The 144,179-nt window shown below is 40.2% G+C and overlaps 2 protein-coding genes across 2 annotated transcripts; both read right to left on the bottom strand.

The window, feature by feature from the left end:
• Positions 1-25,083: 25,083 nt before the first annotated feature.
• On the bottom strand, positions 25,084-96,521 carry Aqr (aquarius intron-binding spliceosomal factor). Its single transcript, XM_051144349.1, has 35 exons — positions 96,367-96,521; positions 92,721-92,777; positions 91,107-91,147; positions 87,640-87,675; positions 85,061-85,181; positions 81,743-81,883; positions 79,517-79,585; positions 78,060-78,160; positions 76,834-76,910; positions 73,437-73,501; positions 72,313-72,429; positions 70,545-70,658; positions 69,627-69,730; positions 67,904-68,006; positions 65,210-65,330; positions 63,216-63,357; positions 59,374-59,552; positions 56,009-56,176; positions 54,311-54,480; positions 51,368-51,609; positions 49,089-49,235; positions 48,506-48,575; positions 47,735-47,845; positions 44,750-44,859; positions 42,638-42,773; positions 41,521-41,730; positions 39,521-39,658; positions 38,169-38,240; positions 36,834-37,021; positions 36,079-36,250; positions 33,384-33,554; positions 31,621-31,706; positions 29,326-29,500; positions 27,656-27,769; positions 25,084-25,459 (listed from the first exon to the last, which is right to left on the bottom strand). The coding sequence occupies exons 1-35, from the start codon at positions 96,439-96,441 to the stop codon at positions 25,169-25,171; spliced, it is 4,434 nt and encodes a 1,477-aa protein (XP_051000306.1). The 5' UTR covers positions 96,442-96,521; the 3' UTR covers positions 25,084-25,168.
• Positions 96,522-104,950: 8,429 nt separating this feature from the next.
• On the bottom strand, positions 104,951-108,025 carry Znf770 (zinc finger protein 770). Its single transcript, XM_051144346.1, has one exon. It carries the CDS (start codon positions 107,107-107,109, stop codon positions 104,992-104,994), a length of 2,118 nt encoding a protein of 705 aa, XP_051000303.1. The 5' UTR covers positions 107,110-108,025; the 3' UTR covers positions 104,951-104,991.
• Positions 108,026-144,179: the final 36,154 nt, after the last annotated feature.

The following is a 144,179-nucleotide window of genomic DNA, read 5'->3' on the forward strand; positions in this document are numbered from 1 at the left end:
GTTTGACCAACTAGAGACCAACTATCCAAACACATGAGATTTATGGGAGTTATTCTCACTCAATCCATCACACACATCTTTAGGAACAAGAAATGATGGGTGGGTGCTATTTCTGTTGCTTCTGATAGTCATTTGGCTCTTTGTAGGAAACTTCACAGCCCATTTTCTTTTATTTACTATTATGATAAAGAGCTCCCAAATTTAGGTATAAAATAGTGAGGTTTGAAGCTAAGTTGCTTTACCATATGGTCTTATTTTTCATATGCTAATTTTGGTAGCTATTTTGGGCATTTAGTGCTAAAAACTGAAATAATAAAAGCCACCACCTACACTCTACTACAGTTAAAGTTTTACTTAATGTTGGTGCTTTAAATTGGCTAAACATTATTTTAACAAAATTTGATTTTCTCTCATAATATTGTTTCTTCTTTGAATTAATTTCTGAAATTGGTATTTAAAATCAATTCATGAATAGTGATCCCAGCAGCTGAATAATCAGCCTGTTTGAACTAGAGGGGAAGAAATGAATATTGAGATAGGAGGTCAAGTCTCATGTTTTGTCAGTGCATCACTCAGCATGCACGCATTCCAGACTGTTCAGCTCTGTCTACCTATTAGTGTCATGGTCACTGGTGTGAAGAGAAGATTTTAAAAACATGTTACAGTTCATATGCATACTAGGCATATTTTCATCCTCACAGACTGAGTTTTTTGCATTGAAATTATCTTCTTTTGACAGGGAACTGGAGTTCACTAAAAATTATAGTCATTGTGGGGTGGAAAAATAGCTCAGAGTTAATAGCATTTAATACTTTTTCAGAAGACACAAGTTCAATTCCAAACACCCACGATTGGTAGTTTGCCACTACCTGTAACTCTAGATCCAAGGAATTCCATTGCTCTTGGGCTCTGCAGGTGCCTGCACTCTCATGCAACTCCTCAGACACAGACACTCACCATACACATAATCAAATACAATAAAAATAGATATTTAAAATTATCATCATCATACAAGTATCGGCTATATGTAAGACACTGTGCTTGCTCATACCAAACAAGCTGAGCAAAAGTTAGGTTTGCTTTTCAAGTTTCCTGAGCTTTAAACATGTGTTCTTCATTTCTACTTTTTTTCTACTTTTGTAAGAAAATTGTCTGGTATTTCTAGTCATACATACTCACAAATACGAGGCCTGCCACTCTCCTTTGTCTTTCTCTGGTTCTCTGAGGCAACCAATCTTTTTTTCTTTCTAGAATACTACAAAGTGGTTAAATTTTGTGTTCACTTAGCACAGCTCTTTGACTCTTTTGTACAATGCCATCCAATTACAAGTAATGTATTTTAAAAATTAAAACAGATATTGTTGAAAGTTGTGTCTTCTTTTGGATGCTATAGGTCATCCAAAAAGCATATTTGAAATAAACACAGAAAATAGTAAATAGTTGGTTTTGTGACTAATTTACACTTATTTCACAGATGCAATCATCTGGGTATATAGTAAAATGCCCACTAGTGTGTAACTTTTCTTCTCAATCATCCTCCTAATATTCATGAACATGGAACTTCTTGTATCAGGAGGTTTTCAACTGTAGAACACACTACTGATCCCATAAAAGATATTGGAGGAAGGCACCCTATAGAACGTAGGCTGTGAGGTTGGAGAGATGAGTCAATGGTTGAGAGAAATGTCTACTCTTCTACTCACATTTGCTTCTCAGCAGTTTCTGGCTTCCTTGGGCACCTGCACTCACATACATATATCCAGCCATGACACTTAATCAAGGCTAAATAAAAAACTTCTGGGCTAGAGATATGAGTCCATGGTTCAGAGTACTTGTTGTTTTTCTTTTTTTTATAAATTCATTCATATTACATCTCAATTGTTATCCCATTCCTCGTATCCTCCCATTCCTCCCTCCCTCCTGCTTTTACCCTATTTCCCTCCCCTATGACTATGACTGAGGGGGGACTTCCTCCCTCTGTATATGATCATAGGGTATAAAGTCTCTTCTTGGTACCCTGCTATCCTTCCTCTGAGTGCCACCAGGTCTCCCCATCCAGGGGACGTGGTCAAATATGGGGCACCAGAGTTCATGTGAAAATCAGTCCCCACTCTTTACTGAACTGCGGAGAATGTCCTGTCCATTGGCTAGATCTGGGTAGGGGTTCGATGTTTACTGCACGTATTGTCCTTGGCTGGTGCCATAGTCAGAGTACCTATTCTTGTGGAGGATCCCGATTCAGTTTTTAGCACCCATATGGCAGCTAACTGGAGTTGTCTGGAACTTCTTCTGGTTTTTGCCAATACTGCATGTATGTGACACCAAGATATACATTCAGGCAATACACTCATACATATAAAAACAAGCAAGGAAACAAACAAACATTTGAAAGTGTATGATTAGTTATGTATTGGAGAAAAGTTTCATGTGAGAATTTAGGAAATACACTTTTTTTTTCCTCTCATAAAATACAAAAACATTGTGCTGGATAGTGTCATGCCAACTTGACACAAGCTAAAGTCATTAAAGCACAGGGAATCTTAATTAGAAAATGCATCCAGAGACCACCCCTAAGATGACCCCCAGTCCAGAGCCACGTGGCCTGGGCAGCCAGAGCAAGCCTAAGATGACCCCATTCTGTACTACATGGCACAGGTGGGCATAGCACTCCTGAGAGCACTCCTGACATGACCCCAGACACCCAGAGGACTGAGGTGCTGCTAAGATGAGCAAGTAAGCGGTGGAAAAATGGAAGCAGGAGGATGTGTACACTATGAAGACATGCAGAACTGAAAACTTGAGGGAAGTAAGGAACAACCTGATGTGAGCAGCCAGCAATGCCACTTAAGGCCATGGTAAGGTCCTGGCCCATGCTGCCACAGAGGGCCATGTCTGGGTCTGTGGGTCCAGTAGAAGGGTCTCTTTACCACCAAAGGCCAAGCGGATGTCCTTGGTCTGGGCTGCCACCTGGGGCCTGTGCAGAGTTATCCTCATCCCTTACCTGGATATTGTGGGAGAGCTGTCCCTGAAGGTGTGAGAGCAGCAGAGCTGTCCCTGGTCCTTGCCAGCTGCAGCACTTGGGAGAGCAGGCCCTGGACCTCGCCTGGGCAGCACTGTAGAGAAGATCCTGGTTGTGAGGGTGCTAGTGAAGACATGAGTTGTGAGAGAGCTGGCCTTGTCACTCATGTGCTGGCCAGTGGCATGGACAAGGGAGAGATGCCCTCCACCTTTACCCCTTGCCACCTGTGGCAGGTGGGAGAGCTGGTCTGGGGGTCATGAGGGCAGGAGAGCTGGCCCTGTCTCTCACCTGCTGTAGCACATGGGTGATCAGGGCCTAAACCTGGCCTTGACAGCACAGTAGAGCTGGACCTGGTTGCCAGGGTTGTGGGTGAGCTAACCCCAAAGAGATGGGAGTGAAAGAGCTGGCCCATCCACTCTTCTGTTTCAGCATTAAGGAGAGTGGGTTCTGCTTGCCCAAGGCAAATACCCTTGCCTGGACAGTAAAATAGGCCTCATCCTGGTGTCATGGGCACAGGTGAGACAGCCTGTGGGCATTTGAGCAGGAGAGCTGACCCTGCCGCTTGCTGGCTACAGCATTGGGTGAGCTAGCTGGAGCAGTGCTAGAGAGTTTGCCCTGGTGCTGTGGATACAGGAGAGATGGTGGGTTGACCAGCTCAGATACCACCTAGGCCCAGGGTTTGAATTTATCCACCCCAAGATCTACTCCATCTATGAACTGCTGGACCATGTGAAGGGGCCAGTCCCACAGATCCAAAGCTGCAGGGTCTCCATGACACAGCGCAACAACAGGATAGCCAAGAGGAGTCCCAGTGAGGTTCCAGTTCTGACAGTGTAGCAGAAGCCAGAGGTTCTGAACCAGACCAATGACTCACTGCAATGAACATTTACAAATAAATAAGTGTGGCCAGCAGGGTATACTGTGGGGCACACTGTAACACACTCCAGCTTCCACAACAAGACTCATTTTTCCTTTCTGGAGGAAGTTGCAAGGGTGGAGGGCAGGGAGATGAGTGAGATTGGGGGGCATGATGTGAAATTTACAAAGAACCAATACAAAGTTAAACAATAAAAAAAGAAATGCCTCCATAACATTGGGCAGTAGGCAAGCCTGTAGGACATTTTCTTAATTAGTGATTCGTTGGCTGAGGGCCTAGCCCATTGTGGGTGGAGTCTCTCCTGGCCTAGTGGTCCTGGGTTCTATAAGAAAGCAGGCTGAAAAGACCAGGAGGGGCAAGCCATAAGGAGCACCCTTCCAAGGCCTCTCAGCTTCTGCCTTCAGGTCCTGCCCTCTTGGAGCTCCTGTCCTGGCTTCTTGCAATGATAAACTACAATGTGGAAGTGCAAGGCAAATAAGCCATGTCCTCCCCAACTTTGCTTTTGGTCATGGTGTTTCATCACAGCAATAATAACCCTACGACAAATATTTATAGCATGGTTTTTACACACATCCCTATATATATTTCAGTGTGCTTCCTCCTCTGTCATTCGTGTGGGGAATCACTGCTACAGTAAGGATATTGCGGTCTCACATCCCGATTAACACATGCCATCCACAGAAACACACCTCTCACACAAGTGATGTGACTTTCACAGCTTGGGTGCCATTTTCCCTTCTTTAAATATGTATGTGCAAATGAGAATTTTAGTGCGATGATATCATGGGAAGTTTAAATTTACAACAGTCAGAACAGTCAGGAAATTCCCAAAGTAGATAAAGAGCTTCTAAAGATCACATGCGCACAAGATCACTAAGTATTATAAATAGTAGTTAGTTCTAACTCTGATTTTCCTTGTCTTCGAAGGCATTTAAGTCATCTCACAAATTAAATTGAATCCTTTTTGTGTTGGTTCTTCTCATTTTAACTACTTAGGACCAAAGCATTATAAAATGCAATAAACAAGGTAAATATAACATTTTGAGAAGAATTCAACATGGATCTTAACAAGAGAAAAAAAATATAAGGCAGAATATAAAGGAAAAACAGGAATAGAAAATGGCATAGCCATCTGTCAGCCTCCCAAAGGACATGTTGGTTTTCATGTCAGGTTTGCTTTCCTTTTCAATGGTTTACTGGGCAGCATGTTGCTCAGACAACATTATTCAGGTACAGGATTAGGATATCAACTGATAATCGTTATGTGCCTTTAGACATCTCTTTTATATAACTTGGCCTATCCACTAACTGATTTTGGACAACGGTTTTTCAAGCACAGGTGTTACAATGGTAATCTCAACGTAATGAAAACAGTGTAAATGTTTTCGTTTTATAACGTTTACTGTTTAGAAGCAAGGTAAATGCTTCTGTAGACCAGGGGCCTCGAAAAAGGAAAGACATGGTTCTAGCAGACAATATAAAGATGGCTTTCAAATTGTCCACAGCAAAATACCAGATGCTCCACATGAAATAGAGTAAGACGCGCTCATTAGCACAGTTCCTGGCAGTCTCTTTAAGAGACAACAATCCACAGGAAGTAAAGGGGGGAAGCTGGGGACCTGTAATGTGTGGCTGCAGAGAAGCTGTGCTTGAAAAAGTTATCTATAGCAGTAACATAATCACCTGACTGACCTTCCTTTTGTACTGGTTTGACATTCTGCAAATTTTCATCCAGGATACCAAACATGATATGTGCAGAATTCATACATTTAACTTGATAAGCTCCCAAGAAAATGCAGACACCCACAAAACTTATACCCCGAGGGCATCAGATCTTTCAATGATGGTGTTAGGGTTGTCATTAAAATTATAGTCATTGGGGGAAGACGGGATGTCAACTGAGAAAACGACTCCATTAGCTTGGGCTGTAGGCAAGCAAGCCTGTGGGGTATTGTTTTTTTTAAAGTAATGAGTGGTATGTGAGAGCCCAGTCCGCTGTGGCAGGGCCACCCTGTGCAGATTATCCTGGGCTGTATAAAGAGCAGGCTGAGGAACTCATGGGGAACATGGCAATAAGCAGTGCTTCTTTATCATCTTTATTCTAGTTGCTTCCTCTGATGACGTAAGTAAATTAACCCATTCCTCCACATGTTGCTTTCGGTCATGGTTTTTATCACAGCAACAGAACAGATGGTCTACATATAGTTAGGCAATATAACAAGATAGACGAGGTAGTTTGTAAGTACTAGAAACCTACTTCTCACAGTCCTGGAGAGGATGCAAGAGCAAGCTTAATCCCCATAGACTCAGTGTCTAGAGAAGCATCAGTCTCTGCTCCAGAAATTGTGTCTTTTTCTGCACCCTCCAGGCTAGGATGCTCATTCTGAGTCTTTTAAAATAACATTAAACACCAGGATGAGGGTAGAACCCTCATGACCTCATCCCCTCCCACAGGCCTTCTCTAACGACTTCACTGGGCATTAAGTTTCAACACCATAGCTTTGGAGGCACCCCATCATGCAGGCTTTAGCAGAGAAGGGAGGTCTGCATCCAGCTCAAAGCATTTGTTAATTCTGAGGAAGCTTAAAGGTATCGGAGAAGCAGTAAGAAGCAGAACCCACGCTTCCCCTTCGAAGGGAATCAAGACAGATTTCGTTGCAGCCTCACTTTCTGCTTCATTGACAAAACTATCAGTCACCCGTCATTTGCTGGATTAGTGTCAATAGTTATAGTGGCTTCATCGTTGTGGTGCAAATCCCCACTGCCTATGGTGCACAGGTCTCATTGCCTTTTTTCTCCCAGGCATCATATTTTCAAGATTTTGTCCCTCGGTATGTATTTATTTAAATGCTGTCTTTAAACAACACATTTACTTGTTAGCAGCTTTCTTTCTTTGTGGCTGGGGATGTTATATACTTCCTTCCATTCTCCTGAGACAAAGAGATGAAAGGGCTTTAGCATCCATTGTCGTTGTAAACATCTCTCTGTCTTTAGAAACTTGTACGTAATACACTGCTTTTCCCTTATAGGACTTCTATTTTATCAATTTACTTCTAGAGCTGTGTGGGTTACCCCAGGTGATGGGAAAGAGAGGCCTGCTATAAAAGGAAACAAACAGCTGGTTTTCTCTTCCTCCTTTTCAAGGTGATTATATTCTAGAAAATGCAGTTCTCTTACTCTGTTTGATGGTCACCCTCTTTATCCTCTTATGGTGAGACACTGTGGGGGTCACCCAACTGCCCCTGCTGCCAGTCTCAGTGCTGGCAAGTGCTAAGCTTTCCCATTAAACACAACGCTTTTCTAAAAACAAAAGCAACCCACCCAAACAAAACAAGACAACAAGAAATGCAGATGAAAACACCTTGGGAAGAAGGTTACTACACCAAGGAGGTAGCCTTAGGTGTTCTCTCCACTTTTGAGTGCCTTTTCCACATGGGTACAACATGTTCTTCTCTCAATGGTCAAGTGTTGGTTGTATATGTGAGCCTCCAAGGACTCCAGGGAGGATTAATCATAGCAGCTTAGGGCTGAAGGAACCCTTAAAAGGTCTGTGTTGAAACATGGCATAGTAGTGCATGTCTTTAAAGCCAGCACGTGTTCCAGGACAGCCAGGGCTACACAGGGAGACCTTGTCTCATTAACAACCAACATAAAAAAGGTCTGGTTCAAGTCATGGCTGCTGGAATTAAAACCGTCCTTTTTACTCTTAAATGCCATTGGACACCCTTTCTGCAATACCTATAAAAGAAGAAGATATTTCATTGTGCGGGGGGGGGGGGGCAGAGATGAAGACTAGCACATTGTCTCATTCAGGAACAGATAAGCACACCTTTCTGAGGGAGGAAAGGGCCACTGAAGACAAAGAGGAACTTGGGGTGGCTCTGGTGAGCTGTGAGAAGCTGAAAACCCTAAGCCTGGGGAGTACACTGAGTGCTGGTGACATCTAGTAAAATGGAAGCCCCAAAAGAGTCAGGGGCACAAACCAGAAGCAGAAGAGGCCTCTGAGCAGTCAGAACTCTGCAACTGGCATCTTACTAGGAGAAGGCAGCCACTGTGCAGATGCGCGCAGTGCCTCCCTCTTGGCTGGTGGCAGTCACAGCTGAGTAGTGAGTCAGCACTGGGCAGTCATTCATCCTTTCTGATGCCAAGTCTCTAGTCATTTCTCAAACAATCAAAAAGGAGAAACTGGGTTTTCTCCCCCTTCAGAGCCCATGTGGGTGAACCCATTGTTTGTTTTATTAATGCAGCAGGCACATCTTCAGTGCACTGTGGGCTGGGTGTGCTAATTTACTGAACAAATGTTGCCCATCAGTGATGCTGTCACCAGTGATGGCAGAGGGCAGCCATGGCTCACCTGGTGGTGATGTATAAGGTTTTGTCAACACTCTCTGCCCACGGGAAACCCATTCTCAGAAGCCAAATAAACACATTCAAGAGGCCAGAGCGAGCCAGCTCACCCACCAAACATGGTGTCTATGTCATGTGTTGTCACAGTAGGCCCCTTTCCACATGCCTAAAGCTGATATGCAGTTCTTGCACAAAATTATACACACTAGTCACCATGTCTAGCTTACATCTTTCTGGGAATGATCACAATGTGTGAACCACTCTCAGGGTGGGCTCTGTGCTCAACAATCCTGTTCCAAATCTTGTTCTACTCTACTGGTTGTGGAAACCCTGACATGTTTCTTTACACTTAAATTTGTCATTTGTATAACAGGTGCTATCACAGGGTTATGAGATTCTTAAGAGAATCAAATGAGGGATTATCGGTGTGAGACACAGGCCACAGTATGCCACACTGTAGACGAGATTAGCAATATCATCCCTGTCACCACCATGACTGCCACTGCCATTGTCACTTCATGTACAACTCCCAGCATCCAGGGTTAGGGTTAGGGTTAGGGTTAGGGTTAGGGTTAGCCTTAGGCTTAGGGTTAGGGTTAGGGTTAGGCTTAGGGTTAGGAATAGGACATACATGGTCATCATGATCATGACCAACACTGTCATCGTCATTGTTGTCGTTGTCGTCATCGTCATCATCATCATTTCTGGTCTTCCTTCACTCAAAATACACCTGTCCCATGTCTTCCTTCTTTGAGGCAGTGTTCTCTAGTACTGGTGTGTAAAGAGTTCCTCTCACAAGCAGATTTGAATATTGCCAGGGCTATAAAGAAATATTTTGGTCAATATTAGCCCTTTGAGGAAATACCAAGCCTCAGGGAGGAGATATAAGGACAGTACATATTTATTTGGTTCCAGTGAAAGGTGTGCTATATGGCAAGGGCATGCTAAATTTTGTTTTGTTATGTTATTCTGAAAAAGTAAAGGGTTGATAGAACTTTTCTGACTGGAAAAGCAAGCTTTGTATTTCTTCATATGAGGTGGTTTCTAATGTTGGAACATGAAACAGGACAGCTTCTTGAGTGTGGAAAGACTCCGATCTAGTGCAGAGAGGAGAACACGCAGAAACAACCCCTCGCAGGACTCTTTCGGTGTGGGGATGCCATCATCTGGGGAGGAATACTCCATCTGGAAGCCTGGCACACATCACACAGCCTCCAGGCAACTCAACAGGTTTCAGAATGTTGGTACTGGCATTTCAGTATCTCTGAGACTGTCTCACAGTCATCCTTGTTGCTTATAAGGCCTACTTAATCTAGTCAGTCTCAGGTACTTCCTGGAGCAATTGAGTTGTTTTGTTGCTGAACTTAGCTATCTTCCTTACTCTTAGAACAGTGGTTCTCAACCTGTGGCTTGCAACCCCTTTTATAGTTATGAAGTAGCAATGAAAATAACTTAATGGATGGGGGTTACCACAACATGAAGAACTGAGTTAAAGGGTCACAGCATTAGGACAGTTGAGAACCACTGCCTGAGAAAAGCTTTGTGTCTTAACAAGCTTCACTCTAAGATGGGAAACTTTTAATCTAGGGGAAACAGCAACACAACACATGCCCATAAGAAGCAGAGTGAAGCCGTGCTAGACTTTACAAGGCAAGAGGTGATGAAAGTGTCACAGAACTGAAACTGACCTTGTAGGTTGAGAAATTTGCCGGGCCAGTAGGAACCATGTTTTAGCAAGAAAATTCACACCACATACCATCACTTATGCTGGGGGAACATGGATGAACTGGCTCATGATGGAAACTATGAGCAATTAAGGGGGGCTAGTTCTACTCCTAGGTCACATGTCCCTGCACCAGTGCCATCATCACCTCATTTAGAACCCTTGGTGTGTAGGGCACTGCTTTCCCCTCCCTGACACCATGTTCTATCTGGTTTTGCTCTGACATGATGCCTCTTGACATTTTGCGTTGCCTCCTGGGATCAACTCTTGGCACTTTTCCTGGTCCTCAATGATGCCTGCACAGTCTGTCCCTGTACCTAGAAACAATCAGCTCATTCAGCCTTGCTTGAGACCTAGGGCATGGTCCATGTGTTAAGCAACACAGCCCCAGAAGGGCAATGGACTTTTGTCTCTAGGTTGTGGGTGCTTGGTTGAGAAAAGAAGAATGGTGAGATCCCATTGAACCATCAAACCCCAGTGTTCTCATGGAAATATCACAGCTGATTTAAAAAAAATAAAATAAAATGGAGCTTTCATGATATAGTCCCTACAAGAGAATTAGGGCTTCCCTGAGAGGTTAAAAACTAGAAATAATGTGTCCTTTAACTGTGCATGTATCACTTGTGACATGCAGCTATTTACATTTTCTATAGTTAAATTCAAATGTGCTCTTGTGGTCTCACCAGCCGCATTTCAGTTGCACATGTGGACATGGGGTGGTGCACAAAGGACATTTCTATCCTTGCCAGGTTTTCCTGAGAGCGAGTGCTAGACAACAGAAGTCACTGAGCATGCAATAGAGAATATACATTCAGATATGGGACTTAAAAGGCGGACTCCTGCAGGAAGATAGAGGGTAGCCCTGGGGATGGAACCATGATGAGTCAGTTGATCTTTGAGCAATGCCAAAGAGGTCACAAGTTTGATAAACTGCTCAGAACATCCACAGGAAGACTAGACTATAGGATACTGTCAGGAAAAAAACAAAAAACAAAAAACAAAAAACAAAAAACAAAACAAGCACACCTCTAAGTTTATGTATTTGTCTAGTTCTCTGGCCTCCTCTCTGGCCGCTCTTTCCACTCTGTGCCAGATCTTGAATCAGGACCTCTATATTGCTGCCCCTCCTAGCATATTCTTCTCTTACCACCTTCAGGTGCTTGCTCACTTGGGCCTTTCATCATCAGCACAGATGACTGATCAGGAGATGGGGAACATTGACTTCATGGAAGCCAGGGTCGAGGGCATGCGGGTGCTGATTAGCTTTAGTCAACTCTACATAAACCAGACCTGGGAAGAAGGAATCTCAGCTGAGAAGTTGTTGCCGGTCAGACTGAGCTGTGGACATGTCTTATTAGAATGGTTTCTTGATTGCTAATTGATGGAGGAGGGCCCAAGATACAGTAGGCAAAGCCACTTCCAGGCAGGTGGGCCTGAGCTCTGTAAGACAGATGGCTGAATATGAGCCTGGAAGCAGCAGTGTGTATAGTTTCTCTGTGGTCTCTGTGTCAGTTCCTGCCTCCCGGTTCCTGCCTTGGCTTCCCTTCATGATGGACCTATATGCCAAGCAAATGCTGTCCTCTCCAAAATGCTTTTGGTCAGTTTTTTTTTTTTTTTAATCACAGCAAGAACAAACCAAACTAAGACAATGCCATAGGCAGACTCTCTAGTGGTAAGTTTTTACATTATCTGCTATGAATTGAAAGTGCTGTCATATTACTCCAGCCCCCAATAACCAATAATCTTAGGAGGCGACCACAGTGATTTTTGAAATACGTTCAGTAAGGGATGATCAGAGAAAAAAATTCATGATTAGGTCTAAGTTACTGAGATAATTAAGTAGATCAAACATCTCGTCCCTTCACCCTCTGGTCTGTTGATAATCATAACGCTACTGTATAACGTGAAAATTCTCAAATAGAACTAAACCAAGGTCTATAAATATACACAATTAGGGCTTCAAATATAGCACTGCTTTCTTTTCATGGGGGCTATTTCTGTGTGGTGATTGCCTGGCTGATATGCAATTTCAGAATACAAATGGCTTTTCTCCATAACTAATGGGGAAGTTGGCAGGGTGCTGCACACCCAGGCCCTCTCTGAGAAGAAGTCTGTTAAACCATGCTGAGCGCTCTTCTGAATTACATAAACAGAGTGGACAAGAGACACTGGTGCGACCGCACATCCCATTAGGATGAAATAGTGTCTGTTTGGTTTGTTTCTGGTTCTAGAAGGATACTGGCCCTTCTGGTCACAAATCACACAATGGTCAGCCACACACATGAGTCCAGGGCCTATTGTAGTCTAAACTAAATAGACTGCGGTGTAAATTAGGAATAAATGCCAACAGAGATTTCTCTGATCGTAGATTCACAAGCACTTTAAAATAAAGTTTAAATAAGGATGTTGTAAATTCATTTATAACTACAGTGATTAAACACAGAAGGAGTGGCTGCAATGGAACCCTTGATTCTTATGAGCAAAGATGGTCCAAAGAGGTAGTTGACTATTCCATCCCATCCCGCACAAAGAGAGGACTGAGGACCATGTGGCCTCCCAGTATTGTGATGCCACCTTTCTAAGGTCACCACAGCCAACAGAATCCTGTTTTAGGCCACAGGCTTCAACTCAAAGGTGCAGTTTGTCATGTTTTATCAGTACAGTGAAACGGTGATGCAGGGAATGCTCTAGAGGGTGATGGAGCTTGGTGTCTGAGTGTAAATACTAGTTCTCTATCTTATTTTGTGATTTTGACAAATAATGTTTAGAGAAGTTGAGCTTTGAAAAAAAATAACAACATCATAGGGTAATTGATAATATTAAATGAAGTAAAGCATTTGACATACCAGCATCTATTATATAGTACATATTAAATAACACATGGGCAGGAGACATTTTACATTTATCTAGAAATTCAGTCTTCAGTCTCTCAGTGACTCCTGAATCTTCTGTTCCTGGTTTGGTCACTCTGAGATAATTTAAATGGCCTTTCCTGCCAGCCATATTTCAGGCTAGAGTTAGGCCAGATGTAGGGAGTGCAGTCAGAATACAACTAAGCGATGAGACTCCAAATCTTGTGAGGAAGAAATAGATCAAGAATGCACTTGCTCATTAAAATAAAGGAATAGAGATGAGGAAAGAAGCAGGAAACAAAACCATGACATAAACCCAAGACAGAGGAAGAGCTAGATAAGCCAAAGTTTGAAGACTCCTCTTATACAAACCCTTCCAAGAGCTGCACCTAATTATCTACCAATAATTTTATATTCCTTCTCTTAAACGTGGTCACTAAAGTCATGAGCTTTGGACCCTGTCTGTACTGAGTTGCCAGGCAGAAAGAGTGACATGAAGTTGGCTCACAGGGCCACTCTGGGGTCTCATTTTCACCATCTCCCTGGGCTTGTCAGGCTCGGCCAGATCTCAGGGACAAAGTTTTGCAGATGTTTCTAGACTTCAGTGGTAGAGGAGCCAAGTGTTTACAATGAATGAAGTAGGAAGCTGGGCGTAGTTTCTTTCTCTGAAATCCCAGCACTCAGGGTGCCAAGGCAGGGTAGTCCTGACTTCAAGGCCAGTTTCGTGTACAGTATAAATTATATCTGGGCTTTATGACCCTGGGTTTATGACCCTGTCATAAACATCAACACAAGTCCCATCTCTGGACATTCTGATGCCTGCAATGGCTGTTAACAAACCCTGGTATAGGACAGCTAACACTGCAAGCTTGAAGTAACAACAGAGGTTACAAACAGAAAAGCTTAGGGTTGCTTTTTTAGTGATTCATTTTATATGTCAGATTACCTGGAGCTGGAGTTACAGGTGACTGTGAGCTCACTGACTTGGGTGCTAGGAACCAAACCTGGGTTCTCTGGAAGAACAAGGCCTCTTAACTGCTGAGCCATCTCTCAAGGCCCCGGCTTTTATTTTTTTAAACCATTAATTTATTCCACTTTATCTATCGGAGTGTGGAAAGTTAAAGGACGTTTGGGAGTTGGCTCTCTCCTTCTACCACGCAGGTCTTGGAGATTAAGCGCAGGTGGTCAGGCTTGGCAGCAAGCGACTTATTCCTCTGAGCCATCTCATGGCTCTCACAGTTGATGTCTGAAGCTGCCACAGCTATTAGAAGTAATGGGATTGAGACGCTAGAGTGTATAAAGGTGTGAATCTATGAGCTCAACATCAGCATGTTTTCTTCTAGTTGTTATTGATTAAATTATATGAGACAAAGACTTAGAAGTTCAGCAGAGAATGAATGAAAAGGGAAACCAGGCTCCGGACAGTTTCAAAATGTGACAGAGACAACTGAGTTCAAGTTTCTGACCATACAGAGCCAGCAGTTATTCCAAGCCTTAATCTATGACCTTAAAGGGGCTGGTGGCACCAGGGTTAAAGTGACCTTCTCTAAGACTGAACCAGCCTAGGGTGCTCAGCCTTCGGCAGCAGACAAGAAAAAAGGGTCACTCCTGTGCAACACTCTGAATGTGATGCCAGGCACTTACGCTTCTACATACTGAAAAGATAGAATGGATAGAACAGAAACACCGACAGGCCATCCAGATGCTAGAAATGCCAAAATAATTAAAGAAAATAGATAACAAGGTAAGAGTTTCATCCAAGAATTAAATGTTGAAAAAAGAAAAGGAAACAACATTAACAACAAAATACAGAATGGTAATTCTGGAGAATGAAGTGTAACGCCGCATGGAACATAGCTGAAGGAAGGCATCAGTGTGTGTAAGATAAGATAGGTGAGTGATGGTTGAGCAGCCAATAAAAACAGATTGCATCCATAAGGAGCAATGGAAGACTGAAAACCAACTGTTCCAAAGAGTGACAGAGATAAGGAATAAGAAATTGAAATGACATTTTTCATTACCCAAAGATAATAACTGACCACACAGAATTCTAGACACAGTAAAAATGCCTTTCAAAGTCAAAGGTGAAATAAAGACATCTCCAGAAAAAAAAAAAAAACTAGACAGTGTCAGGAGTATACATGTACAGTGGGAAATAATGAAGGGATTTAATTCCTCCTAGAGAAAGAAAGTTATCTTAATCAGGAGCACAGAAAGTGTAGGAGGAAAAGAAGAGCAAGAAGCATGGCAAATGCATGGCAAGGCAACGCATAGTAACTCAGAAGAGAACAATAAAAGTTGCATTTTAACAAGAAGATGGAAAGCGTCTATGACAGTTTTTGTAGCGATAACCTTTATATGAATAGTGAGAGAGACAGGGACCAATGCAATTGGTGTTGCAAGGACTTAGCACTATCTGGGAAGTGGAATGGGGTTAGTTTCTCAGAACCCCTCTAGTAGTTTTTGGGATAGGTAGAGGAATATGTTCAAAGTGAGGTAAGGAAATGGGAAAAATGAAAAAGTACTTTACATAACCCAAGAGAACAAGGAAAGAGAGCAACCAGGAAGCACTAACATATCCAAAACATCCAAATAGTAAATGATTTAAAGTTAAATGACCCTGTTTGAAATATAAACACTGTTTGATTACACAGACTGGTTGCAGGAGGAAAGTCTTAAATAGAAGAGCACAGACTGAGCCAGATGTGGTGGCACACACCGGTAATCCCAGCACTCGAGGAGGCAGAGGCAGGTGGATCTCTGTGAGTTCGAGGCCAGCCTGTGGTCTACAGAGCGAGTCCAGGATAGCCAAGGCTACACAGAGAAACACTGTCTCAAAAACAAAACAAAACAAAAAACAAGACAAAACAAACAGAACAAAGCAAAACAACAGAATGATCCAAGAGGATGACAGCAGCGATGCCAGGGAGACTCTAAGTGAAAGAAAACTGGTGTAGTTATATCAGCATTCAGCAAAGTACAGTTGGAGGCAAGAAACATTGTGAGAGTTAAGTCCACTTCCTGATTATAAAAGCCTTTCTAATTGGGAAGGAAGTATAATTCAAAATCTGTACATATGCATAATAATGTATCTTCAGCATAGGGATAGCAAAAAACAAATGAAAAAATTATGAAGAGAAATAGGTGCACTCATGACCTCAGAGGATTTTTGCACACACCTCCCCACCATATGTGTGTGTGTGTGTGTGTGTGCGTGCGTGCACGCGTGCGTGCGTGCAACAGAAGGCTGCTCTCCACCCAGGCATTTCTCAAGAGGCTTGCATTTGCAGCAGGAAACCTAGAGGGATGAGGAGATGCCTCCCTCTGGGACAGAGAGCAGACAGACTGCTGTGCTCTAAGAGCTGAGGGATTCCCTGTTTCTCAGGATCCACTATGCTCACGACTGTGGGGTTTGGGGAGTGAGAACTGACTCAAACACTGAAGCTCACACTGCTGTGCTGTGAATGACACTACTCACTTACTGGTCACTTGGGAGTCTCCTGCATTCTGCCAGAAACACACTGTTTATTAGCTTAAGAAAGGTAAAATCACACGCGAAACTCAACAATAGGCTGCACATGACAGGAGAGGCCCCAACAAAAGGGGGTGGGAAAGGTATCAAGAGCGTAGGGGACAGGGAGGCAGAGGCGGGCAGATTGCTGTGAATTCGAGGCTAGCCTGGTCTACAAAGCAAGTCCAGGACAGGCAAGGCTACACAGAGAAACCCTTGAAAAAAAATGAGAGAGAGAGACAGAGAAACAGACAGAGAGAGAGACAGACAGACAGAGACAGAGAGAGATGGCAGTGGGGAAATGGGGACAAATATGGTGTGTAGGTTTACAAATATAGGACTTTAAGGAAAGAAAGATTATTTAAAATAAGGGGAGAGTACAAAAGGAGCCTGCCCATTAGGAAGATATGATAATTTAATAGTTCTATACTTTCAATGACAGTTTAAAAATGCTCAACACAAAATCTGTTGGACTGAAATAATTGATGAACAAATCTGTAGTCACATGTTGTTTTAAGAATATAGACATTTGGGGGACAGGGAGACAGCTCAGCTGGTAAAGTCCTTACCTGCAGCATAGGAACTGAGTTCAGATTCCCCCAATCTTATGACCTTTTAAAAGCTGAGCTTGGCAGCACCTCCCTTTAATCCCAGCATTAGAGACTGAGACAGGAGAGGAGTAGCGGCTTGCTCACAAACCAGTTCAGCCTAATTGGGGAGCTCCAGATCCAGTAAGAAACCAACCCTGTCTCCAAAATGAAGATAGAGGAAGGCTGGAGAGATGGTTCAGTGGATAAGAGCACTTGTTATTTTTCCAGATCTGAGTTCAGTTCCCATCACTCCATGTCAGGAGGCTCACAACTGCCTACAACTCCAGCTCTTGGGGGTCTGACACCCTCTTTTGCCCTCTGTGTGCAACTGCATACATGTGGCACACACACAGACACACAAAACATCCTATAAATATGAGGTATAGTGATGACAGTGATGGAAGATACCTTGGTATTGACTTCTGGTCACTTGCATGAACACCCTAGCATACATGTGCACACACACATGCACACACATGCACACACACACTCACACACACACACACACACACACACACACACACACAAAGACACTATCTTTCTCCTACTTACAGAGCAAGTAGATAACAAAAGGCATAAGAGGTTTGAACACAGCTATACAAAAATATTTTAGAACACAGTCTCCACGTGCACAGGAAACATAAAAATCATTATCCACTTCAAAGGATTATGATTCTTCAGAACATACCCTATCTTATGGAATGGAGGCAGAAATGAGTAACAAAATGCCAAGACACTTATAAGTAGAATAACACACTCCTTAAACAGTAAGATGTTTAAAGAGAAAGCCACACAACACAAACCCTAATTTGAAGGTGGCTTGTGCACAGCTGACTTTGGGGCCAAAGGGAGTTCACCTGTTTAAAAAAAATACTACCTGGGGGCTGGGGAGACAGCTTAGTTAAAGGTAAAATGCTTGCTGTAAAGGCACGAGGAACTGAGTTTGACTCATAGCATCCACATTAAAGCCAGGAGTGGTGGCATGTGTCTGCAATCTTAGCACTGGGTGGTGGACACGGGACTCCTGAGAGCTGCTGGTCACTTGAACACTGGGGACATGTTCAGTAAAAAGACGCCGTTTCCAAAATACATAAATAAAAGTGGAGAGTGGTAGAGGAGGGTATCAAAAAGCACCGTCTAGCGTCTTAGTTACTTCTCTGTTGCTGTGAAGAGGCACCACAACAAAGGCAACTTATAGAAGAGTTTATGGGGGCGGGGCGATTACAGTTTTAGAAGGTTGGTCCATGATCATCCCTGGGGAACCATGGCAGCAGGCAGGCAGATATGGTACTGGAGCAGTAGTTGAAAGCCTACAGGTTGCGACAACCATGAGGCAGAAAGAGCTTGCTGGGAATGGTGTGGGCTTTTGAAACCTCAAAGCTCATGGCCACTGACACACCTCCTCCAACAGGGTCACAAGCTGTAAAGGTTTCCCAAACTGCTCCACAAACAGCAGGGCCTAACATGCAAATCTATGGGCCCATGAGAGCCATTCTTGATCAAGCCACCACACCTCTGCAGGCATGAATATACATGAACATCCCCACCCCTAATAAACATGTAGACACACACACACACACACACACACACACACACACACACACACACACACACACACACGGTTACTCACAAACCATTTGCCTCAATGGCTGGGAGTGATACATAAATTTATATGTTACATTTTTCTTGTATGCACAGTGACATGAAAATCATTATATTAAAAAATAAAGGATAATGTCTAGAATTTCTTTTGAGTTCTTAAAAGTGTGTACTTATTTTTTTTATGTACGTGTGTGTGGCTGTATGAGTTCATGTGCCTCACAGGAGGCCAGAAGAGGGCATCAGATGCCCTGGAGCTGAAGTTCTAGGAAGCTGTGAGCTGCCCCGTGATCTGCAAGAGCAGGAAGCACTCTTAACTGCTGAGCCTTCGCTGCAGCCTCTGAGTTCTTTTTAAACAAGTTCATTTTTTGGCCATCTATTTTCATCACTCAAAGCCACTATTTGATCCTTTTCCTTTGGGAAATGATCCAAAAAACTACAGAGAAACCAGAAGATGAAAACACAGATGCCATTTTCAGCAACACCAGGAAAGAGCGAACATCTGTAGACACCAAAATAGGCAAGAAGAGCTGTCAGAAGCTGGGATCTGGCACAGGGCAACAGGCGCACCATTGAGAGTCAGGAGACAGGGTTGAGATATGGAGACAAGGCAGGCAAGAAGGGTAGGGTCATGGCATCAGATACCAGAGGAGCCAGAAACACACACTTGCAGCAGATGTGGGCTGTCCACCAGGTGTAAAGCCACATCCCTCTTCAGTTGGCTGGAGAAGTCTCCTGATTCTAAGCAGCAGGGAGGCGGAAAACTTTATCTTGTGTCTTCTATAGTTACCCTCCAGGAACTATCTGGCAATAGCCAATCTCCTCCAAAGTTGGGGTTTAAAAAGAAAGAAGTTGGGTGGGAGGTAGGTTGGCAACAGCAGCCTCAGAAAATAGACAAAGGCTCTTGGAAGCTTTTAGGCACACCGACACACTTTCCAGCTAGCACACACAGGAGATCGCCTCGAGACTAAATGCTGTCAACTGAACCAGTAATGTATGGGGGTAGTTTTAAACCACAGATCTTGGTAAATGTTATTTGCCTCCTTACCAGAACTCAGATTCTGTTTGTTTTTAACCTGCTCTGCCACTGCTTAAATAGAGCATGACTTCTGCATGATTAATTAGCACGTTGGAAGCACAGAGGACAGCTTAGTAGGGTTTCTGCCCATTATGTGCTGCTTCAAACCAAAACAAACACTAATTTGGCTTTCACCTATTAGTATAAACACTATTAATATCAGACCATCTTTTCTACAGATGGCATATTTCCTCTGGTCTTTGTAACCCAGGCTCCTCTGGTATGCTAACCATGACAGCAAATCCCTAGTGCTTCTTTACTTAGGTGCAAAGCTTGTGTGCTGCCTTTTCTATTTTGAGTTATCTCAAGAGTGTGTGCATAGTAGGGTATTTGCCCAGGTCTGCGTTCATTTAATCGTGGTGTCCTAAACAAATCACTCAAGGCCTTGGAGTTCTTATTTACGAACCACTGGGCCTGTTTCTGACACTGTTGCCTGACACACACAGGCAGCTCCCAAAGAGAAACAGACCCCTACCATGTTACCTTGGACTATAAGACAAAGGAAGGGCAGAACAAGCGTGGCATTAAGAGGAGAAAGAGGATCACGGGAGCAGTTATCAGCCACAAGACTTCAACACGTCATGCTATGTGTTAAAAACCCTTATGGAAGGAAATTGTATTCATCCCCCTCGACTTTCTTCAGGCTAACCTCTAGTAGTTGAATAATTATTTTCTTTTTGGAAATGTTTACATTTTAAGGACAAAGCAATGAAGTTGGCAATGTGAGTGAGTTCTTACTGTATGGTGGGAATTAGGAAAAATGGATTGGTGTGAAAAATTGGAGCTCTAAATTTAAATGTAAACAGACTGCTCAGTGACCTTCTCTTGCAGACTCGCATGAAGGAATGTCATGGTACATTGGCCAAGTTTTCATTAAATTTGCATATTCAGGATGTTGCTAGTAATGCCACACGGCACTCAATGACACTGGATTAGAGCATTTTATACAAACCATCTCACCTCAAGCTTCCTCATTGAAAATTATATTTAGGCTTTATTATCTAATGGGAGAGTACAAGTTCGTACTGATGTAGAGATAACGGCCCCCAAGCCATAGATGGAGGAAATGACTACATAAGGCAGCTTATTAAGCAAACAAAAGCAAAAGTCCTTTGCTCTCATCTCAAGCTTGAGAAATGCTAGGTTAGAAGAAGTTAAATATGATTCTTTGTAACAGGTCTTTTCTGAACCTGTAATTAGCTACTAATGCATTGTGATTCTGTAAAAGGAAATAATTAATTTTGATGCCCAAGTGAGTTTGACCATGGAACATGCTGTTCATAGTATTCTGTAGTGGTAGCATTTTCTGTAATATATGCTGAGAAATAGTGAGATCAGATACCATTGCATATATGGGCACAAATATAACCTGCCACGAAATAAGCATAGCCAAACAATTGAGAGCTAAGTGAGTAAAGCTGACCCACCAGCAGCTGTCACCATGGTGTGATCTGAGGCACATTTTTGGGGACTGAACTAGGGTGTGTTCTGAGGAGGAAAAACTAGAACATCCAAAGCTCCTAGATCCCATTTAATTAAAACCCTTCTGGGATGCTAACGAGCACCAGAGGATGAAGAAGAAAGTCTCATGTCTTCATTTCCATCCTTGGCTCAGTGCAGCTCCAGTTCCATTATCCTTAAACATCTATTAACATGATTGCTTCATAATTACCAAGGCTAACCGCCAAGCACTTTGCCAGGAAGCAAGACACTGCTTATCTTTAAATGCTCTTCTGGCTTGTGCAAGCCGGTCAGTATTTTCTTTTTAAACCTCTTGTATGCTCTTAATTGAAGAAACATCTCTAAAAATACTATCCAGATGACTATAAGAAGAAAATAGCACGTGAAGGGCCCAACTCAAAGCAAATGAACAATAAATCTGCTCTAACCAGATTTAGAATGTACAGCAATTACTAAGACCAGAAGTTTCATAAATCAGAAGCACAGTGGGACCTATTGACTTTCCTCCAGTCACACTGTGCTACTAGAATTTGAATTTCAGCACAGTCCATCCTGCATGTGGACAGACACACATAGTGGTATCTAGGCAGTAGACTTATTTCGGATGAGTCTCCAAGGTCAACTCTCACCATCCATCCTTGTGCTCCAAGGACAGGGATTCAGCTAAGTGCTGCAGTCAGTGCACAATGATGAAACCCCATACTGTCAGGATGCTTTGGGAGAGCGAATGTCGCTTACCAAGCGTGTAGGGTACCAGATATTTTCATATTTAGTACATTAAAAAACCAGAAACTCCTGAAAAACTTTTAATGGTTTATGTATAAAGAAAATCAGGGCTTAGAGAAATTATATCTCCCTAAGCTCAAGCCGATGTCTAATAAACAATTACATAAAATCTGAGTCTGTTCCCAGTGAGTCCAGTCTGTCTTACACTTAACTGTGCTTGCTCCAATCACAAACTATTTGCTTTTTACAGATCACAAGTGAGCTATTTATAGTGTTTCAGTATCCAGTAAAACATCTCAACTTTTATCATCACAGTGACTTAAAAGTCCTGGTAATATTTATTTTATTCTCTGCTGTTGTAAAGAATTTTTATAACTCAGCATTTGGCGAGGAAAAAACAAACAAACAACAACAACAACAGCAACAACCACAACCCATTACGTTAACTGCTTCCTATTTCTGGTCTCTTTTTAGAAAACAGATTTCCAAGCTCCGACATATTCAGACATGAAAACGTTTGTTGGAGAGCTGAGGGAACACTGGCTACATGGCTTCGGTACCTGTCTGCTCCAACTCCAAACCGAACAGGAAACCAGAGTTTGTGCAGCAGCCACTTGGGCGTTCTCATCTGAGAACATAAACAAAACACATGCTTAGGACTTTGAATTTGAACTGTACTCACTCCAAGTTGGCCACCCAAGGTTCTCTATTCTGTTTCCTCATTAAGAGAGGAATGGAGGGAGGGAGACATACAGACAGACAGACACACACAGAGACAGAAGGAGGAAGGCATGAGGGCAAATCTCTTTCAACTGTTAAAATTCCTGAGTTCTTTATCAACTGCAAGTCTTTGGCCTCCACAGGGAATGAACAATTTAAAATTGAAACACCAGTGTCATCATCATCGTCTTTTATTTCCTTTGACTAAAAACTTAGCCAAGTGTCCACACTGATTTGGTTTTTAGTTTGATAGAAAGAGCCAGCAAAACCCCCTCCCCCAAAACCAAACCAAACAAAACACAACAACCCCCCCCCCCAAAAAACAAGCAAACAAATGGCAGTCACCTAGGCAGACAGAGACACACAGTCCGGACTTGGGCTTGCTTTCGTGGCTGGCATCTTAATTCCTATCTACTAACAGGTGGAGGGAAAAATCTTTTCCAGGAAATACTGTAATACAGCAAAGCTGCTTTCCCTCCTGCATAGCCTGCTATTGTATATTCAAAATGAAAATAATTCCACGAGTGCTGCTCCCCACACACATGCCCACAACACCTGTTTTCCAACTCTTGTATCAGAGAAATTACGTAACTGACTGTCTGGCTTGATCCTTACTCTGATAACAAAATAGGTCAGGGTGTTTGGCTAGGTCTTTCCATCCTTTCATCCTTGCACCACTCAACATTTACACAAGTGTTCTGGTGCAACAGCACACTGGAAGCGGAGAGTGTGGCTCCTGTGGCCTGGTAGCTGAACAAACACTTGTCACTCCTCAGACATAAATAATTGACATGACATTTTGGTTTTTTTTTTCTTTATGAATCAATCACTTCTTTGCACTGCCAGGACTAGAGGGACTGCAGTGTATTCTTTCTCTAAAGGTTCCTTGGATACGGTCAAATCTATAGGGAGAGGCACTAGAGGGGAGACAGTATGTAAATGTTCCCCTTGGCAACTCCAGCAGGTCAAGATGGAGAAAAGGGAACTAGCGGCGACTCCTGCTTCTGATGTACACACATGCAGCCCTGTCGTCCACTCCCGCCACCATGCCCAGGGTCCTTATCAGAAGAGGTCACTTGTCGGAATACATTAGTTCCATTCGCTGTTAATTCCAGCACCGCAGCCTCATTCACAAGGACAGACAGTAATCTGTAAAGAGCGCCTCCCAAGCCACAAAGTGCACAGTCACTGGGGGACGTGGTTGAAATGCAGACTTAGATAAACAGAGCCCGAAGTTCTACACCTTAAACCAGCTTCAGCACACCACCAGTGCTGCTGGCTGGATGACCACATTTCTGTCACAAAGTCCTCGGACATGTGTCCTGCCTCCCATTTGGAGTACATCTGACCCACAAAGCTCAACGGGGCAGACCTAGGAACTGCTGCATTAGGAGAACTCACTCTGCACATGGGAGCTAAGCTCACTCACTCTTATTGCCCAGACTTGGGTCCTGTAAGTCTTCCTGTTCTGCTGGATGATGAACGCTGGCTCTGTTGTACCAGTTCTGTCTGATGCCACTGTGGTGTGGAGAACCTGTCCTGTGTCTAGGGTTCTAATTCCTTAGGTCTAACATGGGCCCTGCCAACAAACAGACTCCAGTGGACAATCAGGCATGTTCGACTGTTTGACACTGTGCTGAAGTTCATGCTTAAGAACATTACAATTGGGCTGGTGAGATGGCTTAGGGATTAAGAGTGCTGGTGACCAGGGTTCAATTCCCAGCACCTACATGGAGGCTGCTAACAACCCCAAGGAATCTGACACCCACTTCTGACTTCCATCCATGTGGTACACAGGCATATGTGCAACCAAAACACACATATACATACAAAATGAAAATAAATAAATTAAAAAGAACCACATAGTTTTTTAAAAATTACAAAACATTTGGAAGTTTTAAGTAAGTTTATGGTTTTGCACTGAGCCGTCTAACAGCGGTCTTTGGCTGCATGCTGCCCATGGGCTACACCTACTCGGGTGACTGGAAATTGTTTTCAGACCCAAAGAAGAAAATATATGCATGTTCTTCGATAGGTTGCAAAGACCTTCACCCTCTGGCTGTGAATGTCCTTACAGAAAGAACAGTGGGAGAAAAGGCCACCAAGCTTGAGTGTCTGACCCCACCTGGGTCTCTGGTCACAAAGCTGACGATAGTTTCTAGTGCCTTAACTACAGGTGTGAGGTGCGGGCTAGAGGAGGTCAGCTGGTCAGTGCTGGCCTCGCATCTCCAAGGCCCTCGGTACCTACAGTCTGCAGCAGGGCATACAATAAAGCTCAGCAGAGTGCAGGCAGCAATCCCAGCACTAGTGGGGTGGGAGAAGGATAAGGAGTTTAAAGTCATCTTGAGCTACACATGGAGTTCAAGGCCAATCTGAGCTACATGAGACCCTGAAAAGAAAAAGGGCAAGTATGTCTTACATATTTTATAGAAAATTATTTTAATGTATTATCATAGATAACACTCAGCAATCAAAATTATTTTCTCTTCTGAATGAGCAAATTAAACTAGAGTTGTTTATATATTTACAAATAAAAAATATACAAAATAAGGAAACTAGCTAGTACAAATAAGGACTTGGTGTCATTAAAGTCCTATAGCAAATATGAAATTCCAAAGGTAATTTTACTTAGATTACGGAATGTCCAGGCTGAGCTGCAGATAGGCTATTTGGTCTCTGCGGGGACAGAAGCAGCTTCTACTGCAGCGATAGGCTTGGCTGCAGAAGCACCATCACATGGGGCAGAGATGTCTTCCATCAGACTGGGGCCAGCCTCAGTTTGACTGGAACTTCCAGGTTGAGGTACTGGGGTCTCTTGACTCAAGTTGGCATCTGTTGGACTAGGTATGAGGTTAGCTTGAGCAGATATGGCCTCTTCTTCTGCTTCCATTTCGGTTTCTTGACTCTGAACTTCCTCACCTTCTTCCACCATGGCAGGTGGCAGTTGTAAGAAAGTCTTAAAAAAAAAAAAAGTATGAATTTGATTGTCAAGAACACTGGGTTATAAAGCTGAGCAAGGTCTCATATTGCATCACTTTCTTAATGCACTGCTTCTGCTATAGTTCTTTAAACCCTGCTAGCCATTTGGTATGAACAATTCGACACCGTTGAAACAACGGTCTTGGTTCTGCTAATGCCAAAGAAAAGGACATATGTCACAAACTACTAAAAACCAACATGAAAAGTTATGAGAGTTTTAATCAAAGGAAGATTTGATTCTAAGAAAGCACAGTGGTTGGTTAGGATAACTGTCACATCAACTTGAGGCTGTCCTTCACTGAAGGAGCCTGTGAGGACAGCCCAGGCTTAAGGCCAGGACATGGTGGAGAGGAAGGGGCAGAGCTCAAGCCTCCAGTGTCACTCATCTGGAGGAGCATGACAATCACCCACACCTAGCTCTTTCTCAATGCCTTGGCAGCCTGGAGCAAAGGAAGCCATAACTTCTTTCCTTCTGGATTGTGTTAGCTAGTAGGGAACATGAGAACATTTTAAAAGTACCGCTCAGAACAGCAATGGGCACCTAGTGCAGGCCTACGAGACGGAGACACATAATGATCACAGAGAGACAGACTTGAAATTGGTAAGGTGCTAATTTCCTCAATTTGATGCAAACAAGTTCACTCCTGGAGACATTCTATTTCAGTTACAGTCAGCTTCTCTAGAGCTAGAAACTGGCCGGCCGAATCTAGGTAGAACAGATCATTAAAAAAAAAGAATGGAACTGAAGCATTTATTCTAATGTTAAGATCGGTTTATTCTCAGCTACTGTAACCCAGGTAGCACGGCGAGGAAGGATGGACAGGCACACTGAGTAGTGGAATAAAACGGAGTTCAGAGAGAACGCTTATGTAAACAGCCGATGGTTTTTGTTTTTGCTTTGACTAGTCACAACCAGCAGTTCAAAAGAGAACAAAATAGTCTACTGAGGAAATGGCAGCAAAGCTGCGGAACACCCACCTATGGATGAATAAATACAATACCACACGGAACCTTGCCGGAACTCAAAATCTACCCAATTTCTAAACACCACACCCCAAATTGTAACTAGTAGAAGGTAGTCTTTGTCACTTGGGGCTAAAGTAAGTATTTTTAGGACATAAAAGAATGAACTATAGGAAAGTAAGTTTAAATACCAGATATCAAAATTCTAAACTCTACTAAAAGCTTCTTTAAAAATTAAAAAACCCCACAATTTTCAATCTAGGAAGGAAAATTTATAAAACATGTATTGATAAGGGACTTATAGCTAGAATACAGAAGACATCTCAGAGCCTATTACAATAAAAGACATGAACAGACGTTTCTCCAAAGAGGATACACAGGGGGCAAATAACAATACAAAATAATTCTCAAGTGAGGAAAAATGAATTAAAAAACAAAAAACAAAACAAAAAAAAACCTCATAAAACTAAATCACACTGAGCTCACTGTATTCCTAGTCCCTGCTAAAACAAAAAAGTTTACTGAGTCAAGTGCGGTTTAGGATGCAGAGTGACCACACTCGCAGACTCCTGAAGAGAATAAGTTTTCTTTGAAAAAACTTTGAAAACCAGGCTGCCACTTTAAAAAGTTTAGTGCACATGTAGCAGATCAGCCAGCTGCTCTCCTCCTCGGAGGTAGAAGTACAAAGAATTTCCCAACAGTTACTTTGTACTAGCCCTCAACGGAAACAATCAAAATATCTATCAACAGGTGAATGGGTGAAAAGAAGGGACCACTGTTAGCAAGCAATGACATAAATGGCTTAAAAAGAAAAAAGAAAGGCAGGTGGGTTGAGAAATAGCTGACTGAAAAAATCAGAGTGCATGCTGGAAGCTTATGACGGCAGAGTCACACCACGGAGGGCTTGGAGAAGGGCGAGAAGCACAAAATGACAGAAGGAAACTGGGACCACGACTACAGTCCTTATCTAGATGACGGAGATAGTTTGAGGAGTTCACGCACACATGATAAATGCAGAACGCATCAAATTGTACATTTTGCGCACGTGTACTTGATGTTAATTTATATCTATAAGAAAGCATTAAATGAATAATAATAATAATAATAATATCCGGCTGCATATTCTCCGTAGCAAATTGGCATTGAGATTCACTCTACAAAGGAGTTTCTTTCCACGAGAGCAGGGAGAGCCCATGTTGCGTAGACCCACCTGATGATAATGGTGGGTCGTCTGGATCAAGTGCACGTACATATTATACACAAAGTTCGCCATCTGGGGCATATTCTTTATCACTTGTACTTCATGAGGTGGCCTTTCTCCATTCTAGAAGAAATAAAAAAGAGAGTGAGTATCTAGTAAGAAAAACCTAGAACCTACCATTCATATAAGTCCATTTCTGAATCTATAAAACCTCATGACTAGACGGAATAAATCGATGTGTTCTAAAACAATTTGCATCACTGTCTGGAATCCAGAGAGTCTACAATTGCTTCAGAATGAAATGCAAGAATTATTTTTCCTATTTGTATTTTTCTGAAGTAAGATATCATTTCTTATTGTTCACATGTAGCTATCAGCCATGGAACTAATATTCAAATCCCCATGTTATGCTCTGCAGCGTGTGTTGGGCTCTGCAGAGTCACTGTGGCAGTGCAGACCCCTAACCTGCAGTGCCTGAGAGCTAGGTGCTGCATGTATGCAGTAGGATGAAGTGACTTCCTCAGCAGTTTCTGAGACGGTCACTCTAGCAATTAAACAGCGAAGCAACTGAAGTCATTCCAGACCGGTCCTCCTCCCTCAGCCACCTCAGAAGATTGGTAACTTTCTTATTTGTGACCACTTGCCCTTTCTTACTGTAGGGATCAATGTGGAAATCTATCGAAGGATCTTCCCTTCTAGTGGGGAGGAGGACACAGTGAGTCCATAAAAGCCAGTGTGGAGCTGCAGGGTGGTTATCTAAGCAGCATCAGGGCGTTCTGTGATACTGCCCCACAACTCTCCCACCCTTCCCTCCTATTTTCTCATAGCAGCATTTCTTAAAAACAAAACGAGTAAACAGAAATGTCCTTAAATAGCAAAATTCACCATAAAACAAACACATGAAACTTGTTTGTTTTAGAGGAGAGGAGTAAAACAAAAATAAGTTTACTGAATATATTTAAAACAGTTTTACTTAAAATTTAGTAGACCTCTGGGACATTTCATTAAGTGAAAAAAGCAAAACCCCAAAGTCTGTAGCATGCTGTAAGAAAATACAGTAACATTAAGAAAATCATCCTGGGTCTGTGCCTTCGTGTGAAGGATATAAGAATAGACTGCGTTAGTTTACCCTACAGAGAGGGGTGAGAGGAAAGGTGGACAAGGAAGGAGGAGCCTAAAGAGGTAGAAGGTTCCGGTGAAGGTGAGAAAGAGGAGAAAAGAGTGAGCGCGAGCGCCACACTGAGTTCGTATACTGTATGTGTTTTCCCTGCCCCAGCTCCTCAGAATGCAAGCTTGGCAAGAACTAAATTAGATTGCTCTGTTAACTTACCAGCCAATGGCCAAGAGGAGATGCTGTGTGGTATGGGCTGCCTGCTTTCAAATTTTAGCTCCTCTACCCACCTGATGTATGGCGAATTATTTAACTTCTCTTACACTCAGAAAGCCTCCTGAGCAGATGTGCTTCTGAGATGAAGCGAGCCACTGAACATGTAGGGTTGATTCCTAGTATATCATACGTTTTAGGAAGCGTTAGCAGATACTATTCCCATATAATTCAGTTCCTGGGTGTAAGGAGCATTTCATATCTGAGATTGGGTATTCTCGCTAGCGCAGTCAACTGTAAGAGAACCCACCGCCCACTTGGGGCATACTGTTCTACACAGTGATGAAAGGCCTACCTTTCTGGACGTTGGGAAAGGTTCTGTTGGAATAATATGCAAATGCAGCGGGCGAGCAGTGAGCTGGCTGAAGGCAGGAGTCAGTTCAAAACAATTTTGGAAGAGGGATACTCTAGCGAAGATATAAAGGCCAAGTCTGGCTCTTGACATGGCTACCACCAAGCGACGGACATCCCTTTAGGAAAACAAAATAGTTAGCATAAAATTAGTAATGTATGTATGCAGCCCCCCTTTCCTTGTATTACATAATCTACTAACCAGTCTCATTCAGCTACTGCAATAAAATCCTTAAGGACTTAATAAACATAAAGCAGATCAATGCATGTGATCAGTAAACCAAGTGAGCACTGCATTGCTAACATCTTGTTAGTAATTATGTGTGCATGCACAAGCATGAGGCAAAATAACCAATGCCCTGGTTCAAAAGACCTACATAGCCCTGCTGGAATCACAGCCCTGCAGGGGACAGTCACCAACCGTTGCATTATCATCACTACGCCTATTACCTTCTTTCACTTTTCTGTTTGGCAAATTCCTAGGCTCTATCCAGATAAAGTTTTCCTTCCCAGAACATTTCCCAGTTTTACGTTAGAGTCCTACTTTCCTTTGCTTCTCCTCACATTCCTAACATAGATTTACACAGATTCCCCCGCTGGCAGTGTGCTAGCTTCTGGATATACACACACACACCTAAGTGCCAGAACTCCTTAGCATGAATTCTTTCACAGAAATAGAAAAGAAAATGTAAACAATGCTATCTAGGGGAAAATGGAATGTTGGAGGAAGTGGCTTAAGCGGTTTTGAGGAACCACTACACTACTGGGTTTGGTTTCCTTGTCACACCCAGGAGGCTCCAACTCTGGATACACGTCAATGCACAGCACTGTTCAGGTCCCTCTGAGAGAACATTTGCCACAATCTTAGGTACTAGGCAGCTAAGAGGCCTTTTACATGTGCTGTCATCCACATGCACATGAGAAAAATGGAACTGAAATTTTGGGCACATTCAAGTAAAGGCATCTTCCCAAATTATTTGAATGGGTCCCACACTCCAAACTCTTCCAGGGTGGAGATCGCAGAAGCTAAATTTATTCCTGTATACCCAGAAGCTAGTGCTCTGCCAAATAACAGAAGGATAGAGGTGTTTTTAATTCGAAAGTTTGGAGATGCATAGCCATACTGAAATCACCTTCTAGTCATAAGCATTTTTAGTTTTCATAAACTTAGGCAGCAATCATTATAGAATTCAAGATATTAAATTTAAAAGGGCTTATTGTTAGAGTATGTGTATGGGTGTTTTATCTGAAAGTATGTAGGTATAGGCCTGGTCCCTGCAGAAGAGGACACAGCATCCACACACTCACACTTGACAGAGAGGTTTTAGGTCAGCAATGATAGCCATTCAGACAGTAGTTATGTCAGTCAGGAAAAAAAAATGTTTTTAGAAGAGGCCTAACACTATGCCTGACACTACAAAAAGCAAAGCAAAAGCAAAGAAACAAACAAACAAACAAAAAAACCCCTAAGTTTAATGCTGTCATCTGTAACAATTTCTTAAAACCCTGCTGCCTTTGCTCACTCTTACATAAAGACTAGGCTAGTAGAACCCATCCTCAGCTCCACGGAGATCTGGACTTGAGGACAATTTATGAGAGCTTGGAGAACCTTCTCTTTATACTCATTGAATAAATGAAGATGATGCAACTCTAGCTCTCCTGAATTTTGCTAGTAAGTCACATGAGGTGAAAATTTATATAAAACCAAGCGGCTGTTCTGTAATAAGAAGATATTGCTTCCATAAATCTCTAGTACATAAATACATCACAGAATGATAAAAATAGGTTATTGTTTGTTTGGACCACACTTAATCCTGGGAGAACAAATGGCTCCTTTATCCTCTCATGAATCTGAAAGATGGTGGGGAGAGAAAAAACCAAAAGCCTTATGCCCTGAAAAAAATGTCCCGGAAGTGGCTCCCTTCCACCTCAGCTCCTCTGATTCCTGACACTGTTTCTAACAGACCCAAGACTATTAAGATCCTATGGTAAACAGCTCTCTCTGCATGTCACTGAATGGTGAAGAAACTACAGCTTTTTGAGTTAAAATTTCAGTAGTAACAGCACTGACAAACTACGTAAGAGATCTGATGATAACTCTGACAAAAAGCACTACAGGCTGCCACAATGATTAATTACAGCAATTAACTGAAGAAATCTAGAACTACTTTGTCATTGAAGCTCAAACTGAAATAGACAGTAACCTTTAGGAAGAGTATAGAGTTTGTACCGCACACACCTCAGATGGCCCACAGCCCTGGTCCGCACCAGAGAGAGGAGGATGTAATCGTTCTGTTGACCTTGGAATCTATCAACAGTTGTCACCTAGGAAGAAGAAGGTGGGCAATGTGGCACAGTAAGGTATTATCTAAACCAAGTGTTAGAAACAAGCATCTTACCTTTACAGTGATCTCAGAACCATAATCTTACCAACTCTAACAAGTCAGTGAGCACCACTAAAGCACAGTAAACGTTCTGGACCACATCCTCCTGCCACCTCACACTTGTGTCTCCAGTACTACTACTGCTAACAGTTAAAGAGCTGTCTATGGAATATAAACCTTCCTTCACTAGACTGCCAGGCTATGTTCAGCTTATTAAGTGGAGTTGCCAATACTCAAAAATATAGCTGAGAATACTCACTTATTATTCAATGTGTGTTCTTAGCATTCTTGTCAAAGTGAAAAAAACTTCATAGTACTTTTTATTCAGTTGGAATTTGTACATATGAATAGGAAGGGAGGTTCATGAAGATTTTAGCCACTAATTTTAACTCTTCGGCTTTCATCCCTGTTCTTTGAATTCAACAAAGCTTACTGCTTCCCATACATAAATCACCATTTATGGTCCCTTTGATTTTAGGAAGTCTGTAAGAGACTTCTTTGGAAGTAGACTTCACAATGAGTTTTGACAACATATACTCCAATCAACCACCACCACCACCGCCGCCACCACCACCACCACAACTACCACCACGCTCATCACCACGCTCATCACCTTGTGCCCGGCTGTAAATAAGCAGGCAACTTCCCAGCTCCAGGCAGTGCCTGATCTACTTTCCTTATTTTCTTCAGGCTCTGAACAAGCACACAAGTAGAACCATGAAGTCTTAAACCCAGTTTTTGTCAATAGCATAAGGCTTCTGTGGCTTTTCCATGTTACTGAATATACCAGCTGGTGGACACTACATTTCCTATTTAAAATAAGGCTGCATCGAATATTCAAAAATTCTTCATGGACATGTTTTCATGGCAGAAAGAGGAACTTCGGGGCCACACTAAGTGTATGCATAATGTCATAAGCTGTCAAACTACTTTCCAAAGTTTCTGAACCAGTCTATACCAGTGATGTCCCAGGCCCCAAGTTTCAGCTGCTCCATCACTTGACATTATCAACTTTTGCAGATTTACCCATTCTGTTGATGCACAGAAGCATCACATTATATTTTTTAAAATTTAATTTAGTTTTACTCAGGGTCTCATGTAGCTCAACTTGCATCAAATTTGATATATAACTGGGGATGGCCTTGACCTTCTGATCCGCTTGCCTCCACCTCACTGGAGTTGAGACATGCACCACAGTGCTGAATTGATGTGGTGCTGAGGAGGGAACCCAGGGCTTCCAGAATACGAAGCAAGCAGTCTAGAACCTGAACTGCATTCCCTGCTACCTACTGTATTTTTCATTTACATCTTCCTGACAGCTAATGATGGTAAAGACAACTAGATACAGAGAAGGGTGCTTTATCGACTACTTGTAGGTCTTGTTTGAAATATGTCTGGTTCACTTGCCCATTTTATATTAGTCTGCCTCATTTAAAATGACTTTTATAAAACCTGACATTCTGAAGTTTGTTCTCATGTGAAATCCTGCCACTATCCTGACCTGCTAAAAGCCTGTCTGTGAGACAAAGTGGAGCAATAAAAAACTTATAACAAATGCAAACCTTTTTTTCCTTGACAAAAAGATGACTATGAAAACATACTACATTCATAAAAGTACCTTGTTTGGCCTTCCAATCAATGGGTTGTTGCCACATCGTCTGTTGATGATGTCCCGAATCAGGTGTTTTTGTCCATTGTACGTTGTTAGAATACTGATCTTGTCCGCAGGGTAACCAAGCAAGCACATGTACATGAACAGTGCTACAACATACTCTGCCTCTCCAAGGTTCTGTAACACAAGCACACACATTGTGCTTCACAGAGTGGCTCACCATCTATCACCTAGTTACTCTGAGCACATACGTCTTAAGTGAAAAGTTAATAACCTGGATAGGTAAGTGCCTATTGTTGATAGGTTGAAGGATAGCCTAACTCTAGGTTAATAGTGATAAAAACCTTGATATTTGTAACACAGGACACAGAGTCATCAACCTAGAGGTTAATATGTCTGGGGCCACAATGCTCACGATATACAGTCTGTGCAATGTACTGGAACTGCAGCCGTGAGGACAAATATTAACACGAAGGGGTAAGTACTCGAGGACTGGTATAATTGTAGTCTGAGTGGATGTACACAGAGCAGCAGTACAGCTGACTGCACTGTGCACAGCGCTTTCTAAGCCTCTCATGCTTCCCTGTGCTTCCCCTGAGCTTATTTCTGCTGTCTTCCTGTTGCCACCTGAACTGGACTCATCTGGTGAGAAAGTGTGCTCTCAAACCAGCACAAACTGGCTAACTGCTAAATTACATTTTGGTTAAAGATGGGTGACATAAAGCCTAAAAGCAAGGGCTTTACTGAACTTCAAAGTGAGAAATCTGACCCAGAGCTTCTTAATCCAGCTCCGTAAAGACTGAGTTCAAGCATCAGACGAGACAGTATAGCAAGAACATAAGCACATCATGGAAAGCAAAATACAAAGATAAGAAGCTAGATTCCATGCAAAGGCAAGAGGAAAATTACTGGACCAACTTCAGAGACACCATTAATATCCAGGTTCCTGGTGACAGACAGTCTCAATTATCTCTTTCATTTAAATTCTCCAGTTCTTTGGAAGACAGGAGACAAAAGAAGCCACATGACTGTGTAAATCTCCATCTTCTATATTGGTAGCAAAACACATTTATCTGGGGATCAGCTCCAATATAGATAAAAGAACAAACCAGAGAGCATGAAAGTGACCTTATGTAATAGATATTAACTGAATAAAACCCAGTTTTGAGGACTCAGGTATTTTTGGCAAGATTAATGTACTGACTTCTCAGCAAATAGAACCCAATTCCTTACTTATGTGAGCAAGGACGACTGCTCAATTCAGCACACTGCCTGAGTTATGTGTGAAGTTTAACAGGAAAACAAGTATACTTTGATAAACATTTTGGAAGCTGGGCCAAATAAGTCAAGGTTGCTTTGATTTAGGGACTTCCATTCATTTTCTATCTAGTCTCCTCTCGGATACCACTTTTTGTTTTGTTTTGTTTTTTAAAAATGTGCTGTTTAAATGCACATTCCTCATATTTGGGGGATAAGGTTTTCAATACTTCAGAAACACATTTAGCAATAACACACATCATTTGAGAAGACCCTTTTTTCTTGATATATCGAAAATTTATCTGGGACAGAATTAACAAGTAAAGAAACAGATGAGTAACTTGGATGTTTCAGGCAAAGACTCAGAAACCCTGTGTGATGAAGCCATCAGGAGACGCCAATCAACACCCAAACTACCTTTGAAGGTGGTTATCAGGAAATATGTTTTTATTGTGACTGTGGCTCTAAGTGAGTTATCATCATTAAAAGGTTACATTTGTCCCCAGGCTGTAAGTATTGAGAGAGGAACTAAGTCTTTCATGTAGAACAGGAAAAACTTACTCTGATAACTACGTAAATTATTTATTTCCAAAATAATTTGTAGTGAAAATATTTCAGTATGTTGTGTTTAAAAACTCACTCAACTTCTATTTAGAATTACTAGGAATGAGAATAGTGTTTTTAATACATATGACCCAGGAGTCTACACGTCCATGTCTGCTCCATCATCAAGCACTGTCTGACTCAGGGATTTATTTCTGTTAGGACTTCACTCATTTTTCTCTATGTAAAGTATTTTTCCTTTGTTGCATTGTTGCTGGGGTAATAGTTTTAATTTACTTTTAAAGGTTTATTTTGTATATCTGTATTCGTGTGTGTGTTACCCACAGAGGCCAGAAGCAGGCACCCATCCTCTGGAACTGGCGTTATGATGTTAAGCTGCCCCGTGGATGACCTGGTCATCTGCAAGTTCAGCAAGTGCACCTAACTGCTGAGCCATCTCTCTAGCTCCTGGAATATTCTCCCCACCCCCCTTTTCTTTCTTTCTTAAGCAACTGAGTTATTTATACAGATTTTAGTGAGAATGTAATATACTGTTTTTATTTGCACATTTTTTCTCAAATCAATTAAGATTTTATTGTTTCTGATTTGTTAATAAAAAAAAGCCCTTTCTTAACACGTCATACTTGTCAATATTTGCTTTTTGAACTTTCTTCTGAGTTTACACTTATTCTTTGCATGTCTCTGATCCATCTGAAATTGACTGATTGTGTCATAAGGAAAGGCTGCAACCTCTCTTCTTCTCAGTAGCTGGCCACATGGCTCAGCGTTGCTGAATTCTATAGTACTTCAGTCAGGCGAACGCAAGATGAACTCAAAGTCACATGCTGTCTTAGCTGATCAAAGTCAGAGTTAGATGAACTCCAAAGCCTCACTGCCTTACCTGATAGAAGTAAGGGTTAGGCTCTGACTCCCCAACTCCCTGGAAGTCTTCCACATTGATGAGCTGGAAGTCGTACAGCAGGCCGGCGTTGGCTGTGCTGAACTCTGGCAGGAGCTGCACGTGTGGCAAGTTTCCTAGGTTCTTGTAACGCCAGTTGTAGAGGTTACACAAGCTGTCCCAAAACAAAGCCCCACAAAAGACAAAAGATTAGCAAGGTGGGACCCTTCAGGATGCAAAAGGACATTCTAAGGAAATACACTTTTTAAGTTTCAGTTGCCAAGTTAGGTCATATTTTTAGCAACACTACTTTGGCAACTTCAGGCTCCTTGTTCCAAATTACCAAGACTCAGGGGACTGAAGATGTTACAAAGATGACAGCTCTCCTGTGCTCCTGTATAAACACTGCTGCTATATATCATAAACTACAAAGCTGGGGAAGGCCAGTCAACAGGGACACTAGGAGGACCTATGATGTGGCTGCATTCTTACGAAGTTAAGAACCAGTGTTTTCTTCTTGTCACGGTTGCTTTACATTAAGGTTATATCTTTTGGAGACAGGATGAAGTAAAGCCCTTTCAGTCAGTATCAATTTAATGAAGAAAACAACTCACTTGGTCAATACGCACCTTAAATAAGAGACAATAAACATGGTTTCAGATTTGTAGATGGCAATGCCTAGATCTTAGAGGAGCCTAAAATTTCATGTACAAGGTCACTCAGGGAGCCTACATGCTTAACTTGAAGTGAATTTTCACCTTGCCCTGGCTCTGCCTTGAGCATCGAGGTCCACAGTAGGAACGCCAACCCGGACAAAGCGAGTAAAAAGGGACTGCTCCATATTGGAGTACTTCTGAAAGGCCATGTTCTTAATGACCGGAGGTAACTGGTGGTGATCACCAATCATAATCCATCGTTTCAATCGGCTGAATCCGTCTTGAGGATTCTAGAAATGAAGTGAGGAAACACCAAAGCTGTGTAATCAATACATTACTGATGGATATCTAGCTTACCACACACTGGTCATCAGATGACTTCACTAACTTACAAACTCTCAACCTTTACTAGCTCTATAAAGGAGCCTAGAAAATTTACAAAGTGAGTTGGCACTGAAGCAAGGATGCCAGTACTTTTGACTGACAGTAAGCAAGGTGGGAAAGTCTGAGAGGGCTGTTAACAGGATAATCAGAAGACATTTTGAGGGGTAAAGTCAGCAAACATGCCCAAGAACAGAAGCAGAAGATGTCAAAGTGAACAGCTGGTACAGAAGGATGCCAAGAAGTCCTGAAGACCTTGCGGGTAAGTAAGGACCACACTGTTAATAGCTTCGGATACTACCAACTTCCACATCTTACTCTACATGGCCCCCGCATTGGATATAATAAACATTAGGTTTTAATATCATAGCTTATAAAAGCAATTTTGATAATTTAAACTTGTCTGTAAATTAAATGGTCTCTAGTCTTTAATTGGTAATTCCACATTTTGTTTGTAACGCTTCAATAGTAAATAATATTGTATAACAAGAAACATTCTTGAAATAACACTTGGTTTTCCAGGAACAACTGCAGAAACAACTCTAACAAAAGGAAAGACAAAACAACCCCCCAAATTACATAATATAATTTTCTTGATTAAAATTCATGTTTTGTATAACACACACAGACACACACAGACACACACAGACACACACACACACACACACACACACACACACACACACACACACACACACACACATTTAATTAAAAAAAAAAATTTTTTTTTTAAAAAAACGTGTGGTCTCATTATGTAGCTCTGACTGTCCTGGAACACACTCTGTAGACCAGGCTGGTCTCGAATTCACAGAGATCCACCTACTTCTGCCTCCTGAGTGCTGGAATTCAAGCCACTATGCCTAGCTTAATCCATAAATTTTTAAATAGTTCTCCAAAAGGGAGTATAAAGCCATGGATAGATTAGAGGAAGAGTTTACAAGCTGCAATAGACAGCAAGGAGTGAAATGAGGGAGAGCAGGGGAACCATGACGATCAGCACCCGGAGTGCAGTAAGGATGCCGTGAATTCCTGTCTGTCTCTGGCCTGTAGTCTTACCTGTAGGAGAAGAGGTATAAAGGTTTCTATTTCCAGAATCTGAGCAGCCTCTTCCATTAAAATGTTGTCATACTGAAAAATAAAACCTTGTTAGAGTAGGTGAAAAGCCAAACAATTACCACCTTAAGTGTAACAATGGTCAACAAGCCTGAGTAATTTCATATTAAAACAGCAACGCATAACCTATGCAATGAAACGGCAGCCTCATTAACCTCCACTCATGTCCTTAACTTTAGAGTACTAATATATCTATGCTGCGAGGAAAGTGCTATGATCAGGCTGTAGTGATTAAATAAATTAATGGAGAAAAATAATGATAAGCAGTATTTTTAGACCTCATACAAAGCTATACACAAAATAAGTTAAAAATTCTAGTATTGGCTATACTGACATCCTTTGTTATTAAATTCCTATAATTTAACATCAAATGTTATACACACAGATACATATTAGTCCAAAGAAGACAATATTGAGGATATTTTGCAGAATATTTTGTAAAAAAGCTAGGTTACACCTGGATACATTCGCACTACCCATTAGTACGGCATTGTATCTACCCGTCCCTGTAGCCGAGGACTCTTTCCTCTAAGTCAACAACAATTCTACCATCCTAAACTTATTTGGCACCATCTTTCAGCGAGTTCACATATCTTAACATTTTTACCTACTGTCCTCAACAAATGAACTGCTGTCATTGCATTCAAACTTTTATGCAACTCTTTCTTAAGCAACAGACCAACACAGGTACAAATCTGTGTTCCAGTGAGAGTTTTGGTTAGTACTGGCTGGTAGTGACAGACTATGAAAATTCAAATTATAACTCAACTGTTATGTTCCACTTTAACTGAGTCATAAACATCAGTCCTCTTCATATTTATGAGACAGTAAGTTATTTTAATATCTCACTTGATAGTATAACTAAATCATTCTACTATGGGAAAACAATGGGGACAGGATGCATGTTCACTATGTGAATAATGTCTCGGGTGAAAAGGACTGTAAAATACTACTTCCATAGCTCTTGTATCTGTTTAAACATTTTTTTTTAAAACTAATGATATTAAGTAAAAATGAAACCTTCACAATAATGATCTGGCTAGACAATCAAATGATTGATGTTAAGTGGTAGACACATTACTAAAAAATTAAATTAGATTTAACTTCATTAATCATATAAATGTTATATTACTTTTAAAAGAGACCTTTAAAGCAATTATAAATGATACTTTTCATAAGAAGTGAACCAATTTCCAAAAAAAAAAGTATACAGCATTAAAAAGAAAAAGAAAAAAAGAAAAAAAGAAAAAAACAAAAACCCCAGCGAGAAGATGAACGAAGGATTAAGTAGTTACCTTGAAACCCAGCTTGACCAGATCATGCCGTTTCAAGGCAGCATGAGTACAAGTCATAGCAATGATTTTGGCCTCCTTCACCAGGAGGTATTTAGATCGGTCCAGTCCACTGCGTAGCAGTTCCGAGGCTCTGAATTCCTATGACATGCGCACCAACAAGCCAACTTTAGGATAGTAACAGTTCATGTGTATATAACCACAACCCACCCAATCAGACAATTCTTGAGGTGTTATTAATATAATACATAAATATATTATAAACCAAGCCCAATGAACCATAATAAAATAATCAGTTATGCCTAATGAGTTATAACTCTTTTTGCTATTTGGGTGCCATTTGAATTCAAACAAAAGTTGATATTCAAGCAATAATCTGCACCTTTTTGTTTTGTGTATAAACTATTTGCATTATAAAAAAGTATTGAGTAAAATACCAACTACCAATGTCCTTGCATTATTTAAAGTCCTTCTAAGAAAAGAAAAACTACTTCATATATTCCTATCAAATAGCAAAAACTGGTTATACAAATGACAGAGGATGAATCAATGCAGACATTAGCAATGGCAAGAAAGTCATTGTCATTGTAGACCAGGAGGATGAAAAGGAGAAGCGGTGTTGTCGGAGCCCATGGGCCTGGGTCACCCAGCAGCTGGAACTGTAGTGAGCTAGTCCAACAAACGCTGGAGTAAAGAGGAGGTTAAAGAGGGCAACGGAAGTCGGAACTCCCACTGCCTGTGTCAGGATATGCTGCATCTAGCTAAAAGTCAGCTGCCACAGAACACAGGGACATTAAGTCTACAAGGCTCAGAGTGAAGTGCAGCTGTGGTAGAGGATGGACAGGCACAACAGGATTAGGTTTCCCCAGACTCAAACATTACACACACTTACTTCAATTTTTTTTTTAACATTTTGTTTTGTTTCTCAAATAATTTAAGCATTACTAATTCAGGTGAGACACTCTGTATTCCCCAAGAAGGCAGCTGCTACTACGAATTGAGATTATTTTTAACCTCTGATTTTCAGAGGATAATGTTCACATGTAAAATCGTCATTATCCTATATAGCCATCTACTATTAATACCAACTATGTGCCAGGCACTAGGAAATGGGATGGAGGCACATTTAGAGGACAGAAGGGTACAAAATCCCTCTTCTTTGCACCTGGAGTGACACTGTCTACATGGTCCCCATAAGGAAACAAGCCTGAAGATGACTGCTTATAAGCCTGCTGCAAGGAGTGTTTGTCCTGGGGCTCCTCCTGGGGCTCCGTCAGTCTTCTCCATCTCTGGGTAGTGATAGTCCCTACTTCTCTTTCATATCAGGATCAAGCACCCTGGCTAACACAGGCACTTTATTTTGTGTCTCCCTATAAGAAGCAAGAAGAACTAAGAAATGGCATGTCTCAGATTTCCATTAAAAAAGCTACTGCTAAGTGTCCTGCTGGAGGGCTGCTGATGCAGCTGGGCTGGCAGTGCTTGCTGGCTGCACAAAGCCTGGGTTGAGCCTGGTGCTGTGTGGACTAGATATGGTGGGTGCACATCTGCGATTCCATTCCTCAAGAGGTAGAGGAGGGCAGGAGCTTACGGTCATGCTCCACTACAGAGATTCTGAGATGAAAAAGAAAAACAAATTCTGATGGAAACATGACTTTCTTAAATACTAGTATCTTTTAGACTAGAAAAGGCAGAATTATATTTTAATTCTTGCTTATTTCTTAACTAAAACTCTATCTGAGTATGATGGTACATGCCAGCACTTAGAAGGCAGAGGCGGGAAGATTTCTGAGTTTAAGCTAGTTGGGGTTTATGTAGAAAGTTCCATGCCAGCAGGCACTATGTAGTCTGTCTGTCTGTCTCATACATATATACACAGTAAATATTTTCAAAACTTTTTCTAAAACTAACAATTTGATTTGCAATATAAGAGTATTTAATTTACCTCATTAAAAAGATAAGCCACAAACTCTTAAAGAAACTTTAAAACAGTTGAGAGACCATACCTCAAGCTGAGTGAAGATTTTCTTAATATGCCTGAAGCACCCTTCCGCAATTTCCATGTCTTCCTCATAGGATCTGCCTTTAAAGATGGGTTGAGGAGCATTGGCAAAATACTCATGGAATGGGAAGAATGTGGCGACCTCTGCAGCATCTGGGCAGGTGCTTGCTGTATTTTTCACTCTGCTGATGTATTCTTCCCAACGTGACATTACCTATAGAAAAAAACCCAAGTTGTTCTTTGCTGGCTGGATTATGCTTTAAAGCTAGAGCAAATCAAGTGAAAATGAACTAAATAGTCTGAACCTAAAGCTGACTATTTTGTAAGACAGCACATGTCTTTTTTGCTTCACAAAACCCATGAAGTCCTATTTTGAATGCACTCAAGTGGTTTGTACAGCCACTGATGAGGTTAAGCCCATTCTCTCACATTTATTAAACATTTTAATGTAAATACACAAACAGCATTACGACATTGAGAACAAGTTACATAAAAAAATTACATAAAGAAGGCTACGCTATTTGATTTTATTTTAATTCACTTGGAGTTATTAGTAATACAAAGGACTTATCATTTATTCATTTATGTGGCTTCTTCTCAATGGTTTTCATGTTCAGAAAATTAATCTTAACAAAGCCACAGTCTTAAATTGAAATTAATTAATTCTAAGAGATAGTTTATTTCTGGGTATAAAAATAGAAAGAACAATACACTTTCCCTTGTTGGCTGATAATGACATAATAAAATTATGTCTTTGTACTTTGCTGTGACTGGGTGGGTAGAATATTTAGAGAGACAGAATGTAAATATCAAGAAAGAAAAAAAAATGACTCTCAGGGTAGTATTATCAGCTTTAATTGAAAACTGAACCATAAAATGACCTGAGCTTGATGTGTGGAGCTCACAGTATAAAAGGAGAGAACCAACTCCACAAAATAAACAAGTAAATGCTAAAAACCTGAAGTAATAATAAAAGCAAAATATTCATAACAGTTTGGAAAGGCCATATACCTTAAAGTGCTGAGACCACACTAGCCTTCCAAGAGCAATTTCTAGAATTCAGACCACTTTCCACCCGAGACAAGCACTATGAAATCTGACTTTAAAGGCTCCAGTCAAACCTGATACAAGAAGAAATAGCCTGCAGTTTCACAGGTATATGAAGCATCTCCTGGAACCCCCAGACTCTTTTGTAATCGCTTGACTTCTTCTAAAAGTTCTATTCTTCGAGCCAGGACATAATTAACTCTTCCATACCTAGAATTATCAGACAGGTGGGAAGGCAAAACTGTAATGAAAAGCTTTGATGAAATCAATCAGCAGAATTCAAGAAACTTTAATAGAAACTATAAATGGTCAGAGAGAAAATCCCAATTAAATTTACATTTAGTTATGAGCAGTTGATAAACTAAACTATAAGTGATATATCTTGGGGCACACTGCAAGGAAGTTATTTAAAGTGTAACAGAAGGCCCAGTCTAACACTACCTACCCATATGTTACAGTGTATTCTGGAGTAGACCAATAGGTTAGGAACACACAGTGGGCAGACTGGGTAATTTGAACAGCACTGATCCACTTCCACTATCATAAAAGCACAATATTTCAAGGCTTTGAAATGAATTTGAAAATGTATTCTATGTTGCCTGCATTTTTTAGTGTGTAGTTTAGCACTCAAACCTAGCAGGATCATAAATATTGCTGTGTGAGTGAACAGAAGTTCGGGAGACTCTTGTCCAAAGATACATGGAGCAAAACTAGTGGAAGCAGAACTAGGGCAAGCCTATACACACTCTTTTCACAAGGGCGCCATGTCTGCTGTAACACCTCCATGTCTGAAACATTGGCGGGCAGTCTGATCAGTGCTACGGATGTGCTGACAGGCTTGACTAAGAACAGTCTCGTTTCTGAATTTCTAGGTCCTCCAGTGTGCAGAGGCCCACTCGAAGCAGCAGGAAACAGAAGCTGGTCTGTATTTTTATTTTTCTTTCTTTCTCCTCCCTCCCTCTCCCCAACAGTGTTTTAGTGCAGGCTACACATAAATCTTAATCTCCTCTTTCTATGCCTCTCTAGTCGTGTGTGTGTGTGTGTGTGTGTGTGTGTGTGTGTGTGTGTGTGTGTGTGTGTGTGTGTGTGTGTTCGTTCCAGGGTCCCATTCATCACACCAAGCAAGACAGGGTGTGTGCTCTGAATAACTTTTCAAACATTTTGACAGGTAACTTTTTTATATTTCCTTGTCTATAGTTAAAAAAAAAAACTTTCTCCAATAGATACTTTGGTCCCTACCCTACTCATTAAAAAAACAACAACAACAAATCAACCAACCGAACAAATGGAATAGTTTTCTTTAAAATTCCACTGGACGGCCATTTTAAGCATTTTATATACATTTTTATGGGCACTGAACAACTAGATTTAACATTGAACTCTTTTTGTTTTTTAAAACTTATTACTATTGTGTGCGTGTGCAGATGAGTGCATGTACATGTGTGTAAGGCAAAGGGCAAGTCTCTGGAATCCATTCTCCTTCTACCGTTATATTTACACCCTGGGGATCTAACTCAGGCTATGAGGCTTTCGTCTGCAGGTGGGAGTCACCTTACATGCCATCTGAACTGCCCCTACTCTGTTTGCATGAATGGCCTTAGCGGGAGGAAATACCTATGGGAAGATTTCACAAGTACCATTAGCTGATCCAACCCAAGAAGCCAGAGCCGCACTGGCTTACACTGTGCTGTTCTCTCTGTAACACACTAACTTTGTGTACACTACGTATTTGGTGATCTCTGAAGTATGTGAACTCTGAGTAGACATAACCATTCTTCTGATGTCTATTACCACTTCAGGTCAATGGTCATATTCATCAAACAAAAGATGTGCTGCTAACGATGTCTACCTATTAATTGTGTGTATTATCTGAATTTCTATATAAATTAAATGTTATTATAATCTTGAAGAAACAAACTGTTAATAGTAGAAGCAAATTAGTTTTATACAGTTTTATTCTACTTAAAACACATAATATTAAACATTAAATACAGGGGTAGCCACAAAGAACTGGAGCTAAAGTGTACTGTGCCTACTCTTTAAGTTCAACAGATCAGGCAGGGGCCAGTAGAACCTTCTGCATTAGACTTGATTAGCCACACCTCTTCTTGGTATTTTTTTAAACAAGAAGTAAAAGGTTAAAAATTATTTTGTGCATGTTTCATCTTCTACCCCCACTGTCTCACCTGCTAAAATCTTTCTCTGTCTCTAGCTCTTCTTCTCCATGACCCAGACGCAGGAGGTGGCGTTCATCAATGTCTAAAGCCATGATTTTCTCAAACAACTGGTTCAGAGCCTGGTCAGAAAGGCAAATGGACGTCAGTGGGTTTAAAAGACTTACTAAGTTCTTTGAAGTAGAGCAAAGACTGGCTTCTAGAGTGACAGAGTAACGTCCAGTAATACAAGGATCAAAATTCAAACTCAAGTGAGCAGGAGAGAATGGACAATAACTCAGCCACTGGAGCTGGGCAGTGCGATGGCTGAACGCAGAGCGTGTGAGGGCACGGGCACGGAGAGGGCCAGACAAAGAGGGAGTGCCGGCTCAGCTATCACGCCAAACGCCCAGCTCCCTCACATGCTGCCGCAAACCGTCCGATGAAACCCACTTAGAACTCACTTCTCTCTACCCTGGAAATGTTCATTTAAGGGCTCCCTCAAATCCGAATACATATTCTGCAACCTCTGTGGTTAGGAAAATGTTTTGTAGAAAGGAAAAAAAATTGAAGGTAAAAAAGTCTCCTAATTTGGAACGATACACTAAATAAAGGCCTCGTTTACAGTGTTAGCCACTGGCCAGCATCCGTTCACATCCATCACCACTCCAGCCTTGCCTCTCCAGCTAACATCCACATCCGGGCTCCACAATGTTATATGCACGCTTTGCTGCCAAAATTCTAGCAGATTTGGGAAATGGAAGGCATTATTTATTTTTTAAATTTAAATTTTCCATTACTTAACATTTCATATTATTCAAAACTCAGAACCCAATCAATCAGACTACATAGCATTATTTGCTATCTGTACTAAAGATTGAGAAAGAAAAATTATACATTGTAAAATCAGAAAAACTTGAAGATTTTCTTTTGAGATAGAAAGTTACTGGAGGAGTGCTTTATCAAGTGAAGACCTGGAATACCACTAAGAAAGGGAAATAAAATAGACCATCACAAACATCGGCAGTAGTGGGAGAGAGGGACCTGAGTGAGAGAGGGGATGGGGTGGGGGAAATCAGGTGTGGGGAGAGCAGGGATGGAGGGAAAGAGAGCTGGGAGAGAGACGAGAGAAATTGGTGTTGGGGAATTTCTGGGGTAAGATGAAGACCTGGGATGGGGGAGGCTCCTGGGAAGATACTGGGGCTGCCCTAGCTGAGACTTCTAGTAGCAGGAGATACTAAGACGGAAGTGGCCACGTCCTGTAGTCAGGCAGGACTTCCAGTGGAGGAAGGGGGATGCCAACCCATCCACAAAACCCTTGAGCCAAAATTTGTCCTGCCTACAAGATGTGCAGGGATAGAAGATAAAACAGAGGTCAAGGGAATGGCCAGTGACTAGTCCAACTTGAGACCCACCCCATGGGAGAGACCCACCCCTGATACTATTAATGATACTCTGCTATGCCTGCACACAGCAACCTAGCATAACTGTCCTCTGAGAGGCTTCATCCAGCAGAAAATGAGAACAAGTGCAGAGACCATAGCCAAACGTTAAGCCGTACTCAGGGAGTCCTATGGAAGGGTTAGAAGATTGAGGGATCTGGAGGGATCAAAGACACCACAAAAGACCTATAGAGTAAACTAACCTGGGTTTATGGGGGCTCACAGAGACTGAATCACCAACCAAACAGCATGCATGAACTAGTCCTAGGCTCCCTACACATATGAAGCTGATGGGCTGCTTGGTCCTCAAGTGAGTCCCCTAACAAATGGAGCAGGGGTTGGGCGGGGGCGGGAGGGGTGCGGTTGGGGTGGAGAGTGGCTGCCTCTGACTTGGACCTGTTGCCTCTCTCTGAGTCCTGTTTCCCTAACAGGGCTGCCTTGTCTTGCCCCAGTGAAAGAGGAGGCACTTAGTCCTGATGCGACTTGATGTGCTATGGTGGGTTGGTATCCAGTGTGAGGGGTGGGAGTGGGGGACAGGGATATGGAAGAAGTGGGTAAGAGCATAGGACTGGGAGGAGAGGAGGGAGTGGGGTTGTGCTTGGGATGTAAAATGAACAAATAAATTAATGAAGAAAAAATAAAGTTCAAGAAAGAAGGAGAAAAGGATTAAGTCAAATGACAATCAGCTATCTGATAGACAGACAGGTGATGTGAACTTGAAAAGACAACACAGCAAGGCCTTCTGTGGCTATTTTGCAACAGAGCTTCTCTAGGTCTGCGGCACAAGCTCATCCTAAGGTGCATGTACTGCAACAGATCTTATCAAGGCATCAGACAAAATTAAGGCAGAGATGCTGTGATGACACACAGCTTACTGTTTGTACAGTAAACTTTATTAAATATAAAGAAGAAAAAAAGGTCCCAACACTTTGTTTTGTTGCATTTATTCAGGGGACGAACAAATTAACTCTTTCTCCCCAAATCAATAGATCAACAAAAATTTGGCATGCTGTATAAGCTACCACTGTTTATAAATTCCAAAATTATTCCAGATGAAAAAACTGTAATATTACTAAAAATAAGTAAAACTCTAAAGTAAACAAGCAATAGAATGACTGACAAACCAAAAACTGTAGTTCAGTGCAACCCAAAATTTCTAAAGACACATTAACTGCAGTCACTTGTGGACCCTGAGAATAAGTTCCTCCAGGTTTAGAGGAAAGCACTTTGACCACAAGTTGGGGTACTGAGAGTTGCTGGTCACATTTTATGCCAGAGCTAGTAAGGTGTAATCTTTCTTCCATGCTTCTGACACCCTTAGAAGGTGAACACAGCACACAATAATCCTTTATGGAATAGACTCACATGCACCCTCATTGGTGTTTATACTGCACGGAGCACTAATACACATTAGTGTATATTTCTGTGTCTGAGGAGCACTCACTCCATTAAATAAAGACAAACACTAGTGATAAAGATTAATGCTTCAATCTCAAAATAAAAGTCTCGAGTACGGGCATGCGCACATACACTGGTAGACAGATAGTCAGACAAACACAGACACACAGACAATTACCTGATTGGAATGAGTAACAATTAAAGTCCTCTGTTCTGGAAAATTGTGGTAAATGTTGGATATGATCTGGACTGCAACATCTGTTTTTCCTGTACCAGGCGGGCCTACAACCTATAAAATGATGAACACATATCAAAGACTAAGTTATTATTGTACTAGAAAACAGAAATAAAAAAGTTAGAAAATAAAAAAATAAAAAACTTCAGTGGGTGATTCAATAACATAATGGACAGGAGCAAAACTCAGAAACTCATGCATCTCTGGACACACTGAAAAGTCATGGCACTGACCTGATAGGGGAAAAAGATGTATACAGAAAAAAAGCGTTTGATTAATGGCTAAAACTTAAGTCCAAAAAACCCTGATCAGAAAAAAACTCACTTCAAACAAAAGAAAACCAAAACCAAAACAAGCAAAAGAGAAATGATGAAAAAGAAATATCACATAAATGCATACTCTTGGATTATAAGCAGATCTAGACTAAAAGACAACAAGTGAAAGCTAAGAGAGAAAATTTTCCACATCTTTGGAAATTAAACACATTCAACCCAGGCCCTTGCCTGTAAAGGGCCAGAAGTAAACATTATAGGCTGGCCAAAAATCTGCTGCAAATACCTCTGCGCTTACAGCAGAGGGCGCAGCGGACATGATGGAGATGCCATAGTCTATCAAGTGCATCTATGCGCACTGAGATGAGCAGCAGCATCTCCTTACGTACACGATAATGCTGTAATTACTTAAAAGTCCTTAAAGTCAGTTGGTTTTGCTTACCATGGTCAGCCCTGGCTGCATTCCGGCCCGGATGGCCTCTATCTGTGTATGAGTGAACTGGATTGTATTCCTACAAATAGATGGGAAAATATAAGATGGTTAGAAATGCAGCGAAACGACCTTTGGTGCCAACTCACATAATCATGAACAGAGGCTCCAACGTCTACCTGTACCTGTTCCCTGACCTGTTACTCCCACCCACACCTCAAACACAGAATACGTCTTATGGATAGAGCAGTTGTTTCCAATAGACTCAGCTTATTCTAGGCCTCATCTGGCCAGCAGAAGTTCTAGTTTCCAAGTGCACTGCCCCTGCAGTCCCAGCACACATTTGCAAAGGCCACTGTTACCAGGAGCTCCATGCTCATGCGCCAGCAGCTGTGTAATGCTGAGTTTTCACAGTGTCAGGAAACATTTCCTTTTGAAATGCAACTACAGAATGATCTAAAATTCCCAGCTATTTGAACAGTTGACAGAACTGAAGGGAAAAAGCCCTAAGGTTGGAAACAAAAGTATCTCAAGGCTTTAAAAGACTATGAGAATTTAAAAACAAGTTTGCAACGAAGGTAAGCAGTAAACTGACCGTTTGGGCTGGTTGTAAGGATAAGGCCCTCTATTAGGAATAACATGAGGTTCCACAAGTAAGGTCTTTGCTTCTTCGCTGTCGTCCTCTTCCCCATCTGTATCTTTCCTTTTCTTCCCTTTTCCACTTCTTACTGGGAAAGTTATTCTACAAAAGAAAAACCCCCATTCATTGTTAAAAGAAGAAATACTCCAAGCCAGGTCAGGTACCAGAGCTGAGAAGGGGAGTGGACACAGGCCCCATCCCTAAGCCAGTTGTCAATCACATGAAAGGGAAAAAATTAATTTTTTTCTAATCTAGTCTCACTGGGTATACAAAGCCAGCAATGGATGGCCTCCACAAAACAAATTCTACAATATTTCTAGATTTTTTTTCTCATAATGTCTTATTTGGGCTTTAAAAAAAAAAAACGTATTGGTCTTTTGCTTTTCTATGTGGTTCTGATTTTGTGTTTTTATGGGGTGTGTCTGCATGTGGTTTTTCAAGCCTTTTCCTTGTTTTTTCATGTTTGCTTTTTTTAAATTCTCTTTTTCCTTTTGCGTGTTTGTTTTCTAAAGATAGGTAGAGAGAGAGAGAGAGAGAGAGAGAGAGAGAGAGAGATGGCACATGGAGTTGATAGGGCAGGGAGATGGGCGTTTTGGGAGTTGCGGAAAACTGATCAGAATATATCGTATGAAAAATTATTTTCAACAAAAATGACTACCATCTTGTATATGACGTTGTATGGAGAATAAGCAGACATATAAGAAGGATTTGTGATTTTACATGAACTTTGAAGTGAAAAAGTCATCTAATTAATGGACAAATCAAAGAAACATTAAATATTTGCCACATGCACTGTAAAGTGCTTCATTCATGTTCACTTATTCACAAGACTTAGAGACTGGTGTCAAAGACTACAGACTGTCAGAGACTTACAGCCAGAAAGAAAACACTTCTCCCAAAAAAGAACAGCAGAGGCCAAATACAAACAGCCAAGCTTTGCCAGAGCACAGTGGACAAGAGAGAAAAGGAGAAACAGACAGCTTGGAGTCTGTTGTGGCATCTCCGGAACACCAGGCAAGAGGTTCTTAATCTAGGGTTAGAAGCCAATGTTTTCAACGAATTTCCTAAAACTAAACATCATCATCATCATCATCATCATCATCATAATCTTATATGTATGTATACTTTTTCCGATTTCTTTCCAAGAAGCCACCTTATTGCTAGGCAGAAGCACTTACTTCTCAAACTAGCAAAAGGTATCTGAGAGTTCAAAAGAGAGGCAGGACGAATTCTACCATAGACATCTAAGGGTATAGAGAAGCAGAAGTCAGGAGACGCAGAGTCTACGCTCCAATAAGAGCTATGAGAATAAACAGGAGGAAGACTAGTTCTGAATATTATGAAAGATATATTAAGTGTGCGTAATTATTGTGTTTATATTTAATAGCTATGTGGAAATTGTGTGCTCTTGTTTCCAGCTAAAACAGCAGGATCTGACCACTACAAAAAGGCACCCTGGGGTACAGTATCTGATGCTTATGAACAAACTCCTGTAGCAGCCAATGGCTCTACACCCCACTCTCTTCCTACTCAAGAGCTAAAGCCAGTTGACATGAACATAACTCTGTTTTGAACACATATTGAATATTCACAATTTGAAACATAAAATTGAAAATGATCCACAATGTTTTAGGGTACTAAGACAATGCTCAAATATTTTTGAGTTTTGCAACATTTTGGCTTCTGGACTTTTAGATTAGGAATGTCCAGCTGGTGACATCTATGGGAATATTTCAAAAGCTAAAAAGGCCTCAAACCCAAAATATTTCTGGTTGCAAACATTTTAAATAAAGGATACTCTACTTCTATTTAAAACCTGCAAAAGACAGACAGAGTTGAAAGAAACATTTATCTCCTTAAAATCAAAATGCAGTTCAGCATTACATGCCTGTATGATAGTAGTTAGGGAGTGCACTAGACTATGTGAGATGCTCAGGCATATTTCTTTAGTCAGCCACTATATTTATATAATTCTTTGCAAATCATAGACTTACTGATCTCTTCTGAGACATGAAGCTACTTTTAATGTGGCCTTAAAATAGCATCTGTACTGAGAGTTAGGAATAGATTCAAATATAATAGTCTTATCCCAGTGATTATTTCAGCAAAGGTAAGGACTGCCAAAATGAAATGCAGACACAAAGCTCAAAACCCAGTCACTAGTGCTCATGCTAGGACAGACTGGTGCCAGTGCAGACAGAATGGCTGCAAAGAGCATATCCATTTGACTTTACCTGAAAGGGGGTATTTGTAGAGCTGGGTCATTCACAGTTACTTTGACATTATGACCAGGAAAGCTGGCTTTTAGATGCTCAATGGAGAGAAAAGTATCATTGAAATCCAGGGTAGCAATCTGATTGGGCATTTTTGAATAATGGGCACTACTTGGGTCCCCATAACCTAAAATGATGTCATGCAGCCAGTCCGGTACCACGCAGTCGGTATTCATCAGATTCCGAATAGTCTCCAACACAGCCTGCCAGTAAAGGGACAGAGAAGTATCCTGTCAGTCGACATCTCAAACATTTGCACTTCACTGGAATGCAGAGCTGACGGCACTGATCCGGAATGCCCATGTGTTTCCAGGCAAGAAGCTATTTTCTGCTGACAGGTGCTTGGCAAGACTGAATCAACAGCTATATTTTCAGCTGATACCATACACTGAGTCAAACAAAAGAACTAAGTTAGCAAGAACAGTTTATCCACTAAGAATTCATTTAGACAGAATGACATAAATGAGCTTGCCACTTGACTCTATTGATCAGGATGAAAATAATATTCATGTCAACCCAATTAAAAAAAAAAAAAGATACAATTACAGAGCAGGCCCTTAAAAACAAATGCTTGCTTATGAACTCGAGTTCCCTCTTGATAGCGCACAGGTCTTCAGTGAAATGCAGCACAATTTATAAACACTAAAATCAGCATGGGAAGAAGTAACTAAAACAGCAATCACAATGAAAGTGTCAAATAACATGAAGAATTCAAGAACCGGAACTACAGTAAACGGGTATTACAGTAGTTAACATATATTCTGTCAAGAGGAATTAACAGAGCCAACGTTTTTAGACTATTCAAAAACCAGTTTGATAAAGTAACATATCCCAATATGTAAATTAGGAGGCAAGGCCTAACTTCAAAGAACATAGCACCAAATCAGATTTGTTTAAACTAAGGGACCTAACACAGTTTAAATGAGAGTGGATGAGTGATAGACAGCAACTGAGCAATTTATGTAACACTGATGAATATGATGCGAGAGCTCTGCCATCTAAGGAAATTCTAAATCTAGTAGAGATAAAGAAGGAAGCAGCAGTTGTGACAACCAGTAAAAGATCTTAGAAAATACAAAGGACAGCACCACAGGAGCTGAGAGCTGGATGGTGGGGGATGGACTTGACATTTAATATTATGAAAAGCTTCAAAGAGGAAGGTGGCATTTTAGTTTAGTACAATGAAGAACTTCTGATTTATTTAGTCATTAATGGAAAGTTACAAAAAATGTTTTAAGCAGCAGGATAAAAGTATCAGTGTTCAAGAGAATTAGAAAAAAATATATAAACAAGACTATGAAAAACTAGAGAAAGAGAGCCGTTCCAGTGGTCCAGGCAAGAAGTGGAAGACCCAGAGCAGAACTAGCTGCACTAACTGGAAAAGTAAATGAAGCAATGAAACAAGTGAGGGATGCCACAGAAGTGCGCAAGGAAACAGCAAACACACAACATAGGCAAGGTCACTGAATTTTTAAATTACCATCCTTACTAACCTTTCATGACAATTATGTTTCTTACTTTCTTGTTTAACAGTTAATGTGTCACGTGTGTCTTACCCATTTCTACAACTTCCATATAACTAAGCATAGCGTCAGACACACAAGAAACACTAAACAGAATGGCAAATAAAGACATATTTTGTAGATTTCAGTTATGTGAAAGAGCGTCACTTATTGAAAAGTAAATAAATGTGAGACTATTTTAGGTTCTGTACAGACTGGAAACAGACCTCTCCTAAGTGTCACTTCAATTGACTGGCTGCTTGTGTGAAGTGGAAGATCAAACTGTAAATATACCTATAAAGTCTTGGGTTATTTAAAGATCAGGTCACGTGACCAATGGGGCTACAGTGAAGTTAAGGAAATGGAGGACATGAAAGGGGAAGCCACGGGCAAATGATGACAAAACGACAGTATTTTGGACTATTAACAATTCTTCAATTTTATGAAAAACCATTAAAGTATGCCGAACACGGGCACTGAAGGGTAACTAACTTTTGGACGAACTGCACATCGGCTTTGGAGAGAGTAATGTAAAGAAGAGCAGAGAGGAACGGCAGCAGGGACGTGAAATGAGGCTGTCTGCATGCGGCATGAGCGATGGAGGTGGGACACTCAGGACCGACAAGAGTGCTTGTGGACTGGGAGAAAGAGAAGTCAGGGATCCTTCCACGGCGCTTGTCTTAAGTAAAAGAAGAGATGAAGTATAAATTCCTGGGTTTGAGAGCGTCTACTTTCCTAACACAGTAACAGTAAGGAAATGCAAGGGAGTGACAGGACTGTGTAAGCAACGAGGTGTTGTGCAAAGAGGAAAGAAAGGCACTCTGCAAAATCTACATGTTGCCAAAGTTAAAACAACTTAAATAATAATGCTATCACAGTCCCTACAAGGGACTTACATGTGAGCACAGAACAAGTATTTTCAGATCTTCCTTTACTAAAATTCTTCTCCTTATAAACTATGAAAGCAAAACTTAGAAGCCTCTGTGTCTCCTTGTCCTTAATGAGTAAAGTGTGTCGAAACACTGTATCAAAGACTCACTCAGCCATAATGACCCTCACCTGTATCCTAATTAAACAAGAAGATGTAATAAAGGGATGAACAGTAAATGAATGAACAGTCCTCTCGCCTCATTCTGGGCATAAACAGCACATCGCGTAAAAAGCTGGAAAGGAGCTAACCTTTAGAGCTAACCTGAGTTCATTTATAAATTTCCTATTTCTTCAAAAGCCAGAACAGATTCAGCAATTGGATTTCCTTAAATGTCGTATTTAATCAATATGCTATGGGTTTAAGACTGGAGTTAGTGTTTGCTTAAACCACTCTACCCAGCATGCATATGTTCCTATTTTAGGGTTACATTACTAGGACATAAGGATTCTCAACTACAGAACTGAACATCACCTTAAAGTTATTCTCCTTTGGTTTCCTCCTCATTATGACATTGAAAGTGTCATACACGTCCTCGGCTCCATTTTGTATAGTATTGGTCATATCCTGTTGATACTGGTTTGGATCCAAAAACACTCGAAACGTCCTTGAATCTCCTCTAAGGTTGGGTCTGGGTTCCGGACCTAGATATTTTTAAAGAAATCACTAAATGAGTGTATTTTTTAAAAACTAACTATGAAAATAAGTTAAAATATTTCTTTTACAGAAATGGTAAGCCACTAAACTTATCTTCAATATTCCCCCATGACTACACATTTCACATTCAAAGTTAAAAGTAGCTCCCCTTTTTAAAATTCTTATGTTTTTTTTCAGCTCACGTCATATGTTGATGAAATTCCATGGGATGTAACCTGTGCAGATGCTCCTAACTAAAACAGGAGTGCTGAGAGGTCAAAGTTCTTTGCTCATAGTCCCTACCTATTAGTGATTCACATGTGATCACAGATCAGTACACATACAGTTACACGCTGCACATGTGTTTGTTATTTCAGGAATTAAGAAGCAGGGCATCCTCTTCTCTGAGAAGAAGGAAATAGGGATGGGGGTAGAGGAAGATGAAGGAGGGACTGGGAGGAGAGGAAGGAGGGAACAGGGATCAGACTGTAAGGTAATTAACTAAATAAATAAAGGAAAAAGGAAGTAGCCTTTCTATTTCTTAAAATGACAGTAAGTTTATTACTTTTCTCCACTTTCCTCATAACACTACCAGTTAGAAAGGAATTTACATACATAGAAATGTGCAAACTGAGTGTTTGAAAGCTGAGAGGCTTCTGCCTGACCCTCTGCTTCCTTTCCTTTCCGGGGGTCTAAACTCTGGTCTCAGCTTGTGGTGCAATGCCGCCCCACCTAGACTTCACTCCCTGTCTGCTCCAACTCTACAGTTACATAGCGTCAGCACTCTAACAGGAGCCTAAGCTCGAAATTACAGGTGAAGTGAATTCAAGCTTTGGGGGAAGGTTAGCTAGCACACTGTGAAAGAAACACAGCCGCCGACAGTTATAACTTCATCGTCTGCATCTGTGACGGAGTGAGGACAACATCAAGAATCCCAGCTATCACCAGCAATACCCAAGAAGAGCAAACTGGCCCCTTGAAACAGCTTGTAAAGCTACTCATCTGTGTGTTGGAGAGAGAGAGAGAGAGAGAGAGAGAGAGGAGAGAGAGAGAGAGAGAGAGAGAGAGAGAGAGAGAGAGAGTGTGTGTGTGTGTGTGTGTGTGTGTGTGTGTGTGTGTGTGTGTATGTGTGTGTGTGTGTGTGTGTGTGTGTGTGTAAGATTTCAAGTGTGTGCTACCATGCCTGGCATGCTTAGAAATACTTCAAATCTTACACTTCCCATTATCTAGTACAGAAACTTAAAAAAAGCACATAATAGTTGTACATAGTTATAAAGTACATTTGAAAATTCAATACATTTAATAGTTTTTTTTTGTTTGCCTTTCCTTTTTTTTTTTTTTTTTAACAGTGCTGGGATCAAACCTAGAGCATACAAAGCACATGCTGGGCAAGTGCCCAATCACCACAGACACTACCTATTCTACAGCTGTGAAGCCCCTTACACACAGTTTGTGTTTACTACATAAAACAACTATTATTTTACCAAGAAAGCCAGGAGAGAAATGTATCATTGTCACACACAGAGACCACCATACCATCTTCGATGACTCGCCCTTTGTCATCCAGCATGCCCTGGATTTCACAGCCTCTGACGTACACCAGGCCAACTTGCTCAATAAAAGGTCTCCTCCTGTCAAACTTAGTGCCATAAGGTTTTGTGGGACGCACAGTAATTAAAAAGCACACGTCATGTTTTCGAAGACCTAGTAAAACATAAAGGCATTTTTACTTATTAGAATTACATTGTTTAAAAAAAATTACATTGTTTTTGATCTTTCACTGGCGAATTCTTAACCTTTTTAAGGGAGAAAAGGTTTTAAAAATTAAAAATAAAAGAGATGACCAATAATGTATTTTGCATTATAACATAATTATATGTTTCCTATAGTTTTTTAATACTCAATATTTCATAGCAGTAATTAAAAGGAAGATCTTTTTATATTAAAATTAGAAACTTCTGTGTCATGAATTAATTACTGAGTAAGACTTCCAAGTCATGCTACAGATCCAAAATTGGACGTTCATCACCATTCTTATTTTTAATTCTTATTAAGTAACTGGAAATATGGCTGGCATATAATTCATAGTCATCAAGTTTCTACCATGAGCTTCAGATATTCATCAATGTCATTCAAAACAACCTAAGCGCACTGCTCTAAAACAGGTTAACTCAGGAATAACTCGTCAGAGTACAGGAGTGTTAGCCACTGATAATCACCCAGAGAATATGGCTCAATGAACATTTCAGTCAGTACACAGGGAAATCTTTCTAAGTGGATGTTGAGACAAGAGACTGGTGGTAAAGCCCAAAGCTTCTCTCTGGCTTCCTGGCTGCATCAATAACACCAACACAGGAAGAACAGGGGTACTAAAGTGTTAGACCTCACAATGTGGAATGTTACATAACTTCATCTTTGCTTCTTCCAGATCTATTATTTTAGTCACTGTATTAGAAGAATGAAATTTTATATAACGTGTCTGCTTATAATCACGGAAAAGGACATACAGCTATATTACGACACCAATGTTAGCCAGGTGCAGTGATGCATGCCTGTAATCCCAGCACTCCAGGAGGCAGAGACAGGTGGCTCTCTGTGAGTTCAAGGCCAGCCAGGTCTACAAAGCAAGCCCAGGATGACCAGGACCACACAGAGAAACCTTGTTTTGAAAAAGAAACGGGATTGGAGCCATCATGGCTTGCTGTAGTGTGCGAGTGTAAGGAAAGCTAAAAGTAACTCAAATCTGCAGAACAAAAGCAGGTGCAAAGGGGCGGAAGAGGCTATGAGAACTAGGAACAATGTACCGCCGAGTTCTGCTGCTGGACAACTTTGAGTCTTTACAACTCAACCCTGTAGGCTTTAGAGACAAGAGTCCTGCGAAGACCCCATTAACAGAGGAGTGTCTTCTGACATTGGCAGTGACAGCTGCTTGAGTAGCCCTCCAAACGCTGACCATTACAGAAGCAGACACTTCAGAGCTATACTTAAAAAGTCTGTACCACAGTGAGCTTGCCTTTCTTCTCAAGCATTTGTAACCACCTTCCTTTTTTAAAGGTGTTTTTAGAAGCAAACCTATTGTTTCCACATGGGGTTATAACAGAGATAAGGACCCAAGCTCCAAATCACAAGGGGATAAGAGAAGAGTTCTGTAAATTTTAGGTGACATATTTCAAAGCTATTGTGTTGAAAGACAACATTCATTACTATTCACAGTCCTCCTCTCACTGTCTGTTCTCATCTCTGATCAATAAAGGGGCTGAACTTGGGCCCTGCCTTACAGGAGAGTACTTCTCTTGCCACTATGTGCCAGAGTGTGCACCACTCAGTCCCAGCACTCACGGCACCCTGTCTTGTCCATCAAACTCCAACCATTCTAGTTCTCATGCTGCCAGGGGCCTACGGTAATGGAGGGAGTGAGAGGAAGAAAAGGAATAGAAAAGGAGCCAGGGATGGGGAAAAGGGGAGAAAAAGCAATTAAAAAATATATTAAAAAAAAAAAATCTCCTTTAGGTATTTCAGGGAGCAGCCCCCAGGGCGATGGAGGGAGGGCCCTGTCAGGAGAGAGCCTTCTTTCCCCTTAACATTACAAGGGAGACCTGTCATCTCCTGTAAAAAGATCTTTAAAAATCTCCAACTATTACTATTTCTGGGGGTGCCAATAAGTTTCTTCATTTTATTGCCCAATGTGCAAAAGAGAGTTAGATACAAGTTTCAAGGGGTAATAATACAAGAACCTCTCCAGCAACTAGTGACTTCTCAAGGCACAGTAATCATAAAGGGGCACGATGTTCTACACCTATAGTGCAACAGACTGCAACTCACAGAAAGATAAAGGACTAAGACAGTCTGTCACAAAAGAGCCCACCAAAGCAGCCATGTGTCAAACATTTGGCCAACTTCATTGCTGTGCTCCTTCAGAATTCCCTTTTAAGTCTAACATACGCTCCTGGTGGCTACTGCTATGTTGGGGGCTGTAATTTCTGAAAACTGACTCATTACAGGGCTATCTCTTTCCTTCTGGCATCTGAAGAAGGCAGCAGGAGATTAAACCTTCTGGCTGCTATTTACCACAGGGCAGCAAGTGGGAGCTCTTAGACAGGTGGGGGCGGGGTGTGTGTGTGTGTGTGTGTGTGTGTTACAAAAGTGCCCACTCTCTGTTGGTTCAGGAGCCACTTCTTATATAGGTGTTAACAAAGTTTTAACTCTTTTTATTTTCTCAAAAAACTAATTATGATACACAACTCTCCTTGCTAAAACCTTAGGCAGTAAGAAAAAAAAGTAAAATAAATAACTGGTTTACGTTCTTGTCAATTATCACACAACCTCAAGTAAATCTAGCACCACTGATCCCACCCGTCCTCCTCCTCCTGCTAAAATAAACTGTTCTCTCTTCTGAGCTGCGTCCCTCCACTCTCTTCACCAGATTCCTCTTCCGATCTACACTGACCGTCAGATACCTGCACCTTTTTTCTATTTTGGCTGCTGTCATCTTTTTAAAGTATTACTTTCTCTGCTTTCACCGCAAATGTGTTTAGTTATAGATGAGTCTCCTTTAGGGCACAATGATGCTTTTATATTAACTAAAAATCCAGTAAACACCATACTAAATTTACACTTTTTTTCTCAGCTTGCTTTGCAGACTGCAATCTTAGAACACTCTGACAGTTATGATTTTGTTACTAAGATATTGAGATATTTAAAATACTCTTATATGATTCTTAGTCTTTTTTACTACTAATTACAAAGGCAACTACAATGCTTTAAATCAAAATTTAATAACAAAGCTAAATAAAAATTTAAAAAGACAACATATAGTAAAAGTACTCTACCAATGCTCTAAGTAAAAAAGCTATATGCCAAAGAGGCAAAAGATAGCATCACATTTTAAAGTGCCAAATTACCTTCCCATTCGTCCTTGATGTGGTCTCTGACATTCAGATTGATGGTGACATCTGCACGAACTCGGGTTGGCCAGTTTTCACCAATGTTGGGTTTGGCAACCTCAACTACAGTGAAAGCCACAATGGGCTGAGCCATTCGTGCCCAACCACCAAATACTACACCTCCATACTCAGATTGCCTGAAAATCCAAAGCAGCAGGTGATTACACAAACAAGAACTTTAAAACTTTATACAATTACAATGTGGAAGAATATACGTTTAGTTCGTAGTTAAGTGATAGCTAGCACTGGTTTTCCACGGTAGGGGCCCTTTCTTCTTAAAAACTGCGTAGTATGCTATATTGCATTATGTGGCCACACATTTTCTTTACTTGTTTTCTCTACACAGACACAGGCATCTCTTCAAGACAGTGACTTTATATCCTATTGTCATATATCCACAAGTAGGATTACTGCATCATATGAAGTACGGGGAAATGTCTGTACTGCATTCTATGATGGCTGTACAATTATATACCCAACAACAACGCATAGGGCTTTCATTTGCTTAATGACCTAGCTGACACTTATTTTCCTTCTGAGCACCATGGGTTTATAGCTGCTGGCTACCTTTACATCTTCATTGTAAGCATGTCCATTTAGCATGTTTGACATTCTTTTTTTTTAACTGTAAAATTATAAATTGTTTTGTGTGTTGAGTTTTCTGTGTTCCTTATACTTCTGACATTAACCATAATTAGATATGAGTTGCAAGTATTTCCTATCATTCCATAGTTTCCCGCTCATCTCCCCCTTGCTGTACTTTAGTTTGATGCCCTTTTACTCACTATTGTTATATTTTTGTATTTGCTTCCTCTATTTTTGGTGTCACAACCCAAGACAAAAAAACAAAAGCAAAGCAAAAAAATGTTAGAGCAATTTCATGGGCTCTAGACAAGTTTAACCTGTTTGAACTCATGTATGAGGCAGTCATCTGGTTTCTTTTTGGCTTTTGCACGTAGATCTAGTTTTTCTCTACAGAAAACATGTTCCTTACTTCACTGTATAGTGTCAGCACATGTGCTACATATGTACAACTTTATTCCTGGGCTTTCCACTGTTGCCTATTTGTGTATGTCCTGGTCTTTTGCTTTCTTTTTTTGGTTTTTCAAAACAGGGTTTCTCTGTGTAGCCCTGGCTGTCCTAGAACCCACTCTGTAGTAGACCAGCTGGCCTTGAACTCAAGAGATCTTCCTGACTCTGACTCTTGAGGGCTGGCTGGGACTAAAGGTGTGCGCCACTACCACTGCTTGGCCCTCTTTTTATGTCTACTGTGCACTGTTTAGATGACAGTAGCTCTGGTTGAAACTGCTTCAGCTTCTCTGTGTCATTCATTTACTGAACGGACTCTCCATTCCTTGAACTCCTCTTAGCTTCTCCTCGAAGGGTTGTTCATATGGCATCTCTTTCCCGTCAAAGGACAGTTCTACTTAGGCTCATTTTGCCCTTTTCCTCACATTAAATAATTTCAACTATTAACATTTTATCTTTTGTTCTTTATGTTCTTATACAATGCTTAAGATACATTTTTAGAACAAACTGTTATTTTAAAAACTTAAAAACGTGCAAGAATCTTCTTTGGGATATACTACCTTAAATCTCTTAAAATATCTAACCACTTAAAGATCAGAAGGAAAAATTAATTGTTAACCATTAGCAGCAGCAATACTCAAATACTTATTCCTTTTTATGTTACTTCAACTTGCGTTAAAAATAAACTATAACTTTTAAATGGTGTATTTGGAACACAGACTAAGGTGGCAGTTTGAAACCTCAGGTTAATTTCAAAAATGACATTCCAAAAAATGTAAATTACAGTGACAATGAAGATGCTGTGCCATTAAAAGAAACCCTACAATATTATATATGAAAGAAAACTATAAGAATAAAGGTTCTGCAATGCAGTACGTGGTTAGCACTGGGATAGCTCTTAGAGGCATGAGTGTGCTTCAGCCCTTGTACAAGAGTCCCTGGCACTTCTCCGCTCTTCCCTGCTTTACCCGGGACAGCTAACCCTGTCTTATGGTACTCATTCACTGTAAATGCACAATTCAGGGGTTTTAGGAAATGTACGCATTGTGCTCTACCACCACAATCCAACTTCAGAAGACTTGTACTATCCCTGAAGGAGTCTTTTATCCAAAAGCAGCCAACCTTCATCTGCCCCAGGCAACCTCTAATCTAGTGCCTCTACTCTTTTTGAAAAACAAAACAAAACAATAACTGAAACATGAAGCATTAAGCACTTGGAAGCACCTATCTTGTACTGCTGGCCCAGTGGCTTTAGCTGTGTGAAAACATGTAATATGCAAGAGTGCCTGGGTTTCATTTCCACTCTTGTTGTGTAGGCCCGCCCCGGCAGCAATCTCTTCATGGGCACCAGTAGCAAAACTTTAGTAGGATTTATTATTTCAAATGTGAGGAAAGTAACTCCAAAAGTTAACATTTTCTTTCATCTACCTCACCCCTCGAAAAGAGCAATTTTTAAAAATCCTCTATTAATAGAGAATAGGAACCATGAGTAATTGTTTGTTTTCTTTGTGTATGTGTTTGACATTTAAATTAAATGTATAAGTGAATTCTATTTAGTTAAGTGCTAGTTAATACATCCCTATTTTGCAAAATGGCCAAAATTAGGCTCTAAATCTAGGCATATAAATGCAAGGTAACCATAAATTGTAAAAGAGCTGCTGGATCAAGTGCTCCCACAGGGTCCGAACAATGGGCAATAATTTCAGCAAAACTGTGGGCAGGATGAACAGCCAGTGGATGTACAAATTTTACAATCTTAGCCTACTTACTGACTCAACTGATTATTAAGTCAAAAATACTTTGTGTTGGGTTTCACAGTCTCACCCAGAATAACTTCTCACATAATAATTAAAAAAATAGAACTGTGTATAAAATAAAATATGGAAGTGAAAAAATAGATCACAACTGCAGTGCCTGCAGCCACTCTCTATGGTTAGCAAGAGAGAAGGCTGGAAGATACCTCACGAGGTTCCCACTCCAAAACCTGTTGTCAGCGTCACTGTATCTGCTCTGCTTAAAAGATAGTGACTCATTTCACAAACGAGTTCTGCTCATTTGTAATCACGTCCAATGTACCAAGCCATCTACTCACAGTAAATGAAAAGGATTTACTCAAAGTCACTCATGGGTAAAATTCCAAAATTAACCTTCACAAATCTCATGATGCAACACTGTCTACCATAACTAGATCAAAAGGCTTTTGTTAAAGAAACTCTCCAGATAAAGCTAGGAGGTAGAGAGTCAAGTGTAAACTGAAGGAATCCTTAAGTACTAGACCTGTAAATGAATCCTGACAATCTAGCTGAGTTCCAACATGCTACTCACAGAATGTTCTGCCATGTCCTTGGCCCTAGACACCGACTCACACTTTTGGCTACGGCCATGGGAGCAAATGTGGTAGAGGAGTGCGCTTTTATTCTACACTTCACACTAGACCAACAGTCCACTCTGCCCTAGAGCAGGACTGCTGGCCAGCCCACATCCTCCCCTCTTCACCCTATTAATGTCTAAGCTAATTTCTTCTCTATTTCTCCCCTTCACCACCTAAAATACCTCTTCTCCCTTTTCCCAGGTTCCCAGCCACACCTCCAAGGTACTCAGATATGTATTTTATATCTTAGCACTTCTGAAGTAAATTCATATTATAAAAATTCTCAAACAGCAGTCATCTCTGGCAGATGTCTTCATATTGCTAAACACACTGATTTGCCTTCCATGGTGCATCAGTCACCACACACATTTCTTCATTACAATAGCATTATGTTACTGACCACGGCTTCATTCTGCTGACACTGTCCTCGATGTCTTGTCTAATCTCATAGGTTGATTCTAGGCGGAAGAGATTAAAGTTCCTCAGGAGGTAGTCATGCAGAGTTAAAAACTGCAGATTCAACTTGGGGAGAGCAAGACAGCCTGGAAAGAAGCAGCATTGACGACTGCGTTATTCTTTGAATCAACCATCTGGAATATGCAGAAACCACACCAGCAACTGGAGAAGCAGCTTCTGATGTGTGTCGAACAGACACATCTGCACGTTCCCATTTGCAAGACACTGGAGCCAGACTAGCACACGCTGTCTTGTGAGAACTGAGGGTAGATATAACTATTCACATGCAAACAGTGCTTCTTAGATGTTTCCAGAGATACTTTACACTAATTCAGACTTTAGTAGCTTAAAAACTCTTTCCTCTAGTACCCAGTTCAAGCCACCAAATCCTGAAGTAGATAACATCAGCATAAACTCACCCTGTGACAAAACTAAACTCAAAACCTAACTATGATAATGTTACTGTCTAAAGTGACCTGCAAACATGCCTTTGGCTAGACTTTAAGGGCCAAGGCACTGTCTGTGTTATCCCAGCCTGCCTCTTCTCTGTTACTGAACAAAGTCCTACCATTATTTAGAGATCAACTACTCCACACACTACCAAAGTCCCAATACATTTAACTGATAAGTAACATTTCTGTAGAACTATAGAGTACCACAGCAGTAATAAGAGAACTAAAAGACAAAAAATGATATGCAAAATATTCACATTGTTTTTACTAGTAGACACGGACTTGCAATCTGAGTCAGTGTCTCTTAGGCACAGGCTTAAGGAAAGGTGTCTCATTTTCATTAAAACAAAAACAAAACAAAACAAAAAACTTAATTAAAACCTGTTAGCACCTTGCAACCCTCACGGAATTACAAATGGTTACACAGACAGGCGCAGGTTTCTCACGGCATCTTCTTGTGTGTGTGTGTGTGTGTGTGTGTGTGTGTGACAGCTTGTTCTCCTTTGGTGCTCTCCCTTTGTCCTCCTAGCAGTCCTTCCTGCTCCACTGGCTCTCCTCCTTCGCTAGTGAGTCCAGCCTCTGCTCTAGTACACGGATCCCGTTACCTGCTTCTCACCTTCCTTAAGATCTCTTCCTCCTCTCTCAGGATATCTGCTCTACTGTCTTGTACACACACACACACACACGTACACACACATAGCTACTTATAATTTCATTTCCATGTTCTTCATAAAGGAAAGAACAAACCATGCCTGTCTTTCTGATTCTGGCTTATGTTGTTTAACACAATGATTTTCCATTGCACACACTCTCTGAGTGTGGTTTTCAGGAGAAACTCTAGGAAATCTTTTGAAGAGTGGCCATCAAAATAATTGTGACCACTTTAAAGACACTGCTAATATCATACTATGGCACATTTGGGCCAAGTTTTCATCTTCAGGGGATTAACAGGGAGTTTATCTAGTACATGCACTTGGGAGGTGGAGGCAGGAGTTCAAGGCCAGCCTAGGCCACACAAAGAACATTTCAGGTTAGTCTGGACAGCATGACACCTGCGCTCAAAACAGTAAGAACAAAAATAAAAAATAAGCCCCCCAAGCATTTGTTACCAACTGCTGCTAATATCTTTTTCTGACTTCATATCAAACTTTAAAGACTCTAACAGAGCTTTTGAAGGGCACATCTATCACACAGCCTGTCACAGTCATCAATGAAAGCTGTACCGTCTGCGCTCTTAAGCCTCCTCAAAAACAGAATGCGATTTAATAATCATATTTTATACAGGACAACACACCCTAGGATATATTTAATATAATTTAAATCCTTTGGCTAAGCATTCCAACTCCTCACTCTTTTCTAGCTCTAAAGCTAACTTTAGATCACTGAGAAGTACCCTACTGTATAGGAGACAGGCTTGCATTTCAGCTATCTATGATGAACTTAATTAAGTTCACGTCACGTGTGAGCTCTGTATTCCCTGACCTACCTTCCCCAGAGTAGTACTCGGTAGGGACGATGTTTTCATCCCATATAATTTTCTCAGTTGGATACAAAGGCATCTGATTCAGTTGCTGAATTTGAGAGATGCGACGTTCGTGGCGAGACACCTAAAGGAAGGAAAGAGGTTCATGTGGAACGAGTGACACATTTACTCAGAGCAAACTGGAGAGAAGCCCAACATTACACGTGGAGTGAGACTTTCCCAGGCTTTCCGTCATTGTGGCACTTTAATGAGACTTGATTTTTTTTCCTTCCTGTTTTCCCTCACAAATCATAGAAAAACAATGTTATCAATCAAATGGACTAGACCCTAATCCCAGCTCCTCCATTTACAAGGAAGTGACTCTAAACTTCTTAATCTTAGTTTTCTTTTTAATAAAACAGGTGAAGTGTCACTTTCTAATCAGGGTTCTATGATAAGACAGAACACTGTAAAATCCTACCAAGCTTCCCAACACATGCCAAGAGTTTAAGAACTGTAGCATCTACGTAAAAGACAAGCAACCTCCCCAAACAGGATTTCTGAGTCCTGTATTTAGTTTTCACATTTGTACTAAGAAACTCATATGATCTGAAAAAACAACTTAATCCCCTGGTCGGAATCTTCTCTGTGTAAAATGAGACGGGGTGAGCTGTACTTCACCCTCATTAATGATCACTACAAATGCTTAATATCGCAGTAGTGCATCTCATAAACAGTCTGTTTTCTAACTAACAATGCCAAAACGACACATGCCTTTTCTATGAGAAAAGGTCTGTATTTCTTTTGTTCATAAAAACTTAGTATTGGTACCAACAGACTGACTCAAGAGACTTTATTGTTAGAAAAGAGCTCAGGGAATTTTTAGGAAGCATTGCAGTTATAGACAGTGACAAGTGACTTGTAGGAAGACAGGCAAAGATAGCAATGTAAGACATACACTTCACAGAGTACACAAGAAAGTAAAAAAGTATTTTCCAAACTGGAACTAATTTAAAATATTCTCCAAGGCTTTCTCCCCAAACGACACTCCAACACTTGTCACTACGTTTTAAACACCTGTTACACAGTTTGTCTCTGCTCCCCAAATTTAGCATATCATCATCTTTCCTACGGAGAGGGATTATGCTATTAATTGTATATTATAAATACAAGCTTAGAAAATAAATCACAGAAGTACATCTAATATAGTTCAACATGAACAAGAACATCAGTACATATTCCTATTGATTTATTTGTTTTGCTTAGGCACAAGAATGTCTGAAATAGGTGAAAAGCTACTTAATCTTATAACAGCAAGGAAAAAAATATTTTAAATGCATTTTTTTTTTTTTCCTGGAAAAAAGAGGAAGATTGACAAAATCCAAGGCTGGTGAGAAGGCAGCAACAAGCTCATCAGACTGCTGGTTCTGGAGGTTAACCAGACAGCCTTATTTTCTGCGTAGATAAGCACACACATCAAATAACCAATGGCCGGTTCTGGTTACATGTTCACATATGGGAACACAAACACATACTCTGACCCATTGTCTGCAAAGGCAAAACTGTGAACAACTTAAAAAGCTGTTCGTTGGCAACATGGCTAAGTATTTGACAAAGATACATGGTCATGTGTTTCAGAAAATGCTGTGCTGAAGGGAGACAGTGTTCCCACACTACACAGGGGACTAAATCGCCAAACAAGGGGGATTGAAAGCAGTATTTAAAAAAAAAAATTAAGCTCTAGAATGACTTGAACCTTTGCTCCTGGGGTGGTAGGGAATCAGTATACAGTCTGGGTCTATTGTATGAGCAAACACTTTATCACTGAATTATATTCCTAATTTGAATTTTGACCTAGATAGTTTAAAATTATTAACAATAAAATGAACCTCATTAATATCCACACGATTAAATATGATAGATGAGAAAGCTCTTCTGAAAGCGCTAGAAGGGTGTAAGTGAAGAGTTTACAGTGCTCACTTCTGGGCAGAGGAGAAGCCCACATGTGTGGGTTCTTTACGCCTTAACTTTAACTACCGCACAGCTGCACGTTACTTACGAAGTAAACCAGACCCAGCCCAAAACCCCAGACAATGACAAAAGCAGCAGCAGTGAAAATCCCCGCCCCCAACAAAAACCACACTTCTATAACGCAACAAAAAACTACAACCAACCCTAGGATAGAAAATAACATCTCTCATCACTAAAACCGACTGAAAATTTGATTAGAATTCTTAAGCCGCTCAGGGATAATTTGCTGTATTTATAAGCTACTGAACTTACAGTATCAAGGCTATGACCTAATACTGAACACACTGCTTGAATGATCACCTTTAAAGTAACACATGACCACGCTGTTCACTGCTCTGTGTCTGACTGTGCTCTCCTTCATGAAAGGAATGGTCAACTTGGCGTCCCCAGAGCATGAGTCCACTGTGACACAGAAGCTGCCCAACGACAATAAATTCCTGCCATAACAGAGCTTAAAAGGTGAAAGGTGTGAGAAAAGAAATTAAAGAAGTAAAAAACAAGCCTGACCCTGTCCCTGCTAAACAACAAACAAACAAAGAAACAACACCCCCCAAACCAAAAAAATCAAGTAATTCCAAAAACAAGAGGATTCTCTACTTTAGAAGCCAAGACTGTTTATGTCATTATGAGTGATTCAAAAAGGCAGAAAAAAGCCACAGGATAAACTCTAAAAACATTAGTATTTACCAGCAATTCTAGAAGAAATTCTTTATCAAAAGTTGTGTCTTCATTTTTAGGGAGCGTTGGCAAGAGGCAGAGGTATGATGCCACCTGGTGGAGTGTGTTTGAACTGCAGAATGGAGAATATTTTATTCAGATCGGTAAACTTTACTTTTTTTTGTATTATACTCAGTTTCTTTTTTAAAAATTTATTTAATTAATTTATTCAGATTACAACTCAATTGTTTTTTAAAATGTTCTTAAAAATTTTTATTAGTTTATTCAGATTACAACTCGTTATCCCATCACTTGTATCCTCCCATTCCTCCCTCCCTCCCTCCCACTTTCACCCTATTCCCCTCCCCTAGGTCTATGGCCGAGGTGGACCTCCTCCCCCACTATATGGTCATAGGCTATCAAGTCTTATCAAGCAGCATACCAAGATAACTTCATGTTTGACCATGTTTCCCTATGGATATCTTAAGAAGTAAACATTGCATAGGCAGCAAAACAAACAAATCAATAACAAAAATTAAAAACAGGATTTAAAATTTGAGTATTTTCTGCTAAACCTTTCATGCTACCTGAAATCCACTGATGGAATTGGCAAGGACACCGCTCTTTGTTTCTGGCACTGACTATATATGAAACTGAAGGGTGGCAAGGCAGTGCTGAGTAACACTGTAGACTCAGGCTGTGGCCCAGCAGTTCAAGTTGTAGTTCCTCCTCACTCCCACATGTAGGACTATACAAGGCCAGTTTCACTTAAGAACAACTTTGATGAAACAGAAAATGTTTCTACTGAAAAAGTCATCAACACTGCTTCCCCTCCCCACCCCCTTTTTAAATTTGGGTTTTCAAGACAAGGTTTGTCTGTCTTGGCTGTCCTGGACTTGTTTTGTAGGCCAGGCTGGTCTGAAACTCAAAGAAATACATCTACCTCTGCCTCCCTGGGTGCTGGGATTTAAGGTGTGTGCCACCATACCCAGCAACACTGAATTCTCAAAGAGACAGTTTGAAAATGTATGTGACAAAAAACAAAGTATGCTTTTTGCATATAACTTTTTATATGAAAAGATGATAAATTATGCTTATTTTGTCTTTTATTAGTAGCACTTTTCTTTTATGAATCAAAATGTTTCTCTCATGTCATTTTATATCAAGCGTCTCTTTTCCACCCCAAACCCAAAAGCTGCTAATCTATTTTTAATCTCTTTATTTTTTCCAGGTCAAATAAATGGTCTAGAACACTTAAGAGTTTTTGACACTGGCCGTGTAATGCTGAAAATTCAACAGAAAAGTAATCAAAAAGCAGCACAAGAGCATCAAGAGCAGCGTGCCTTGCAGATTCTTAGCTGATCTATGGCTGTTTTAAGTACAAAGTAAATAAAGAAGTAAATATCTTAAAAACACAACAGTCTTCCTAGATCATAACCTAGATACCACACACGAAGCCTTTCTGGTGTCTGTTACATGCTGGTGATGGCTGGTGAGACGTGGCCAGCTGCTTCTCCTGCTCAAGGAACAACAGCCTAAGTTTTAAAAGTGTTTTTACCCCTTCCCAAGGAAAAGATGGGTAGTTATGTTGCAGTGACTCAAGAATTCCTAACTGCTGGAAATAAGCACCAGCTGTGAGGTTATCAAAGGGCCGGCACACAGCCTAAAATGCTGGAAAAAAACCGAAGAAAAGAAAATTCCAACAGCAAGATCCTAAGAGAGAATGCTGTTCTTTTCATATTGTCTGTCTCACCTGAGAGGCCCGAAAAACTTGACCAAGGAATCCCGGGCATCTACTTCTGCCACATTGGAGAGGGCGAAGTCATAGAGTTCAGGGAAATGTGCAAAAGCAGCTCTCTAGAAAAGCAAAACTGTCAGCAGTTAATGCCTATGTGTCAATACAGCCAGCTGCAGTTCCTAGGCCACACAGGTGACTGAATAGTCACTACTCCTTATGTTCATCTTCTATGCGATCCCTACCTCACTAAACTGGAAGTGTGTCAGGCAATAGAGAAGGCATGAACTGTTCCAGCAGGAAAGCAACATCAGCACCTGTGCTGTGCTCGCTCCCTCTCACTGCTGTGGACTGAACCCAGGGCCTTGCACATGCCAAGGAAGCACAGTACCAGAGCTACACTCCATCTTTCTGAACCCCCAACAAAGCGGACACGAAAATGGCATGCATGTTAGCTCCCTTAGCACAAGTGAAAAAACCTCCTTTTATTACCAAGAACTAGCCAAAGAATACTAAAATAAAGTCCCAAGGGACACTGTATTGGAGAAGAAGCTGAAATACATCATGATCCTGCATTGCTTTTGTTTAGATCTCTAGGAAGGTAGTAAGACTGGCACGGGGTGTTCAGGCAACCTGGAGTGAATGACAAGTCAGACGCACTGTGAATACAAGGCTCCAATGTCCTTTACATATAAGCTGACATAAAATAACATTGCAGTTAATGCAGATTTTAGAGAACTGAATGCTAGTACATATATTTACAAATTTCAGGGGGACTATAAAACTTATTTATTTCATGAATTCATCAAAATGAAAAACATTTAAAAATTTGAGGATGAGACAATATTAATGCCATTTTAGTTGCATATTACAAAACCTAGGTCATAGGATGACTCATCAAGGAGCATAAGGAAAGGTAGATTGCATGACATTTACCTGAAGAGATGTAATTCTGTCATAGTGAATTGTAGTCATCTCATTCTCTGTCAGAGCATTTCCAGTCTGGTCGTTAATTTCAAAGCCCGTATAGAACTTCAGCATGTCTAAAAGCTGGGAGGATTCATTTAAATTAATATGTAAACATGAGACCAAGAAAATAGAAAACACTATTAAAAATAATTTAAAAATCTTTATGTTTCTCAGGGGTTGAAAATTTTAGACTGTAGCATTACATAACAAATACTTGAGAGCATATCCAAACATGTGAAAATAAAATATGTATTTTATTAGTAAGTTGTTAAGCCTAATTCATGCACATTGTCTACTGCTATGGACTTTCAGAGAAGGTCAACTGCAATCCAATACAGCAGCGGAATTATCCACATCAGACTGTCCTCTGGCCAGGTCTGTAAGGGACTGCCTGGCTGATGAGTGATGGGGGAGGGCCAGGCCAGCTGTGGGTGACATCATCCCTAGGCAGATGGGTGTTTTGAAACGCTAAGCTTAAGGCAAAAGCAAGTGATCAAGCAGTTTCCCCATGGTTCTACTCTGATCTGCTTAAACTCTTGTTCTGACTCTGAGGTCGGATGGTGACCTAAAGTTTAAACCAAACAGACAAGTTGACTTCAAGCTGCTTTTCACTAGAATGTTTTACCACGGCAACAGTAAGGAAACTATAACCATATGCTATTCATTTCTCTTATGACTCCATGGCACCAAACTTCTCTTTAGCTTATCTCATGTATGAAGAGGCCTTGTTTTCTGCCTATGAAAGCAAATCTAGGGAACATTCTGCAGTCATTTAAATATTTATTTTGTTTAGTCCTATAACCTGTGTCACATTATCGCCAATTTTAAGAGTTTAATATATTTGGTAAATCACTTGGCAGAATTTTTTTTTCTAAATGAAAACAAAAAAAGAAGTGCTTAGTAAGAGATGAGACAGAGTATCTAGCACACAAAAAACCTCCAGTTTCCTCTCACTGGGAAAACATAATAACTAATTTGTTAGACTTTTTTTCACTTGATATTACAGGAAATCTGAAATGTCAACACATTCCCTTCCTACCCAAAGCAATAAGCTACAGTACATTTGCCCTCCTACTCAAGGCAGCAGACCATTGTATTACTCTTTCACATTGTCAACTGCCTGACACTGTTGTCACAGGCAAGAAAGAGCAAACAATGGTACTGGGACACAATTCAATTGCAGTCAATGTTTGTTACCTGTTATATCCCACAGTGGCTATTCACATAAAATTAAAATATGTGAACACATGGAACTACACTTTCTTTAATTTTACTTATTTATTTATTTGTTGGATTGTCTTTTTCCTTTTCTTTTTCTTTTTTCTTGGAGACAGGGTGTCTTTGTGTAGCCTTGGCTGCCCTGAACTCGCCTGTAGACCAGGCTGGCCTTGAACTCACAGAGATCCGCCTGCCTCTGCCTCCTATGTGCTGGTATTACTATATTACAGGTGTGTGCCACCATGCCCAGCTGGCACTACATTTACAAAGTCATAATTTAGCTCAACAATGTACAGTTAAGTTACAAGTTAGATAATTACTAGAGTTGTATAGGTGCATTCAGGTATGTGTTCAGTTTATACATTCCAGTTTTACTTTAAAACCAGGCTTTACAACATACATGTCAGTATTTCAGACTTTTACTTTGGAGTATGCCTTGCAACTCCAGCAGCATGGCAAAGCAAAGATCAACTTGGAGATTACAACATTAAGTGTGTCAGATCCACTAAGGGCTCACCTGGGAAAAGAGATGGCCATCCTCCTCTCTGTGAACAAGACTGGAAAGGTAACAGTGAACCAAAAGGTGGGAATCATCCAGGATGGTATTAAACCAGCGCCTTGTGGGGAGCAGAGCCTGTGAAAAACAGACACCATAACATTCATTTTGCATTTATTTTCTGCAGCTAGAGGTAAAATCTACTATTTCATACAAAGTGGACATCACAATACACCCTCCTGCCTGCCTAGACTCACTTGGCATATAAAACATGCTGTAAAACAAAATCAAAGCAAGAAGCACTCAGTGGCAATGCTTTTCCTTTTAAAAAGGATGACACAGGGAAGAATGTCAAGATCAGTTCCTTGTTTTTTTTGTTTTGTTTTTCAAGGCAGGGTTTCTCTGTGTAGCCCTGGCTGTCCTGGAACTCACTCTGTAGGCCAGGCTGGCCTTGAACTCACACCTCAGCCTGCTTCTGCCCCCAAGTGCTGGGGTTAAAGGCATGCGCTGCTACTGCCAGGCTTTGTTTAGTAGCTTTTACGAAAAATCTATGTGAAATTCCAGTATGCATTGCATATAACTGTAAAAGCAAAGCTCTTTTCCATTTCCTATCCTTACTTCCCTGATGACAGTAAGAAAGACAGTGATGAGAAACTGTGATGACAGTTTGACAACAACTTATTTAATCAATATTAATCAATTTAATAGACAAAGTCACTCAGGTCTGACATAGTGACAGATATAAATTAGTCATTGGTAGAGTTAATATATGAACAAAATTCTCACGAATGATTGTTAGTCTAATAGTTTTAACATTCATTTCAAACCAAGGCACAGACTTTTCTTTCAGTTTCCTAATTAGGGAGGAGAAGGAAATGGATTAATCTGAACTACATCAACTTTGTATCTGAACTTTCCGTAAGAATCGTGTACCTAACAGTATGAAATCTTATTTAAAAATCATAATTTTAAAGGTAATAGCAACCCATGACAATAGGACAGTTAGCACAAAACCTCAAGGAGTCAAACCTTATCTACATAAAACCTTGCGACAGGAATAGACTAAGGGCCATTTCAAGTAACTACTTCAGATGTAGCTGCAGCTTGATCTTAGACTGTTCAAGAGCATAGAGCATATTTCTTACCTCCAGGTCAATCATAAGCTCAATGAATCTTTCACAGTAATGAACTTTGTCCATAGTGACAGGCTCTAGACACGAGAGAAACATGTTAGAATTTCACGAAGACATTTGTGCTATTTCTTAAAACTGGCAGCTATTTAATAATTTAAACAAAATCATCTGTCTTATTCTTTGTAACTGAACTACAATTCAGAATAAGAATCTCATTTCTTTTTTCAGAGGCAGGCCATCATTATTTAGTTCTACTAATATGAGGAAATGAAATATCTAGATTGGGCCAGAAGTGTATTTATATTAATTTGATACAGAAATAATGACGAATAAATTACTTACAGGCTTAAATTTATTTTGTATGTATGACTGTTTGTCTACATGTATGTATGTGCACAGAACAGAAGGTGCCAGATCTTCTAGAAATGGAGTTGTATGAGCTGCCATGTATGTGCTAGGAACTGAACCTGGGTCCTCTACCAAAAGCAGCAAGTGCTCTAACTAATGAGCCATCTTTTCAGTCTTAATAAATGTTGTGCTTTAAAAAAAAAAAAAAAAAAAAATCAAAGGTAGTTTTTCTTTCTTCTCCTCCTCCTCCTTGTTTTTTGAGATAGGGTTGCTCTGCATAACAGACCTGTCTGTCCTGGACTCGCTCTGTAGACCAGGCTGGCCTCGAATTCACAGAGCTCTGCCTGCTCTGCCTCCCAAGTGCTGGGATTAAAAGGTGAGCACTACCATACCCAGTGGTAGTTTTCTTTTTAATATAAGGCAGTTTTATATTCATAGTTTGTTTCACTTTTCTCAGTACCATTATATACCAAAATCCTAAGTATTCTTATGAATAAACACATGTACATGTTTGGATATAAATGTGTTTATTCGTGATATACATTCATACATACCTGATTTATATAGTGTACTTTGAAAGAGTAAATATATACATCAAAGAAAAGAGTATTTTCCCATTGTCCATGTATAAATTTTTATAATTTTATAAGGGGATTATATTGGCTTAGAAAGAGTCTATTAACTTTGACATGTAAATACATACATAGAAAAATATAAATCTTTAAAGAATCTTATCAGTGATTTATGGTATTCGTAAACATCATATACTATTTTTTAAAATTCATTTTAAAATTATAGCCTTCTGAAATAAAAAAACTTTCTGGATGTAGGTTTTTGTTTTTTAATACAAGAAGTAGCCTACTATTTACCTTCTAAAACCATGGTGTCAACATTGTTTCAATTGACACACAGATAATTTTTTATCTATTGCCTTAGCTAAGACTCTAAGCAGTGATTAATCCAGTATTACACCAATGAAAACCAGCCTACAAATACTTTTAAAATGCATTTATTTATTTGTAATATACAGGAAAATGGAAGGTCAAATGTTATAGAAATCAAACGTTATAGAAATTTGAAAGTTTCTACCTACTAAATGAAGAAGTTAACTAGTTTCTCACCCATATCTTTCCAAGTTAATATCAACCTGTTACCCAGATGCTGAAACAAAAGAATTTAACATCTAGAAGAGACATTAGACATCTTCTCTAGACGTTCATTTTCCAAGTGATAAACTGAGAAAAGCAAAAGCAAGCTGATGAAGATGGAAACCCAGAACCTAGCTTTCTGCCCTTATCCTAGGCCACAGGGCTGTTAAGAATGAAGCCAGGTAGGTGAGCTCATACTATCTCAGCACTCTGGGTGACACAACAAGAGGAGCACAGTTTAGTGTTAGCCTGGGCTAGACAGTGAGTTTCAGGCCACTATGTTCTGCACAGCAAGATCTAATCTAAAATAAACAAATCAACAGCCAAATAAACAGCCAAATTGAAATGCCAGTGGATGTGGATTGTTGATATGGGCACAGACATGTCTAGGACTCCCTTGCCTCAGCTTCATGGGAGTGGCAAGGTCTTCCTTGCTGAGGTTTCCCCGAGGTATCTCTTTCCTCAGCTCTCTATCCCCTGGATGTTTATAGTCTACAGACTGCACCCCTGCTCAGATGGCTCCTATGAAGATTAGTTAAATCTGTCTCCTTGATTCAAGTATACACCACAAACACTGCCTCCCTATTCAACTGTATATAAAAAACACACTGAGCTTCCAGTGGCTTTTCCATTAGAGAGCCTAGTCTACCCAATTCTGGCTTTTCTATATGTATATGTGTTTGTTTTTTCTTCATTCCCTTGCCGCCCCAGTCAGGTTAGTCTCTAGAGCCATGCTGTACACGGCAACAAACAAACCAATAAACAAACATATGTTTACACTACTTAGAGATCATGTAAACTGCAACACCCACTATGGAAGTCAGTGTGGAGGCTTCTCAAAACTACAAACAGAACTACCATAACCGGCCATGCCATTCTGGATTCATATACAAAGGGCTTGTAAGTCCCACTGCCGAGACATTTACAAATGGATGCTATTGCTGCACTGTTCACAACAGCTAAGAAATGCAGCCAACAATACCCATCTACAGATGACTGCATAAATAAAATGTATTAAATATGCACAATAGAACTGTATTCAGGCACAAAGAAAATGAAACCACAACATCTGCAAGAAAATGGATGACACTGGAAGTTATTTCGTGAAATGAGACAGATGTAGAAGACAAGCAAGACAAATACCATGGTTTCTCTCATGCAGAACCTAAGTTTAACCTAGTATACATGCGTGTGTGTGTGTGTGTGTGTGCACATGGGCATGTGTCTTATGTGTGTTTAGGTCATGGGACTAAAAAGGTGACCTCGAGAAGGGAAAACATCTTTGGAGGGGTGAGGCCAATTGAATGCATGACATGAAATGTTTAGGGAAGAGATCTGTGGGGAGGAAGATGGGTCAGCAAGAGAGGGGCAGGAAGAATGAGGGAGGGCAGTGAGGGAAGGGGGGAGATGGAGGAGAATAAAGTAGAAACGAAAACTCCATGATGAGGCCCATCACTTTGTATGCTAACTTAAAACTATATAAAAAGACATATGGGTAAAGACGGGCTTGACCCATTTTATGGTAGCTTATTATCTCAAACACCCTTCTTATCCCGCACCAGAACCGTGTCACTCGAAAACACTGTTCAGTTCTATATTACAAAGAACCAAATGAGGTTTATAAACACCTAATTCACTATTTATTCCCGGCATCCTGCAGAGAATTTCGACCTGGTGAGCAAATATAAACAGTTATTAACTAAACAAACATTTCAATAACTGTGTTGGTGCTTTAATAACCCTTCAAGGCAGAACCAACTCTCAGGCTGGCAATGTACAGGAAATGGAGAGGACACACGTTTGTTATTAGAGTTTTAAATCACTCTAAGAGCAATGTTTAGAGTAAAAGTGAGTTAATGTCAGAAGGGCAAAGACATAACAGCCATGGTGAGCTGAGCGAAGGCGGACATTACCAGACAGCGGGATGGACTTCAGCACACAGATGAACTTCCGGATGAGCTGGGAGAGAAACCTTCTTTCTTGGTAGGCCCTAAAAATCAAACAGCAACACAATTATTTCTGAAATAGTTAATAAAAAGCAAATTTAGGCACAGCTGCTCTAATGTTCTGCCTTTGATATTGAGCACAGAGTCTTCTTTGTAAATACACAGGAGAAAGGAAGAACTTCCTTATGGGCGGATTGCCTGCTAAGACCTCCTCCAGTTAGTCTAAGTTTCCACTGAAGTTCAGGGGTCAGGACTACATTGGGCATTTCAAAGTTTTATTTATACTGCCATTAAGCTAAAAATTCTCATGTTTTAGGGGCTAAAGAGATGGCTTAGCAGTTAAGAACACTTGCCGTTCTTCAGAGGACCAGTGTTCAGTTCCTAGAGTCTACATGGTGATTCACAACTGTAACTCTAGACCCAGGAGAGCTGATGCTTTCTTCTGGTTTCCAATGGCAATGCATGCATGTAGGACACTTAAATACATGCAGGGAAGGCACTCACCAACCTAACATTTTTAAAAAAATTTCCATGTTTAGCCAGGCATGGTGTCATGTGCCTTTAATCTCTATACTTGGGAAGCAGAAGCAGGAGGCTCTCTGTGAGTTCAAAGCCAGCCTGGTCTACATAGTGAGACTACCTTAAAAAGCAAACAAACTAACGTAGTTAAATTAGGCAGCAAATACCGTGAGAGTATGACAATGGCTAAATATGTAAACATCAGTTTAGAGGTTGAGTTCCTACTGGTTCCTGAACCTAATTACCAATTAATGAACACATCAGGTACTGGGTGACTGCAAATGATCATGTAAGCCCTGCTAGAAATACAAAGTAAGGGGAGTGATCAAAATCTACTTTGGGACGGAAGCCCTGAGTCTGGGTGTCAACAGCCTGGCATGGAGCTGGGCAGCTGTGATACCACTGTTGGAAGGCACTGGAGGATCCAGGGGGGAGTGGCAGTGAGAGACCTCACTCACACAAAAGGCAGAGAGAATGCACCAGAGAGGCACACCTGACATCAATCTCTGGCCTTAGGCACATGCGCACATTTCAGAACTCTGTAAAAATCCTCATATTAATCTAAGTGAAAGCATTTACTAATAACTTATGTGGATTCAACACTATATAAAATCAAGCAATAAATCAGTGTCATGACCCAAAGCCCAGTGTGGAAGAAAACTTTGCCCACATACTGCTTTCTTGCTTCTGGGTCCATCTTTTCATCATTCTTTTTAATCAAGTTCCAGAATTTTCTTAGCTTTGGTGTCTTTTTTAATTCTAATTCCAATCGTGCCTGAAAGAGAAGTATGACATACAACAATCAGTAACACTAATATTTAGGATGATACTTAGGTCGCACAGTGTGTAGCCTCAATATACAATGACATATGATAAACTGTATATAATAGACAAAGCATGAAATCTAAGGAATGAATTGTATTTAAAAAATATTATTCCATTCTATATTTCAATAAAAATAAGATGAAAGACACTACCTTTAATAATCACTACAAGCTAATAATTTACTTCTAAAATTAAGAATTTAAGGCTGAAAAATATATAAGTCTGCCTGCTTATAAGCATTATTACTGAAATTAAAAAAAATTAAGTCTCCAACAATAAACATTAAAATAATAGTCAAGGCTAAGTGTGTAGCTTGGTGGTCGATGCTCTGTTTAGCATGCCAGATTTCTGAGTTTAACCCCAATGCTGAGCTGAGGGGTGGGAGGGAGAAACCTCTCCCAAAAGAAAATGAGCAGCTGTCTGAGCAAAGTGTGTGGCTGTAAGCTCAGTACTGATCAAAAGAATGCAAACCCTAGGCCAGGCCAGGGCACACAAGATCCCAGCTCACCAAACGCTCACATCAGCATGCTTTTCTCTTCTGGAACTTATCTTTTTTTTTTTTTTTTGAAACAGGGTTTCTCTGTGTAGCCTTGGCTGTCCTGTCCTGGCTTTGTAGACCAAGCTAGCCTCAAACTCACAGCAATCCACCTGTCTCTGCCTCCCCAGTGCTGGGATTAAAGGCGTGCACTACCACGCCCATCGGCTAACTTATCACTTTCTACTTAGCATTGTTTACACAACTGGGGTGTGTGTTCTGCACATCTGGGTGTGTGCAGAAACATGAGCAGGAAATAAAATTCTGTGTAAAGCACTGCACTGTGGTAGTTTTTAGTTTATACAAGAAATACATTAATCTACTAAGCACACATCTTTTTTCAGTAAAGTTAATGGGAAAGCAGAAGTGGCTAATATTAAATATGATCTAGATCTTTTGTATCTGTATACATATCCTAAGCCAGGAAAACAAATACAATCAAAGATTGCATTTAGCCTCATCTGAATATAAATGTAAGGATAAGAATCATACTTTGCTAAATTATCTCCGATCTCTTTAAGTTCAATTATAGGCCCTCATTTCACCCTACAATAGTAAAATTAAGTGGAGCATACGTTAGGATGCATGCAACAATTCTTAAAGTTGTAAAAGCTCCTTACAGTAAGCTAGTAATACCTAAGCAGCAAATTCCTAAGGAGGAAAGTAGATTTTAGCTGACACACTTTTGTGTTCATGTTAAAGCCACTCAGTCTGAAACCACATCTACCCTGTGTAACAGACACATGGAGACTCTCTGCAATGGGCACTTACAGGCTGCAAGCCCATCCACATTGGGAGGGAGATAAGCTGCTGTACTTGACTTCTTATCAAGTCCACTTCCTGTTTAAAGCACAAAGAAAGCAAGATTATATACAAGTATATATACTTTTTATCCAAGTTCCAACATACACAGTTTATTTCCTTAAAAGCCCTGGGAGAAAAGCATGTCATCAATACTTTAAAATTGGTGATATTTTACTATTCAGAAGGGGACTAGAGATGGATCAGTGTGACAATGGTTAAGAGCACTTGCTGCTTTTTAGAGAAGATCAGGGTTTGGTTCCAAGCATGCACCTTGAGAGGATCACAACAGTAATACCCACATATACACGGCACACACCATATACACAATAAACACACACACACATATCAATCTTTTAAAAATTTCACATTTAAAATGGCAGTTTTCGTTACTTGCAGATTTCATGTTTAAAAATTCCCTTATTCACAGAAATGTATAATTAATACTCCCTGCAGTAATCACAGAGAGCACAGAACATCAGAAGCTTTAAGTTGCCCAGGGTACCTGTCCTCTCCTGAGGGGGAATTAGCTCTCTGCTTCCCTTCCAGCTACCATATGCCAGCAAGTCTCCTTTCTGAGATGTGCTGTTACGTTTTTATTATCATGTCTTATTGGTGATTTCATCCTTTTAATAAATCCCAAAACAAGGCTGAAGTGCATGGGTATAATACACTCAATAATTGCCCTGTGTCTTCTTTTAGTTTTAGTGTGTGCATGTGTATGTGTGTGTGTGTGTGTGTGTGTGCGCACGCGCGCACACACATACACACACACATTTGTATGGTCATACACCTAAGAATGACAGAAGAGGACATAAAATCCCCTGGACCTGGAGTTACAGATAACTATGACCTACATGGGTACTGGGAACAGAATTTGGGTCCTCTGGAAGAGCAGCAGATGCTTTTAACCACTCAGCCATCTCTCTAGCCCATGGCCCTGTGTCTTACATAGAAAATATATGTCCTAGATAAATTGCATTTAATAACAGGGTTGATGATGAACTCAAAAACAACCAAATTATGTATTAAGTAAGACGTCTTTAAACAGAAACAAACATAATACAGGTTATGACCTAAGCAAGGTGAGGCAGAAGATTGAGTTCAAGGCTAGTGTGGGCTACACTGAAAAATATTATCTTTTTAAAAAAGTAATGTACTAACAGTTTGACAGAAATATTATGACCAGACCTAGAGATCTAGCTCAGGGGTATAGAATTTACCTAACATGAGACCTTATGTTCAATTCCCAGTACAAAATAAAACAACAACAACAACAACCACAACTACTACTACGGGTTTACAGGAATGTATTTCCTCCAGGAGCCACAGTATACACAGCTATGGTTCAAAGATTAGGAAAAATAAAAAGATAAAGTATTTTAATAATAAACTAGGTTTTAAGTTTTTTAAATCTAGCACCAAACTATTAATATAATTAAACCCTGTCATTATTCAATGTTTGATAAGGAATTATATATTCTTTTCTGTTTAGTTTTATAACTGTTAATGACAGGGTGGTTATTGCATTTCTATATACTTGGGTCTTGTAAAGACCCACAAATAAGTCTGTGGTCTTCAGGCTAAGAACAGACTCTGAATTTTCCTGCATAGGTCTAAGGGCATGATTAATTCAGACACATCTGCCTTTAAACAACTATGTATACATTTTCAGATAAGCACAAGGAGGAAGCTAAAGTGAAATATTAGTTACTGAAAATATTTCATTTTTAACAAGGTGATTTTACGATGGGTGAAAATGTATTACAACAAAAGAAGACATTTTCAAAGACCATGATAACGGCCTTCGTCAGCCAATTTACAATGCAGCTCTCCTGCTGATGAGCTAGCCTGTGCATGAGGCACAACAAAAGACAATGACTCTATTTTAGCATGATGACTGTGCAGACTTCACTGTTCAAAGTGTTTATAAACCGGACTCTTTGCGCCTCCCATTCATGATCTCCCTTTGACTTTGCATTTTCATCTTTAAGTCTAGATAGGAGAGGAGGAATCAAATCCAAACTACTGAAAGGGAACAAGGCTTTAAAATGGCCTGAGAGGGGATGACAAGAAGCTTCCGGCATCATCGTTACTCTCTGCTCCTATGCATAAAGTGACAGCCTTCAGGTACTCACCTGAACTCACCCTTAAAGAATAAGAGGACCTGAAGATTTGGACAGAAAGTAAAATTACCAAGCTATTGAAGCAATGATCCAGGAAAAGCAGAAGGACAGTCTGCTCATGGAGGGAGAACTCGCCATCAGTCTCAGCTAAAGCAGCTTTCAAGATGCACTTAAAAAAAAAAGGGAAGTAGTCTGGCTTCTTCTTAAAGGTCTGAAAAGAATAAAAATTCACTGTGAGCCAGGTGGTGGTGGTGCACACCTTTAATCTCAGTACTTGGGAGGTAGAGGCAGGCAGATCTCTGAGTCTGAGGCCAGCCTGGTCCACAGAGTGAGTTCCAGGGCAGCCAGGGCTATACCCTATCTTGAAAAACAAAAACAAGCATGAGAAAAATGCACTTTGAGCTCTTGATTGAATTTTTCTTTCTTTAAGAAATGCTGGTGTGGGCTTTAGGAATGGATTGACAAAATCAAACAATTAAAGAGAAGCACTGCACATTTTTTATCAACGACAGTAAATCGAATACAGTTTTCTGAAAGGACTATGAGACTTAAAGCTAACAGAATAGTAGCTTCACTTCTCTTGTTTTGTTCATTTTGACTGTATTTACATAAAGCTTTATTTTCTTTTTTAAAAAATTTTTAAATTAATTTATTCATATTACATCTCAATTATTATCCCATCCCTTGTATCCTCCCATTCCTCCCTCCCTCCCTCCCATTTTCCCCTTACTCCCCTCCCCTATGACTGTGACTGAGGGGGACTTCCTCCCCCTGTATATGCTCATAGGGTATCAAGTCTCTTCTTGGTAGCCTGCTGTCCTTCCTCTGAGTGCCACCAGGTCTCCCCATCCAGGGGCCGTGGTCAAAAATGGGGCCTCAGAGTCGTGTGAAAGTCAGTTCCCACTCTCCACTCAACGGTGGAGAATGTCTTGTCCATTGGCTAGATCTGGGTAGGGGTTCAAAGTTTACTGCCCATAATGTCATTGGCTGGTGTCATAGTTTGAGCAGGACCCCTGGGCCCAGATCTGCCTGTCATAATGTTCTTCTTGTAGGTTTCTAGGAACCTCTGGATCCTTCCATTTCCCCATTCTCCCTTGCTTCTCTCACCTAAACTCCCAATAGGATGTCCTCCCCTCTGACCCAGTTTCCTGGTAAGTGAAGACTTTCATGGGACATGCCCCTTGGGCAAATGTCTAGATATAAGTGAGTATATACCAGCAGAAAGAAGCAGAAAGCTTTATTTTCTTATTAAGATTTTGGAGTATTAAATTCCTTTGATTTAAACAAACAACTATATCCTCAGCAAAATCTATAGCTTTCATGCTGTAATTAATCTCAGGACAGCTGTTCCTTCTCTGTGCCAGCTCTTGACTCTTAGAACGTACTACAGCATAAATACACCCCAGGCCTGATACACACTGCCACAGACACGTAGGGGTGTGTGCTTCCTCTAGCTGTTCCCATTTACTTCTTTAAACCCGCCTCTACCAACACCATGACACTAACGGCTGTCAAGCCGAAAGCAGCCTCATCCTCCCATCTCAAAAGTCCTCTTTCCAGGGCTTTGCATGCTAAGAAAGTACTCTAACACTGAATAAACTACAGCCTAGCCCCTGAGCTGTTTGTTATTGCAGTTACTTCCTTGTTCCTTAAAAAGCAGTTGTACCTAAGGACCCTGTCCTTCCCCACCCAGCTCACACTGTCCTATGCTAATGATTCTAAAGATATTTCTTCAGTTGATGTCTCCATAGCACCTGATGCTTAGAGTTGTCTGTTTTACTACTACATCTCAAAGCAATTTAAATTCCAACACCTAAACTAAAAAATCTTCCACAGTATTCAACTCCTCTATTCTTACATTGTACAGTGAACGGTACCATCATTTATTTTTTCAGTTGCCTAAGTTTAGAAGTTATTGAAAATAATACACATCCTTAATGCTACTTCAGTAATCAAATCCGATCAGTTTTTAAAAATTTTTAAATAATATATGTCCTCTGCATCTATGATAATTGCACTTTATCCATAATTTTGCTTTCTGTAATTTCAGTTACCAGTACCAATTATAGTCTAAAATTATTAAAGGGAAAATTCTAGAAAGAAACAATTCATGTGTTTTCAACTGTAGACGGTTCTGAGGAATATAATGAAATTGATTTGGACTGGGATATCAATCACTCCCTAGTATCCAATCTACATAAACTATCTACCCACTAGACACTTCAGCTTCTCAGCAAGCAGATTGATTTCATTTAACCCGTTTTCCATAATAATCCCTCCACAATACAAGAAAAGTGATCCAGACAATTTAAGTCAATTAAGTATTTATGCTTAAGACAATTAAGTATAATTCTATTTTATTATTAGTCACTGTTAATCTCTTATATTGCCCAATTTATAGATAGAACTTTATCCTGAATGTTCCGCAGGAAACAATGCACATAAACACATAATTTATGGACATATATTATGCATATTACTATGGAATAACATACATATACATGGCTCAGCACAATCATCTGGGGTTCATGGTATCTACTGGGGTCTGAGAATGTATCCCTTGTGCAAAACGGGGCAATTCCTGCCTCTATCTCAAACCCTAATCACTGAAGTGGTCTCAATAATATATGAATTGACAAAATTACTAGCTGGCTTTTAAAATGATCCCTCTTACTCTCTATAATGGCTTGAAGTAATTTCCTAAGATCCCTAAGATGTCTCAGTGAGGTTTAAGATCCATAGTTTAAGCTGAGCTCCAATATGCCTTGAGCTGGTAGTCACTCAATATCTGAGCAAAATGTCCGATTTTAATTTTAACAGCTCCTTTAAACACTTTCTCTCTTTGAAAAAACATTTCATCAAAATAGATAGTAACTTCCAGGCTTTTTCTTCATTAATAAAAAAAAAGTTTAGAAGGAAACTCTCAGTGAGTGGTATTTTATGGTGGGTACTACATTCTGAGTAACTCTATATAGCCATAAAAGAAATCTGTGGCTCAGTAGACATTTCCAAATGACAAAACAGGTCCCAATTTGGGCGGGGGGTGGGGGGATGGGAAGGCGTATTGTTAAGCTGAAAGCATAGTATAAACATCTGTCAGCTTTCACACATTCCCTCCTATAGTCACCATTACAGCTTGTACTTTGCCAACTCCAAATATCCACACCGTTCCTTGCTTCCCTCACAACATAGAAGAACAACGCTAATCCATACTGTTAAGCTCCCAACAGTCAGTTGGAAGTACTGCAATCAGAAGAAAGCTAGCGCCGGCTTTCACACCGACTTCATCTTACGACAGCACGCTACTGGGTGAGCTTCTCTGCTGTTCCTCTGTAATGGCTTCAGTGCAGGCAAAGTGAGACCCATGAAGCAGCTTAGTTGTTCTTACCTCCCAAGCCGGGACGTTTTCTCTGAACTTCTCATTCACCATACAGCAGATGGACATTAAATAGGCCTTGCTGGAAACTTCTGGAGAGTAATTCATCCAGAGATAATTTTCAAGATATTGGCTGAAAAGAGTTTTTAGAAAAAGGCACAGAAAATTTCATTAGTTATCAGCAGACACTGTACTGCATCACTCACCTAAAACCTAGGAGTCTTTTTAGTCTTCTGAAAACTTAGGAAAATCCCTAGTTCCAGCTTGCATTCTTTCACACATTTCCCTGCACTCTGCATCAGAGCTGCTTGCTGTAGCCTCACACGTGGAAAACCGTGGCTCCAGAGGAAAGTCAGAACTACCCTTCCAAGAAGAATCAGAAGAGGGTTATGGCTGAAGTCTGTATTGGTAACTTGACTGGATTTAATCCCCGGGAGGCGTACCTCTGGGTGTGTATGTGAGAAGACGTTTCCAGAGACAGTTAAATGAAGAAGGAAGGCCAGCCCTGAGTGAAGACACGCTGCACTGACTGACCAGGGAGAGTGTGCACTGTGAGCTGAACGCCAGGACACACCAGCCGAGTCACAACCATAAACTCCAGTCCCCCTAAAAAAGCTTACTTATTTGATGCCATGTTTTTTATGAGGATCAAATTAGTTTACATAGGTGTGCTATGTAGTTCTCTGACAACTTGACACAAATGGCTGTCATTTTCTGACAATCTTAATTGAGAAAATGCCCCATTTTCGGCATATGGACAAGGCTGTGGTGCATTTTCTTAGCTGATGACTGGTGTGGGAGGGCTCAGTCACTGTGGTGGGCCCCATTCCTGGGTTGGTAGCTCCAGATGCTATAAGAAAGCAGGCTGTGCAGTCCATGAGGAGCAAGCCAGTAAGCAGCACTTGCCCACGGCTGCTGCTTCAGTTCCTGCCCGAGTTCCTGCTCTGACTTCCTTTGGTGATGATGTGGAGTATAAGCGAAATAGGCCCTTTCCAGCCCAGCTGGCTTTGGTCATGGTTTCTTGTCACAGCTATAGTAACGCTAACTAATACAGAAGTTAATACCAGGAGTGGGGTATTTTCAGGGCAGACTTGACCAGGTTTGGGGGTGGATTCTGGGAGGACTTTGGTACTCTGGACTAGAAAAGCCACTGAGTAGTCAAAGCTTGGTGAGCTGCTGTGAGAACATGGGAGATTAAAGGATGACGCTGATTGTTATGAAGATGACAGAGACCTGGCTTGTCAAGTTTCAGAGGGAAGCAAAGAATCTACTGGGGCCATTTAATGTTTATTTAAGAATCTGTGGTTCTAATTAGATCGAGCTGAAGAATCAGCTGCGATCAGCAAGAGCCCAGCACTACCAAAGTAAAAGCATTTCTTTACTGAGATGATCGATGCTGGTCAGCTGGAGCCAGGCAAGCAGCGGTGACAAGAGGCCAGTATTACTGAGGTGAAATCTTCTAGGAAGTTTGCTGTGGCTCAGCACACAGAAGCTGGGGTCCAGAGGCAGCCACGCTTGTACCTTGTGCTGGTGGCCTAACTTGGTGGTGTAAGAGTCACCCCGGTGGTACCGGTTTTGAAAGCATGAAGTAGCACGGAGAGCAGCCGAGGCTTGGCATTGTGAGAGGCCAGGATGACAGGGAATAGGGTGTTACCACAGAGGCTCTTACCTCTGATGCAGACCAGAATTCAAGGAAGTATAAAAATGTAGAAAAGCTTTGGGCTTTGGCACAAAACACTCTACCATCTGCAACTTTTATTTGTTCCAGGAATTAGAGGGGATAATGCGTCTATTTCAGAGTGGCTACGATGCCGTGTATACAAAACGTTTAGCACTGTTTAAAACACATCCAGCTACGCTGAATAGTACTACTGCTTTCACTTTTATATGCTAGACAATCCTGGATGTAGTATTGTCTCTGATGCCTTCATAAGTGAAAGTCCTATGTAGGCAGGGTGTGGTGGCATGCACTTTTGATCCTAGCACTCAGGAACAGAAGCTGGTGAATCTCTGAGCTGCTGGTCAGCTTGGTCTAAATAGTGAATTCCAGTTCAGCCAAAGCAGCATAGAGAAACCCTTTCTCAAAGCAAGCAAACAAACAAACAACAGTTAAAAAAGCCTGTTCTTGGGCTAGAGAAACAGGGCACGTTAGGCTATAGCACATGCCTAACGTGTAATGTTTAAGATTCGGGAAAAATATTACATTTTCTTCTGTTTGAAACATTTAAGTTATAATTATCTAGGTAATAAAATTTTTGCTGAGAAGGAAGAAAAATAAAGTGTATTCCTGATTTATTCTCATAGATCACTTATAACTAATGAAAAACAACTCAAAATATAAGTTGCCCTGATAATGAGGTCACCTTTCAAAACAAAGAAAATATCAAATAAGACTATCAAAAAATATAAATATTCATGAATTTAGATTTTATTTGTTGTTGGGAATCAGCCTATGGCTTTGTACATGCTAATGGCAACTTCTATCCATGAGCTATTCCTGAAGCCTACACAAAATACTTTCTTTATTGCAAATTAACACTTCACTCACATGGTCATCTTTATCAAGCACCCACGCAATGTCTTTCACTCACCTAAATTCCAACAGCATTATTTTTCTGATGGCAAACCTGAAAGCATAAAGAGTAACATCATTAACTTTGAAATAGAAAATCAAACATGTCAGAGATCTTAATCCTCATCCATTTGGAATCTTTTGTAATCACATTAAATGACACATCAGATTTTTAAAAATCAGATCACAGCCGCCGAAAGCTAGCCTGGATCAACCTCAAAGCACTAAGGCCTTCACCTCATGGACGACCCTCAAATGCCCCAAATGCAGCAGTTAGATGTTTCACATGCTTTTGAGTCTTGACTGTAGAGAATACTAGATATTTCTCTTTATTATACTCTTCTTTTATGATAGAAGTATGTGGCTTTATATGAATAAACAAAGCTTTAGTAACGAAGTTTAGCTCCAAAGGCAGTTCACATGGCCAATTTTCTCTTAATTATATTCTAATATTGGAACAAAGTAGCCAGACCAGAACACTAACAGTAGATGATAGTTTCCAGATTTGAAAATTAATTTTATAATTCCTCAGGAGACCATTAGCCTGTCAAAATCCTATTCCACTGCATTCTGATCTCTTTAACAGTCACCAAGCACACACTGTCACAGAACCTTAGCAAGGATAAAATGAATTATTTTACTATAAAAGCAAAAAGCTGGAGGAACAATGACATTCTATAATTCAGCAAGGTTATAGAGTGAATGTGACACCTTGAGTGACATACTGTGGAGTGCCAGCTAACTAAAAATATATATGTAAGACAGAAAACCACCCTCGGGAGCAGACCCTTGATCAGAAGAGTTTTGAAGATATGAAAAGCTACAAATAATAATCGCAAATATAAATACTTGGAAGTAGTCTGTATACCTTTTTAAGCTACCAGTATATTGACTGACAACATGCATTAAGCATGACGCTGTGCTTAAAACATGACATACATTTCAGTAATCCATCCATAAAAATCTAGGTCCACTGACTATCAGCAATCACATCACTCTAGCTGATAAGGAAGCAGAAGACAGACATGTAAATTGCTTTCCTACCATACACCTTCCCAGGATGCAGCTGTGTGAAAACATGGGGTATCGAGTTGTACAACACCCTGACAACCACATTGAAAACAATATAAAGAGAAAAATAATTTTTCAAATGTTAAAAGGGGCTCTGTCCCCCATTCCAATAGCCACTAGGCTTCCTCTACTCACAGGCCACCCAGTGCATGTCCCAGTTACCCGCTGCACTGATCATGAAGCCACTGGCACATGTGCCACCATGCCCTTCCTGATGAACACCCTGAAGGAAGTCACCCAGCTGTTTCTCAGTCCCCGGGCTGGTGGTTGGTTTTGATTTGTGTTGACTGTTGATACTTGTTTACTGTATAAATATAATTTATCATTTGTATAAAAAAAAAAGGGCTCTGTCACTATGAATGTGTGATATGTGTGGGCATATACAGCACAGTGTGTGTGGCGGTCAGAAGACACGTTTATGGACTTGGTTCCAGGGACTGACCTCAAGCCTCCAAGTGTTTGCCTGGTGAGGCATCTAGCTGGCCCATCTGTTTATACAAAGTTTTAAAAAAATGACTATAGTACTTTTATTTTCATCTTATTTATTTTTCACTTATGAATTAAGACGTTAGAGGAAGGAATAAACTGTGTCTTCTAGAGTGTTGACAAAAGTCAAGTTTGCTTTTGTCTAACGAGGTGGCAGTACTATAATCTATAAGGGTATACTATGCCCTTCCAGTGTCATCTTTCATAATAAAATTGTACATCTCAAATAACGATAAACACAAAGTGGCAAGATAAAGTATTTTAAAAGTCACTGTTTTATTCTCCACCATAAATATCACCAGGTGGATTCGTAAGAGGATTATGAATAATGCCAAAGGGCAGGAATTCAGAGATCCTAGGAGAAAATGGATGTTACTCCTAGTACAAGCACAAAGGAGTGGATAAGAGCCAAGGAATAGGCCAGGGCCTCAGCTACTGGAAAATGCCTTAACCACATTCCTCAGCCATATGCAGTAACAGAGCCTCAAAGTTCTCAGGAAGCAAATGTACGGCTGCATGTACAGTGCCTGGAGCGATGCGAGCACGCAGGAGACACTTACACAGCAACAGCTCCTGTCGTAACTGAAAGCTGCACATAAAAACACAGTAAGCTTTCGAAAACCGACATTGCAAGAAATAGCAAAAATGAACGAATTGTAAAACATGCCATGCTAACCATGTGACTAGGCAAAAAAGGCTGTTAAGAATTAATTTTGAGATGCTAGAAGTATCTCTTTTACACCATAAAAACCTAAGATATGAATAATTTATAAGTATCGTGATATTAAAAGTATCTTAAGACTATAAAACAGCCTATTTCATTGGTGTATTATAACCAATTAAAAACTATTACCTCTAGCCATTTCCTAGATACTGAAGACAACACATTACTCAGGCTAGTCTAAAACACTGTTCCTTAAAAGCTTTTAATGTATTTTGCATTTTATGCTATAGAAATTCTTAGCAGGCTCACAAATCAACCATTAAATGTTCACTCCCCTATTTTGACACTATTTTTTTTTTTGCGTTCAAATTATTTGGTAAAATTTACTTCTTAGAGACTTTTACACATTAAAAAAACAAAACAAACAAACAAAAAAGCCAAGCAAAATATTTTCCAAATTTGAGCTTGCATTGTGGCACACACAGTACACAGTACCCAGGAGCCTATCTCAGCACATAGACAGTAGGATTATGAATTCAAGGCTAATCTTGACCTTTTTGGAACTCAAAAATAATTACAAAATCACAACATTTAAACAACTATCATTTAAAAATATTGACTGGGCATACATATCTACAAGTAAATATATGAAAGGTGATCAAAACACAGTTAATTCCTTTTAAAGCATTCCACGAAAGAATGAAGCATCTAAATTCTTCTGTGTGGGGTACAGAAGGAAGATAAAAACTCCAAAGATGAAGACAGTGGGGACTAGGAACAGGAAAGGTTTTCTAAAAGTCATTCTTTTATGTATATTATCCAAGAATAACTAATTACGTCTTGATTTTATTCACTATATATTATTTTGAATTATACCCTAGTTTGGAAAACTATTAGTGAACTTGAAACGAATCTATGCTCATCTATCTATCTATCTATCTATCTATCTATCTATCTATCCATCCATCCATCCAATTTCTATCTTGGTCCGTCCATCCATCCATCCATCCATCCATCTATCTAACTTCTATCTTGGTCCTTCAGAAACTAAATATGATTTATGTTACTTTTAATCCCCTGATCTGAACCTGAAACTAGAAGACACAGGGCTAATATGTAACTAACTAATCAGCACAAGCAGAGAAGCACTCATATAGAAAATGACAAGATTCTCTGCGGCTAAGAGCCGCAGCAGAACCTGATGTTCAGACACACCCGACCTGGGCTACATAATCCCAAGATACCACAATTAAACTTATTCCTACCGAGATTTGACGATCTCTTTTTCATATATCTCTTCAATTACCTGTTGACAAAAGTATAAAAATGTTTAATGTATTAATCACCCTGGTTTTCAATCTAAGGTGACATTTTTCAGTTACTGAGGTTATATAAAATAGTTTGGTTTAAGAAAGATCAGATATTTAAATAACAAGAGCCTTCTTATTAATGACATTATATGCTTCAAATATAAAGTCCCAGAAAGTACAGTAGTGCAAGCAATACAGTCACCCACTTAAAGACACAACTCCACGATATTCCTTAAACGGGATGTGCACACAAAATGTCTGGATAAGGAAACCCCGAAAGTCATGTTTTCACAGCTTAATTTAAAATGATATTAAATGCTATCAGACTCTAAGAATCATAACACCCTTCCAAAAGGCAGCCAGACAGTAAAGTAAAAGTGTGAGGACATTAGAGAAACAAATGATACCTGCTACATCCAAATGAATATGGTAGCATCACACTTTCTGTTCACTGACCTGGGGACACATAGACCTTGGGCTCTGGAGTCGACAGACTACTTCCAACCATCACAGTTGGAGGCTGTGATCCTACGACAAGTGTCCAACCTTTCTAATGTCAGTTTTCTCATGTAAGAAATGGACTCCACAGCTGGATGTGGTAGCACACGCATTCAGAAGGCAGAGGCAGAGGCAGGCCAACCTCTGAGAATTCGAGCCCAGTTTGGTCTACAGAGTGAGTTCCAGGACAGCCAAGGCTACACAGAGAAACTCTGTCTTGAAAAACAAAACAAAATAAAACAAAAAGAAAGAAAGAAAGAAAGAAAGAAACCGACCCCAAATACAAGGTTGCAAGGAATAAGATCGGGCATGTTAATATCTACTACAACTCTGGAACATGGCGAACTTTCAATAATAGTTACCGTAGAAACAAAGTACAGGCATTAAGAGGATGGTTTAGCGTGAGTGGTGCTACTATGTACATTGACAGAGTGGACGGTCTGAGTCTTCATCAGTTGTTTAGTACTTTGCAAGGCCTGGCATTTTAAGACACTTCCAGGAAGGAGCCTCCTTTTAGAAAGTCTGTCATTCATTTGTTTGACAGTGCTTTGATGAAGCCTTGAGACCACTGAATATTCCTTGTCTTTACTCATCTATTGTACACAACACAGTTTCTACTCTTTCTACTTTTTTTCCTCAGTCTAGCAACCTAAAATCAACCAGGAAACAAAAGATCCTATTTTTAATAAACAGCCAAAACTTTTATGTAAAATTTCCATATATTTACAGAAATATTTGTTGAGTGCTCATCTGTAATAATAAAATATTTAAAATAATCTAAGAATCCATGATAGAGAAATCATTACACACGCACACATCTTTTGGGAAAGGATTAAAGGAAATAAAACAAAATGATAACACAAATTATCCCTAGGTAATGAGTTTTATGTTCTTATTCATAATTTCTAAAGATTTTAATTTTTCTAACATAGGCAATTATTACTTTGATAATGAAAAACAGTATTTTCAATTAAAAAAAAAAGTGTATTGAGAGCTCTTGTTGAACGAATCCTTAAAGCAATACCAAGAGCATAACTGTTTGCAAGTATGCTGTAAAACAAAACTACTTACTTTTATATCAAAAGGGGATTTCTTCTTGATGTGAGGAGCCCAGTATTTACATGCTAACTGCAAAAGTAAACAGGATACATGGTAAGTTCCAGGTTCACACCATGGCACCACTTAGACATGTCACCCAAGGTGAACCTGTTTCTCAACAAAGCAGATCTAGGATTGGAGAAAGGACAGTTTTAAAGGTACAATATAAGCATGCAATGTCCTCAGCCCCAACCCAACTAATGACAGTGATGCTTTGCATGGCAACCAGGTACCATGATATTCAAAACACCCAAACATCCCACTTCCAAAGCCCTAGCAAACAGTATGGCTTGTTCATACTCTGAGCAACACATTTCTGTTCAGTCGTAAGGAAATCCAGGGCTCAAGAGATTTACTAAGCTGCCCATGATTAGCTAGTCTTCAGCTGAGTATTAAAACCCAGTTTCAAAATCTTCATGGATATTGATATATAGAGAAATAAGTTTTTAAATGACTACTAGACCCAAACATAAGTAGACAAATCTTTAAGAAACTGTAGCATAAAGGCTGGTTATTAAAGAATAGAGGAAGGTTTTTGTTTTTAATATTTTAGCAGGTTAAGCTTCACTTAGAAATTTAAATATACACACATGATCTTTGCAGAAATTGAGTTGGATTATGTGAGTATCAGGAAATGTGGACTAGGGCTAGAGAAGTGGCTCAGCAGTTAGAGCACTTGGTCTTCCAGAGGACCTGACTCGTTCTCAGTTCCATGCTAAGTGCCTTACTACTACCTCCAACTCCAGTTCCGGGGATCTGATAGCCTCTTCTGTTCCCCACAGCTACTGCATTCAAAATCACATAGCACCCCACCCCAAACACATAATTATAAATTAAAATTTAAATAAAAAACCAAACAGTTCTTATTGATTTTTTAAAAAACAAAATAAATCCTTTAAAAAACCCAGAAACTCGATCAAGTACAAAGAATCAATACATTTATGAGTAGGTAACTGAACATTCTGCATACTTAAATGTTTGATGTAGAGACAGACAAATACACAAATGAAAGGATAATTGGACAAATGGAGTCATGTGCTACTCTTCCATGAAGCTCTTTCCATACGACCTGGCACCTACCTCTTCCTTCTTTTCAGTTTGGGATAACTTCAACATAGTCTCATCTTTCTGCTTTATGATTGTCTGACTGATTATCCATGCCCACTGAATTGAAACATATAGAACGGCACCTGTGTTCTGTGCACTTACAACTCAACCCTAACAATCAACATACTTGGAGAGACCTTATAAAATGTGAAAACATTCCATTCCCTACCTACTTAAACAATACTTTTCCAAGTTATGAAACATTCCAACTCAACGGAAAACCTTTCACTTCATCCCGTACTATTCCATGATGTTCTTATTTCCTCTTCTCACACCTTAAGGGATGCACACAAGCGTAGGCCACCTGTCAATTCATGCATGAGAGAAATGAGTGTAATCTTTTGGATGGGTTCAGAATTTATAGCTTACTCGGAACCTGAGTGGAGATCTAGCAACTCATTAGACATAAGCATTCATCATTTCTCTTGAGTCTTACCTGTTCCTTGGAATTTAACCTACAATCTCAGACACCACCACCTTCATGTATGGCCTGCCCACCCCTCACCTGTCCCGCCTTATGTAAAATGCAAGCTCTCCCTTCTCCACTTACCACAGCTACGACAGCACAGACTGCTCAGAATAAACTTTATTGAAAGACCGAGGGTAAATACAGTGGTATAAAAAAGTGTGGTCTCAGAGTCGGGACTTGGCTAACCTTTAACTTCTCGAGCACCTGTTCAATACATACAACACAGTGCTTCTCCGGCCAGGTGGCAGCTGCTCAGAAGTTAACTCACAGAAGAGGTGACACATCTCACCCCACACAGCACTTACCCTGATGATTTCCACACTGTCCTAAATACATCTCAAGGGGCACTTTCCCAGTGAGATCATTCCTTCAGCAAATTCCCGTTCATGGTATTCTGCTTTTGTTTTTATTTTGTTTTGAGACAGAGTTTCTCTGTAACAACAGCTCTGGCTGTCCTGGAACTCCATCTGTAGCCCAGGCTGGCCTCAAACTAACAAAGATCCGCCTGCCTCTGTCTCCCAAGTGCTGGGATTAAAGGTGTGCGCCATCATCTCCTGACCGATGTAATCTTAGTTTATCTGTCTCTCTCTGAGCCATGTTGTCAACCTCAGAACATAAGCTAAGTCCTCTAACAGCCCAGGCTCTCCTTTCTCTCACCACAGACTAACACTATCACTATGCCGACTACCCACCTCTCCTCCTTTGCCCCCACCCAGCTCCCCTGTTAGCGAAGGTGATATTCTAACAATATCCTTCGCCAAGTTGCCAAGCCAAGCCACTGTGCTTAGAATAAAAGCCAAACGTGCTTGTGCTCTTCCATCGTACATGATCTGGCCCTTACATATTGCTTTGTCCTCATCTCATCCTGGTAATTCCCTGCCTTCTTTTATCTCTTGGCTTTCTTTTGGGCTGCTGTTGTTTGGGATGGGTCTCATGGACTGCGCGCTGGCCTCGAACTTGCTAATGTAGACAAGGCTAGCCTTGATCTCCCATTCCTCCTGTCTTCACATCTCACACGCAGGGAACTGAGGACATGGTTCGCTCCTGGTCCATTTCCCCTCTCAGTTCATAGGCTCCGGCCACTCTAGCTCTCTTTATAGTCAAACTTTTAAGGCATCGGGATTTGTATTGCCTGGACTGTTTGCGTGTTCTTTCCCAAATCGTTTATCTGCATTTGGCTTTAATGTAGTTAAAGAAGTCAGGGATAGCCTCTCTAATGCTGTGTAAAAGGTGAGAGCAAAGGAAAAGAGCTAAAGTTGGGTCCCAAATGTCCAAGAAGTCAGATAACTGTTATCATGGCAAACTCAAGTAACTGCCGTGTCCAGTGGCGAAGGCCCAAGAGGGAGGTGGCGAAGGCTTAGGTAAAAGCATAGGCCAGCTTACAAGGCACTGTCAAAGATTTCTGTCATTATCCCAGGGACAATCAGAACTGTTTTCAGACATTTTAGGAAAACAAGTGACGGCTTTACACCTGTGGGCACTCTGAAGCAACCCGAAGTGCGGGCTGCAGGAGAACAGGGAAGAAATGTGACAGATCAGGAAGTATTAGGGGGCAGGGTGAGAGAGGTCCAGAAATACAGACAAATTAGCATGTAGCCATGCAGGGGCTAAGCAAATGAAAACAGCTCCTGGGCTTCTGCCTTGACAAATCTGCTGAGACCGGAGAGAAGCGGGTGGGCTTTAAATTTTCCGTACTTTAAACGCTCATTAATTTCCAAAGAATTAACAAGGATGTGAAAGGTTGAAGGCCCAGGACTGGCTTTGCTGTCTCCCCAAATGAAGGTTCGAGAAGGATAGAAAATTAACACTCACAGACGGATCTACATGTAAGACGGAGTCTTATCAGATTAATACAATTTTGTGCAGAAACAAGATTTTGTAGTCTCTTTTCTGACAACGCGGAGCGGCCTTTCACTGAGGCATTTGAAATGCTCAACTAGTTACTTGCACGTACACAAGATATCAAAGACAATCCCAACGGGGCTTCAGGGCCTCGGCATCTCTTCTCCTCGCCTTACACAAGTGGGACACTCCGGGGCTCACCTGGGTGACGAACTCCGCGTTGATCTGGGACACCGTAGGGGCCACGATCTTCTTGGGCTGCGCTGGGGCCGCCATCGCAGCGGTCGCCTCCGGCTCCGGTACAGACCGGAGGCCGCTCTCGCAGCGGCGACTCCCGAAAGTTTTCAAGCAGTGGTTGCGAAACCTAACCCCGAGGTGCTAGAGAGCCCGGCCGGGACTAACTAGGCTCTCACAATTCCTCCGGAAATCTGGGAGGGAGTCCCGACGTTCACCCGGAAGCAGAACTAGTAGGCCCGGAAGTCAGGGACAGAATTAAGCCTGAGCTAGAAAGCCCCAGCTTTTACCTGTCTCTTTATTGCCCCCTAATGGAAGGAGTAGAAATAACACCCAGCGTGCAGTGTTGGAGTCACAAAGAGGGAGGGGGCTGACAGATGGTGTTCACTGTCGTTAGTAAAGGTGGGAGTTGGAGGAATAGGATGTAGGATTACTTTGAACTCTAAAGAAAGATGTATTAAACACACACACACACACACACACACACACACACACACTTGGAATTTGAGACCTTAAAAGTGGCCTGGAAGTACTGATTGCCTTACAACAAACACACACAGACTGTACAACGTGAAACATTTTGAAATAGTTGTATATCTATTAAAGAATCACCAGAATCACGACAATGAAATTAACCAACACTTTTAGAAGTCACTGTGTGTCCTTGTGCATTCAACCTTTCATTACTTTGCACCCAGACTTCTGCCACCATTGCCTCTAGGTCACTGTTCATTAGAGAATTTTATATAAACATTTAGAGGAAAAAAAAAAAAAAAGAGACTTTTACATAAATTTTAGAATGTCCCTTTTCTTTGTTGACTGAAAATTATTTTGAGATGCATCTATGTTGTTGTTCATTTCAGTCACTGATTTGATTTTATTGCTAAATAATAGTCAAAATTTTTCAGACATGCCATAGATCATTTATTTAGTAAGCTGTTGAAAGGCGTTTAGATTGTTACTAATTCCTGATTACTACAAACAAATCCTCTACAAATAATTCTAATCTTTATGTGGAGATAAATTCCCCTGAAGTAACAAACCAAATAGCTAAGTCATATGATACGGTGTATGTTTGCTATTTTAAGAAACGTATGTCTTTTCAAAATAGCTGTACCTTATTAACATTTTTTACTTGTGTTGTTTCCCTTGCATAACAACACTTAAAATGGCTAGTTTTTACATTTTAAGTCATGTAAATAGATATGTTGTACATCCTATTGTGGCTATAATTCATGTTTAGCCAATGCCTAATGATGTTGAACATGTTCTTTGTGTGCTTTATGCATGTATCTTCACCAGGGAAATACCTGGTCGAAACTTTGGCCTAGTTTATATTTTGTCACTTATTTTATAATTCTTGAGTTTGCGCACCCCCGCCATTTACAAATTCATACACAGGTTAAGGAGTTATCTCTAGTAAGTTCTCTCTGAAGGAAAATAGGCAGGTTATCAGCACACCATCCTCTCCTTTAATTTTATGAAATATGGTGGTCTGCCCAAAATGAACAGTGTGAAAAGAATAGCTGAAGGTACGGAGATTAAGTGCATAACGTAGTTTTTCTCCCTCCATCTTTTATAACTAAAACTTTGCTTGATTATAATTTTAAATGCAAAGCATCCTGAATATATAACAACTACTGACATCTTATTTCCAACTGTAGCATCTACAGAACAGTAGGGCAGGTTTTCAGATGGCTTTCATGACGAATCTTGATCAGCTGAAACTATTATTTCTATCCTTCATTGTAGCTACCACAGAAAGCCTTGGAAGCAGATCACGGTGGGAGGATATTAGGAATAGGACCTAGACTTGAGTTATTCAAAGTGGAGTAGCTCTGTGTGTACTGGTTCCTTCTTTAATCGGAATTAAGTACAGGCAGCCACTCTGGTCATCTCCTTAGGCCAGTGTTTACTCCCAAGTCTATTTGTGGGACTCACATAAGAGACAGAAAATGCTAACAGGTTTGGAAAGATCATGCCTGATGAGCTGCAAATAGACTCAGTCTGCCTCAGATCACAGTGCAGGAGAGATGTCACTGCAACCAACGACACCTACTCAATAGTTACTGAGAGGGCAGATCACCAGTAATGTGGTGGGGATGGTGGATACCAGGCAATATAAGATTAAGCTAACCTACACCCCCAGCTTACTTAGGTAATTAATTTTATCCCTTCTCAAGTCTCTGATGGGGTTGAAGACCAGATAGTTTAGTTTTACAATTAAGCTTGGCTGTTTAGGGGTTAAGATGTTTTTAGGTCTAGATAGATGTTTTAAGTTGATAATGATGAGATATAATAGTGATTACATTCAGAATTTTAGACTCACCAAGATAGGAAAGATGTTTTCTTCAAGGCTGCCAAATACGGAATACAAAATAACAAAAATAGCCAAAACACTAAGAATGTAACATTTATATAATTCCTGATTGTTTCATGGTTCTTCTTGCTATAGGTTGTTTATTGTATATATGTATAATGATATAAATGTATATGTAAAAATTAAAACAATATTTAATTAAAAAAAAAGAAGTAAATGAGTGAAAAGACAAAGGAGACAGTAGGGATGTGATACATGCCACAATTCTAACCATAAAGTAAGAAGAGGAAAGGATAACAGTAACCAGAATAACGAGTCTTCAGACCTGTTTTTCCCCTTGCACATTTTCATGTGTGGTATGCATACTGTGTATGTGAGGGTGTGTGCTGTGAGCATACCTGTGCACGTGAAGACCAGTGGTTGAGACCAGGTGTCGTTCTCCATCACAGTCTACCTCATTTTTTTGAGACAGTGTCTCTCACTGAATCTGGAGTTTGCTGTTAGAGCTACCCTGGCTCGCCAGTGAGTTAGCCCCCAGGAGCCCGGCCCCCACCCTCAGTGCTGGGGCTACACAGCGGTGTACGCACAGCTAATCTGGGAGGTGAGGATGCTTGCTCAGCAAATCCTTTTATCCAGTGAACTCTCTCCCCATCTTCCAAACCTGTTTTTAAGCTAGGTACAAGGGTGGTGTTGTCTATTCTTTTCTTTCCCCTCCACATACACCTTCAAATATATGTGTTTGTGTGTGTGTGTGTGTGTGTGTGTGTGTGTGTGTGTGTGTGTAGTATTAGAACAGAGGGAGGCAATCCTACCTCCTCAGGCTTTCTGTGTCTGCCATTGGTTCAGGAACATGCCAGAGAGGCAGATGGCAGAGGTGAGGCATGCTGAGATTCTGAGGAAGTTGCTCTTTGCTCTGGTGAGAAGGATCCCTCATTCAGATCCTACCCTACTCTCTCCAACCATGCTGGAGTGGAGGTCCATTACAAAGCATTCTAAAATTACAAGGAAAACAGTCTGTCACCATGAAAGGCAGAGCAGGTAGAAGGATGCAGGACTGACTCAAGTGTGTGACTGGAGAGCTCTGCAGCTGTACAGGCAGCGGCCTTCAGGTCACGGAAGCCAGTTAAGTCTTATTAAACTTGTTAAATCAGTTGGAGGTTAAGTGGCCTGTTATTTCCAGCCAAAAGCATCTTAACCGGGAAAATGGGGGCTTTTAAGAAGCCTGTTATTTAGAGGTAAAAGAATCAACAGAGAAGTAAAAAACTAGACTTTAGGGAAAAGGGACAACTGAAGTTTCTAGAAGGGGGTGAGGAAGAGGTGGTGGAACATTCTGAGAAACATAGTAAGAGGAATAAGGATGGTGATATTTGTGAGTAGAGAGTTTGGAGTACACATTGATCTGACTTTGATCTCAACATAATCAAAAGCAAATACTATCAAAGTATATAAAAGGATCTAAATGAGGTTCCATATTGAAAAAGAATCCATCTTTAGATGGTTTGGCCAGATCAAGCACCATTTTCTTTGGGGCTGGCTATAACACCTTACATACACAGGCTCACCACACGCCAAGCTGGAGTACGTCCCAAGGGCTGGGGCAGCAGTGTAAAGGTTGGTGGGGAAACTTCCTCCATTCTGCCACTTTGCCCACCCTGTTCCCTCCTGCTAATGAGTACACCTTCCTAATTCTGCCCAAACCATTAGAAAAACAAAACGAAACAAAAACCAACTCAGGAAAGGGAACTTAGACCACAAAGAGAGCTAGTGTTCTTCCAGTCCCCTCTTCCTCAGTCTCCATCACTGGCTCCCTAGATAAACTCCACACATCTGCTCCACTCAGGAGCACACTCTTAGATGTTCTGTATGATTTTACACACACACACACACACACACACACACACACACACACACACACACACATGCAGACTTTTTTCCTTTTATTTTTGAAACAATTTAACTTGCTTCAGAAATCTCTATGTTGCCTGTATTGTATATTACAGGTGCCTTTTCAGTAAAAAGAAAAATCAAACTATCTGGAGATTATTAAATGCTTGTAGAAAAATTCCTCACTAACTTCTTTCTTATATATTCAAGTTGCATTTGAGAATGTGTTTTCCAGATACTGCGCTAAACATTAAAAAGAGCCACTCTAATGTTCTTTCCAGAAGCAAGCAGCTCATCTATTTCTAAAATGCAGTCTCAAGACAGCAACAGCTAACCTATGTAAACATGTCTTGGGTGCAAATCTAATGAATTAGAAATCCTGATGGACAGAGAAGCCATCAATACTTCTAACAAGACCAGTTCACATGAAAGCTATTAACAGTAACAATATAGACCTGGAAAATTCTCTTAAGGCCCACGTGTTATCAGCAGGTCCTCAGCTTGGTGCTCTTAGTGGGAACCTTCAAGACATGGGGTCTAGTGTGACATTTAAAGCAGAGCTAGGTCTTTGAACAAGATTGTAGGACACTGTCTCTTCGCGCTCATTCTCTTGAACTTTGCAACTGCCATAGGGTGAGACTTTTGTTTAGCTATAAAGTTCCTGTCATGATTTCTCACCTTCTCACAGGCCTAAAGACAAGCAGCCAACTGGCCACAAACCATATGGATAAAACTTCCAAGACTCAGGGCCACAATATACCTTCCCCCTTTTGAAGGTGGTTGTTTTGTTTCAGGCACCTATTAAACAGTAACAGAGATTTAACATGAATTGTAAGCAAAAAGCAGTGGAAACACAGGGAACAGATACCTGGGTAAATCAAAAAAGGCTCCAAGGGAAAACTATGCTGAACTCTGAGAGCCAATAGAAGCTCGCCAGTGTGCATCCCACTTAATACCACTGCTCCACTGTTCTTTCCAATTGTCTCCTTGTTTTCCCTAGTGTTAACAGAATTCCTTCCACTTGGTACCAAAATTCTAAGCTCTTCTATTGACAAGAAACCACAAGACAGGGATTAACTGTTCACTCTTCCTGCAGCTTCTAAAAGGCAGGCACCATTCAACACCAAAAAAACAGATTCTGCAAATATTATTTCTAATAAAGGAGTCTGGAGAAGATCCTTTGACTTTAAAGCCTAAAGTCTGCTGATCTGCCCTAAAAGATCTATCATTCTGATGGTTGTTTTATGTAACATATAATGGAATCTACATTTTCTTGCATCAATCTTAAGGGCTTTTCTCCCACAACTGTTAAGGAAGTAGAAAGGAGTAAAGCCTCAGCTATTTCTCTGAAGAATGTGGATGTGTCTAATTTAGCTAACACTGGACCGACAAGACAGATGAAGGAAGACTTACGGTAATATACTGGAAAAGGTAATTCTACTAAGTACAAATCTGGAGAGGAAAGTCAAAGAGAAGGGTAGATAAACAGATTGAGTAGGTGTGTCATATGACAAGCAATGGAAGTAAGCTGGTTTTTCAGAAGTGATAAGGAGGTATTAAAAATAAATGACGCATGTGAGGCTGGAGAGATGGCTGAGTAACTCAGACCATATACTGTGAGCTCTGGTGCCCCATATTCGATGACCTTCCCTTGATGGGGAGGCCTGGTGGCACTCAGAGAAAGAATAAGCAGGAGACTAAGATGAGACTTGATAGCCTATGGCCATAAAGTTGTGGAGGAGGTCCTCCTCTGCGGTCATAGACCTAGGGAGGGGAATAGAGTGAAAGCGGGAGGGAGGGAGGGAGGGAGGAACGGGAGGATACAAGTGATGGGATAACAATTGAGTTGTAATCTGAATAAATTAACTAAAAAAAAAAAAAAAAAAAAAAAAAAAAAAAGACCATATACTGGACCCAAGTTCTGTTCACAGTGCCCACATGGAACAGCTCACAACTACCTGGAAATCCAGTTCCAGAGGATCTAATGGCTTCTTCTGACCTCCATGTTTGCCTGCACTCACATGTACATAACCACATACAAATATATACATAATTAAAAAGAAATATTTTTTTAAGCAATGAAGTACATGTTTAGATAAGTTTAGAAAGTTTGGCACTGGTAGCTTATTCCAATGTTGTGATTTTTCCTTTAAAAAAAAAAAAGGTACAAACTGTGTAATTTGAATCTTTTATTTTTAAATTATTTTGCAATTTGAGATTTTCAAAAATGTTAACTATCATTTACTTTCCATCAACATGTAACACATATATTAAAACCATAGATAATATTGCAGTATGAAACATGGAGCAGCTGTGCTCAGCTAATCAAACTCCTTCAGTAAATAACCATGCTAAAACCTGGAATCACTCAAACAAAACATTCTAGTTCTCTTAAAGATATTTATAAAGTTTATTTTTTTCCAGAAAAACAAAATAGTTGACTCAACAACAAGTACAGTCCAAGCATGCAGCAACCCATCATTTAACACATTTATCTTAACATAGACTCGTACCTTGTTTCCCACTTCTACAGTTCCCATAAGAAGCTTGCAATGGTAACAAAGGTAAGAGTTTTGTTACAGGTACTTCAAATAGCACTACAGTACATCTCTTGACAAAATTTTTACAATATCCCAACTTTCAATATGAAACAGCTTTAAAAGGCATGAGCCAAATTAAAAATGTATCTTATTATTTCTCAGGCAAAGACTCATAGTCATACGAGCACAACATTCAGAACTCTCCCTGTTCAGGTGGGAAAGAAACACATTAGGCATTTTCCTTCAAATAAAATTATATAAATAACTCACGGAAATGCCCAAATCCATAGCTTCACATATTAAATAAACATGAACTATTTATGCTTTGCTTTTATTCAACAGATGTGTCCGTTAAGATGCAGACCATCTCTATGAGCCACAACTTGCTTGTGCAGGAAACACACACATCAAATCTCAAAGAAACAGAAGTTATCCTTGAAGCACGTGGCTTCCTCTTTAGATGAGCATCTCTACTTAAAACGAGGCACGTTCGTTTATCACTTGGGTATTCTACGTCTACTATCACATTCTATCTCGGTAAATCAAACCCAAGTTTCTTAAGGTTCACTTGGGCTGAAAGCTTTTCCTCTCCCCCTCACCAAGTACAGCTCTTACGCCATGATCAACGCTTGCAATCAGTCAGTGCCCTCTTGCAGCAGAGGCCTTTTCACTATATTTAAGTGTGATAAATATCTACCTGTTTCATCTCACCGTAGAAACAGAACAGTTTACACTTCTATTGCTGGGAAGTGTTAGTCAAGGATGTTACAAACTGCCATAAACATGAAGGTCAATGCGTGACACCACTTCTCTCACAGATTAGGATTAAGTGAAAATTTTGTCAGATCATGACAATTCTCCTCAGTAAAAATGATGCCTGAACTCTATAAGCACCTTATTCCTATACAGGAACAATATCCGAACTAACTGAAGTAACAATTTCACAAAGGTTGAATTAATACTGCAGCATTCGTGTCTTTCACAACAGAGGAGAGAAGACTGAAACTGCATAGTGCTTGGCATTTGAACTAATTTAGCAGACTAGATTTAGGTAAGTCATAGGGCCACTGAAAGAGGTGTTAAAGCAAAGTCTTGTCCCTGGCCACTGCAGTCAACCACTAATGAGCAAATGGGTGCCCTGCATTTAAGTATCTAAAAAGACTTAACTGTAGACATGTAAGAAAAGCTCATGGCACTTAGAAAACAGCATGTAAATGTAAACATCATTGGATGGTAAGTACACATGGGTGCAAGACAGCTTCCTCCTACTTTTAAATTCCTCAGGGAAGCAAAACAGTAACCTAGACAGGGAGGGGGGATACTTTTGTCTAAGAACGTAAAATTACCAGTCTCAAAAAAGAACCACTACAAAAAAGTAAAATGCTGTAATTTCCCTTACCCGTTTCCATATCAATTATCCTTTTATCTTCTAAGTTGTTTAAAAAATGTTTTGCAACAGAATTGAAGCTTCTATGTAAAAGAAATTATGGCAGGGTGGTTTGTTACTGCTGAATGCCAACTCTGGCCTCATTTTGGGAGGTATGCATCTATATAAAGACACACAATGTCTTAAGGAGTAAGTCAACAAATGAGGCCAAATTGAACATGATGGATTTGTAACTTTTAGTACAATCAAGGTTATATGTTGACAACCTTAGATACCTATTTATGGCATCAAACCATGCTATTACTTCTCGAGTCATTCTGCTGTTTATAAAACACTGTGGTTTTATTTAATTTATTCCTTATTATAAGACAAGCAATTGCGTATGAAGTCACTTACCTAATATAGGCCTTTGGCAAAGGGCATTATATCTCAGGGGTCACAAACAGACTAGTGGTTTTGTGTTATGTAGCTGAATCTAGAACCACCCTCTCTCGTGGCCGTTCTTTAAAGTGAGTGAGCTGATGTCTTTTCCAGTGAGGTGCTTGTCTGAATGTTTTACCACAGACTGAGCACTCAAATGGTTTCTGCCCTGCGTGAATTAAATAGTGTCTTTCTAGTTTGGATGGAGATCGGAAATTTTTACAGCAAACACTGCACTGATAAAGAAGCCCGTCACTTCTCTCAGGACGGCCTAAGTAATTGTAACAATGATGGCTCTGCTCTGACTCCAAGAGCGTGTTAGCGAGGTAAGACTGGCTGCTCCGACAGTGGGTACCGAGCACAAGATCCTCTGCTTCTGCCTTGACTTCAACTCCTGATACCTGACTGGACTCTGACCTCTCGTGCTTCTGGAGACTAAGCCCCACACACTGCTGGGAAGCACTATAGCCAGCATCATCGCTTGGATGGATGAAACACTTGTTCACATTTCCGAAGTCCACTTGCCAAAAAGAACTATAGGGAATCTTTTCAATATGAGTTAGCTTATGCCTTTTTAAGTGAGCTGACTGTCTGAAAGACTTCCCACAAACATTACAGCCAAAAGGCCTCTGCCCGGTATGAATTAAATAGTGCCTTTGTAGTTTAGAGATAGAAGGAAACACTTTCTCACATTTGTCACAGGGGCACATTTTATGTCCAGTGTGCACATTTTCACTTGAGTCTGAAAACCCGCACGGAAGCATGTCATGCTTGTTAAAGTACTCCTCACCTGATGAGCCATAGACTGACAAGTCTTTATTAGTCACCGAACCGTCCATAGCTAATATGCTTCCTGTCGTAAACACATCTTGCAAACTTTTGCCCATAGTTTGGCTCTGGAATTGCTTTTGCCAAGAAAATGGCAAAGTCAGAAGTTTCTTCTTCTTTTTGCTACCCGTCTTGTATGATCCATGTCTGCCAAGTGAACTCACAAATGATCTCTGAGTTTGTTCCATGTTCTGCTTGGCGGAAGGACGTTCGCAATTTTTCAAGCAGTTGCTTTTAAATGTTCTTTTCTCTGACTGGAGGTTATCTGATTTTTTACCCCCAGCACGTTTAAGTTTAGCCAAAAGCTTTTTAACAATGGTCTTATAGTTACAGCTTCTTTTGAGCCTACTTGGAATTCTGCCACCTCTGGCGGGAAGACACTGGTGTCCACTGAGAATCTGCTCTGACTCAAAGCACTCTTCACACTCAGAACACTGAAAAGGGACGATATAAATAGAGTGGGCATCAAGAGGATTATTCTCCTCAGATTCACCCACATCACCACTTTCAAAAGCATCCTGCTTTGCATTTAATTTATTGGGTAGGGGACATGATTCAGGACTTTTTACTTTTAAAGAAAGATTCTGAAAAGTCTTATTCCTGGTGTGGATCTGTTTATGCTTCAGAAGTTTGCTTTGAATCTTAAATCCTTTTTGACAAAAACAACATTGAAAAGGTCTTTCTTCTGAATGTGTGAGTTGGTGGATTTTTAAGTGAGTTGACTGTCGGAAAGATTTACTGCACAGGACACATTTAAAAGGCCTCTGCCCAGTGTGAATAAGTGCATGCCTATCAAGCTTTGATTGTGATGGAAACATCTTGCCACAGATTGTACATGCATGAATATTCTTTCTTCTCTTTGTGGTGCTGTACGTGGGATCTGACTTAGAGCATGGGTGCAGGGCCGGTCTCTCCTCTGCAGAGAAAGTATTATACATGCCACATACAGCCTTCTCCTGCTTGGTCTCAAGCAATCTTCTGACTTTAACATCATTCTGGTAAGATTCATTGTGAAGCTGTTGATGTTTCACAAATGTCTTCAGATTTTTAAAGTGGCGTTGGCAAATACTACAACTAAAAGGCAGATTGTGAGTTAACTGGTGCCTCTCCAGATGAACTAATTGTCTAAAGTTTTTATGACATACATCGCATTCAAATGGCTTTTGACCAGTATGAATAAGATAATGTCTCGCTAATTTTGATGGTGTTTCAAAATGCTTGAAGCAAATATTACAAATATAAGGCCGGTTCCTAGGTAGCTTGTTGGCTACACACTGCTGAATCTTCAGCATTTTAAAGTTGTTTTCAGCCATCATATTCTTCAGCAGCATACTTGGACAAGCTCCATAGCACTCTTAAGCTCCAAAGATTTCTAAACATTAAAAAACAAAAAAAGTATTAATTTTAAGATATTTACAAAAGAAAGTAATTTAGCTGCGTTAAGGAGAATTTGCACATTTCCGTGTTTTCATGTACTTTTAACAACCATCATAGATAATTTCTTTAGAATCATGGAACTAATTTTAGACAGATGTAAGTCTTGAGAATTCTAAAATTTTACATGTTTTAAAACTAATTTTCTACTTAATAAACCTTAAAAGGACCAAACTTGCTTTCTTAACATTAAACAGCCCTTTTTTTCACAACTTTCTTCCTTCATTACTAGATTATATCCATGAGTTGCTTTGTCATTAGAAAGGAAATCCCTTAGTAGTGTGGTACACTTCTATAAAGCCACTCTTTGTATGTCAGATGAAGGCAGGATCAGGAGTTTGAGGCCAATATGGGCTATCCAGCAATTTCAAGTCAGCCTTAGCTAGTGAGACTATGTCCTAATAATAAATATTTTAAAATAGATTAAAGGTAAAAATTTAAAATACCATGAAAAAAACCCGTATTATCATTGAATTAAAACAATACTGTAGACCTGTTCTGAGCATAAACATTTCATTTAATTATATTTAGATGGTTGAACTACAACACTAAAACTATATACTCTCAATGGGCTTGATGGCACATGCCTTTAATCACAGCACTTGGGAGGAGGCAGAGGCCAGTGGACCTCTGTGAGTTCAGAGCCACCCTGGTTTACATAGTGAATTCCAGGACAACAGGAGCTACACAATGAGACCCTGCGTCCAAAAGACAAATTATCTATCATCTATCCTAGATCTGTCACTGTATAATCTGTGTGTCAGGATAAAGGGAATTCAAGATTCTTTAAACTGGGAGCAGCGTCTTCTCCCACATCAAGCTGCTGTGCAAGTCAAAAGCAATAATGTGCATCCATGTGTCAGGAAACCATGAAGCAACATAGAAATGTGAGGTGTTACTGAGATCAATATTAAGCAAATTTTATGTTGTGACTCTTATCTCCATAATATTTTAGGTTCCTAAGATAAACACACACACAAAAAAATTAGTGCATTTCTTACTCTGCTCTTTTGAAGACTTCCAGAAAGAAACAAGTACAAGAGAATGAGTTGGCAAATTGCATACTTATATATGCATTTACGAATAAAGAACAGAATGTTGGATATGGTTCCTTTGTCAGGCAATATTCAAAACAGGCCATTCTAGTCTAAGAAGTGCTCATTACGGATGTCTTTGGGACACACTAAAACTTAACAAACATTTTATAATTCTCACACACCATCATTCAGAAAAGACAACTTTCTTCTCCATTACTATTCTAGTAGCCTTAAGTGAGCCAGCAATTAAAATAAAAACTAACCAGAACAAAGTTATGCCAGTTCTTCTATTCTAGCACATGAGAATTTATAACAATACAAGAAACTCAGAATTCTTTAGTCTACCAAGTCGCCAGTCAGTCTATATGTTGCTTATTATCTTTCCTAGAAGACACATTAAACACAAAGTCAAATACACTCACTGTGTAATCTAAATAAGTGACAAAGCTTGAGAGAATATTTTGTACCACCTGCTTATCAAAGTGTTTTCTGATGTACAAGTCCATACTCATTGCTGGACTGTGATGTCAACTTAGTCAATCATGCTCAGCCAGATTTGCCTAATAAAGTTCCAGAATATACTCCAGGTGCAAGTATAAACAGTGTTTTCTGAAACTTCAAGTGGAAGAAGTTAACAGGTATGTGAAAGCTGTTCCTCACATACCATTTCACACAAGACAGGGGAACCTACAATCATTCAATCACCATGTTCAAGGACAGAAATCTATTAGGGTGACAAAGATCAGGGCCATAGGCCAGAGTACTAAGGAGAACAATAGAGTCCTATTTTCTTCCTGTGGGTTACATTATTCTTAAAGATGCATACAGAATTCTCTGATTAATGGTCAAATGAAAAATTTCATTTAAATAACAGAAATGAGACAATCAAATCATAGAGCAAACTACTAATTTATAAAATACATCATGTCATCCAGCAACAAACAGCTGTTGGGGTTATGGGCATTTTTACCTCACTCAGCTCAAACAAACAAACAAACAACAACAAAAAACCAAAAAAAAAAAAAAAAAAAAAAACAAGCAAAAACCTAAATGTGAACAACTTTATGCTAAACTTGCTGGCATAAAGTTAAGATCTATGAGAATTAAAATGATCATATACCCAGCAAAGTGCAAAGAGCTCGGCAATTTATTTAGTTCCTCTCAGGCAGTTCACAGTTCCCGATGAGCAACAAATGTCAAGATGGCCAATCAGGACAATGAGCCAAGCTTAAATAAACAAACCTTTATTCACTTGCTCCAAGAGTCCAAGAGAGACAAAGGAGCTGGTTCCCCAGTGGTCCCTTAATCAGAAAGCCACCAAGTGAGTGTTAAACGGATACAGTGCACAGGAGGAAAGGGGCTGACAAAGGGCTCCTGACTCCTATGGGCTCATGTGCCAGGAGAGGGCTGGTGAAGGGCTGAGAGGAGACATACACGGCACTGCACTATGTACTAAGTCTGGTATGAGAAGGCGGCTTCTCCTCATGAAATGGGTAAGCAAAACCTTGTTATCGCCTACAGTCAAGCTGTGAGGTTTGGGCCTGCAGCAGGGAGACTTCTCTGTTCTTTTTGAAAACTTCTCTTTCACATTCTCTGAGACTGTTTCTACAGAATACCACCCCCTCTGAAAACAAAAAGTCCCATGCTCAAACAACTCAAGGCAACTATCTGATTAAACATTAGGTGGAACTGGCTACCTATAGCTCCTGTGCGCAAAAGGGGCTGCGGTCAAGCAGCCGTCACTAGTATTAAGGTTGGATACTCCTGTCACTTGCTTTGGGAGAGCACTTCCTGAGAACCCTACTTTGTCAGAATCATTTGTGGCAAGCGGTGATCTCACTTCCTATTTATAAATAAAAGGTCAGGGATTTCCACACTCCAAGCACAATGCCTCTGTGCACTTATGAGGTTTAAATCTCACTTCAACTGATTTCTTCCTCTCCACTGGATTTGTAAACATTTTTTTAAAATGCACTGAAACTAATTTTTATGTTAAAATGAAAGAATACAAATCAATGATGTGCTCAAAGGCTCAATTCAGATATTATTATGACAGAAGCTCAAATAACATTAAGGCAAGAAACTATAAAATCTGACATCAATCAAATCCAATGTTGTCTCAAGGTTGAAAGCACCACTGTTTTAGCAAATACCATTGAAAAAACATCTCAAAAAAGTATCACAAAAGCAAATGAACAAAAAAAGAAACACTTGAAAGAAATGTAGGCTTCCAGTTGCTGAATTATCTCTGGTGACATTTACAACAGCCTTTGCCTCTTTCTATTTTTTTTTTTTTTTTTCTGCCCATAGCCCACTCTTGGCCTTGTGGCATCACTTTTCCCTAAACATGAACTGTGTTTTCAGCTTAATCTGCAAGTAAAGAGCATTTAGGGGTAGAGCCGAGTTCGGGGACTGTAAAATCCTATGCCTGGAGAGAAAGGGCAAGGGTGAAAGCTCCATTGATTGCAGCCAGAATTCAGAGTGATGAGCGAAAGGGAGAAAATAAGTGATTTGACCCCAGGCAGGTGGGCGCAGGGCTCAGCTCTTTTGAGTTTACCGCTCCGACGCAGCAGACGCAAGGAGCTGAGGTCATGGCACCCTGTTCAGATCCCCGGGAACATGCTGGACTGGGGCAGGCCGGACCCTCTCCGGAGTTGGTTCCACCTCGCTCGTGGACTCCTGAGGTCCCTCCACACGCACCTGGAGCTGGCAAGGGCCCGGCGGCGTCGCATCTCAGCGCCGCGGCTTGACTATCACACGTCCACAGCGTCGGCGCCGCAACCAGCTGAGTGCGCAGGCGCGGCGCTCGGGAGCGTTCTGAATGCGGTCCGGCAGGAAACTGTCTCTGGCGATCTATGGGCCGGTGTTCGCTTCTTAGAGGACCGTGTGTTCTAGCTATTTCCTGTACTATTTCCATGGCGAGAAGACGGAAGACTCAAAACGGGCGCGCTTTCTCTCGTACTGTTACCATCCTCCCTTCGTTACGGAAATCCAGTCAGGACTGTAAAGCTCCAGCTCTTATTGGAATCGATGCCAGAGTTCAAAGCTCACTCATCTTTTGTAAAGTTGGGGCTGTTTATAAAACTCATGTATTAGGTACATTCTGGGTAAGGACTGTTGTCAGCACTTAATATTTATGTAAATGTGTGGAAGAGGTGAAGGCACGCAGAACCGGGCTCCTCTTGCGGGCTCTCGCCGTTGGCCTCCCAGGGGCTGGTCCGGCTGACCTCACTAGCTCTATGTATTTTGGACGTTTACAATGTACAAAACTCTTGGCTTAGCATTTTGGCTCTTCTTTGACAATTTAGATAAGATGCGCCTGGACAAAATGCATATGAAGTACTCAACATAAATGTTATTAATTTTGTACAAAGTATAAAAGCTTTTATGGCTAGGGTACTGTTTTAGGATGAGGAAAGGGACTGAGAGACATTAAGGAGCTCACTGGCAGGCAGCTGATAAATGACAGTGCTTTGATAGTTTAAAACCATACTCGCACTTTGAATTCACTGCTTCTCCCAAAATCGTCTTTTGTGGACACAAATAAGGAACAACTGTTGTGGTACATTTACAGACTGAAGTGGTATATTGTCGCTGAATAAGACGGTGAGGTGTCAGAGATTTTAAGCACAAAGACATTAAAGAAGGAGTAGTGTAGACTTTTGCAAGTTTTTATTATAATTGTCGCTCCTTAAGAGAGGAGGAAATGAAAAATAGCAAACTTTTCTGACTATAAACAACTTTAGGTTACTTTCCAAGACCACTGTGTTTGTGGGGGAGGTGTCTGTTTCTAACATTGGTAAATTTCTGGACGGGGAGGGGAGAAAAGGCAGTTGGACCAATGAAAAACCAAGGCTACTCTGCATGTTAACATGAGGAAATGCCCACAGGAAATACATTTTTGCTTCTCATATGGGAACTTTAAAGGGTTGAAGTTGCTTGAATACATGGAGAAGGAAAGGGAAAAGCTTTAGATGTCCTGAGTGGGATACAGTGAGTTCTGATAATTTTTAGAGATGTGCTCCATTTTTCAGGTTCTCCCAGAAAATGTAGCCCATTCAAATCCTGCAAACCAATGCATCTATCACTATTCACACGAATCCTTAGGAAAGATAGCAAAGTCCTGAGAGAATGCTACCTGAAATTTCAGATCAGTGGATGGTAGCATCAGTTCCTTAATTCATTACCTGAAAGCCTGACTATATTGTGTCAAGTGCCATTGGGAATCGGACAAACCATTCTCCAGGGCCATATACTCTTTACGATAGCTTTCTCCATTTACTCTGAGAGCTGCCTTGGGAGGTTTCTGTAGAACAGGGAGAAATTTATGTAAATAATACTCACCAAGGAAAAGTTCATGGAATAAGATTCAATTTGCCTTTATAGGGGGTGGAAGATGGTAAATAGAAATCGGGACAGGAAAGAACATGGAAGGTAAGAGGTAAGGATGAAAAAAAGGCTATGTGACCAAAAAAAAAAAAAAAAAAAAAAGGGAATGCATTTTTTAGTTTTAGTAACACTTTATTTTAATAACTTTTCTCTGTAGCTTACTAGTGTTCTTAGAAGTTATTTAACGTCTCTTAACTTCAGTTTCCTGAGGCTGGAGAGATGGCTTAGTTTGTAGAGACCCTAATAAAAAGCCATGCACAGCATACATACCAGTAATCCCAGAACTGGGGAGGCAGGGACAGGACAATCCCTGGGGATTGCCTAACAGCCACTCTTATCAAACTGGTAAGCTTCCGGTTTAGTGAGAGACCTTTCACAAAACCAAAACAAAGAGTTGGATGCAAATGAGGAAAACTATTGTTGAATCTCGCCTCGATGTACATATGCACACACAGACTAACATGAACCCACACATAGACACCTCAACTTCATTTCTTCATCTGTAAAATGGGGACATAACCATTTATTCAACATGAAAAATGCTAAGGATTCACTTCTGAATATATGGATATGAAACAGACCTTTAACAGCAGACAGGTAGAATGTGATAATGATCATATGTACTGTGCATACGTAAGATACAACATCTCGAGTCTTCAGGTGGAGAAAGATTCTGATCTGAGCCTCTAATTAGCCATTCATTCATGCAATATATATTCTATCAAGCATTTCCTGCATACCAAGCCTAGTCTAGGAATGGTGTAAATTTGCAGATAAGTAAAAATAAATCTGTCACAGTACCTTTCATATACTTTTAAGGGAGGTAAAAAAAAAAAAATAACTAGTAAATAAGGCATGTTGGACATTGATAGGAATAGGGGAGAAGTCAAGCACATAAATAAACTATGAAGTTTTGTGGGGGAATTTGTTGATTGGTTTCAACTTTCTTGTTTGTCGTGATTTACATATGGTTTTTAAAATTTTCAAAGGCAGTATCAGAAGCTTGAGCTTTAATGCTTTTGAAATGGCATGCCTCCCAGGGAAGTCACCTCTCTTTTTCCATCTTGCTTCTTCCATTTTTTTTTTTTCTGTTTCCTGTGGAACAATCAACAAAATCATCTGCTTGCCCCATTTATGTACATAGCCTGCTAAAATATGTATTCCTCAAATAGAGGCTTCTATCCATTAGCAATTATCAAATAAATTTTTCAATGAACATAGCTCTTTTTCTAAGGGGAAATTTGTCAATAAAACCTCTCCTTTCCATCATTTCCTTCCTTAGGAAAAAGTTATTAACTCTTGCGGACCTTTGGAGTTGGGTCATGAGATGAAGAATAAAGGAAGCAAGAGGAGAATTAATTAAAATCAGAAAATATAAAATAGTACAGTTGTGATTTACCTCGGGACACTGGACCACTTGTAATCTATGGTCTCCTAATAAGTTATGGGATATTTCTAAAGCTCCATTCTTAATAACACCATTGGATTTCTGGATCTAGTTAAGTAACTGCATCATTCCATCCACGCCATTCAGTCTTCCATGTGTTGATTCACATCCAGTAGTGCTAAGTATCCAGAGTTCTATAGAAAGGAAGCAGACTCGGTAATCTGAGCTTTCATTTGTGTATGAATGCATGTTTGTTTGTATGTGGGTGCATATGTGTTCAGTCTGAAGTTGCATTGCTCCCCATCTTATGAACTGAGGTTGGGTCTCTTGCTGAACCCAGAGCTCATGGTTTTAGTTGGGCCAACTGGACATTTTGCTCCTGGGATCTTCTCTGTCACTGTTGCTCAAAGATTTCCTGTTCCCGCCTCCATGTGCTGATATTATTACCCCCACTGATTTTATATGTGAGTCCTGGGCATCTAAACTCCAGTCAGTCTTCACATTTGCATAGCAAGCTCTTTACCCATGGTGCTGTCTCACTAGCCCCAAACTGTAGGTTCTGGCTGTGCTTGTTTAACTTTATGGTCAGGACTAACATCTTAACCCTCCTTGGACAGATTTCTGACAATTATGAGTTCAAGGTATAGGGCCACTAAGGAGGGAAGGAAGAACTATGGTGCTTGTTGAGTGTTTTTTGTTTTGCTTTGTTTTGTTTTGCTTTGTTTTGTTTTACCATGGAACCAGGAGAGCTTGGCAGCATGAGTCTCCTGTTTCTGGATCATCATATGTGAGTTATATACAGAAGTCTTTTAACCGATATAATATACCAAAAAACCTCCAAACAAAATACTCTGTCTTTGTACGAGTCAGAACAGATGTAGACATTTCCCCTCAGACTCCAGAAGCTAGTAGAATTTTGGATTTGGTATTTTATTAACTTCTTATTTTTAATTAACACATAAAATTGCCCAGTTTTATGAGTTATCCTGTGGTGTTCCATTGTATAATGTCCAAATCGAAGTTAGCATGCTAGTCATCTCAAACAGTTGACATTTCTCTGTGGAGAAAACATTCAAAATCGTTCCAGTTGTTTTGAAATGTTCAGTGCATCATCTAAAGACACTGACTGTGACCTTATTTCTCCTATCTAGCTGGGAGTTAGTACTCATTGGCCACCAGTGCCTTATCCCTCCCTACTTGCTACATTTCCCAGACACTGGTAACCAACATTTAAAGAGGTCAACCTTTGGAAACCCCACCTATGAGTGGGATCATGTAGTGCTCTCTATTTGTTCTGGCTCATTTCACTAAATGTATGGCTCTTAGATCCCACTAGTTACTCAAGATTTTTGGTGGCTGAACAATATCTTATTGTGTACATCATAAAACGTTACCAGCGGATGGATTTTTGGTTAAATTTAGTTCTGAATATTTTTAAGCTGTTGTAAATATTGATTTTTATGTTTAAAACGTCATTCTGTTGATGTAGTATATTACATTGATTTGCACCATGAACCATTTTTGGATTCTTGGCATGAATTCTGCTAATACAGTGAATATTTTTGTTGATGTGCTTTTGGATTCATTTGCCAGTATATTGTAGAGGATCTTGTTTTGATGTCCATCAAGAATGGTGATCCTGCAGGCTGTTGTGTCTATGTATATATTCTTTTCTGGTTGAGTATCAAGATAATTTAAGCCATGTAAACTGAGTTTGAAAGAATTTCCTTACTCTTCAAAATTTAGAATAATTTGATCATTTATATTAGCTGTTCTTTAAATATTTGAATTCAACAGTGAGCCCAATTGTTGTTGATAGGCTCTTTTAAGAGTTATTTTTTATTATAAATTCAATGTCATTACTCGTTGATTTGATTATCTTTTCTATTTCTTCATGATTCAGTCTCAATAATGCATTGTCTTAGTTTGTTTTCTATTGCTATGATAAAAATCATGACCAAAAGTCACTTGGAAGGAAAAAGTTTTATTTGGTTTTAAATATCACTAGTAGACTGCCAGACCCTGTGAGTATGATCCTCAACCGGGCAAGCCATGTTTTAGTAGCCATGTTTTTCTATTTAAAGCCCCAGAACTTTTCTGGTTATGTGTATTTACCTAAAGAAAGAAATCCATTTGTACCATGGTCTGGGAAACTTGGGTAATATATTAGCTACTTTTGGGGCTCTGTGATAAAAATATCTGTAATAAAAACTCTAAAAGGATAAATAATTTATTTTGGCTCCTGGTTTCACAGGTATTCATCCGTCATAGGGCATGACAGAAGAAAGTATTTAACATCTTTACATCCAAGAAGCAAAGAAAAAGGAATACCAGAAAGATCCAGGGCAAATTACAGACCCAAGGTCAGACAAACTTTTAGTGACCTTCAAGTCGGTGACATCTCTTACCTTTTACCACCCCCAAGTAATGTTATCAAGGAGTCAGTTCACTCAATACCTCATCATGATCTTGTCTAGTAGATGCCTCTTGATTTAGGCAAGTTGACAGACCGATGTCTTCACCTCTAACTAGGAACAGTTCTTTGAATAACTTATCTAAAATAAAGGCTGAACATATTATGTCCACTCTGCCCAGGAGCTCCTGAGTGTCTCCTTACACTTGCCTTCACATTTCTTCCATAACAACTGATCCAACAATTTCCAAATCTCTCTCCAGCAGTGATGTGGAATGACTTCCACTAAATCCTCTTAATATTAAACACAAATGTAAGAATTATTTCTCCAACCAGTTATTGATAACCAATACTATAAAGAAAACCTGCTATACACACCCAGAAAATTTAGCACAGTGCTTGGAGTATAAGGACTTCAGCTACTCCCAAGAGAACCATTGGCAGCTTAGAGATAAATTCCTAATTCTGTAACCTGGAAATGATTATTTCTACATTCCAACGGTTACCGCTAACATTTCATGTTGAAATTTTCCTTTCTCTATTACCTAACAGTGTTTATATAGTATTTCTTGTGCCATGTAGCATTCCCTAGTGGCTCTAATAGTTCCAAGATCAAAGTCTAACCAGTAAAGGACAGGCTTTAGTTAACACAGTAATGAGTTGAATTGTTCAGGGCATAATCCTGGGCACATGTGAATGTGTCATCATGCTGAAAAGAGATTTTGCATATACATGAAGGAATTTCTATATGAAATCATTCTGAGTTCATAGTGAATCTTAAATGGAATGATGTGTCCTTGAAAGAGCAAGGAAAAACAACAACAACAACAACAACAACAACAACAAAATGAGTGTGTAGAGATGGTCATCTGAACTCAAGCGGATACTAATTTGCTTGCCACCAAACACAGCATTCCCAGAAGCTGAAGAGAAAAGGAAGAACTGATGTGGCCTATTGGACCACACCCTTTATGTTACCTTGTGCATTAAATACTTTTCCGTTGCTGTGATACCACAATGGCTGAAAGAAGATTTATTTGGGATTGTGGTTCCAAAAGGATAAGGGTCCATCCTGGTGGGGCATCATGGCAGCAAGAGCAGGCAGCTGAGATCTCACATCTTCAAACCAACATGATGCAGAAAGAGAGAACTGAAAGCGAGATGAAGCAAGTCCACCCCCACCCCTTGTGACGTACTTCCTCCAGCAAGGCCACACTTCCTAAACCTCCTCAAACAGTGCCACCATGCAGCTATGGCGGACAGTTCTTATTCACACCACCACACCCTGTAATAGCAGAGCAGAGCCCTGATGAAAGGCCAAATGTATTTTTACTATCTTCACAAAGCCCTAGGCTCTGACTCCAGATAAATTTTGTTAATCAATTTATACACTTGCATCGAATCAGAACTCTATAGTAAATTCATATAAATATGAATTTATATATGTAACATATTTATACAAATATACTTATGCGTTATATATTTTATATAAATATTTTATAAATGAAATGTATATCTGTTTAAATTTGCATATAAAATGTATGGTTTTTATATATTTGTCATATGTATTTCATAGGAATTAATGAACAAGTCTCAAGATCTGATACTGGCTGAAACCAAGGCAGTAATTGTGGTCTAGCCCTGACCTCTGTAGCTCTAGGTCGCCACCTAAGTCCCATGTTCAAGTTCCAAGATCCCATATCCTCCCAAAACAGCATCACCAACTGAGCAGTAAGTAAGTGCTCTAGCCTCTGAGTCAGAGCCAAACAACAGCATTTGGCTACCAAAAGAAGAAGTGCTATACATGGTTTTCTGGACAGCCTTAAAGGAAGGGGAAACATGACTGTCCCTCTCTTTCCTTCTCCAGCCCCCAGACACTGTACAAATTAACCAGGATCACAAGAGTTTTCAGAAAATGATCCTAGTTATTCACATTGTAGAAACAGGCCAGTTCTGTGCTTCCTCCCTCCAGGCTTTTACAAAACAGGTAAATACTACCATTTTAAGCTACCACTACTTTTGAATTTATGTCACCCACAGACAAAGCTAATTAGAGGTAATATGACATCCTACAAGTGATACCTTTTCTAAAGACACAAAGATAAATGTTTGCTGCAAGCAAGGATCTAATTGACACAACTGTTATGTTAGGCACTATTTAGATTTTACACACCAAAAACCCCACCTATTCAAAGAAAAGTTTCTTATTTCTGAAAGAATTATAGGCGATTTCATACTATCTTTTATTAAAAGCACAGTGCTCCCCCTGGGGAAGTAAGAATAGACCCCCATTTTCCTCATAGCAGCTCACATTCCATAAACTGTTCTTTAAAAATAACTCATACTATTAAACAACCTAAAAAGTGTTCTTAAAATACAAAATACAAGCTGTCTTCTGAGAGACTGAAAATGTGAGTTCAATATAATACATGATATAATGTGAGATAGGTGGCCAAAATCTATTCAATATTGGTGAAGACAGCCCCAACTCCCAGATTGCAAGGTGCTCTGGTTTTTGTCTTACCACACATCCCATGCCTCTAGCCTGATGTCATCCAACCTCACGACAGAATTTCTGTCCTTGTTCAAAAGTGCAGGTCACTATAACAGGGAGAAACAATATGAAGTGCATAGCTAGTGAAAAAACCAAACTAACATATGCTTTCAATTTAGTTAACATTTTGGACCTTCATTTTATATGTGTGGGTGCACATGTCTGTGTGTTTTAAAAACAGGTGTGTTCTATTGTGTAAATGGCACAGCCCATTCTGAGGCTATGACCAATTTTTTTTAAGTGGTAGATACAAGAAGAGACAAGGAATTTTCCAAGTACCTTGTACAAGGTAAAGGAGAAATTTCTTTTTAAGGTTCATGCTTTGTGTCTGTACTTGGAGTGAGGCGTTGACCAAAAAGAATTTTGAGTTTAGAGATACGTGTCAGCATCCTCAAGGCAGGTCACAACCTTCCATAAACTCCAGTCTCAGAGAGCCAATGCCTATTTCTGGTCCAAGCTAACACTGCATGCATTTGTTATGTATACATGCAGGCAGAACACTCAAACTCTGTGTGTGTGTGTGTGTGTGTGTGTGTGTGTGTGTGTGAGAGAGAGAGAGAGAGAGAGAGAGAGAGAGAGAGAGAGAGAGAGAGAGAGAGAGAGAGATGTTTAACCAGGGATGGCACTGTGTACCTCTAATCCCAGCAATTAATTGGGAGTCAAAAATAGGAGAATCTTTAAGAGTCTAAGGCCAGCATGGCCTACCGTGAGTTCCAGGCTAGCTTGAGACATAGTGAGGACTGGATAAAAAAATTCTAATGCATATTGATAATTATTTATACTTGCCTCTTTAACCAGGTTTTAGTCTCTGTATTAACCACACTACTCACAGGGGGGGAAAAAAAAAAGAAGCTTCTCTGATACAACTTGAAAACATAAATCAGTGGCTATATACATGTACTCCAGGTTAAGCATACAAAATTTTATTTTAACAGCATGAGATATGGGTACAGTCTTTGTAAATGTGTATATATGTTTCTAAAACAGATAAATAAGAATAAAATAATTGGACACTCCTACTGCCTTGCCAGTCTTTGGAGGACAGTTTCCTTTCTCTCTGAGACTTAATGAATGCTAAACCTCCAAATCTATGGCATTAGCAAAACAGAAGTCTGATAAAAATAGCAACAGTAATTTATGCATAGTTAGGGTTGAATTGGGGAATAAAGTGATATGTAATATGCCTCATGAGTCATAATGTCAAACTAATATACAACTTATTTATAGTTGATTATTTTGCAGTTTCTGTCCAATTGTTTAATAGTTTCCATATGTTTGGCTGTGCTTTCGTGACTCTTTCCTACCAAAAGCAAGCAGAAGCTGTAAAGTAAAAGTGTATTTTCTTTTCACCACCCCTGCCTTCAGCAAATTCTCCAGCACACATTCCAAGTGGTTTGTATACTTTCTCTATTTGAATCTGAACATGCCTGAATGTTATAGACAGACAAAACAAATGTTCTCATGTGATCTTCCCATAAGAATACAATAATGCCATTAATGGATTTTGCTTATACACAAACACACACACCATATATCTTTTATGTAAATGTAGATGGATGGTGTGCCTTATTTTTTTTAATAATTACTTTGTGTCCCATTACATGAGCACTCCATACTCTGGTGGGCAAAAAGCTTCCTTTAAATATTTTGCTACAGTAAACAATCCTTCAAGCCAAATTTATTTTTAAAAAGAATTGCTTTTGTTACATTTACTTAGTGTGTGTGTGTGTGTGTGTGTGCATGTTTGCACTACAGTGCATCTGTGGAGATGAGAGGACAACCTTCTGGAGTCTGTTCTCTCCTTCCGTTATGTAGCTGTCAGGCATTGACCTCAGGTTCTCAGACTTTGCCAGCTGAGCCATCCTAGTGGCCTTATGCAAATCTTCTTATGTTGCTTCTTTGGCATGCTTAGAAGACACTTTCTAATGTCCTTAGGAAAAAAATCTTTAAAGGACTGGATATTTTTTTATACTTTTAAGCCAATGAGAACTCATCCATACCAATCTATAAACATAAAACCAAAGATGGTTTTATACAAATGATAAAAGTGGTTAGGAGCTCAAATCCAATTAAAAAAAAAAAACTCTTAACATCTTGTCATTTTCTTCTAAATTTAGATCAGCAAACTCAACTTGTCAAGAAAAGTTACTCTGAAGATTATCCTTAAAATTCTTTCATGTTAATTTCATCATATCTTCTGTTCTAAGGATATCTGGGAGGAGAGGTGCAGCTTGGGAAACAATCACCAGGCTAAAGATGGAAGGTGCCAGAAGGTAAGAGGGGGACTTCACAGGGAGAAGTGATGCCCTGAGATCACCCAGAGCATTTGATAACCCCACCCACCGCAACATAACAAGCCACTCCCACAGGAGCAGGCACCTTGCCGGCTGCTGCTTATAAGGGGTAGGCTTTAAACAAGCAACTTGTTCTGCTCTAACTCAGGTTCTTGAAATGATCATGATAACATTGTCTATTTGTGAGGTTCTTCTGAAAAAAAAATCTAGAAGTAACACTTATAAACAGGGTCTGGTACATAGTGTCTGCACTATGCAGGTGTTGGTTAAATAAAATGCCAAGCCATGTGTAAGCACAGTGGTTATCCTGCACTGCCTTCGGAAGAAGGAGGCCCTCCTGAAGCGGAAAGGTAGGCGAAGCTGCTTCCATGGCATGGAAATGCTTCCTCCTCTTCCTCTTCTTTCTCCTCCTCCTCCTCTTCTTCCTCCTCCTCCTCCTCCTCTTCACCGGAAGCCCTTCATGTGCATGGTCTGTTACAATCAGAAACAATGATTTATTTAGGTTACAAATGAAATGGATTGATATTGTGCATCTACAGTTGCTTGTGCATTCTTTATGTCCAACAAACTGATTTAGAAGAGATTTTCAAAATATAACAAACTGAGTTAAAATTCAGGAAACACGTATGATAAGTACTGCTCCTAACAATTTAATGTTTCAATTACTGAACTTCCTTTATTCAAAGGGGCTTAGCAGAGCTTCATATACCACCTCGGCAATTTCCTGCATTTTGATTAATTGCAAAGGATTTGGACTCAAGTATGGAGCTTGGCTTATTCCCCCTGAAAATGTTTCCAAGGTACAGTGAACACGGCCCGACTTATTCTTTTCCAGAGAGGTAAGTCCTGATGTGGCCTTGGACATTGTCACCGAGTATTTTGGATGACTATGTCATGATTTAATCTAATAACCAAGTCAAATGTTTCATTTTCTCATGTTATCACTAAGAGAATTTGTGGGACTTGACACCAGTTTTCAGGCTGTACTTCAGCGTAGACTCCCACCATAGGACTTCGTGGGGATGTACTGAAATGAATGCCTGTGCTCCTTCAAGTTTTGTGCTGGAATCCTGATCTCCATGGTGACAGCACTAGGAGATCTGTATAACAGACACTCAGGAGGTCTTTCTCCTTTCTGCTGGTGAACACAAAGGAATTGGGCCTTTGCAGACTCTAAATCTGCTGGTTCTTCAATCTTGGAATTATGATAAATAAATGTCTGCAATTTATGAAACCATGAGTTTATTGCATTTTCTTATAGCAGCCTGAATGGACTAAGACAAATATTTCTGATGAATGAAAGTGAGGGAGAAAATTAGCATACTATAGGTAGACACTAAAGTAATAGTTAGATTTCAGAATTGTCTTTGATGAAAATGCTACCTGAAGATATCAGATTAAATACAAGTATAAACAACAGATTATCAGGTGTTTTATGTTTATGTTTTGGGTTTTAGTGTATGTGGTTGTGTGTGTGTGTGTGTGTGTTTGTGTGTGTGTGTGTGTATCATCTTGTTCTAGAAAACAAGCCTATCTCAGGGCTTTAGGGCTCCTCTTCCAGTGCAGAAAATTGAAAAATATGGCATTTTAGTTTATTTTCTTTATCCTGCAAGATCACAAAAGGCCATATTTAGCTTCCTTTTCAGACTTAGGCTGCTCATGGAACTCCATTTTGCCTCCTAACTTGGCCCCGTTTCCTGATGAATGGTCATTTCACTTCTGTGCTAAGTCCTGAAGGTCCTCATGCTCTGAAGTTTTCTTTGTTAAATATCCCCAGGCATAACTGACAATAAAGTCACAGACAACAAGAAAACCTCAGATGTGGAAGGAAACTTAGAGAATAGAGAATGCACTCGCCATGTTAATAGTTAAATTCAGTACGCAGGAGGGTAAATAACTTATTCAATGCCATTCAGTTAATGTATACACTAGCCAAAGTTTCCAAGGTAATTTTGTGGCTAAAACTACACCTAAAACTATTTTAAAATGCATATACACCCAAATAAGAAAAGGGGTTCAGAGCTAAACAGAGAATTCTCAACAGAGGAATACTGAATGGCGGAGAAACACTTAAAGAAATGCTCAACATTCTTAGTCATCAGAGAAATGCAAATCAAAACAACTGCGAGAGTCTATCTTACACCCTTCAGAATGGCTAAGACCAAAAACTCAAGTGACAGCACATGCTGGCGAGGATGTGCAGAAAAGGGAACACGCCTTCATTGCTGTTGGGAGTGCAAACTTGTACAACTACTTTGGAAATCAATCTGGTGCTTTCTCAGAAAACTGGGAATAGGGCTACCTCAAGACACAGCTATTCCACTCCTTGGAATATACCCAGAAGATGCTCCACCACACAACAAGGACATTTGCTCAACTATGTTCATAGCACCTTTATTCGTAATAGCCAGAACCTGGAAATGACCTAGATGTCCCTCAGTTGAAGAATGGATAAAGACATTGTGGTACATTTACACTATGGAATACTACTCAGCTATTAAAAACAAGAAAACCTTGAAATATGCAGGCAAATGATGGAGCTACAAATGATTATTCTGAGTGAGTTAACCCAGACCCAGAAAGATAGACATGGTATATACTCACTTATAATTGGACACTAGCACAACATGGATGTCCTCCGAGAGTCTTCACTCAGCAGGGGATTGGGACAGATGATGGGACTTCCTATTGTATCTCCAGATGATAGAGATATGGGAGAAAGGGGAAATAGAAGAATCCAGAGTGTCTTGGAACCCTACAAGAAGACCATCAAGGTTGGCAGACCTGGACACAGGGGGGCTGCATAAACTACTGGACCAACCAAGGACAATGCATGCAGTAAACCTAGACCACCTATTCAGATCTAGCCAATGGACAGTGCATTCTCCACAGTTGTGTGGAGAGCAGGTACTGACTCTGACATGAACTTTGGTGCTGCCCATTGGACCACTTCCCCTTGTTGGGGAGGTCTGGTGTACTCAGAGGAAGGGTAGGCAGGCTATCCAGATGAGACCTGATAGACTGTGATCATATGGTGGAAGAGGAGGTCCCCTTCTGTCACAGACCTAGAGGAGGGGAATAGGGTGAAAGAGGAATGGGAAGGAGGAGGGAAATGGGAAGATACAAGTGAGGGAATAACAATTGAGATGTAATCTGAATAAATTATTTAAATAAAAATAAATAAATACATACACAGTTTCTACTTAATTTGTATGAATTACAACCTACAGAACCAAATTTGGAAGCCATTGCTTCTAATCCCAAGGACCTATGATAAGAAGAACAGTGAAATGAAGTTCATGATTTGCAGGCTCTGCTCTCAGAACTTCTAGGTAATTTAGGGTTGGCTACTTCAGTCTAAAGATTGCTTTGCTTTTCCTAATGAGTTTTTCCAGCGAGTTAAAGGAAATAGACCAATGCAAATTCAGAAACATGCCAACACAAGAATCAGGTCAAGCTTAATAACATATTGTCATAATTTCTGTTACTATAATACCTAACATTTTATGCCCACTCATGTGGCAGTTTGAAGCTCTGACAAGAAATTGTAAATTACCCCTGGATCCAGACTCTGCATCTAGTTGGAAACAAGTGTGAGAGTGTGTGGTTCCTTCATCCTGTCTCCACTGTTCTTTCCTTCCTCCTATGTGGTCACAAGCAGTTCACTCAGCCCATGAAGCATCTTTATTTATGCTGTATACCTTTTTATAAGATGCTATAGCTCTTCAATATAGTACTCGGGAAGTTCTAGCTAGAGCAATAAGACAACTAAAGGAGATCAAGGGGATCCATATAGGAATTGAGGAAGTCAAAGTATCACTATCTACAGATGATATGACAGTATACATAAGTGACTCCCCCAAATTCCATGAGAGAACTCCTACAGCTGATAAACACCTTCAACAAAGTGGCCAGATACAAGATTTTTAAAAAAGCAGTAGCCCTCCTGTATATAAATGACAAATGGGCTAAGAGAGAAATTACCCTTCACAATAGACACAAATAATATAAAGTATCTTGGTGTAACTCTAACCAAGGAAGTGAAAGACTTTTATATACTTCAAGTCTCTGAAGAAAGAAATTGAAGAAGATATCAGAAGATGCAAAGATCTCCCATGCTTGTGGATCGAGATGATCAAATAGTAAAAATGCCCATCTTACCAAAAGCAATCTACAGATTCATTGCAATACCTATCAAAATACCTACACAATTCTTTACAGACCTTGAAAGATCAATTCTAAACTTCATATGGAAAAACAACAACAACAACAACAACAAAACAGAGCAGCTAACACAATCCTGTACAATAAAAGATCTTCAGAAGGACTCTCCATCCTCTGATCTCAAGCTGTACTGTAGAGTAACAGTAATAAAAATGGCATGGTACTGCCATAGAAATAGGCTGGTTGATCAGTGGAATCAAATCAAAGACTCAGAAATAAACCCAGACACCTATGGACTCTTGATTTTTTTTTTTTTTTTTTACAAAGAAGCCAAATCCATACAATGGAAACAAGATAGCATCATCAACAAATGGTGCTGGTCTAACCAGATGTCCACAAGTAGAAAAATGCAAATAGATCCATAATTTTCACCCTGGACAAAACTAAAGTCCAAGTGGATTAAAGACCTCAACATTAAACCATACAAACTAAGTTTGTTAGAAGAAAAAGTGGGGAAGAGCCTTGATCTCATTAGTACAGGAGACAGCTTCCGAACAGAACACCAATAACTCAGGCTCTTATGATCGACAACTAATCAATGGGACCTCATGAAACCGGAAAGTTTGTATAAGGCAAAGGACACTGTCAACAGAACAAAATGACAGCCTCCAGACTGGGAGAAGATCTTCTCCATCCCTACATCTGACAAAGAGCTAATATCCAAAATGTATAAAGAGCTCAGGAAACCCCCGCTTCTGCATTGGTTCCCAAGCTTTGGGTGTGTGTAGGGGTAGTGATCTCGATATCCTCAATATCTCTTCTCTGAACTTGGACCAATTGTGCACTATACAAAGAAACTTATCTGATGAGGTCTGAGAGATGAACTAAGTTATGGGTATAGAGATATGACTTTAGAGGACAATTAGATTCTGTGTCCATTTAGTAAACTAATAGTAATAGGTTCATTCTTGGGGTCTGTGAGCTCCTCACATTATAGCTTCTTGGAGAGGGAAATTTAGTGTTTGTTGTTTGTTTTTAGTGTATGACCCATAGTAGGTCAACCATATTCCAAGAGATGCCCCTACATCCATGTGTATATGGGCAGCACAAATTGGGTTGGTTGGTTATACAAAATTTAAAAGAGTACATTGAAATTGGTAGTGGTCGGAGAAGTCTGGCGTGGATCTGGAAGGAGTTAGAGGGAGCACTGGGAGAGTGAGTAGAACCAAAATACACTGTCTGCATGTGTGAAATAGTCAAAGAATTAATATGATATTTGAAAAATACCCAAAAGAAATGCATCCAAATGTTTTTTTTATTACCCCCAGATAGTGATTGGAAATGACTTTAACTTTTTCTTTATGTAGTATTTTCTGAATTAATAAACATTAGTTTTATTACTAGAAAAATATAGTTGAGAATATATAGTCCAGCCTGGGCAACATAGTGAGATTCTATTTCAAAAGCAAAACAAAACAACAACAACAAAAAAGAACAACCGCCAGCACAACAACATCAACAACAACAACAACAAAAAAAAAAAAAACCCCAAATCCACCAACAAAGAACCCAAAGCAAACAAACAAAACCAAGCAAACATACACACACACACACACACACACACACACACACACACACATACACACACACACACACACACACAACCAAGTAACCAACCAGCCCAGCTCAGCTCTGAAAAACATGTCCTAAATAATCCCAGTACTTATGTTAAAGGAAAATGTCGACATATGTTTCTGTGGACAACTTTTGTTTCTGTAATGAATGGGTGTGCCAACAGCAATAGTCTATCATCAGAGGACTCAGCATAATGCTGCTGTCACTTGAAACTTGCTGATCCAAGTGTCCATTAAAGTCAATGCTATATTGACCATCACACATTGTCTTCACCCAACTGTTAGAGGGATGGCTTTTGGGATGTTTTTTTGTGCCATCAATCGCACTGAGAAAATGTAGATTGAATCTTTTACCCCACAGCATCAACTCTAGCCCCCCTTTTTCAGCAGACAACCTTTACTATGGAAGATACTGGTAAAACTAAAGAATGTTAGACAGGCTATTTAGAAATAAAAAGCAGACGGCAAATACAGCTGTTTCAGTACTAATAGCAGAAGCAAGTTTGGGAATGCATAGTAAATGACCCTGTTGCTCTGACTTCTGTGCCAAGTGATGGTCCTTCATGATTTCACTGAATCCCGTAATATCGTAAGTTACGCTATTTCTTTCTCTCCCCTCCCCTTTCTACTTCACTTGCTTATTAAATATATGGAACCCCAGAAGAACACGAAACAAGACCAATCCACTTTCTAAGATTGGGTCTGATGTTTGAATTCTGTGCCTGATTATGCTTTTTATCAGTAGAGTCCAGTGGCAGTCATAGTTGTTTAATGCCAATTTTACTCCAGAGAACTTTGAAAGTATAAATACCTTCGTTTCGTCTCTAGAAATTATAAAATTTGTAGGTCGGGAATGGGACCAAAGGATCAGGGTCATGAAATTTACCATTGTTAAACCTCAACTTCTCAGATCATTTTTTAGTGAGAAAGTGTAGGAAACGCCCTTAGCTGGAGCTGTAGATGAGATGCCACTGGGACTAAGGGGCCACGTTCTGGTTCCCATTTCTCCTGCCTTATGCACAGTCAGTACCGTGGAGCCCTCCGTCAGCTCCACTCACCACTGCCACCATCCAGATGATTAAAACAGCTTGTGCATGTGTCAAGAGTGGTGGAGGAGAGTGTCCAGTGGCAGGGCTCGCTGGCGGAGGGAGGGGTGCGGTTGACCTGCCAGAAACACTTTCCAGGTTCTGCATTCTCCAAGGGATAATTTTTCTACTGACATTTTGAGATCACAGGATTAAATACCTGCACTAGAACTGCCATCTCCAAGGTGTCAACGCTAGAAGTCACACTCAGCTTCCTAACGCAACAAGGTTTTAATATTAACTGCTTTAATGAAGTACCCTACGAGTAACGTTTTAGAACAAGCAGGCAAATGGTGACAAGGAAGGAAAACCAATCAAGCACAAAAACAAATGAAAGATTGAGCAAGTAAAAATGCTTGGGACATAAACTAAAACATTAACATCCTGTCTTCATTTTTAATCTATCAACTGTTGTGGCAGTCTTCTTTCCCACTCTTAGTTTTGTTCTAATTATTCTACTCTGGTGAGAAAACCTGTCTAGAAACATTGATTCCATACCATCATTCCTTAAACAGATTGAAATTATCACTTCGTGTCTCTAAAATTACATTTATGAGGTAAACATGTGGTATTCAGACAAAGCTGTGTATTGGTACCGAGAGATTCAGGTGTGGGATAAAGGAGAGACACTGAGGAAATGCTGCCTGGGCTGTTAAGAGTGACTCTCCATAGAAGAAACACGTGTCCTGCAATTGAAGCGAGAGAGCTTTAAAAAAGACATCTGGGGAGATTCAAGAGCTTACTGTAGACTACAATTCAATGTGTTCTCTAGAATTTACAAAGGTCTGCATCCACACAAGCTATAGACTCTTGTTCAGGGTATGGGTTCACTAGCTAACAGTTTCTCAGTGTACTTTCCCAGCCTCAGGAATCAGTAATTTAGTGTGCTTACATAGCAATAGCTCTGACACATTTGCATTGAGTATTAAAACAAATAGGCAGTTGCAGAGTTATATAACTTGCTAACATGTCACTTAGTCTGCCAGAGGGCTGCAGCAAGTTGCTCTGACCCCCTTTCCAGTAAGTATACAAAGCTAAGCACCAGTGATAATAATGTTTTGGTTTATTTTATTATTATTTCTCCCCACTGGTGCTGAGGCATCAGTTGTCACCAGAAAGGTGTTTGGGCCCAATCACTTGTAACTATATAAGCCACATGGGAAATGTGAACTTGACATTTCTTTACTTTAGTTACTCATTTCTCTAAGGAGAATAAAGAACCTCACAATGTGGGGAGAAAGGCACTCAAAGTGTAAAATACTCCTTGTAAAGACAGTTTCAACCAGCAATGAAGAGTAATACTGATGCAAGGACTGCTATAGAGCAGACACAGTTCTACAGACTGTGCTAGGCATGACTTATGCTCGCAACTCCACGATTGATCTCTGTTTTAGGGAAGAGGGACATGGAGGAGCGTCCCAGAGGTTTGCCCATGGCCACACAGAGAGCATGAGGTACCCTGTTAAACTGTTGCTAATGAAATCCTGATTTCCCGACTTCACTTGAGTTTGTTCAATACTATGTTTCCAGGGAAGACTTAATCAGTTTTTTGAGGAAACATGGCATTCAGTCCAATTTCAAATTAGGAAGAATCTTTGGCTCAATTCCTTTAGTCTCTAAAAGTCCCTCAGCGCCCTTTCTTGGATAATTAGTTGTGAATAATATCAATTATATGTAAGTGGGCAAATTGAATTACTACAGACGAGCGATTGATTTTTTTAATTATCATTGATTGCTCAGTAGTTATCTCAGTGTAAAGATTTGTGCGTTCTGAATCTTTAATTTAATTGGTTTATTAGGGAGTGCAAAGGCTGGTACCACAATGACAATGACGTTTCCCTCTGATCCCTTTCCTTCTCAGTGATGTTTCAAAAGCCCAAGACATTCAGCAAAAAAAAAAAAACCAACCATAATGAAACAGCCTGAGATCATATATACTTTTTAATTCTTTCTTCGTTAAGGGATTTGTGGGATTCACAATTTATTGGGTATTCTTGGGAAGGAGTTGGACTTGCCACAGTGACTCTCTTATTCTCTTATTAAATATTGATGATTTTAATCCTTAAGTCAAGTTTACAGTAAATCAAATTAAAATGTATCAATCAGGAACTGATAGGAGTTTAAGGACTCTACTCTTTAAATCGATCTGGCCTTTATGGTTTCCAATAGTAATTACTAGGTGTGTGGTTTCCCTTCTCTGTCCTCTCTCCTTTCCCCCCCTCATACTCATATCACTCTGCTTTCCTCCATCGGTCCCCCCCCTCCCTCCCACCCTCCCTCTCCATCTCCTTCCCCTTCCCCTCTCTCATATTTTAAACAGGCTCTTAGTAAGTTCATCACTATGCTTTCACACTTGTTGTCCTACCACAGTCTCCATTGTCAATCACATCTGTTGAGCTTTTACTCCAAATTTGTAGATGCGCATTGAAGTCCTATTTATGTAAACTCAAAGGAACTTTAATATTTCTAAATATTAATATAGTTACTTACTGGTAACCAAGATATTGGTGGTGTTTGGATATGCAAAAATTGTCTAGCACTAACCCCATCAGTAATCCATTCCTGCAGAAGGAACTACTCCAGAAGTTACCAGCTTCAAACACCCATTTGCTATATCTCATAAGTCTATGAGTCAGGTAAGCAAGTTCTCTATATAGTTTTCTCTAGTCTGCGCAACTCTCAGCTGCTCTGAGCTGGGCTTCCTGGCATCTGCTGGTGGGTGGGCTAGTATGTGGCTGCTCTACGGAGGCTCCAGCTGGGACAATCTGGCTCTTGCATATGGTCCTCATTCCTTTTTCTTTAGCAAAGAAAGGATGTTTCCAACACCTTGTGAGACCCAGGCTCTGAACACACCCTGCCGTAACTACACAACTCCAGCCTGCAAGGCAAGCTCCCGGACAGCTCAATTAAGCATGTACAACAAGAAGTTTGATACTGTGAGTGGAGGAACTACATTAATACATTGTAAGGTAGTGAATCATAGCCATCTTTCCCTACCTGTTTACCATACTAATTGAGTAACTTATGTGAGTTTCAACCCTGAGTCCTTTCTAGGTAAATAGATTAGAAAATTCAATTTACAGGTCACTGAGATATTTATATTTTTATATATGGTTATAAAGCATTTGGCTACCTTTGCATTTTTTTTGTGATTAGCAATCACTTGCATAATCTATTACATATATTTTCATTTATTAAGTCTTATTTGCCATATACACACTTTCACAGGGAACCAAAGTAGTCATAAAACATGTGCACAGATGTCTTGGACTTCGGAAGATCATTCATGCCATTGGTGCCTCTGTTGCACTGGAATTGTCCATGTTTCATGACTTATTCTCTAAAGCAGTGTTTCTTAACCTGTTGGTCGCAACCCCCCTGGGGGGTCAAGTGACCTTTTCACAGGGATCACCTAAGACCATCCTGCATATCAGATATTTACATAACAGTTTATAATGTAGCAAAATTATAGTTGTGAGATAGCAACAAAAATAATTTTTATGTTTGGAGATCACCACAACACGAGGAACTGTGTTAAAGGGTCGCAGCATTAGGAAGGTTGAGAACCACTGCTTGAAAGAGTCAAAGTAAGTGAAAGATTGAGACAATACAAATAGGAAGCCCAGGGTTTCTACTGCATCTTTCAAAATAAAGAGGAAGTTTTTGTGTCATGTTTTTAGCTGGAATGAAGTCACCTTGGTGACAACATTAATTTCAGTGACACTATCACCAATGATTTTGTTTGGATTTAGACACTTGACTGTATAATGAAAAGCATTTAAATGTTCCCCCCCCTCAGAACTACCAAGTATACGTCTTTGTGGAAGAACAGTCTGATTTTGGCTTGTAGTTGGCATCTTTATGTATGCTCTGTAACCAGATGAGCTACACCATCTGGATAATTCCAGAGGTTTGGTTGTGAAGTGTGTATCTCTGCTTGTAATGTAGAGATAATATACATACTCATTTGACAATACCCTTAGATTTCAAAATCTCTTCTCTATGTTGGATCAAGTTCATGAACAATTAAAATATATTTTCACAACATTTCCTAAATGAGTGTATTGTAATCCAGTGTTATATTTGGCAAACACAACTTAGAACACAGTAGCTAATGGTGGAAACTCATTTTATTTGCATACCATTGTTAACCACTTTCATGTAGTACTTACCCAATGTGTCAGATTATTATGATCTATTTAATGACTTAATGGATGAGACACATTGTTCTTAAATTCAATTATACCCTTTGCACCTCTGGAATCAAGGTCATGTCAGCATTTCTATTATGTAAGTGTCTGAGATTAGCAGTTTTAAACTAAGCTATAAAAGATGGCTTCCAAATCAAACTGTAGTAATAAAGGTCAGTGTCTGAGGGGGCCCATATTTAATATAAAATACTATGTATGTATATATTGTGTATATATTTAAGGTATATATGTATAATTTTGTGCATCCACTTCTTCCTAAAATATGCCCTTACAGTCCATGCACAGCAGATGGAAAGGCTTTAATTCCCCATTTACTTTATAACGCTTAGGCTTTCCTGCCTTGTTGAATGACAGCCATTTCTCAGACCATCTGGCTTTTAATCTACACTCTAGTATTTACTGATTGCATGTCCTCAGGCTGCTACTTAGTCACTTTACATCTCACCTATTAAATGGACTATTAACAGTTCCTACTTCTTAGAGTTGTGGTGAGGACTAATTAAGATGCTCCAAGGATGTGTTTGGGATCATATGTATGATTTGCCCAGCAAGACTTAGGTATTTTTGTGATTAGATAGGAGACATCATATGAGCCCACTGAACATCCGAGAAACATCTGGAAATCCTAGTCTCCTGAGGTGAGACTCAGCATTCCCTGAGAGGTATGGAAGAGGCTATCACTTGAAGACAGTCACTAACATCAGCATCTCTTCTCCAGAAGTTGAAGTCATTATTACTTAGGAAGCATTGTAATGGTAATAGATTTTCTTGGGAAGAAATGAAATTTCCAGAAGCAGTTGTATTAGGTAAGATTTTTAGCCCTAGTTCAAAAATTATTATGATATTATTGGTGAAACACTTGACAACTCTCATCCGCTGAGCATTAATTGCAAGAATATAGATATATCTCCTCATCCCAGGGCATGGGGCAGAGCCACTTCTTCACTGTTTTTTCTTAAGTTAATTGACAGATTTGCTTTTGGATTGATCATGTACTTAATTTGTTCCTAAAAAGCACACAGACAAATTCTTCTCTAGGAAGTCGGAAAACGGCTGATTCACTGATAGGAGAACGTGTTTTCCCATGTACGCACAGAAGAATCCCCACCCTTAGCTGTCACAACTACATGCTTCTGTAGGGACAGATGGCTGTGGGAGAGATCCCACACTGAAGCATGACAAGTGTGACATACATGACTGCACAGATGCTTCGGATTCCTCCCGAAGTGAGTACATGTGTCGGATGTCACAAGCCCTTGGAATTTTCAGTAATAAATATATATATTAGAAAATTTCATGTCAACACATACTGTCAAACCTTGTAAAATATAATTCTTAACTCAATTACTTGAATTTCACCTCACTCTGAATTCTTCGGTTCCATTCAGGTTGATTTTGAGCCTGTTTTCCCTTCTCTGACATAATATGATGACACTCATAGGACGACAATCTGCTGTTTTTACCCCGCCATTTTACAAATAGAATCCCAGAGCTAGTTTCGAATATATAAAGGACTCTGTTCACACAACATCTTTTTGCTAGAGAGAAAATAATCTGCAACCTTTGCTGGGCAAAAATGGGAGGCAGACAATATGACATCTATAGATACAGCAAAGGTAAAAGAAACTAGTGCCATGGAGAAGATGCGAAATTAAGCCTGTAAACTGCAGCAAAATCATTTAGAAAAGCCTTCTCAGTGTGGCTGCTGTTTATTTGATTCACACACCCACACAAATATGTATTAAGGCTTTATTTAATTTTACTTACTCTTATAAATGTGTCTCTGTGCACATGTGGGTGAAGATGTCTGCAGAGTTTAGAAGAAGGCACTGGATCCCCAGAGCTAGAGTTGTAGGCAGTTGTGAGCCATTTGGTGTGTGTGTGTGTGTGTGTGTGTGTGTGTGTGTGTGTGTGTGTGTGTGTATGTGTGTGTGTGTGTGTGTGTGTGTGTGTGCTGAGAAGCAAACTCAGGTCCTCAGCCATTTCTCCAGTCTGGCATTCAAATATATTTTTAAAAGTTGAAAATGACCGGCAGCATCTACTAGCTAAGAGTAAGCAGAGTGGATGCTATAAAGAATTCTGTATCATAGATCTTTTCTTACACTTTCCTAAGAGTTCTTATGGCTATTTTATAAATTTTGTTTTGTTATAGTAACTGAAGAAATAGTCAACATAAGGAATCACATTTTTCCTAAAATTGAATTGCAGGTATAATTCAGCTAGAAAGAAAAATGCAGCAGTTAGAATTATGCAATGGAACTAGGAAGTAGTGTGTCAAACCCACAGTTGTACAAAGGCTTTCCTGGGAGTTGGGCTTCTTGATACTACCAGCACACAGGAAAATTAATGAGGGTGCTTTATAACTAATCTCAATTTTATTGAGAAAGAGGGAATAGTTACTAACCAACTCAGAAACAGGTATGGAAGAAGGGTAATAATTTTGTCAAAAAAGAGAATGCAGACTTTGTAGAGGAGTGATGACTGGCTGGAATCTGAAGGTGTCTTTAATGCTATGGTAAGAACAACTGACGTTGTGTGGGTCCAAACTCTTATTTGAAGGAAAAGATCTAATTACAAAGCAAGGTCAGAGTAAAATATAACCCTAAGCATCTCAAACATTTCCAACTCAGATGGTTCTCTGTGGTGACACTTGTTACAGATACACACTTCTGATGACACCAGTTTCCTACTGTATTTTATTAATTTGCATATGTTAACACAATGGGAGCATCTGTGTCTTATTTACAACATTGAATATGAAGCTGTGTGTAACAGTGCATAGTGCATGCATGTGTATCGTCACTATATAAGGAGAAAACATAATCATGATGCTATGATGCTTCTAATTCCAGAGATGAATAGGCTGAAAGGAAAAACAAATATCCCAGGCCTGATTTTTGTTTACCAAAAACACCTTTGACAGATCAGATTATTTGAGTATCATCCAAAGACAAAATGCTAAGAAATCTCAGTAAGTTGGAGGAACCATCTATTGCAACTTGAAATGGTGTATAATAGAGAAAAACCAGTAACTATTTAAAGTAAAAATAAACTCTGTATGTGCATGCTTGTGTATATGCATCTTTGTGTGTGTATGTGTATGTGTGTATGTGTGTGTGTATGTGTGTGTGTGTGTATGTGTGTATATGTGTGTGTGTGTGTATGTGTGTATGTGTGTGTGTGTGTGTGTGTGTGTGTGTGTTTTCAGGTGAACATACAAGTGTGGGCACAAGTGTGGTGGCTGTATGTATGTCTGAGATATATGGTGTGGTGGTGGTGGTGGTGATGTGTGTGTGTGTGTGTGTGTGTGTGTGTGTGTGTGTGCCTGAAAAGCTTAAAATGTCTACAGCAAAAAGGAAATAGCAATCTGTAGGTAGCAGGATTTTCAATGATTTTAATATCTGCTATGCAATTCCTATGTTTAATAATTTTTACATTGGCTGTATTTTATTTATATAACCAGAAACAAATGTAATTAAATAAAAACTAAAACTCAGTTCATCTCCACAGCAACCAGCAATGAACTCTGAAGTATTTCAGTTATAAACACTTAAGTAATTAGAAATTGGGGTGTCCATAAAAGTAGTTCCCACGGACTTCACTTTAAATAAAAATCCCAAGGAGCTTGTTTCAAATTGCATCGACTTTCATGTTCCTAATATAATGAAAGCAAGTAGATCAGGTGGGCAATACGAGAGTCACCCTTCACACACACGTCACAACCGTCTGCGTGTTCACTGTCTTCACCTTGCTCAATCTGTCCAGTTTTCATATGAATATCAATTCTCTTTTTCATAAAGCAAGCCTATAAATGCCACAGACCCTTGGAGGGACTTCCCCTGGCTTCATTTTAAGCTCCACAAGAAAGGATGTAAAAGAGACTTTTCTTTTGTAAAATGATTCTATAATTCTGTCCAATAGCTATCATTTTCAAGGCCAAGCAATCATATTTAATAGATCTTAAATTACATTCTGTCAGGCAAGGATTCCCTTGACGATACTAAGTGGAGTGGACGGCTGACAGTCAGAGGCCTGAAAGTACGGCATAGTTCTAGGGAGGGCTTACACACTCTCCTTTACAGGAGCTGACCCTACTAAGCCCACAGCGCTACAGGGTTTCAGCCTTCATTCATCCTTAGCTTCCCCGCAATTGCCCATAAACCAGTCCCCGATTTCGCGGCCTAAAAATCATTTTTAAAATTTAATTACTTGGCACAGTTTTGACCCTCTCCTTTGAGGAAATTACCATCGTGAATTTATTTTTACAACCTTACTCCTATAAGACAGCTAGCAGCGTAAGACTCGACCTATGCAGAGAGAGGCCCACAGTGCATGTGCAGTTTCATACTAATGTTCCAAAGTCTAGGTCTGTGGATAGTTTATTGGCAGGAAAGAGGGTAAAGCCATGATGTCAGTCAGTAAGCAAACGCAGTAAGCCCAAGGAAAGGAAGGGACTGTGGACCAGATTCTCGCTAGGGAAAAGTTCGCTTCGCTCTGTGTTGAAGCATCTTTTGGTGTTGGTGGTGGGGGTAGTAATTTGTTTTTTTTTTTTTTTCTTACATCTTCAAAGGCATTACGTAGTAAAGATAAGAAGAAATTTTTAAAAAGAATAAAACTAAGAAATTAATTTTCACAAATTAAGCAAGCTCAAGTTTTTCATGACTCAGTAATAAAAAAAAAACTCCAGCACTATCTTCTTCTGCTGGACCACATCTTCTTTCAGGTCATGCCGTGTAGCCCATCCCCAGTGCTCACAAACCTCAGCTCTTCTCGTTCCTACCCTGTAGACTGTGGATAAATTCACCCTGATGTTATACATGACATCCACAAAGTAAGCCCCATCAGCCTCATGTTTCACCTGATAGCCACAAGCAAACCCCTTCGCTGTCCAAAAGTCTGAGGATGGCTTGGACTTTAAGGATTTGAGCCAACTTTGTTTTTTGAATATGCTGTCTCACCACATAGATTTGGCTGTCATTTATTCTGGAAAACACAGCGCTAATTCAGTTGCTCTAAATGTCAAGATATATGGATCTTGAAACTCGTCGCAATTTGTGAAGACATTTATTTTTTTTTTATAATCTGAGGGATCAAAAAGAACCTCACATAGAGGGATGAAGTCTTTCTGGGCATTTTTCTTCTGTCTCTTCCATCTTTTTAAGTTCTTGTGTCTATGGCTTTCCTTTGCTCTTCATCACTTATAGTTATTCTTTTACGCTGAAGTATCCCTTCTCATTTATATTTCACTTTCACTCTTTCCTGATTCTTTTAATATTTTTAATATGCCTAAGGAAAAATAATAAAAAAAACCTCAGACTCCATGGTTTCTCTTTAAATGTAATAAGACATGGGCACAAAAACCTGGAGGCAGTAATTGCTTGGTTTCATAACTGTTTCTTCTGTCTTTCAGCACCATTGACTCCTCCTGATGTTCTCTTGTCCTTACTTCCTCTTTCCTGGGAGTCACTTCCTGCTTTTCCGATAAATCACTCAGGCTAAGATTTAAAAGGAAGTTCCCGTGTTCTGATACACTACACTAGTTTAATTTTCATATACTTCTAACCCAAATTGAATTCTCCTTGACAGGGCTCAGCTGCGCTCTCTCTCTCTCTCTCTCTCTCTCTCTCTCTCTCTCTCTCTCTCTCTCTCTCTCTCTCTCTCTCTCTCTCTCTCTCTCTCTCTCTGTGCTGAATCACCATATGAAAAGCCTCAGTCAAACTAGTATTATCATTTCTTCCTACTGTGGAAATATTAACCAGCTTGGAATTGGTGATTCTTTTGATTTTTAAAACAGTAACACTATCACTAGATCAACAAAAATTTGACAGTTTTCCTGAGAATGAGTTTGGGTTTCAAGGGGAGACATAATTTGAAATTTAATCACAGATCTCCAGTGAACTTCGGTGATTCACTGCCATTGTAAGACCCCTCCCCCCCCCAGTTTCACTTCTGTTTCTATAAAGGAACACCCTGATAGAGACAACTTAGGGCAGAAAGTGTGTGTTCAGTTTACAGTTCTAGGTCAATTATGGAGGGGACCCAAGGCAGCAGGGTTCTGAAACAGCTCACCACATCAAATGCACAGTTAAGAACAGAGAGAAATAAATGTGTGCATGCTACCTGTTTGTTTGAGGTCAGCTTAGTTTCTCCACTCACATATAGTTTAAGACCCTCCACAACTGAACAATACACCAAGCTCTAGCTCGGGGAGTTTGGTGGAAGAGTGGGAAGGAGCATAAAGGGAGCTAGAGGGGTCAAGGACACCCCAAAATACCCACAGAGTAAACTAATCTGGGATCATGGGGTCTCACGGAGACTGAACCACCAACCAAAGAGCTTGCATGGGCCAAACCTAGGCCCCCTACACATATGTAGCAGATGTGCTGCTTGGTCATCATGTGGGGCCCCTAACAATGGGAGTAGGGGCTGTCTCTGACTCTGTTGCCTGCCTTTGGATCCCTTTTCCCTAGCTGGCCTGCCTTATCTGACTTCAGAGGGTGGGGGGGGGAGGGAATGATGCACTTAATCCTGCTGTGACTTGAGTTGCCAAGGTGGGTTGGTTGCCATTGGAGGGTCTCTGCTTCTCTGAGAAGAAGGAGCAGTGGGTATGGGAAGAGGGGGATGTGAAAGTGGGACTGGGAGGAGAGGAGGGAGGGGGCTGGGATCAAGCTGTAAAGTGATTAAATAAATAAGAGAAAAAAAAAAAAAAAAAAAGGAGACAACTTGACTATGAAATAGTATCACCCACAATGGGCTGTATCTTCCAACATCAGTTAACTCAATTAAGACAGCTCCCCACAGATGTGCACACAGGTCAACCCAATGTAGATAATCCGACACTGAGGCTTTCTTGAAAGGTGATTCTAAATTGCACCAAGTTTATAATCATCACAAGGGTTTACCTTCTTCATGTCATATTTTTCAAGAGAGGTTGTTGATGCCAGATAGAATAATGTATTGTGAGTGTCAATAAATCGATACACATGATGCTTAGTGTTTTTACATACATAAGATTTTCCCTCCCTTAGCAACTGTCAATGGCCTATAGCTCTTCAGTAAAGGATGGGGGCATGAAGGCCATCTTCCCTGTCTATGCTTTGATTTTGGCTGGTTTGATTTTATGCTTGTCTTGTGCAGGTAACCGCAGCTGCTGTGAGTTTGTGGGTGTGATAGCTATGCCGTCTCTGGAAGACAGCATTTCGTAGCTTTCCTCCTCATCTTCCATCTCTTTCTGCCTCCTCATCCATGATGTTCCGTTAGCCTCACTGGGACAGGAGGTGGGTTAATATTGATGTCTCATTACAGTGATGAACATCCACTCTCACATTTTTCAGCCCTTTGACCAGTTATGTATTTCTCTTCTGACTGCTGCCCACTGCAAAAAGAAGTTTCTCTGACAAAAGCTGAAAGTAGTCCATGTGCATGAATATATACTTAATATATGCATAAATACATAGGAAGTACACTGACAACATAACCATTTAGCAAAATAAGAATATAAGGTTCTACACCAGAGTCTAGAATCTCCCCCAAACCATACATGGTCCATATATGTGCATACCTATAGTTCCAGGCATGAAATTTGCTCCTGTAGAATGCCTTATCTCCAACCAGAAAGTGGTCATTACTACACTATGGCTGTGCCACTATAGTCCTAGTGGTCATAGCTTGCCTGGAAGGTCAGTATTGCCGTATGCGGGGTCTAGTGCTGGGTGAGACTACTGGTGAGTTTTCTCCTAAAGCAGCATCCACAACATCTTCCAGCATTACAAAAGCTGGGCCTCAGGGAAGGTTTCCTGGTGGGTTTGAGATTGGTTTCTCTATGTCCTGAGGCCAAACTGTGTGGTATCTGAAGAGAGATTATACCAGTCTCTCCAGACTCAAACATGGGCTCTGCACATTACAACCAATTATTTTCAACAATTAGTTAATAAATAAACTGGAGCTATCATACTTGAATGACAGTTGGAATGTACACTTTTACTTACACAAACTCTAGAAGCAAAATGATATGTTCCCTTTTGTGAGGACTCTGTCTAAAGAACTTTTTGTCTTCAGGGTTCTTCTCTGGATGTATTATAAACAAATAATTCAAAGCCTTTTCATATGACATTACCAATTTAGGTACAATGCTTGAATCTGTTCCTTCCCCTTCCCTTTTTCTACTTAGGATTAAGGACCAAAATGGGGCCGAATCAAGGGCATTGAGGAGTCCTATTCCATCTTCCACCCAGTCTTCACGTGATGGTATAGGATGAGGTTTACCCATTTCCCTCAGGTTTGAGGACTTCTCTTTCTGTGAGGACACAGACATTTATACTGATGTGCTGGTGACCATATGGCTACACTGATTGCATCAGTTTTCCTGTACAGGCCCCTGGCTGCCTGCCTGTTCTGTGCCGATGCAGAGAGACTCCTGAATTTTTGTCTGCAGGTGTCTATATTGTGCTTTCATTGCCTTCTCTCCTTTGGCTCATATTTTCTTTCAGCCTTTCTTGCTAGGCTGACATCTCCGGTCTTAGAGAAACCTCCTTCTGGCTAGAATCACTGTAGTGGATCCCTGATGTACAACATGCTCTGAAAAAAAAAAAATGCAGCTTTTCCTGTGATAGCCTTAGCTTCATTCATTTTTCTGATTTCCCCATTTAGTTCTGGCCAAGACAACAGAAGACTTCTAGGTGTGTGTGTGTGTGTGTGTGTGTGTGTGTGTGTGTATGTGAGAGAGAGAGAGAGAGAGAGAGAAAGAAGCTTCTCTTCAGAACAGTTCTTATGGGGCAGTGAAATGATTATGTAAGAGTTTTAAAACTATATTCTAAAATGTATAAAGGAGTCCTTTCTGGATCCAAAGCCTAAACGAGCCAGTCACGTGAGAAACCAGGCTAAAGTCTTAGCCAGTATTATGAAGCTTTCCTGGCAACCTGCAATCATAGAAAGAAAAGCAAGGCAGACATGTTTTACTTCTGCTGTCCTTCCTCCTTGTTCTTCACTGGCTGCTTATTATGTTGATCTATGATCTATAAATATGTACACAACCTTAAATAAGCTAAGAATGACAGTTAATGTACTCAGAGGGAAAAGATGTACTCAAAACAATGTAAAAAGGAGGCCACTTGGAAGGGTGTAGATAAGTTTAAGGAAATCAATCCAGAAGAGTAAAGGACCCCAAGATCAGCAATGACTCTGGTGGGTGAGGAGGCTTCACCATTCCTAGGTTTGAACAGGTTGATGAAAAAAAGAAGTTACCAGAATATTAACAGATAGTTGTTGCAGAACTCCACATAGTACATGCCCTTTTCCCCAAGAGGGAGGTTACCATGACAACCCTTCCTGATGTTGATAGCAATCTCTGCCATCACTCTAACTCCTCTATCTTCATTTCCCCCCTCTGTATCTTCCAAGAGTCTCCCATTAGTTGAATGAAGCCCAAAGTTTGAGGGGAAGGGAGTTGAGAGGATACAGTGAGCAAAGACTGGAGTCTCCAGCTTGGATCAGGATGACAGAATGCACCTGGAGGGTGATGCTGAAGATATTTGCCTCACAGGGTAATTGTCCTCAGCTGGGGCCAATTTTCAAAGTAAAAGTTTTTCTGGGGCAAATGTACTATGTTGGTGAAATCTCCTAAAAGCATATAGAACCAAAAATGTCCACAATGTCATTATTCTGAAATAGCCAAATCCTATAGTAGGTAGAAGATTCCCTAGAGTCTTGGGGTCTCCCTGCATCTTTGGTTTGCAGTTTTCTCCAGAAGCTCCTCAGTTTCCAGCATCATGGCCTTGCAGAAGTTGCACTTGTGGTAGCCACATATGCACAACTGTGGCTTTCCTTGGTGTTGTATTCCTTGGTGTTGCTGCATTCCTTTTAGCAACTGATGTGAAACCATGAATCAACTTCCACTCGTTTGCTCTCGGTCCCTAATGATTAGTTAGCTTTATAAAACATCTACTTACTGGTGGCCATAGGATGCTTCTCTCTTCTCCCATTCTGGTGCTTCCCATACTACACACTACAACCTCATCACCCACCTCCTTTCCTCCAAAATGGGCAAAGCAATGTGCCCTAGGACCCAGATATGTATTCTAAATGACTGTAGAGAAGACAGCTTTGAAATACACAAAACATCACTACTGTTTTATGTGTGTGTGTGTGTGTGTGTATAAACATATACATATACATATATATATATACACACACACACATATATATATACACGTATCCAGTTCTTAAAGTGTATGTCAAGTGGCATGTTTAGGCCTCTCTAAAGAAGAGACTTGAAGGCTGTGCCTCCTCTCTGAACAGTGGTACAGTTTCTTGCCATAGCTGCTGGATAGTAGCTGCAGCAGGACTGTCTGGCCCTCCATGGACATCAGCTCTGTGAGGAGTAACCGGAGCCCGAGCGAGAAGCCTGCCTGCTCCATGCTGAGACACTCATGCCAGGCCTCAGAAAGAACATGATTAAACCCAGGAAGGAGATTAACCCAGTGCTGACTCCTTGCTAGAAGCCAAGGTGAGAAGTACACTACAACCTGCCCTCACACTCCCTTGGAGAGATAAGAGTTCTGAAAGCCTGAGCCATGCTGTGGAATCAAGAGTTTCTGCACCATGTGCTGAGCATGTTTGCTGTGATTCCAAGACAGAATTGTTGCATTCCTGGTCCATGAGCTTTAGCGTTTGTTCATTTAGTTTGTAATTAGGGTGGCTGTCTCATCTTGGACAGCCTAGGATTCCTTGCATTGAGCATTGGAAATCCTGTATCCTAGGAAACCCTCACTTGGTCATCATACTTAGAAATCCGTGACACCGTGAGCTGTGGGGGCGGGGCACAGTGCTGACTGTGCTGTGACAAGGCCTTAGGACTATAGTGACAGCATCGCATCCTTCTTTACCAGGTTCCTGGGGATATGCCATTTGGGCATATTGCTTCTGCCTCACAGAGTCCTCTGTATGGACTGGGCCGACCGAGGGGGTAAGTTCAGCAATGGATGCTGGAGCTTTTTGTTGTTACAAAGCAGCACACACACACATATGGGTACTTTGATCACATCAGGCTTTGTTTATGGACCAGCTCTGCCAAGAGCCCCAAAGGGAACCTTAGAAAAGTGAAGAAAATTATACATATTATCAATTTAATACTTTAGATAAAATTTAAATTCATTTATTTATCATTTAATATGTTAAACGTGTTTAAAGCACCTCAGAAATCCACTGAACCTTGCACTAAGTACCTTACATAATTTTTAATCCTTCTAAAAATCCAATGAAAGAGTCGTTATCCCCACCACCCCAGAGTCCATTTCCTTAATGTGGGAGTCTTGTTCTCTCTTGGTACTGACTCTCAGCTAATGGAGGTAGATGAGGCAGTGTAAATTACCAGGGCTGGCTCTCTAGAACAGGCCTGCTGTGTTGCCCAGCTACATAAATCCTTTCTGAATCTTTTTCTAAACCAGGTTAACTCTTTGGAACCTTTACTCTGGGCTGGAAGGGTCACACAGAACTGGAAAACATACTGCATCATCCTAAATAATCACATAAGTGGGGGCTCAACTCTACTGAAATACACACTATACAAGTTCATATACTTTCCCTTGGAAACAGAAAAGTTTTTAGATATTGTGAAAAATATCTACACACTATACTTGTTATAAAATAACAAATATGTTATAGTTGATATAAAGTCACATATATGATATATCAAAAAAATCATACATACATATGTAAATAGGTTTAAAGTCATTTTCTAAAGCACACATTTGTATTTGCAGTCTCTGCCTTTATTATTGTGTTTTTCACTTAATGTCCTTT

The sequence above is a fragment of the Acomys russatus genome, chromosome 4, assembly GCF_903995435.1.
Source record: "Acomys russatus chromosome 4, mAcoRus1.1, whole genome shotgun sequence".
Classification (NCBI taxonomy): Eukaryota; Metazoa; Chordata; class Mammalia; order Rodentia; family Muridae; genus Acomys; species Acomys russatus.

What these genes read in the sequence shown, in the direction of transcription:
- Aqr (XM_051144349.1), bottom strand. Translation starts at nt 96,441, where the DNA reads ATGGCGGCCCCAGCGCAGCCCAAGAAGATCGTGGCCCCTACGGTGTCC. An exon ending in TTGTTACTCATTCCAATCAG is followed by an intron (nt 44,860 to 47,734) that starts GTAATTGTCTGT and finishes CTTTCTGACCAG; the next exon opens with GCTCTGAACCAGTTGTTTGA. An exon ending in CAAGGCAGAGCCAGGGCAAG is followed by an intron (nt 36,251 to 36,833) that starts GTGAAAATTCAC and finishes GTTTTGGGACAG; the next exon opens with CTTGTGTAACCTCTACAACT.
- Znf770 (XM_051144346.1), bottom strand. Translation starts at nt 107,109, where the DNA reads ATGCTGCTGAAGAATATGATGGCTGAAAACAACTTTAAAATGCTGAAG.